General features: G+C 44.9%; 13 protein-coding genes and 1 non-coding gene across 29 annotated transcripts; 8 read left to right on the top strand and 6 right to left on the bottom strand.

Annotated features, from left to right (window-relative positions):
• Positions 1-11,999: 11,999 nt before the first annotated feature.
• On the bottom strand, positions 12,000-33,573 carry tbcd (tubulin folding cofactor D). The gene is made up of 39 exons (XM_040190959.2): positions 33,021-33,573; positions 32,867-32,917; positions 32,672-32,769; positions 32,429-32,530; positions 32,159-32,305; positions 31,798-31,853; positions 30,880-31,012; positions 30,108-30,153; positions 29,455-29,587; positions 29,165-29,301; positions 29,020-29,080; positions 28,852-28,926; positions 28,672-28,766; positions 23,964-24,120; positions 21,908-21,965; positions 21,795-21,824; positions 21,523-21,608; positions 20,729-20,809; positions 20,460-20,533; positions 20,231-20,348; positions 20,008-20,068; positions 19,894-19,916; positions 19,783-19,814; positions 19,583-19,645; positions 19,444-19,502; positions 19,152-19,233; positions 18,922-19,040; positions 18,735-18,826; positions 18,284-18,424; positions 17,672-17,755; positions 16,371-16,529; positions 16,073-16,211; positions 14,470-14,591; positions 14,104-14,181; positions 13,922-14,008; positions 13,742-13,829; positions 12,616-12,725; positions 12,425-12,509; positions 12,000-12,340 (listed from the first exon to the last, which is right to left on the bottom strand). The coding sequence occupies exons 1-39, from the start codon at positions 33,196-33,198 to the stop codon at positions 12,320-12,322; spliced, it is 3,561 nt and encodes a 1,186-aa protein (XP_040046893.2). The 5' UTR covers positions 33,199-33,573; the 3' UTR covers positions 12,000-12,319.
• znf750 (zinc finger protein 750) lies at positions 24,859-28,592 on the top strand. Its single transcript, XM_040190960.2, has 3 exons — positions 24,859-24,991; positions 26,362-27,584; positions 27,697-28,592. Exons 2-3 carry the CDS (start codon positions 26,383-26,385, stop codon positions 28,274-28,276), a joined length of 1,782 nt encoding a protein of 593 aa, XP_040046894.2. The 5' UTR covers positions 24,859-24,991; positions 26,362-26,382; the 3' UTR covers positions 28,277-28,592.
• Positions 33,574-34,334: 761 nt separating the features above from the next.
• On the bottom strand, positions 34,335-36,447 carry fn3krp (fructosamine 3 kinase related protein). Its single transcript, XM_040191268.2, has 6 exons — positions 36,000-36,447; positions 35,586-35,737; positions 35,369-35,460; positions 35,191-35,273; positions 34,971-35,093; positions 34,335-34,880 (listed from the first exon to the last, which is right to left on the bottom strand). Exons 1-6 carry the CDS (start codon positions 36,138-36,140, stop codon positions 34,542-34,544), a joined length of 930 nt encoding a protein of 309 aa, XP_040047202.1. The 5' UTR covers positions 36,141-36,447; the 3' UTR covers positions 34,335-34,541.
• arl16 (ADP-ribosylation factor-like 16) lies at positions 36,310-38,152 on the top strand. The gene is made up of 5 exons (XM_078083685.1): positions 36,310-36,447; positions 36,739-36,793; positions 36,884-37,000; positions 37,092-37,207; positions 37,354-38,152. The coding sequence occupies exons 1-5, from the start codon at positions 36,371-36,373 to the stop codon at positions 37,517-37,519; spliced, it is 531 nt and encodes a 176-aa protein (XP_077939811.1). The 5' UTR covers positions 36,310-36,370; the 3' UTR covers positions 37,520-38,152.
• epn3a (epsin 3a) lies at positions 38,081-46,835 on the bottom strand. 4 transcript variants are annotated; one of them, XM_040191257.2, is made up of 11 exons: positions 46,431-46,835; positions 43,942-44,683; positions 42,106-42,224; positions 41,443-41,520; positions 40,942-41,055; positions 40,564-40,647; positions 40,066-40,198; positions 39,685-39,843; positions 39,491-39,568; positions 39,170-39,406; positions 38,081-39,052 (listed from the first exon to the last, which is right to left on the bottom strand). In XM_040191257.2, exons 2-11 carry the CDS (start codon positions 44,537-44,539, stop codon positions 38,766-38,768), a joined length of 1,887 nt encoding a protein of 628 aa, XP_040047191.2. In that variant the 5' UTR covers positions 44,540-44,683; positions 46,431-46,835; the 3' UTR covers positions 38,081-38,765. The 4 variants fall into 4 exon arrangements, with proteins under 4 accessions (XP_040047191.2, XP_040047193.2, XP_040047194.2 ...); XM_040191259.2 differs by having other exon boundaries at positions 39,685-39,840; XM_040191260.2 differs by lacking the exon at positions 41,443-41,520 and having other exon boundaries at positions 46,431-46,830.
• Positions 46,836-49,572: 2,737 nt separating this feature from the next.
• Positions 49,573-51,956, top strand: rasd2a (RASD family member 2a). The gene is made up of 3 exons (XM_078083682.1): positions 49,573-49,673; positions 50,405-51,128; positions 51,282-51,956. The coding sequence occupies exons 2-3, from the start codon at positions 50,579-50,581 to the stop codon at positions 51,794-51,796; spliced, it is 1,065 nt and encodes a 354-aa protein (XP_077939808.1). The 5' UTR covers positions 49,573-49,673; positions 50,405-50,578; the 3' UTR covers positions 51,797-51,956.
• Positions 49,712-56,415, bottom strand: rsad1 (radical S-adenosyl methionine domain containing 1). 3 transcript variants are annotated; one of them, XM_040191264.2, is made up of 10 exons: positions 56,097-56,400; positions 55,811-55,944; positions 55,515-55,719; positions 55,059-55,424; positions 54,679-54,742; positions 54,439-54,586; positions 54,097-54,151; positions 53,920-54,023; positions 53,750-53,832; positions 49,712-51,745 (listed from the first exon to the last, which is right to left on the bottom strand). In XM_040191264.2, the coding sequence occupies exons 1-10, from the start codon at positions 56,235-56,237 to the stop codon at positions 51,723-51,725; spliced, it is 1,323 nt and encodes a 440-aa protein (XP_040047198.2). In that variant the 5' UTR covers positions 56,238-56,400; the 3' UTR covers positions 49,712-51,722. The 3 variants fall into 3 exon arrangements, 2 of the variants coding, with proteins under 2 accessions (XP_040047198.2, XP_040047197.2); XR_013451308.1 differs by lacking the exon at positions 49,712-51,745 and having other exon boundaries at positions 53,404-53,832; positions 54,399-54,586; positions 56,097-56,394; XM_040191263.2 differs by lacking the exon at positions 49,712-51,745 and having other exon boundaries at positions 53,404-53,832; positions 56,097-56,415.
• Positions 56,416-57,234: 819 nt separating this feature from the next.
• Positions 57,235-59,303, top strand: LOC120827771 (GTPase IMAP family member 9). The gene is made up of 2 exons (XM_078083683.1): positions 57,235-57,359; positions 57,954-59,303. The coding sequence occupies exons 1-2, from the start codon at positions 57,341-57,343 to the stop codon at positions 58,976-58,978; spliced, it is 1,044 nt and encodes a 347-aa protein (XP_077939809.1). The 5' UTR covers positions 57,235-57,340; the 3' UTR covers positions 58,979-59,303.
• On the top strand, positions 59,288-65,104 carry btr02 (bloodthirsty-related gene family, member 2). Of its 2 annotated transcripts, XM_040191266.2 has the most exons (9): positions 59,367-59,505; positions 59,694-59,769; positions 60,688-60,958; positions 61,045-61,122; positions 61,200-61,448; positions 61,533-61,680; positions 61,759-61,785; positions 61,874-63,134; positions 64,044-65,104. In XM_040191266.2, the coding sequence occupies exons 3-8, from the start codon at positions 60,689-60,691 to the stop codon at positions 62,416-62,418; spliced, it is 1,317 nt and encodes a 438-aa protein (XP_040047200.2). In that variant the 5' UTR covers positions 59,367-59,505; positions 59,694-59,769; position 60,688; the 3' UTR covers positions 62,419-63,134; positions 64,044-65,104. The 2 variants fall into 2 exon arrangements, with proteins under 2 accessions (XP_040047199.2, XP_040047200.2); XM_040191265.2 differs by lacking the exon at positions 59,694-59,769 and having other exon boundaries at positions 59,288-59,505.
• Positions 64,191-65,104, top strand: cldnk (claudin k). Its single transcript, XM_078083684.1, has one exon. The coding sequence runs from the start codon at positions 64,191-64,193 to the stop codon at positions 64,836-64,838; it is 648 nt and encodes a 215-aa protein (XP_077939810.1). The 3' UTR covers positions 64,839-65,104.
• A 1,536-nt stretch (positions 65,105-66,640) lies between these two features.
• On the top strand, positions 66,641-75,077 carry hgs (hepatocyte growth factor-regulated tyrosine kinase substrate). 10 transcript variants are annotated; one of them, XM_040191255.2, is made up of 20 exons: positions 66,641-66,857; positions 68,120-68,204; positions 68,323-68,398; positions 68,543-68,635; positions 69,168-69,285; positions 69,783-69,835; positions 69,989-70,057; positions 70,185-70,309; positions 70,774-70,858; positions 71,082-71,180; positions 71,254-71,349; positions 71,509-71,547; positions 71,650-71,814; positions 71,929-72,139; positions 72,231-72,403; positions 72,485-72,625; positions 72,827-73,010; positions 73,139-73,275; positions 73,376-73,558; positions 73,671-75,077. In XM_040191255.2, exons 1-20 carry the CDS (start codon positions 66,821-66,823, stop codon positions 73,806-73,808), a joined length of 2,307 nt encoding a protein of 768 aa, XP_040047189.2. In that variant the 5' UTR covers positions 66,641-66,820; the 3' UTR covers positions 73,809-75,077. The 10 variants fall into 10 exon arrangements, with proteins under 10 accessions (XP_040047189.2, XP_040047187.2, XP_077939805.1 ...); XM_040191253.2 differs by having other exon boundaries at positions 71,926-72,139; XM_078083679.1 differs by having other exon boundaries at positions 70,774-70,864; positions 71,926-72,139.
• Positions 75,078-75,136: 59 nt separating this feature from the next.
• Positions 75,137-76,717, bottom strand: LOC120828002 (methyltransferase-like 26 B). Its single transcript, XM_040191272.2, has 7 exons — positions 76,451-76,717; positions 76,172-76,374; positions 75,873-76,035; positions 75,709-75,768; positions 75,541-75,608; positions 75,389-75,467; positions 75,137-75,313 (listed from the first exon to the last, which is right to left on the bottom strand). Exons 2-7 carry the CDS (start codon positions 76,369-76,371, stop codon positions 75,266-75,268), a joined length of 618 nt encoding a protein of 205 aa, XP_040047206.2. The 5' UTR covers positions 76,372-76,374; positions 76,451-76,717; the 3' UTR covers positions 75,137-75,265.
• Positions 76,718-76,812: 95 nt separating this feature from the next.
• mrpl12 (mitochondrial ribosomal protein L12) lies at positions 76,813-79,960 on the top strand. The gene is made up of 5 exons (XM_040191269.2): positions 76,813-77,238; positions 78,256-78,454; positions 78,538-78,600; positions 78,777-78,914; positions 79,383-79,960. Exons 1-5 carry the CDS (start codon positions 76,874-76,876, stop codon positions 79,497-79,499), a joined length of 882 nt encoding a protein of 293 aa, XP_040047203.2. The 5' UTR covers positions 76,813-76,873; the 3' UTR covers positions 79,500-79,960.
• Positions 79,961-80,478: 518 nt separating this feature from the next.
• On the bottom strand, positions 80,479-80,550 carry trnae-cuc (transfer RNA glutamic acid (anticodon CUC)). The gene has a single exon. It is a non-coding gene; the product is annotated as a tRNA-Glu (tRNA).
• Positions 80,551-103,045: the final 22,495 nt, after the last annotated feature.

The following is a 103,045-nucleotide window of genomic DNA, read 5'->3' as shown; positions in this document are numbered from 1 at the left end:
GAGGAGTGGAAAATGAAGGAGACCACAGTCCTCCGCTGTAAATCATTTCAAACAGACGGGTTCACGGGTTTCGGTTGTGGTACATAACAGCCAGGCTCGCTGAGTATCAGTCCCATGAGCCGACTGCAGGTAGCTCCGCAGACGGCCGGCGATCGCTCCTGTGGTATTTATTTGAACGCGTGAAATAGTTCTCCGCGGAGGATTCAGAGCTGCCAGACATCTCCAGGTGCATTCCAGTGGATGGATGGTTTATGACGAATAGTGCCTGTGGCAGGTTTTAGTGGGGGTGGGGGAGTTTCTGTCTTTAAATAAAACAATATTTCCTTCCTGGGTTCGTTCGAATACGAACTGTATTTAAATGACTTAAAAACAGGATGTTGAAAGCATTTAAGTTAATTTACAGGCAATCGTTTCATTTAAGGGACGGTTAAGTAATCAAAAACAGAATGATCAGAATATTCATGGATCAAAGTATTATTATCTAAAAAGTTCACTAAATTTAATGAGAAAACCCAGAGAGGACTGGCTTCACACGGTTTTTCTTGCTATGGCCTCTAACTTTGCTTTGTCTCATCGCTGTCATAGCGTTGTTTTTAATCACAGCAGGCAGCTCAGAAAAAAACAATTTGCGATACCTGCTGAGCTCCACATGGCAAACAGAGGAAGGTCGGAACCGGCTGCAGGAAACTAGAGCTGAAGAAGACTGAATGTTGGACTTCTATTCACCAGGGGAACAGAAACAGGACCCAAAATAAACGCTTATGCTGGATGACGTAGCTTTGTTTCAGCAGCTTGTTTTCGCTGCCCCAGTCATAAGAAAGTATTACCGTTGTATTGGGTTTTGACAGTTGAGATGAGAAAATGAGCGCCGTGCAAAGGCGACCAGGGGGCATTATCCTTTATATTAGGGATTTTATGGTCCTTTAAATGGAAAAAAACCCTGTAAGAACATGCTCATGAAAATATGTGCACATAAACCGTCTCTATGTACCCAAGCTTTTATATGGCCTTTATTCAATTTACTTCCAAAGAAGATATTTTCCAAATTGGGCAGGGCAAATGTATACGCATGGCACATTTCAACAACAACACAACTCAGTGTGCCTCACACAAAACCATTAAAACAATCAAAAGTTGCAGTGCAGTTTATGGAATAAACAGTAAAAATCATCCACTTTATCCTTTAATCGTCTTGAATGGGGTTAAATTGAAAGCAGCAGCAAACAGAGTCTTCTTTCTTAATTTGAAGCCGCTGAGGGGCTTTCTGTTTGCTCCTGCTTCTCCATGTTGGGTTCACCTGCGGGGTCGGGATGGTTCCTCCGGTAGCAGCAGGTCAGACACGTATTTCTGAAAACATCCAGTGCTTCATAAACCATCAGCAGGAAGTGAATTCTTTGTTTGACAGGAAGTCAGAGTAAAGACATCAGAACTGTGATCCACTCTCTTGGTACAGTGAGGCAAGTTTTTCCATAAGTCCTCGAATCCTCGACATATTCCTCAGGTTACAACAGGCGGCTGTTTCTATGGCCTTTATATGGCTGCTCAGATTGAGGTCCAAACCCACAATAACACCTTGATCGCTAGTTTGTGGTGTTTAACATCAGCGATTTAAGCTGAGCGCTGACTTTCTTTGGCCCCAAAAAACAATTACTTCTGTTGTTTTTTTACGGCTGTTTCCTGTATTACTCCTAAGAAATAAATTACTTCTTTGTTCCCTTCAAATACAAATATTTGAGTGTCCCTCGTGATTTTTTTTTTGGAAACAATACTTCATCCCTATAACTCATGTGACCCATTGATCATTTTTAATAGGCATCACATCACAAAGGTCAGCATGAACTGGCAGCAGAGCGGAGAGGAAACAGGCAACATTAAGAAAAGCAGGAGGACCAGGGGCGCACCAGGAGCGAAATAATAAAAAGAGGAGCCAAGACGACCAAGTGAGCAAAGCCAATTTAGCCGTACGTGATCCTATCGCCACAGCAACTCTTTGTCTTCGGATCGGCTTGTGAGCTTTGGCACCGATCGACCCTTCTCCGCGCTTCAGCCCCGTCCCAACTGCCATCCCTGAAAAGACGAGCAGGCAGACGGAAAAAAAAGGAGACTGAAGGTGATGTGGGGCGACGTGTAGAGAGAAAGAGAGAGAGAGAGAGGAGGAAAAACGAAGAGCGAGCGGGGCATAGGGATGTGATGAAGTGAGTGGAGACTCGAGAGGGGAGTCAAAGGACATTCCTGAGCCAGCTGTGGGTTGGAGGGGGAATTCTCACCGAATGCCTGACAAATAAAACAAGACACGGGCTATTTCAGTATTCAAGGGAGGAAAAAAAAGCAGCGGAACGAGAGGGGGGGGGGACTTTGGGAGGAGAAAGAGGCGGCTAATGAGAGAAGCAGCAGGCCGCGTGGTCCTGTGCCTGCAGCCGCAGCAGTCCAGCGGTCGACCTCTCGCTGCCTCTCCCTCGCTCGTCTCCCTTTTCAAAATGGAGGCCGGAAGAGGCCGCAGCAGCAGCAGCAGCCTGACGGCGCACACACATTCCTCCTGCACACACAGGTGGTGGAGCCGTTTAATAAATACTGGATCCGACGGAGGGGAGTCAGCCAAGGACGGTGGTGTGAGGGGAAGGGGCGGGGGCGGGGCGGGGCGGGTGTCAAAGGTCATCACAGACTGTAAACAGCGGCGGAGTTGAGCAGCCATAATATGGCTACCGCTGTACAGGGGGAGCGGAGGCCCGGACTGTACCGATAACTACTTGTTAATGACTCACCCATTCAGAATCACAGATGGTTCCCCGATGGTTCAAAGGGGAAGAGGTTCAACAGTGAAGTTTGATCCTTCGTGTGGAGGAAGATTTATTTCCTCTGAACCACTGACCACACAACACAAGACCTGATTTCCCAACTGTTTATGTCAGTGTTTCAATCCATGATGTTCGAGTTTCAATCGGTTTAAAGTGGATTTTATTGAACACTACTACTGGAACCTGGATATAGTTACAAAACATTTGTTACAATTTGTTATGGCAGTTTAGGATATTTTAACCATGTATGTTACTTTTATAGAACTACTTGATCTGTTCAGTACTTTTATCAAACTGTTTCAACCATCTGTCCCTAACTTTTAGGCCACTTGTTATTACTTTTAGCTAATTATTTCAACTGCTTATAGTGACCACACAGAACCCAGAATAACTAGTCACTTCCAGTCACTTCAGGAATCAGTTGGCGTTCATCATCACACACTTGTGATCTAAACGGCGTTTGGTGCACCCACATCGACAGGTGAACTCACAGTGAACTCAAACTGCTGTCAGGACGTCAGTTGGCTCACCTGGATGTAAACGTCTCTTGACGATAACGCAAAGAGGTGAATATTTTGAAAAAGAAGAGGAGAAAGCATCCGAAGGGGCCACGCGGTACAGAAAACAGGACCTTGTATCACGGCCTTACGGTTTTACGGCGTTGCTTTATGTTTATCTTCACGGATCTCTTGCCATCGTGACAGACACTTGCAGTTGCCATCTTCGTGCAGAAACTTGTCTTCTCCCCAACACCAGCCTGGAGGGCCGGCGTGCGCGTCGGCAGGCGGGCCAGAGCCGACAACTGGCGCTCATACGTGACGGACTGATTCACTCCTGATGAACGCCACGACCGCACGTGATGGGCCAACTGCGACTCCTGCATGACAGCAACGGCTAATCTGTAGGATTTGCTTCCATGAGCGAGAACCTGGGATATGAGCGAGGTGCGTCAGGCGTAAAGTGGGCCAGTGGTCTCGTACCAAACGCCCAGGACCTGCGGGGCAGCGGCAGCTCCGGGGGTGGAGAGGGAAACAAGTCCACCGCTGTTCCTGACGGTGCTTTTTTGTATCATGCAGCAGCAGGCCGGGGATTTCCGATGAGCAGCTCCCTCCACTGTGGCCCCCGCAGGGAAAGAATCGCCGGCCATGCGTGTCGGCGGGCTGCCGCATCGCCAGCCGCCCCTCCCGCAAGAAACACTTTGTGATCCTCCCAAAGGCGGGCGAGCTGCCCTCTGTACCCCTGCAGACGCTCTTTCCTTCCCTCGGCCTCCCCTTCACCACACGGATGAGGGGCGGAGGGGGGGGGGGCATTCAATTTGCAGGAGGAACCCCACATCCTGCAATTTCAGCCTGTCGACTTTGCCTGAGGAATGTCAGATGATAAGGGTGCTTGTGACAAAAAAGACACGGCGTGAAGCAGACACCGGCGACAACACCGCCGCTACTTGTGGAGAGTAAAAGTTACAGATGAAGAGTTCAGCTAAGAGCAACGTGCACACTTCCTTTACTCTACTCTGTGTCAAAAGCCACTTCCCAGAGTGAAGTTACTCATCTGGGATGACAGCTGCCGGTCGACCGCTGCGGCGGCATCCGATGTCCTTTCTTCCTCCCGCACCTCATCCCAAATCTCTCTCTCTCTCTCTCTCTAGAATAAGTGTGCACACGCTTCACCCCCTCCTGCTGGGGTCAAAGCACCAGTGACGCAAATCCCGGATACTTCCAGAGGCTCCTCTGCAAGCGGCAGTTGTGCGGTGATCGTCTGTAAACCGTTTGAAGGTTTATGGTTGATGTGGACGGGGGAACGTGCCTCGTGGAAACAAGCCCTCGTAGCGGCAGAGGAGTTCCTGAGTCTTATCCCACATCACTGATGGAAATGATTTAGTATATTGGAGTGTAATTCCACCCCTCGGTCTGGCTCCTAAAATAGCGAAATAGAGAGAGAGTGGTGGGGGGGTCTGGCTGGCCCGGGCGGATGTCTGAATTCCTCTGATTGGAGCAGAGGCAGCAACTTGTTATTAGTCTGATGTCGACCCATGACCGCGCCAGCAGGCCGGCCATGTGGGGGAGAGGGGGCATGGCATCACTCACTCAGAACTCCCCCCCGCCCCCCTCACCCACCCCTGCCTCTCGCATTGCCAGCGTGTGGGTCTTGTGTGCATTATTTATTTTCAAAGACATTCCTTACATTTGACTGGAAACACAAACATGTGCTTGCAGTGTCCCCAGATCACGAGCGGATTCCAACGAAGGGAAACATCTCATTTCATATGAAAATGTATTTGAGTGCTTTACCAGAAGTGTGAGCGAATGGCGGCTCCATCGCCAGGCGTGATATTTATCATGTTAACAAACCCACGCGCGCGTCTGGCACAGGCGGCTCTGGTCTCTGTGTTCACTCGAGGCCGGTGGGAAATGAGGCATGAACAGCTGAAAGATTTCAAAGGAAGTGGAGGTTATGCAGAGTATGTATACAACCACCTGAAAGTCACAGCTTCCAGTCCTGTAATTTGGACCGCTGCTCAGACGAGGCGACGCGATAACGGCAGAAAGAGGACAAACAAGAGAGGGGGAAAAAACCCCGTAAAGAACTCGTTGTGCTCACACATGGATTCGTCCTGCTGAGGTCAACCAGACTAAACAAAGGCCTGAACCGCATTTCAGATGGTAAAACTCTTGATATACCGGCAAATAAATAGGATTATTTAACCCAGAGTATGTTTTGTAGACCTAATCTAATCTGTCCAACAGATGTGCAGTTTACGAAAGTCAACAGTCAAAATGGAGTTGCCTCTACTTCAAATAGGATTCTGCAGCTGACGCACCGAACCACAGGAGAGACCTTTTTAGATCCGTTCGTGAGGTCCATGAAGAAAAGAGGGATTTAAATCCTCGCCAATTATAGTTCACAACACCGAATACCCAATGACTCGTTGACTAGAACTCCTCTAAACAACCCTAAAGCCCCCAAAACAAATATAAACTGTAAATCACGCTACACTCAGCCTCTTGCATCACATGACACGAGAACATAACTCTGTGAGAGATGCTGTCAACACAACAAGACCTTCTCAGTCCACCATATCATCTGATTTAGGAGTCCTGTGATGCTCTTCGGGCCCTGCAGTTGTGAAGTGTCCGCCTGTTTGCGCGTCACAAGTTCAAGACCAGCCGCGGTTAACACACACCAGCCACGGTTACCACACCGCCGTGGAGAGATTAGCTCGGTGCTGCAGCCTTATCACATGCTCCAACCACAAACGAGTGAACGGCTGTGACCCACTTCACGCTGCTAATCGGCAGCCTATAGATTTGCAAGGAAGAATTTGCGCAAACTCTGTGATTCTCCACACACTGAAAATATTCATCCAAGACCTCAGGCTGCAGCTGTGCACGCAGATATGGAGGATGTGTGAGGGGAGAATGAATCGTATGTCTGGAACTGGTGCTTTCTGATTTGACTCATCTGTTTTTCTAACTAATGGAAAGTCACCATACTTTAGTTTTTCTTAATACACACGTGATTTGTTTTGTCTGCACCACGTTTCCACTTCATTTATTTATGAATTCATTCTACTGTATTTGTACATGTACGTTGTTGCTTGACTTCTGGCTCCCATCAGAGCTGTTGATTCTTGGAAAAGTTAGAAAAGTGAGTTAAAAATGGTTTATCCAAATTTAAGAGAAGACCTAATAATAAAAAAAACCAAACTCTGTCAAACGCAATTTCAGAGCCGTGGGATGAACTCAAACTCAACCAAGTGCGCTTCTGCTGGGATGGTTTTATGAAATCATAGCTGCAATCCGGTGTGTGTTTCTGACCAAAGAATGCAAGCAGATCCAACTGGGTCCATAGTTGACCCACGGGTAGAACCGCCAAGAACAGGACCTACGCTATATGACAGATGTTTTAGATAGATTTTTTGTTTTTTTTAGCAAACCACAGCTCTTGCCTCCTCCAAGTTGTACCCCAAAGAAGGTCTCTCCTCCCCGCCTCCTAAGGACCCTCTCTGAATCCCAAATCCCAGGAATTTAAAGACAACATGTCCAATTCATGGACTTGGCTCAACACCATACGCCTCCCCCGCCCCCAAGGCCCCTTTTTCTTCCAGCACTGGTCTCGGGAGCCCCCACCTCCCTGATCCCAGGGAATAGCCCTTAATCTGAGGTAGAACGTTGGAGAACGTCTCCTTTTAATCGTCAGAAAACTCAGAGCCGGTCTGATAATGGTTTCCAAATGGCGAGGAAGGGCAGGACCGGTTGGAAGGGTCGGAGGAGGTGGCCACGGAAGGAGCCGGCGATCAGGAGGAGGAGCAAAGAGATATGACTCCATCTCGGGTCCTGACCTTTGGCTGCCCCCACGGTTATGTGCTTTGCCACAGATTGAGACCAGATTGACTGTGTAAACCCAGGAGATGACTGAGTGACGGGATAATCTCACCACCGGAATCGCACGCAGCTCAGTGAGGCTTTCCTCCCCACAGGGGGGGCTGTCTTTGAGCGCCGTGCATACCTGGTACACCCCAGAGATCTTTAGCTCAGGCTGCTGATATCGATAGAGCGGATGTTAACGTCGCGCTTTTGCTGGAGCTAGCGACTTCTGCTCAGCACCAGAAGCCCGTCGGCATTTATCTTCACAGAAAGGTTGAATGACTTAGAAGCATAATCTTTTATACGCAGTCCTCCTCTATATTCCCAGGACACACACAAACACACACGCAGGGGGCTCGACAAAGACGGAGGGATCTTACAAGCCCGGAGGCTTCGCACTGAAGCAAAAATAATAGAATCACACGAAAACAAAACACTAGCTAATCATTATGGCTCCAAACACATCAACACACCCACGTACGTTCACACACGCGGACCACGAGACCACCCCTGAGAGCTGACCTGGCCATGCCCCCTGCCGCTCCATCGCTGGCGCGTGTCCAGAACAAACTGGGCCTCTCCGTGGGGAACATCGGAGGCCTGAGGCCGCGCTGCTTAGCAGGCGCCGAGGGGGCGGCGGGGGGGGGGGGCCGCCAGTGGTCAGTCGCCTGCCGGGGCCTTCTGGGAAGGCGCTTCGCACTCACGCTAAACCTCGCACTCACACCGGGCCAGCTCCCGGGGGGGGTCAGAGGTCGAGAGAGAGCGGCACTCCTACGACCGAGCCGTCACGGATGAGCTCATTTTGGCCGACGTCCAGAAAGGGAAGAGGCAATCCAGGCCCCCCCCCCACCCCACCCCGAACGTCTGAAGTCACTCCCCGAGCATAGATCAAGACTGAGCGGCGGCGCTTTCTCTGCAGACAGGACCACAAAACAAAGTCTTGAGTCTCAGTTCAACAGAGGCCGGAGCGATGACAGGAGGAGGAGGTTTTGGCAGCAGAAAAAAAACATGGCTAAATTTAGTCTCATCTTACCCCATAACCAGAGTAAAGTGAAGAAATTACAACATATCTTATCTGCAACAGACTGTGACGACTCCAAGGGATGCCAAGTAAGCAGCCCCCTGGCGTCTTTCATCAAACAGACGCAGCGCAAAGGCAAGACAATTGCCAGAAGCCTGTGAGAAACTCAGCAGGCCTCTTGATATCGCTTAACCCCAGCAGACCGGCCGGCGGACGGACAGCCTCCTCTCCTGCTCTCTTACGCAACGATTTACGCAACAGCATCTGTCCCTCGCTGTCCACTGCTCAGACAAACATAAAAACAAATGGAATCTGGTATATTCTGTGAGGTGCTGGAGCTGATAATGGCTGTCAAGACTCCTCAAGGAGCGCAGCGATGAGGGAGGAAGGCTCATTGGGAGCAACCTGCTCTCCCAAGAACGCTGTCCGGTCCTCCAAAAACATTGTTTATCGGGTTTGAACCACACTAGCTTCGCATGGACCGCACTACTGCTGCAATCAGGTGGTCAGAGATCCGATTGTTGAAAAATAAAATGAATAAATACTATGGAATGGAAGAAAATGCAAAGGCTGTGATGTCCCCAGTCCATTGTTTGGTAAAATCCTAACAGGCAGGTTTCTGTCCCACAGGGAATCGGGAGCAATAGCAAAAAACCAGAGGTGAAAACGTCATTGCTATTCAATTGGCCAAATTATTTTTTTTTAAAGAATTTGTGTGCAGTCGACATAAAAACACACTGGTCATTAACTTGAGGTCTATAAAAGGGACAGATTCTTAGCAATTAGGCCCCAAACTTGTCCAGCTGCCTCCATTTCCAAACGACTATAATTCTAAACAACGTGGTAATTTACAAGGCACAGAGCGTATGTCTGGTGAGGGCTGATTATGGCTTTTTGGAAACGTATAAAGACCGTGGTTTCCTGCAGGCACACCGCATCAGCTGTCTTATTCTTAATTATAGCAATTCTGCTATTTCTAACAATCATGTAATTTTTCTATTTTCTGCTATCAGTCATGTAATTATCATATTCTTTGCTTTGTTTTTTTTACAATTTCCTGGAAGTTTTCTTTACTGATCAAGATGACAGTCATTACATTCCTAACAGTGTCTTAACGGTTTTATTTTCCACCTCATTTTCAGCTCAAGCTTTGTTTTGGGGGCTTGGCTTGATATTTGTACGGCTCAGCCGGTACAGACTATGATTATGTGGACAGAGACACGCTGTGTGTGCCGCTGTCTTTACCTACTGGTGTGACGCAGCCCTCACTGAACATGGAGCATCTTTTTTTTGTCCTTCTTTTCAAATAGGATACGAATAAACAAAAACTACTATCTCTCAAAACATTTTGACTTTAAAAACAACTTATTATACAATGTCGAAGCTTTATTTAGAGGTCTGTAAAGAGTCCTGAACTCCAGTTGTAACAGCTGCTCTCCAGCATACTCCCTCAGCAAATTTAGGGCAATTAAGTCCCGAGTTCCACTAATGAACTTGACTAACAGGCCGGAGGAGGGTCGTTGATCCGGCACCAGGTGTTGAGGCCGTACACAGGAAGTCTCAGCGGGGAGAACACCTGGGAGTGATAAACTGCCTCAGCAGACAACAGCGCTGTCGCAGCGGAAACACCGTAAGAGTCTGTGTGTGCATAGAACACACAGTGGAGCTAAACGTAATTACCTTGCTTTTAAATAAGTGCTCTTAAGTTGTGTTAACTGTATAATTTCCAAATGTTTGACAGTGACTCCCATATCAATTAGTTACTGATTATATATATATATATATATTCTATATATATATATAAATTTATTTATTTATTATGAAAGCGAGAGTTGAGTCATTGATGTTAAAAGAGGTAATTGCTAATTATATATGCTCCTCCTGTGATGTTGATAACAATCAGTGGATCCTCAAGGAAATTAGAAACACACCGTTTCTTCTTAACACCAACACGTCTTTCAATGACGATGTAATTGCACAAGTACTCGCATTGTGCACAGGTGCACAAAACAACGTTGAACTAAAACAAAAAACATTAGTGAAACATTATCTGTTTGCAATCAGTATTACACAAAGTGACCGTGTTCTGTGTGTACAGAGCAACATGAGTATCTTTAACTTGTTACTAGCTGCTTGCACAGAATCTCATGATAACCACAACAGTGGAAAGTGCAAAGAGGTCTTTCCCAATATCACACCAAAGTGAGTCAATGAGGGAGAGCAGTTCCCTCCCCTCCCTGCTCTTCTAAAAGGCCACCATTGTATGGGAAGAATTGCCATGGCTACTGCCTACGAACTGTAAGCCTTTTAGAATTATTAGCATTCCTCTCTACCCGGAGCAATGTAGCAAAACTGCTCGCTTCACCGTCGATCCGGCTTGAGAAAAACACACCGTTTCCTTTTATTAGAAACTACAGGAATTTCCATCTGGCCCGGGAATTAATTAAAGTCGAATTATGGGCTGCAGCAATATTGGACTAGGCAGACAAATTCACCCGTGGAGGGTAAGAATGAATGTTGCCTTGTTAATGAGCACAGTGAGAGGCGAGCAAAGCCACTCGTCAGAAGCACCAACTCAGCAGTTATAGGGCAAGATGGGACAAATAACAATGTGACCATACGTTCATCTGATCCTTGAAATGTTTTTTGAACATCTTTAGACTAAATCTACATTTTTGCAGAATTATTTACACACACACACACACACACACACACACACACACACACACACACACACACACACATATGTGTACAAATATACACATATATGTATGCGTATAAACAGTTTGGGTAACGGCTCGAATTTAAATGACCTTAAAGTTAGTGACATTTCTAGATTCCATTAACTACAATTACAACTTCACGATCAGACATAATTGTATTTAATCACAACTGAAGTAACTGGTTAGTTTTATTATGGTGCAGACACACAAATCCAGTTAAGTTAACAGTTGATTGTAAATAAGTAAATCCCCAAGTTGGTTAAGACACATTTTAACAGCATTTAACTACACAGGGAAAGTATGCACAGAATGGGTGACTATGTTAACAAAGCACCATTAAACCTTTCTCTGCTGTGTCTTTACGATGCCAATAGTTGTTTGCTGCTAGTTTCGTGTTCTGAATGCCTTCTAGAGAAGCTTTAAATAACCAGGGGATACTTGCCAGATGTTAGAAATTATTTAGCAGCACATGCACAAATACGCAAACTGCTGCAATACAGAAAGTCCATCACAAGGGTAAAAAAAACAACAACCCATTTGTCTCCCCATTCTTTTAGTCAGTTTCCATGGGAATGGACTAATCAGGTTAAATTAATCATATTACAGAAAAATGTAATGCAATATAGTGATTACTCACCTGGGGGGGTTTCTGCAATGAAGGAGAACAACCGGAAATCGGCTAATTCTAATATAATGTAACATTTGTATCACTGTCAGTAGGACGAGGAAGCTGCCTGAGACAATGTGGCCACTATTTGACTGTAATGAGAAAGCCTTGACCAATGGTGACATAACAGGCTCTGTTCAACAGGCAACTAGAGAGGCTCCACTGTCGGGCCCAGGGCTCCTCCGGTCCCTGGCACCTCCACCGATGCAGAAAAAGTAGGTCTGCAAATGGCAAATTCCCCTCGAGCAAACTACAGTTTCGGTTTCAGTTATCCGTGTCTACAAGTGAACAGCTCGACCGAAAAACCTTCTCCAAAGTCTCACTGGGAGGAAAGTGACGACGAAGGTGCTTCACAGATGCGCTTTGGGTTTGGAATTTGTAGAAACAAAACAGCAGAAAATAGAATTAAAACAATAACACTGTTGATTATTGTCACTCAGTTTAATTTGAATGCTTAGACCCAAAGGAACGATAGTGGTCTGCATTTTATTAGTTGACCGCAGTCAACACAAGTTTCAGATCTGTCGAAATATTCGGACGGGCACATGCAAGAACTTTGAGTAACAATAGCCGAGGTTTTCATCACATGTTATGTAAACGGTCTTTGTGATTAATTCAATGTGTTGTTGTTTTTTGGCTGATGTGCAAACCAAAATGACAGCAATCAGCTTGAGACGAGCACATCATCCCTAATTCTCACAGCATTTGGTCCAAATACGCGACTTGCTGCTGCTGCCGGAGGATGATCAGGAAACCTGGTGAGGGCTCTGCAGACGACAGGCAGTCAGGCGTTAACTCGGTCCAACAAATATTAGCTGTCTGCATCATCTGCCCACAGAGATCCTGGTTACCTTGGTAACTGCCTGCGGCCTGGGGACTCCCAACCAGTCACAAAGCTGATTCCTCTGGGACCTCACTGTGGCAAGGTCACTCTCCCTGCAGCAGACACCCAGCACGACAACGTGTCACACACACGACCAAAACCAAAAATCCTTTAACACTGAAACAGTATTTAGCAACAGCATCCAATGGGACCACCAACCAATTAGTATCGCTCAGCAGCGTCATGACGTCATCCAACACTTCCGGATCGATGACATCGTCGTAGGTCAGGAGCATCTCGTACATCTGGCCGGCCGTGGTCTTCCGGATCTACAGTAGTTAAAGAGGAACGGTTTGTTGCATTTATGTTTTAGCTGTTGCACGAAGCGACGACTACGAATCCGCGGCCATGCGGGAGCTATTTGTGAGGCCGTACTGACCCGCCGCTGACTTCAGTATGCCAACACGTTCACAGTGATAACGCCAACGTGCTGATGTTAAGCAGCTATGTTGTCGACCATGTTAGTTAAAGTGGCAGTAGATTGAAAATGTTCCCTTAACTTATCACTCTGAAGTCAACTGCATAATGTATTGGCTTTGGAATAACGAGGCCATTTGTATTCAGATTGGTTCCCTGTATGAAATACTCTCCTGTGCTATTCTGTCCGCCACTGGGTTCAATCTCACAGGCGCTACGGAAAGTGCTGTGATTACGTGTGTGACCAAAAGAGGAAGAAAATACCATCTTTTATTTGTTATTTTTCTGTGTTGTTGGAAGTTGCTCTTAAGAAAAGAAGGCAGCCATCCAGGTGTATTTCTAGACAGCCGGGCCAACAACAATGCCCTTTGGAAACACTTAAAAAGTGTTAGCATGCTAACATTTGCTATTTAGCATTCAACTCCGAGCACAGTGGAGACCAATTGTCATGTTATTAGTCTTGTAATTATTTAATCATGAACCAAAATATATCATAATTTAAAACTTAACTAAAAGGGATAACTAAATCAATCATCCACCAGTTGTCGACTCATTTGATTAAAAAAAACACAAATTTCTACTTCCTGGTGAGGTTAGATTAAAAAGTCAAGGCAACACCGGAGTCATGAGGGATTAAGTCAGTCTGGAACAAAGAGGTGGGCCAACCGGCCAACCGGCCAACTGGCATTGCCACACCTCCAGCTAACAACAAGTCAACACAATAAAATCAGTGACAATTTGAGCAGGAACTGAAATTGGAAGAGTGCAAATGTTACATTGCTACATTTTCTAACAGTGAAACAGCAGCTTGTCGAGGGCTTTGTAAATCTGGTTAGGGAGGCTGAGTGTTCCTGTCTCGTGAACTTACCACAGGGAAGGAATGGCACAGTAGCATCAGCAGCTGGGACAAAACTTTCTTTCTCACATCCCCCTGGAACTGGATCAGCCCACAAAAGCTGGGAAGCACCAAACAGCAGAGTCATCATGGACGGCGTTTAGTGCCTCAGTGCAGCGTTTGACCGAATGAGTCAATAAAATGGAGACTTACACAGATATACAGGAGCGCAGCTTGGAAATATCTTTGGTCTTCCTGAACTCTTTGCAAAGAGCCAAAAGGTCCAAACAGAACGGATGACTTAAAAACAAAAAGGACATAAAAGGTTCTCACAAATGTAATTCAGATTTCTTTCCTGTTGTTGTTTTTTTAAATACTAACGTTGCAACACTCACTTCTCTTCGGTGGTGAAGATTTCAAAGCAGCTGTTGGCAAGCATCTGATTTAGCATCTTAAGAAAAGCAATAGACACCCTATAAAAAGAACACAGCGTCAATGAAGTCCCGAGGAGAGTACTGCGGATTATTTTATGGGAATTTTAATCCCCCTTTCCTGGTTGCCTGTATGTGCATAACAACAATAAACATGACAGAATAGATTGGAAGAACATTCTGCATATGTGTACAACTGAAGAATAATGTTCAAATCAAAAGTAAGAATTGACATAATAACACCAGCAAAGCACAAAATGAAAGCAGAATGAAACATTACAATTCATTCCAGTTGAAAAGGCCGACACATCTCATCTTTGTCAAGAGTACCTGTCATTGCGCAGATTGTCCCTGAAGACTCTCAGCAGCGTGTCTCCAAACTGCGTCAAAGTAGCACGCTTGTCCTGAATCCCTCTCAGGTGGTCGAACAACGACAGCGAAGAAAAATGCACCTGAGAGGAAGCAGCGGAGACCGACAGTTAATGGTGATTACAGCAGAGGAATAAAACGCCCGGCTCATCGTGGGGAGGTTCTACATCACAATTGTCATTTTGATTGATTAAAAACATATTTTGAGGAAGTTGAGAAAGAGTTGGGCGGAACAGTGTATTATTTAAAATGCAACTCAAGGACTAAGGTTTCTGTGTCTTGGGACACTTTTCCCGCGTTTGGCTTTAGCAGGGCCCTCTGATCCCTGTGCACTGAGGCAGGCCTTCCAGACAGTTCTTGGAAAGTCCGTGGATGCTCCGTCTCTCGCTCTCTGGCCTGTGTGAATATGTGCCTGCGGCGTGAGAATGGTAATCTTGGCTCATATGCTGCTGTAGCATTGGCTGGACTTCCTGCACGCAATCCAGAACAAACATTGCTCCGTCGCGTCCTTGAGAATGCGTCCGTGGCAAACATATAGGAGGTCAAATGAAGACGAGAGCCAGATCGTCTCCAAGAGAAAACCTTCACAGCGCTCACTGGTTGAGGGGTTTCACTTCACAGCCGCTACTACAGGCTTTAAACGGTTTCTATCTTTAAAACCACTAACAGTAAAAGTTAAAGATAACCCAACGGTCACACATCTTTGTGAGCGGGACCTCTTTTGAATGATTGGTTAGGTCAAACTGTCTCCGGAGGGAGACCCTGGTCGGCCCCCTGCTGGGGGTCTCCGCCGAGCCTCCTGAGGGATTCAGTGTGAGGGGTCAGGAGTTGAAAGTGCTCAACGGGCTTTTAAGCTGTTACGTAGCAGTGGATAGCAGAGATTGAAATGATGGGGAATTCTCGCAGGGCAGCACCACGAGGGACCAGTCAGATCAATCTGTTCCGCTTCAATGCTTCGAGCTTAGGAGGTTGCTGCAACTTCGCAGAAGGGACATGGTGGAGATGAGTCAAAGTAAATATCAAAGGAAAATCTTTCATCAAATTAATTGAAGGTCAGGCTTTCAAGAGTTTGGGATTACAGTGCAGAAGACTGAGTGGACTTCATAGGTGACATAGCTCCCCCTGCTGGTCTACATGTCTTGGCAACAGTAGACGTCAGGAGAAAGCCCAAACAGTAAACTTCTAGATTTTGGCTTTAATATGCAACTTGAATTATAGACACTTCTACTAAACACACTGAAAGTTAAAGTTTTATAGAAAATAGAAAATGTAACTTAATGAGACTATTAGGTGTCTAAATTAGGAGAGAGAAACCATGAGATTGAGTAATGTGGTGCTTCTTATCATAGAAGTTCAGATCTGCTGCAGGGATGGAAAACCACTCTTTGCGAAAATGTCGCCTCGTTTTGCGTTTTTTAAATCTTGCGACTCCAAAAGCCGTAACTCATGACAGCATTCAGTGACCATCTCGTCTGCATTCGCCCCCTTCATCTTTCAAAACTATCACCCGCCCAAAACGCTCCGGTTCGACCGCGCCATACTCCTCTCATCGCAGTCGACCTACTGTGGACTCAGTGATCCCTCCCACGGACACGGTGAGGCCCAGCAGGGTGTGGTACTGATACTGGGGCAGTGCGAGCAGCTGGGCGATGTACTTGAAAGCTTGGGATGGAGCATTCCAGTTCAGACTGGTGGTGGTTTCACTGAAAGACATAGCAAAAAGGAAGGGGGGAGGGAATCGGTTTCCACGACCTTGTAAGTACACTGGATCCACATCACGCGCCCATATTTTACACATATTTGGCAAAACTCGTTTCTGCTGATCGATGAAGCTGCAAGTTGGGAGCAGGGGGCTGACTCACGCGGGGAAAATGCTCAGCAGCTCCTCCTGCTGGGGGATGTGAGGTACTGCCGGCTCGGTACTGTGGAGGAGGCGCAGGAAGACGTTGCCAGCGTGGGCTCTGTAGCGGTCGATCTTCTCTGCTGCCTGCTGGGCAAGGCAGCACATCATACACTTCACCCTGCATACAAAAAAGTGGGGTAAGGGAAAATAAGTGCAATCAGTTATTTTATTATTTTTTTTACTCAGATTTGACTCCTATAAAACATCACTACAGCATCAACAAATCGGCTGTTGTGTTCAGACTTTTTAGCGACGGAATTAAAATGAATTATCAAAGAATAATGTATGAATTGAACCATAATTAGAGTAAAAGGAAATGTTGCGTAATCTCCTTGTAATCGCGTTGCATAATCCAAGTTGTGTCGGCCAAGGCCGAGGTATCGTGGCCACCAGGCACGTGCACAGACATTTTGGGGGGAAAGTGCTCAAACCAAAACAAAAGAGCATCTAACGCCAACATTTTTCAGGAAATTAAAAATATGAATAATAAAATAAATAAATAAATAAAACACAGGAGGATATATTCCTGGTCCTTCTGCTTTTGGAGTCTCTCTTTTCTTGGCATTATGCTGCAAATGTTGTGCATAATCAAAAGCTGACAATACACACACATTGTTTGTACTGTTTTCTGAAAGCGTTGAAGCATAAGCAGCATTACACTAATAATATAGCACACTATACCTCAGCAGACTGTCATGTAGCTCAACTTAAGACCTACCTATCATTTCAATATTTGATTCAATTAAACTAGTGAACTGCCTTTAAATTCACTGTCTGTATCTCTCTCCCTCTCTCTCTTCATTAAACCTGACAAACGCCAGTAAACATCTGGACAAGGCTTTGAAATCCTGAATTTTGTGAGATTATTATTTCATTTAATTAGTTTAGTTTAATTTTTTAGGCAACGTCGGACCAGTCGCGACGTAATGTTTTCAGCGGCGCTAATGACGTGGTTATTTATCACTAAACAACGCCGGGTGATTCCACGAACTCCGTCATCACCTGTTGATCTGATTTATTCTAAAATATTGATGAATGAAGAAAAAGTTGGGCTCCAGCAGAAGCACTTATCTCATTCAGGACAAAAGGGCAGGTGCTTGAGCACCACTAGGGGTCTGTGTGTGCACGTGGCCGGTGGCCACACCTCGAGACATTAAAATGATAATGAAAACTACAGTCATAAACTGACTGACATTAACACTTTTATGCCCCCGGCCGGTGACATTTGACACGTTGTGGATTTCTCTGTCTGATACTCACAGATCTGGCGGAAGGATCTCTGGAGCAGTGCCGGCCACCAGCAGCGTCACCTGCATCAGACTCGTCATGGCGGCCTCTCGCACCCTGGGAGTGAGCGAAAGGGTGAGCACTCCGTCAAAGATGGCGAATAATACGGTCAAGTGTATTAAAAACATGCCACGGGGATGCAGGGATTGCCATGTTTAGCTGCAAGGGCCTCAAGGGCACATTTAGCTCTTTGCCGAACGAAAATCAAGACGCTGGTTCAAATGCAACCGGAAACAGGTGGACAGGAATCTCGGCCCGCGTGGGCAGGGAGAAGAAAAGAAGAAAAGGGTTCCACAGCAGGAGAGATAAGGGCGTAAACGAGGTCAATTTGCGAGGAAGCATGAAGGAAAGAGAACGATAGACATGCCAGTGCGACAGAAGCAGCCTATCCTGTGCAGTCAAGGACAAGTGACGAGCCCGGTGACATTCCAGGGAGGAGGCAAGCGTGGCCCGGGGCTACATGTGTGCCATGTCTCTTAGGTGGAGGGCAATTAAACCACCACAGCATTGTGTTCCTCATCCCTCGGGCGTGAGCGAAGCATGTGCGTTCTTTACGGGTGTGCGGTGAGGAGGGCCTTCACTTACCAAGCGCCTACGTCCCCTCTGCTGTCTGTCGTGTAGTCGTTCATGCGATTGAGAAGAGAGCCGTATAAATCTGCGATGTTCTCCGAGCACAGAGCAGACTCCGGGGAGCCGTGGGCACAAACGGGCACCTTCACGCTCACTCTGGGGGAGGATTCAAAAGAAGAAGTTTTTAAATGACTCAACAGTTCACACCACGGGCAAGATACAGGTGCTGATAACCTGGTAGAGAAATGAAAATACATTTTGAGGAATAATGCGAGACAAATTATAGAGAAAAATGGACGGACACGTCAGTCAGGTCGGGCAGGTAGTCGGCAAGGTGTTTACTTAAGGATTACTGCCTACGGAACAAGGCATGACAAAGAACAGAGGAGGAACTGAGGGTCTTTCACAAAGTAAGCCTCAAGTATAACAACTGAACTAGAAGAAAAAACAACAGGTGGAAACTCACTGAGCAATTGCTCTGACTGCATCTCTCCTCGATTCTGTGAAAGTTCCCTCCTTCTGGCTGGCAGTGCACATCTGCGTGAGTCCTTCAAGGATCTAACACACACACACACACACACATATATATACACAATGTCTAACTACATTGAGGTGTAAAATGGCTAGAAAGTGTAAACATCCTCCAAACATACCTGCTTCAGCTTACTATTGATCATAAATCCTGGCAGACAGCCGAGGGCAAGTGCAGATCCACACCGGGTGAACATCTGGTGACTATTCAGCCCTTCAATGTACTGAGACACCAGGACATCTACAAACACACACACACACACACACACACACACACACGCCATGCACAGATTACTTTCAAATTCCGAGCCGCAGCACAGCTTGAGGAGCAAGGACGTAATGTTCGACTCACCCTGCATGTGTGCGTCCGCCCTGCCGGGCTCGGCCTGGTAGAACTCCTCACACAGAGCCGACAGCGCTGACACCACGGCATCCTGCGGACGAAGAAGGATGGAGCGAATGATTAGTAAAGCCCGTATATTCTTACTTCACGTTATTAAAAAAATTGTTGCAGTGTAATCTGCAACAGTTTTAAGGAGTTTCAAAATAAAACCAAATTTTAGCTGTTGCCAAAGAGCTGCATTTCTTTGTGATTGTGTAACAGTTCGCTTGTATTTAATTGCCATTTATAAACAAAGGCTCACCATATTGCCATCCTTCATACCACTCTTTATGGTGTCGTCAATAAGCCATTGCCAGCCAGCTGAAACAAAGTGTCGCAATATTACAGACATTGAATGAAGTGCAAATAATTAACAGAAATAAAAGCAAGCGTTAACTTACAGATCACAGGGTCGTTCTTAAAGGGCAATTTGGACAGCGACAGCTTTTCGATGAGACAGCACACTGTCAAAAAAATGAAACTGATAAAATCTACTGAGAACTAAGCTGCTTCCCGTCATTTATAACATTCTTGCAACAACTCATTAAAACCAATCAACTGCTTTGCAGAAGTCATTTTGCTAAACGCCGTTAAGACTTACTTGCTGGCCTCATTAACTCTCCACCGTAACCCCTACAGACAAAAGTACAGTTGTTATTTAAAGAAAGGCATTTTTTTGCTGGTGATAAATGTATAAAACCTGTCCACCTACCTGTACTGTTTTTTGTCATTAAGCTGAAAGTAAGCCAACAAATGAACATCAGCAACAAATCAGTTTATTCAACTTGAAACGACAGCTTTTGTTCGCTTGTTTCGATAAACTTACCGTCTGATGAATGTTCTTCAATGCGTCCACACATTCTGAAGAAATGATGTCCACCACAGTCCTGTATAACAAACATAGGGAGACAACAACTGCGACTCAAAGCAACAATTCATAGAAAGACAAGGCAACAATACTTTTTTTTTTTTTTAAATGTAAGTTAAACATTTTAACAACGTGTACGGACTAGAACAACGTATTCCCTCGACTGGCTAACAAAGTCTACCTGTTGGTCTGAAGGCCCAGTTTGTACAGAGCGTGTGTGATCTCTGCACACGCTAGGATGGCTCCATGGCGACCATGCAGGTCAAAACCCACTGCTGGGGGCAACAGCTGGGGCAAAACTGACACAAAACAAGTCACCAAGTATTATATATGTCAGACAAATCTCCAAAAGACATTTCACATTAGCAATTGTCTTTAGCCCGTGGAACAGGTGAGGTGACATTGTTTACCTGTTGTTGCCATGTAATCGGGTGCTTGAGGCGTCAGGTTGTGGAGCGCTTTAGTGGAGAGCTCTCGGATGACTCTGGAAAGCACATATGAGGAATGCAGCAATGAGGTCAGACCAACTTGGTGATATTTATGAAGCCAGGCAAATACTTCTACCACTTTAAGTTAAAGTGCACATCACCCATGGAGCCTCTGCATCCTCTGCCGCTCATTAAGGAGAAGAAAATCCCAAATAAAACAAAATCCATTAGAAATAGATACAAGTACATACCCATCCCAGTGGTTGATCTTCTTTTCTATTAAATGATCTATCATGGCCTTGGTGTACTCCGGGAAACTTGCTATGTAGACACTTTGAAAACAAAGAAAGACAGCTGTGAATGCGCATCTGCAAGCGTCTCAAAAAAAAAATACCAGCTTCAGACATAGTAAACCTTTAAAATCCACCTCTCGTCATTTTTTCTTTGTTCTCTTCAGTTCTATTGTCGGTAATTGGCTAAATGTTAATGCTACTGCTGGCGACGCACTTCTAATGAAATTCCTGAAAAGGGATTTGGCGCTCCTCTACGTAGATTTTGTTGCGAGAATTTCATATCTTAAATAAATGCCAGATTTAGAGTGAAAAAATGATGGTTAACCGTTTGAATAGAAACAACATATTCTCCAGAAACGTATATGCAGAGAAGTATTTGCAACGTCTTTGATTTGGGAAGCTGCACATGTTGGTAAATCTGCTTTTGAGCCACATTGACTTGGTTGAACTAAATGGTGCAGTTGGGTCATTTACAAACCAACAAGTTGTGCAATGTCGCCACACATTTTCCTCTTTGACCAACGGGACAGGAAAAAAGCGAAAAAACATTTTTGTCGACAGATTTCAGCCATGAAGTCGGCCAGGTTTCTATTCGTCACCTGCTTCGCCAACGAGGAAGGACGGGACCTGACCTGTTGCCACACACTTCATTGCTTTGCCTCTTGCATCATTTGCCCGAGTAGCCATGTTCTCTTAGTCACACGCTAGTCGAGTCAAGCTCGGGCCGAAGTGCAGAACACGCGGCTCCTCACCTGGTGCTCAGATAGCAGTGGTTGAGATTCCCTACAGCGTAGTAGTCCGCCGCTGTCAAGATGTCGATACCGTGAGGGAACGTCCCCTGTTGACAAACACAGGAAAGACGGACAGCAGCAGACGGCTGAGTAACCGGGGACGGGACATGATGGATTTGGTCCAACTCAGTAGACTGTTGCAAAATCGAATGTCGCTTAACGAGGCAAGTTTGAGCAGGACCTGAGTGATATCCAGCAAAGAAACATCAGATCTGACTAATTCAGTCACGAACCTGTCTGCCGACATTCTCCTGGAAGGCAGCCTGAAACAAAGCGAGACATAAAGATCAACGTCTGTCGATGTAACTGAAAGCCTTTGATTAAGGACGTCGGCCGGGGAGCTTACGGAGGCCGCTCTGCGGCAGTTGACGTTTCGGTCGAACACGGCTGTGATCACCAGAGAACTGCAGGAGAAGAACAAAGTGGGACACGGCCCGAGTGTGAATGATCCGAGTAACGAAGTGTACATAGGAATTGGCCCGCTGAATGCTACAAAGTAGTTATGGAGTGTTCCCAGTAACATAATGGTTAAATAATTCAACTTTAAAGGGTAGGCAACAGAAAAGGCTTTTATGGGCATTGTTTTTTTTCAACCATTTTAATATATTTGTTCTCGTTATTCTGGAACTCATACAACTTTCTTGTGTCGGTTAGGTACCCTCGCCTCAGGTTAAAAAAAATTGGAGATACTTTATACAGATATATATTTAACGGAGGTACTAACTAACTAATGGGCATGAGTTGCCAGCAATGTGTTTCTGACTATGTCTCTAATCCCGATATCGCTCCTCTCTACTCCGGGTGGGCGTGTGACCGGCAGTTATTGCGGACTGGGCCTTGTTTCCTCCCCCGTCTCCTAACGGCAAGACTCAGGCCCGGAGCTCCACTAACTGCCCCCCGGCCCCAAGGGCTTGAAAACAAAAACAGCCCTGATTGCACTCTGGATAATACCCTGCGCAACATTTTGAATTATGTCTTGTGGCTGCAACAGTGGATAAGTGGACAGCGCTATACCTCTGTGTATGCTTGTGTCTCTAAGACACTTAGTCACACAAAGTCACACATTTTGTAAGTACGTTTTCTGTGTGTCATTTAGTTGTGATGAATAGAGCAGGAACCAGCTTGTCTGAGCCCTGCTGCCAAACGGCGACCGAAACCTACAGCAACAGGCGAAACCTGGCAGTCCTGTAGGCTCAGGGAAGAGAGGGTGTTGTCGCGACTGCCGGTGGTAATGGAAGTCGCAGGGGTTCCAACCCGACACTGCAGAGCTGGTCTGCACAGTCAGGAGGACGCAGGTTCATACATGCACGGCGAGAGAGAGAGAGAGGGACGAGACTGGGGAGGAGGCAGACCGTTACCGTTGACAAAGACGTCAGCGGAGGATAAAGCACCTCCTTTCGCTTCACGCTGCTTCTCGGATAGATGCACGTTTTACCCAAAAAACGCCCCCTTTTGGGGTCCCTAAAGCTGGTCACGCAGCAGACAAAACTCTTTATTGGGAAACATTATTAGTTACACTCTGGAAGTAGATCATACATTACGATAATGTCATGGTTATTTAAAAAAAAAAAAAATGGTCCCATGTTTGAATAAGCAACCTGGTCACTTGTCTTAGCGATGATCTAGTTACGTACATGAATAACCAGCTAATGGTTTTACATTTTAGCATGTGAGCAAACAGGAATACAACAAGCCCCAACTGCCGCTTAATGCTTCAGCGCTGTGACTGAAGCAGAGAGACGATTTGAACCCTCGTACATAATGCACATAAGTTACCGGCCTTCCCTACCAAATACGATGAGCTCCAGGCAAGCAGGTCTTTGCCTTTTCAACCGGAGGTTTTTGTGAAAATGGATTTAAAAGTAAACGATGTCTTAAACAAATACAGAAAGCCTGCAATGTTACTTATTGTATGTATTTTTAAATACTAAAAATATTGTGTTTAAGGCCTACTGCAGTGTGCTTCATTACAAAAAGGCCCAAAATAAGACCACGCATTAGTTGGTTATGTGGGAACATGCAAGACTGATTTGAGGCAGTGGATGAGTAATAAACCTCGATTATCAAAACAGTTCATCCTGCTTTCAACCTTTGACTGCAGCTGCTACTCTTCTTCTTTCAGCAGAGCAACATATTTAGAGTATGTATATACTGGTGGTGGGGAGATATTATTGGCTGATTTAGGGCTTATTATGAATATATTAATGTTTTCTTTTTTGTCAGGAACAATAAAGGATTACCTTGTTGAGCGTAAATTCTGAGGGAGAGGATTTTGAGTTGTATGTATTATCAACAAATAGCAGCGATAAATAAATGAAAACAGAAGCATATCGGAAAGCGTCTTTTTGGGAGAGGACCGTGGCTTTCAAATCCTTGAAGTATCACAAGCCCATTAAGGTTACCTGGCAATCTGAGTGACAAAAGGCTCGAGCTCTTGGGGTTCGTAGGCCCTGGCAAAAGACCAGCACACGTAGCAGGCGGCGTCGCGCACGTTGGATCCGACGCTGCACGCTCCCCTCTTCTCGTCGTAGCTCAGCGACTTGACGATCAGCGGCACAACTGCAGGTCGAGAAATGGAAGTGGATGACTGTTTTTATCTCGAGAACCAGAAAGAAAAAACACGGACAAGTCAATAAAGCATCTCTACAATCTCTGTGCTGAGCGCAGTGTGGTGAGCATCAGACCCGGTGGAAATCTAAGTCCTTGGACTACAACCAGCCGCCACTGGCTGATTTAAGGCTGAGTGTGTGCGCGTACTATTTATTTTGTAGTAGTGACGCCTTCTGCATCTGCTTCTACGTTCCCTCTCTTTTTTGAGTGGTTGCTGCTCGAGTCAACGTAGTCAAATCGTGTCCCGTTTCAGGAAAAGAAACGCCGATATGATTTGGGGGTCAAGCAGTTAGTAATAAAGTTAGCACATTAAGTGAAAGTTTGAGTTGGGTTGTATAGATAACTACATTAGTTATCTCTAAAACAATAAACAACATTAGCACCGATTTGACCTGCGTGTGTGTGTTTGTGTGTGTGTGTATGTGTGATCTCATGTCCATCTGGCCGGCCTGCCACAGGACTTCACTGTGGTGCAACAGTGGCGCGTTGAGTGAAGTCAACAAGTGGTTTGTAGTGAATGCGAGACGGAGCAGGGAAGTGAAAGCAGGAACAAGAGCCCCCACACAACAACCCCGTCATGTAAATCGTTGCTTGAGGCTCGACTAATATCAGGTGCATCAGCGTTGCCTGAGGGCCCTGCAGTTTGGGCTGAAGCCCCGCCCACCAGTTAGACGACATCTCAACAGAGAGCAACTCACCACACCATCCCACACGCATTCACAAACACACTGTGAACCCAGTTGGAGCGAAGGTCCCGACGAGTGCTGGCTGAGGGCGGCGGAGCGGCTCTCTACAGGCCAAGGACACGGTTGCGAAGCAGGTAATTTCCTTATTTTTACCATTAAGGTACAGTTACTCACTTACAGCGCTGCGTCGAAGCCGCTCGGTGAGACTGAAGAAGACGTCTTTATTAAAAAGGCACCTTTAACCCGTTTGTTGAGTTGGTATAAGCTGCGTATCCACTTGTTGTCTGTGGATCTGAATTTATGCTTGAAGTAGTCAATATACACAGATACTTGTCATCTATCATATCTCATCAAAACATTTAAAACATAGAAACAAGACTGATCTGACGATTGAACAAACAATTAAGTTAAAAAATATATATAGATTATAGTTAAGTTGACAAAATGAAAAACTGAATGCTGTGACTGTATTGTGTTAAGTGAGAAGGAAACATTATTAAAAAAAAAATTTCAAATTAATTTCAGTTCTGAAGAAAGGAGTGGCCTTGCATGCTACAACTGGGCAGAAACTTGAGTGACAACTTCTTGCGACAGCACACGGACAAGCAGGTTCCTCCATGCGGCACTCAGCCACACTTAACTCACAGCTTAAGGTGATGTTTCATTTCAAATAGGGTGAAACTGAGGCGTTCTAGATGCCTCCTGATTCACAGTTCACTATGAAAGTGGCACTCAAGATTGCAAGATTGCCACTCTTGCTAACCGGTACAACTGGTACGAACTGCAATTATCAGGAAGAATCATTTCTTATCATTTTGCTGGTGAGCTCATCGCATGGGAGCATTGGGAGCTGAATGCATCCCGCAGGTGTAGTCATGGGAAGCAGGTGGCTCCTGGTTCCCACGCCGACAGCACAGAGTTTAGTAAGGTTGATAGAGAGAGCATGTCTCTGCACGCCCTCCGGGTCTGCAGAGAGTGCGTTAGCAAGTGTGCAGCGCGGCCAACACCTGTCTACTGAGCGCTCTCACTTCGTAGGACAAATGAGTCGAGCGATATCAGAGCGGATAGAGGCGTTAGTAGCCTGCTGCCAATCACCCGTAACGAGACGGGCAGGACTGCACCAATGCAAACATGAGGGAGGGCGGGGGAAAGTACACTTTTTGCATATGTCGTTTTTCCCTATTTAACAGTTGCTGTGTTCAGTCCAGTGTGCAGTAACAGAAATACATTAGCCTGAGGGTGCAGTGTTTTGTGCACAGAGAGATTTTTCTGCGCGAGCCGCTTTAGGAAGAGAGAGAAAACGCGTCGCCGACGAGAGCCGCTCTCCTCCTGAACCAGTCGGACAACTCTGCAAGCCTCCTCGGCTCAGTGAAAACCTGGTTACTTTTCTGTTTAGGCTGAACGTGTTACATTCCCCGCTAACTTCCGGGGAAAGAAGGAGCGTGAAAAAAACAAAAAACAAATGAGATTTGTTCAACTGCAATGTGATTCCTTTCTATTTCAGAAAACATCCTTTGGAATCGAGATGGAAACCGCTCAGGAACGCAAGCCAAAAAGGCCCCACTACATCCCTCGACCGCCCGGCAAGCCGTACAAGTACCAATGTTTCCAGTGTCCCTTCACCTGCAACGAAAAGTCCCATCTCTTCAACCACATGAAATACAACCTGTGTAAGAACTCCATCTCCCTGATGTCACAGAAAAATGCCCGACAGGTCAAGCCTGCGGCGCAGGAAGTCCCTGACAAACACGGGGACTTTCCGAGCCCCCCGGCTGAGAAACAAGGGGGCCCGGAGAGCGACGCGGCCGAGCGCAGGGAGGACCCCGAAGAGGCCGACGTCGGGTGCGACAGTCCGCTCGATGAGGACAGCCGCAGCGAGACAAACTCAAACACGGCAACAGAGGGGGAGAACGCCGACGAGGCAAAGGCCGCGCTGCGCCTGTCCGCCTTTTCCCCCGTCACGCCCAAAGGTGACGGGGCGGAAGCCTTCAAGTCACCTGCGCAGCAGCCGGGGGATGCGCGGCCTCCGGTTCCCGCTTTCAACCACCACGGCTTCCCGTGGGTTTCCTTAAAACCATTCCCCGCTCCCATGGTTCCGGAGTACACTCCGTACCTCCTGCCCGACGGGCCCCTGTATCCGCCGTACTACCTACCAACGGTCCACCGCGCCAACGAGACAAACTCGCCTCCCTTCCGGCCGGAGTTCATGCATCCCCAGAGGCCCGTGGTGCCGCAGCCCATAGCCCCCCCCCACACTTCCCTCTTTCCTCCGTACCCGTACAGATACTGCCACCCTCTTCACTCTGGCCCCCCTCTGCATTTCACCCTGTACAGACCCCACGAGCTCTCCATGCCAGTCACAGGACCCAGGTACCTCCCTTTGGATCTGTACGGACCGGCCCTGGTGCCAGAGGATTACAGCTTGTACCTGCACTCCCGGTCTAGCCTGGACGGCCTCGTGGAGTCGACTCGAGAGGAGAGCAACAGCGGGCAGAGCGGGGACAAGGAGGCCCGGCCCAGGGACGGTCCCAAGGAGGGCTGTTCAGCGTTGGGGTCCCCTGACAGACCCGGTCACACACACATCATCCAGAGAGACGCAGAGGCCCCACACTACACCAGGCCGAGTGACCCACAGGCAAACAGCCAGCCGGGACACGCAGCTGCACCCGCTCAACCCATCACAACCGACGTGAGGCTGGAGGAGTTACGGACTGATGGAGACGGAGGGTTAGTAAAAATTCCCTGAATCTTTTTTGTTCGCCCGAGTTGAGCGGTTTTGCAGTTACTGATAATTGATGTTGGCCGGTCTTTAAAATTGTTTTTTTTTTTCACTTCTCAGATTTTCCGGGAGCCACAGATATTCCTCCTTGATGGCTTCTGAGCCTCGACCTCAAACGTCACCAGACCTGGGCGTGGAGGACGGCGGAGAAGATTTGACCCCCCTAAACCTCTCAACAAGGACAGAGGGCACAGAGAGAAGTCACAGACCGAGGAGCTCAAGCCCACAGGACTTGGAGGGAAAAGAGTTGCCTCTGAACCTCAGCCTGCGAGCTCCTGACAGAAGCCCCGCTCACACCGGCGCCCCGAGCGCTTCAGAAGACCTCCGGCTGAGGTCCGACGCCGAGCTGGAGGAGGAGCCGTGTGACCAGAGGCAGACTGCAGCGCTGGCACTCTGTCAGCTGGCCACTGCAAGCTCCGCTCCCTCTTTGCGGGACTTTAGCGCCGCTCATAGGTCCTCTGTGGATTCCGCGGACACTTTGAGTCTGCGCTCTCCAGAGAAGACCAAACACACAAGTATTGCTAAGAAGGCCGGTGTGAAAAGAGCAGGCAGTGATCAGGCTGATACCAAGTGCCACGAAGCAAACAAGAGAGCGAAAGCACCAGGACGGCCTCTGAGGAGGAGGCCTCGTCGCTGCTAAACTGTTTTTATTACTTGGTATGAAGGACAGAGCATCTCCAACCGTCAACACTGAAAGCCTGAAATCCAGATGATTTCAATTTATTGAACATAATTAATAATGGAAATGTCCGTGGCACTGCCGCTGTGTTAAATGTAAAAAAGAATTGTTAAACGAAAAGACTTGACGCGCATGTGTTGTTCTTCTTGATTGTAAAAAAAAAAAAAAACGCTTTTTATATGGGATGTTAATATTTAAATCGTACATTTTTTGGAAGATGTGGTAATGTATTGTACATGTAAATATATTTTTTAAATAAATAAATGGTCAACCAGAACCAACTTGTTTACACTAGCGCACACACACACACACACACCTTACAATAACCATCTGAAAGGGAATTTGTGGTCACATACCATCCGTCAACCTGGACGGCAGCAGCAGGCCTCTCCTCCCAAGCTCTGCCAGAGCCAGGCAGCCTCCGTGCCAGGCGTTGTCCGTTTCCTGGAAGCTTGAAGAAGAAAACACACAGACATAAAACACCTCAGAGGAATAGTGGGCATAACGCAGCTAACCTGCCCAAACGATCAACCTACCTGAAGCAGTCCAGCACTGATGCAACCACCTCATCTGCCAGCTCCTTGGGAAGCCTCCCAGTCACCCTTCCAATGCTGAGGGGTTTAATAAAAACCACAGAAACTCTTTGACATAAAGAAACAAAAAAAGACAAGCAGCAGCAAGGAGACACGTGAGCACGGTGTTACCCCTTTGCCGCAGACCAGCGCACGATCGTTTCCTTATCCTTCAGTCCCAACAGCAGATGCTCTGGGAAATAAAAATGCACGTTTGATTCTCTGAGCGAAGGTGATTCAACGTCAAGCAGGAGTAAAAACAGAGTCCATCACTGACCGATGACGGTCTCCACCTCTTCGGGAATGTCGTAGTCCTCCTCCATAACCTCCGCGTCGGGAGTCGCGGCGGTGGCGACTGAATTCGACTGGGACATGGAAAGGTTTGCTGCGAGTGAGCGGCTGCCTCTCTGGTACCTTAAAATCCCAAATATAAAACCACGCATTTAAACGTCTACCGGCCTAATTTAGCCGCAGCTCATTGAGGGTGAAAAGTGGCAAACACAGGCTGGGTTTGTTTATCACTGTGTAGATACCGATTGAATAAAACAAGTTGGCGTTTAGTCTGACCTCCAAACGGCCAAACGGGGCTTCAGGAAGGTGAGGCCAAGTCTCTGGATTAGTTTGACACCCAGCTTCCTCAGCATAGCCTGGCTGCTCTCGGAAAGCTGTTTCTGCTCCAGACACTGCATAATTGCAGGAGCTGTGCACAAAAGAAAAAAAGACGACCTCAATGTTATTTGTCTAAATAATGTGGCAACGTATGAATTGATAAATGTAGACAGGAATACAGATGTATTGTAGGTATTTGCCTTGAGGCTTCATGGAATACAAAGGAATTCTGGTTGGGAAATTCTCACTGTGTTGACAATTTTTATATTTGCATATTATTACAGGTGAACAAATAAGGAAGAAAACTGCCATTGACAACATCTGCAGATCCTACAGAAAATGTCATATCTAGTTAGAAATGTGCCGTGCGTAGCATGTCAAAGAAAAGCTTGGATCATAGAAAGTATAGAAAGGCCTTATTTGTATAGGAAACAATCTCCTGATGTCTGCATTCAATTATCTCCCCTCCGGCATAAGACATTTTACATAATTTGTGGAGAAAAATAATTATACAGTACAAAATCAACTGAACAAAGACTGCAATGTCACAATCACATGATTCAAAAACGGGTCTTAGAGGAAATAAATATAACAGGGGAAATGGAACGAACCATATTCTAGCAGGTCATCTCTTTTTCCATGCTTGAAGAGCGTTGCCTAGGAGACATAAACAAAATGACCATCAGTTTCCGATACATGACAGAATCAACATTTTTATTGCATTAACAAACCTCAGACTTAAAAACTAATTCCCTATTAACTAATTTGTCGACAATTGTTTTTGACCTCACATATTGAATATTTGTGGCAATATAAAAATAATTGACACACTAAAACAAGCAGCTATCGGTCCTGTAGGTACGTTGACTTAACAGACAGTTTTGAACGCCCTGAGCACCACTGGAAACAGGTTACATTAAGGACAAAGAAAAGCTTTATAAACACGAAATTCAAGTCCATGTGTCAGTGGTAAAAGTTGAATGGACTTGCTTGAGGCCTGTGTTAAGTTAAATGAAATCTTGATAAAGATTTGCAGCGAGAATAAGTGTATTATCAAGAGGCGTCAGGGTGAATAAAGAAAGTAACTTTTTGGGGGATTAAATACTCTATCCGTCACTCATTTCATGAAGAACCGTTTATCTTAAAGCAGCGGATACACGCAGCCCACACACGCAGCCCACACACGCAGCAGGTGGATTACACACCTGCCAAAACCACATTAGGTATTGTGTGAGCCGTGCCGGTCGTGTCGGCTCTTGTAAGCCACCCTCCGCCAGTTTCGATAACGCCGCGCACGCTGATTACACTGGCATCAAACATTTGCACACAGGTGTGTGTGCAACGCCACAGGTTTAAGGGCGATCAGTGAGGATGCAGGTTTACCAGAGACTGCAGGGCCCCATCCAGCACCATAATGTCTTTCATCGACTGATCGTCCGTCTGGGAAATAGTTGTCAGGCTCCAGTCCAAAAAGCCTCCGAGGCTCTTCTGTTTCACATCAGGGCGCGTCATGAACCTGTACAGTCATGTACAATAAAAGACACAAAAAACAGTCAGGAGGTTTCATGTGGATAAATAAATCCAGACGGCACTGAAGAGAGTCAAAGAGCAACGTCGCCCTCTAGTGGGTGAGAACTGCAATGCAGGTACAATAACATATCTATTGCCACTTGCCATGTTTTAACAATACCTTTGGGAAATCATGACTGACACGTGCTGCATAGACACCTGTGCTTGACATATGCAACAAGCCATTGTTTATATCCAAAATACACTGAGAATAATAATAAAACTAGTCTGGTTATCTTTTAGATAAGATAAGCTTTCAGTTTACGTAGACTTTGTACCACAACACATGAATGCACAACAGAATTCTGTACACTTTGTAAGACCTGTAAAATGCACAAAAGGGCTTGATAATATATTTTAAATCAATAGCGAAAGGAATCTCTTTCACTATTTACACTATTGAAATGATATCTTCAGGGAAACTAAACAAACAAAACCAAGTATAACATTTACAGATGTTTAATATAATGAATTGGTTTTCATTGCTATAGTATTCATACGTTCACACTAGACTATCGACATCAAGAATGCCACTGCTCAGTTTCACCCCAGATATTCCATGGCTGCAAAATTGTATTCTCGTCTTATTAGGAATGGTGTGCAAATCAAATTTGCGAGTCCAATTATGAGTATTGAAAAACTAAAACTCAATTATAGTTCCAATGGTTCAAACTGTGATGTTTTGGGATACACCCAAGATCAAAAGACTTTGTGTTGTGATCATGTACTTACTTTGATACCAGTACAGATGCAGCGTCCCGAGGAGTGTCACTGACGAGAAGATACGACTACAAAAAGAAATAAATGTTACATGTGTTACTTGCGGTGTATGGTAAAAGCGCTTTGGACTGACTACAAACAAACCCTCAAATACTAAAATATTCCATTCAGGTAACAAGCTTCTTGATTCTCACTGGGATATGTTACTATAAAGGAGCAGAGGGTAATTTGTTATCATTTACGCAGATTAACAAGGCATGATACAAAGCTAAGCCGCCATAGGAAGTGAAACCTAGACATGTAGTATCTCTCTTCTCAATCTCTCTTTTAAAAAACAGAGTGGAATCAAAACTGTAGCATATATTTAACTTGCCTTTGCGATAGCGAGAATGCGGTCCATGGTAGGCTCTCTGACCTTGCCACCCTCGGATTCCAGATCACCATCCAGACGATAAAGGTCAAAGGGTATAAGGCAGGTCATGGACAGCCACAACAACAACATGTAGCGGGTTTCCCAAGTCTGAAATGAGTAGACATTAAAATGCATCATCGTCCAAAGCAAAAATGTTTGAGGCAGAGTCATAGAGGTGTAATTGTGAAGGCCTAAATGATCATTGCCTTTGAATAGTAAGGCCAGTCTCACCTCAGAGTCTTTGGGATCCTGCTTGGACAACAGGTCCAGAACTGGCTGGACATCTGCCACCTCATGGGGGAGAAGCTGCATAAAGATTTTGTAGCCTCGCACCTGCGCAATAAAAAAAAAAGAAAATACAAACTGCTTTACAAATCAGGATTACGGGATAAGCTGCATAACTTCACTGTGTCATAAAATCTCCAGGTGTTACTCTGTCTATGCAGTGTGGCGATGCAGATGTTTGTGACTGACCTTACAGATGATGTAGAGAAACTTGAAGGACAAATGAACCAATGACGAGGCAGAGTGTTCACACCTCACTATCTCCAGTATCATGTTCAGCATCCATTCTATCATAAAAATAAGCAGTGAAATGTACACACGTTCTTTAAGTGGATCTACCGTACTAAAAAAAAAAAAGATTGAACTAATTAAGAGATATTTTACCTAAGTGGGGGTCCAGCAGATGGGGCTGCTCTTGATACCTGTTCATGATCACTATGGGAGAAAACGGGCAGCGGAATGAATTGCGAGACTAATAATGATCAAATCCATATCTCTGATTCTTTTTTTGCGGGGGTTTGAGGCTTGATCATCTCACCTAAGAACCGCTGAGTAGCGAACTCGACTGCCACGATGTCACCGTGGATCTCCAGCAGGCTGGAAAGGAGGTCTCTGGTCTCACTGCTCTCACTGAAGCCCCCCAACACACACGCATTAACGATGGATTCTCCCCCTTCGCCGGTGGAACATCCACCTTCTGCCTCCGATAAAACCATCGTGACGGGCTTCTACCTACAAATAGTATCTTTGTCGCAAAGGCTTCCGTTGGCGTTTGTTGTTGTTATAAGTTGTGAACAAGTTGACGTTAGCCGGCTAGTATTAGCATTGCCTAGCAACAGGGACGGATAGGAATGAAATAGTTGACTTTAGCTTACGGAAAAAAATGAATGTGTTAAATAAACAGCGACAACACGGAGTTGTTCAAGAGGGTATTCGCATGGAAAAAAATGTCCGCAAACTGAAATTAATTTCACTAAACAATACCGAAGCAGGAGTCTGAGGTCTTTGTATGTGCGCAGCAGATGCAGTCAGGTCCTTCCCGACTACGGAGAGCGAGAAGGCTCAGACGGTGATGCTACTTTCTATCGACTGTCTTTATAGAGGATAATATTGTTAATTTATGACAGCTTCCTATAACTGGCCCTACAAGTTAGTTTTCAGAAGCTTTTACAAACTAAATATAAAATATGATACTGAGTCACAGATTTAACAATAGCAGATTACAGACTTATGATACATTTAAATCATAATGCTTCAATAATAATGGGGCAGTGATGTAGTAATAAAATGTACCTCTCAGAAAAGACAAATATTTACTTTTATTCAAGTTAGTTACATTAGAAATGCATAATTATTTCTTTGTATTTAACTACTTTTATATAAAACCCTAAATAGTTTTTATGTTCAAAGTAAGATTTTTGATTTCATAGCTGAGAAAACATTAAAGCATACTGAACAAAATCTCATACCAGATAGACAACAAATACAGAAGGCCGGAATACTTTGGTTCCCCCCAGGATGTATTAAGAAAAGGTTAAGGATCAAGAAAAGGTTTTCCAGCATACCAAATCATACCCCTCTGTCTTTTTGTTAACTTACAGACGAGCAAACGTGCTTTTCAATAAAAACGAAGAGCTTTTACGTTGGTGCATTGTTGAGGTCTTGGTATTTGATGAGCCCTTTCTTTTTAAAACGTTTCAAATATTAAGGTTTATTTTTGGTTGTCAGCAACCTACACACAAGTAGGTATAACAAATACACAACTTTAAAAAAACTGTTTAAAAAAACAAAAAAAATCTATAGAATATATGTTGTTGTTCAAACATACTTTAAAGAATCCACATGAAGCATGTTGGTATAGATGTGGCAGACATCATCAAAACATTTTGATATGTTTATTCTGTATTTTCTACACAATGTGACAGACATAAACATTTTACAATGTTATGTACTAGTCTCGATAGCAATTAGGGACACTGCTTTTTTGTAAAAGCATCATCTGGCAAAACAAACTTAAAACTTGTATGAGTTAAGCCTATGAAGCTTTGTACAAGTGTGATTATTTCAGTAGCTTCTTCATAATGCTTATCGATGAGCCCCTGTAGCCCCCACCAAAGTGGTTCCAGTGATTCAGATAGTGGAAGAGTTGGTAAAGTTGGTTTCTATTTTCAAAGCCTGGCGCTTGAGGAATCTTTTCGTGGTAAGCAGAGTAGAAAGAACTGTTGAATCCACCAAACATCCCTGCAATACCCAGCTCATACTCGGAATGGCCATAGAAGGAGGCTGGGTCATAGATGACAGGGCCCACTGCACACTGGGCCACATTGCCCCCCCATAAGTCTCCATGGAGAAGAGCAGGGAAAATCACCATATCTGTGAAAAACTGAGGGATCTTTAGCTGTAAATAAAGGACACAATACAAAAGTCGCTCTGTCAACGCATTCATACAAACATAGAGGAATGTGTAAAGTATGTTTTCTTTCTGCACCTGTAGCTTGGCCCATAGCTCTCGGGCCTCCCTGTCTCCATAGGATTTCTCAACCATGTTAAGTTGGTGCTGCAGTCTCTGCTGGGAGTAAAACATCACCCAGTCATCCTGCCACTCATTTTCCTGGTGAGGAAAGAGAAGAAATACAGTCAGGACTACAGTCACAGCTTAAAGACACTGAGACCACATTCTTGTATACAAACGCAATACTTCTTTTTACCTGAGATAGATATCCACAGCATGTAGGTACACTAAATCCAAATTTCTCAACAACCACCACCTCTGATTGTCCTGCTCCTTTTCCTGCGTACAGTCAAATAAGTGATATTTGTCAGAGGAGGAAAGATGTTTTGGTGCATTTTATCTACTCGTGCAAAAGTTAACTTAAAGGTTATTACCCACAGTCTGCTGCTCGTTGCGTATTCTTTCCAATTGTCTCTTGTTGTGAACATGTAGATCTGCCAGCTGTTCGCCTAGGTGTTTTGAGTACCTATATTGGATTTGAAAAAATAGTATTTTGTTAAGAAAAGAAAAGAAAAAACACAAACTATCTGCATTTTCACGTTGCCCTCTATTCTAGTCAGAGCTGAACACATTTTATGAGCGATATCTTACTTGGTAAGACCTCTCATGTCCAGATGCTCCATCACAAATACACATCCTCCTGTGTCAAGTTCCACCACCTTCACAGGCTTGGGGACTTTAACAGTTTCTGTCTTTAAAATGGCTTCCAAACTGGCCATCTCCCCATCAAACATCAATTTGGCCTGGATATAAAAAAAAACACGGATTTGGGTTGGTGAGGAGTTCAGCATTACTCATCTTCACTGCTTTGCATGTGCAGAAATAGTGAAATTTGTCTCCATATTAACGTGTGTGGACAATCAATCAATAAGTACAGTAGGCCTACACTACTTGAGTGCCTGTCAAATACTCAAAGAGGATTTAACTGGCGGGTACATATGAAACGCCAGACACAAGCTAAAACCACTTCACTGTAATAATCTAAAACAATAATGGAAACAATACCTCGCTCTTGTGATTTATCTTCACAAAAACTCTCCCAGTGTCAGTATCATAACTCTGGCCCTCGCTGATACATCCTCCTCCGGAGTGACCTGTTGCCTTAAGCATGGCGGAGCCCAATTCTTCCTTTAACTTAGCTTCCATTATTATTCCCCACAATAAATTGTAGTGAATTTATCACTAATACGCCAACGAAAACCGTCTGGAGCACGGTGGACTTGTTATTTTCCGGTATATTTACATGTGACTTCTACTTCGTCCTATCACAGTGACGCGTCGCGTGTCACGTGATCGTCTCCATGGTGCCAAATGAATTTAACGCCAGTTAACGTTACATGCTAAATGTGGCTACAGCGTCATTCTGCTAAAAAGAAATGAGCAGCCGTGACATTTGTCTGCTGCTTGGAGCGACTGGCGTCGGAAAAACTTTGTTGTTGAAACGTTTACAAAATATCCTTTAAGCGAGCCGAATTTTAGAACTGGAACTCGGAAAAAAGACTGGCTTCCCTTGTGTTAGTTAACGTTAATTAGCTAACGTTAGCTAGCGTAGCCTTATAAACTGCTTCAGTATCAAACGCAATAAGTGACGTCAGTTGACCGTTAACTAACTAACGTTACATATAAACCCTTTTTTTAACCGACCAAAACATACATCATCGAAACTGTTTAAATGGCCATTTTTCTAATCTGAAGCCAGTGCACTGGCTCTTGTGGGTATTTTTCCTAACATTGTTTGTTTACAGCTCTGTTTGCATGGATCATCTGAGCTCGGGGAACCTCCCTCTACTTTGCCCACAGTAAGTATTATCGGGAGGTACTTTTAATCCTCGTTTAATGTGTGCAGCCTCCATTTTTATTAACGTCTGTAATCCCTTAAAACACCACAGGTAGGAACCAACCTCTCAGACCTTATACTGAAGAAGAAAAAGGTGACACTCAGAGAGCTGGGAGGCTGCATGGGCCCCATATGGCCCAGTTACTTCAAGGATTGCTACTCAGTTGTTGTATGTTTTTTTTGTAAACAAGCTGCATCTATTTGCGACTTTGGTAACTGTTGGAATCCTTTCACTGAATAACTTTTTTTGGGTTTTATAGTTTATTGTCGACTCAGCCAACACTGCTCAGATATCTTCATCTTGCATCCAGCTGCTGTCGGTGCTCTCTGCTGAACCTCTGCACGGTGTTTCTGTGCTGATTCTGTTCAACAAGAGGTAACTCCTACACACGTACACAACAACCCCCACTTTTCACTTTTGCACCCCTAAAGATTGCACTGCCTGCTGGTGGAGCACAACATGTGTCCATCATCAAAACAGTCTCTAGCTGGAAGCTGCCATTGTGTATTTTTTATTTCCAGGGACATGCCGTGCATTATGAGTCTCGTGGAGATAAAATCACTTTTCAGAATGGACGACATCATTGCAGCCGCTACTCAGCCAATCACAATACTGGAAGTCAGTGCCCGCACTGGACAGGGACTGCAGGAGGTGCTGAGCTGGCTGGAGTCCATCATAGTCAAGTGAACGATCACAGGCTTATAATTCTACTCACAAATTACTTTGGATGATCACTCCAAGCCGTTTGGTAAGATGTCAGTATCCTCAATGTGAAAAGACTTTGGTATTATTATTAAATTATGTTTTTGGTGTTTGATCCAAACAGTTTGAAAATCTGTTGCCATAACTTTGGGACCATATACATTTGGTCAGTGGAATGGGTAAATGGTGAAAGAGATGCATTGGTTATACAATGGCAGGTGTAGTGATTGTATGGTTACAATATGTTCGGTCCGACTTCACGTAAAGTACTAACCTTATTCATGTTGGTCACGTTTACCAATTCAATTCTGCACCAACAAATAGAAAACTGCTTGACTGACTACACAGGGAGCCTCATGCTGATTAGTGATTACTGTGTGTTGGTAAGTGTTGCAGCATACAGGTAATGTGTCACTACCAGCAGAGGGCATACAGTGCACAACAGATATTGCAAATGTTACTGACTGGCTTGTGAATGAAATGTGTTGATGCCACAGGAATTGATGAAGTACAAAGCAATAAAACAAACAGAAAAATTAGGCAGTGTTCCAATTTTACCCTTATATTTGATGAATCCGTTCACAAGCAATCAATAAAATGCATTCATTTTCAAATGGTGACGTGCTCATGGTGAATTATTTAGCACTTCCAGTCCTCCCAAACTCAGAAAAATCAAGTCAAATGCACACGACTGTTTCTAATCAGTTCTCATTCCATCAGACACTCAACAAATTTAACCGTATTGAGGCAGCAGCATTTAAAGCACGGGACAGGTCTCTGGTCTCTTATGGGAAATCCATTTTTTTCTACATTTGTATGTGAAAAGCAGCAGCAGCCAGAAAAGCCAATCACACAGACAGGAGTTAGCAAGAGACTTGTTGAAAAGCCGTAATACAATTGCCTGGTAATTGTGGCTAAGTGAAGCAACATCAAAATATTATCAAACTGTGCTTTTGTGTAGGTGTTTTTTTCTGAATTCAGGTTGCAATAGATAAGATAAAGAATGCCATTTTTGATACAAATGTTACTTTTTTGTATACTCTTGTCACTGCATCATTGACAAGTGGAGCAGGACAGATTATTGCACTGAGGAGCAGAACCAGCTTGCATTAATCTAGTGGTTACCGGATTATAGTACAATATGAAAACTTAACATTCAAGTCCTGGGTGCGGAAGTTCAATCCGCAGTTACCCTTTTTTTAATAGATATTTTCTCCAGTTTAGTTGATCCTCATAAGAAAGGGTTCTGTGCAGCCTGTGATCCGTCGATGCTGCCTGAAGAGAAGGGCAACAGCGGCTCGGGGAGGGTCGGTGGCAGGCCGAGGCCGGGCTGGGTGGGGTGAGTAAGAGACACGGGGAGGCTGGCAGGCTGGTGGCTCATGGCTAAGGGCAAGGAGGCACTGTAGGGAAGGGAAGTGCCCTGGGGAACTTGAGAGGGGGGGGCATAGCCCATTTGATTCAGAGTTAGTTTGGGCGGCTCCGCTTGGAATGGATTGTTGGCTGATGGAGCAGGGAGGCCTTAACAGAAAGACAAAAACCAAAAAACATTTTGGTTAATGAACTTAATCAACACAGTATTTAATTCTAAACTTCTTCCCCCTGTATCCCAAAATGAGTCAATAATGCACCAAATACCTGATAGGAAGGGGTTCAAGGTCTTGGCTGGAGGATTTACTGGGATCAATCTATCCAGGTCAACCAACGATGCCGCTGTGGGGCCCAGGAAGGATTCAGGTGTTCGGCACGTACGAGGGCCGGGGGCTGCCAGGCTTTCTCCAAGACGGGACAGGTCAAATGTCTCAGGACTGCTTTCCCCTCGCCCATTTACATCCACCGGGCCTCCATCCATGGCTTCATCAAAAAAATCCCCATCTGACGGCAGAAAAGGAGCAAATTGTGACGACGCACATTTGGGCGGAATCCCAATGAGAGCAGTAAAAGGAACGTATTGTTTACCCGAGGGGCTTCCGGGTTGGAGATAGGGTTCCCTGACAGGCCCTTTGAGGGCTGAGAATGGATCCAGTCCTGAGGCAGCTGCACACCAAAATAAAATGTGATTTTAATAGTCTATGTAGACTATACCCTTAAATTAAATGTGGCCTCTCCTGTTTATTTTGACATGGTTGAAGCTGAATGAGCGTGTGCATCACCTGTGTTCACAGGGAAGGCCCATTCTCGGCCTGCGGCGTCCAGGTTGCTGTGCGGGTCGTCCCAGGGATTGACTGGGGGCTCCCATGGAGGAGGGGGGCTGTTTGATGTTGGGGGGGCCATCCAGGGGGGATCTACTCCCGGGACATTGTTGCTGCCTACTTAAATAACAGAGAGGTTAATGAGGAGAGAGAGGCTCCTGTCCTGGCATGTGGGCAGAACAAATGAAACCAAAACGCATTAAGAATGAGTTTTAATGCAAACACTACGATTTCTGGAAACACCTGAAATTAATCAGGCTGCAAATATTTCAGTCTTCAAGGACTACACATTTTATGACTAATTTAAGCGCTTTGGTGATGGTCAGCTAATTCAAGGCTCACCCAGGGAGTCCCAGCGGTCTGTGCTCCCCGGAGCAGCAGCAGCCGCCTGCTGTGGGGCACCGAGCCATCGGTGGTTACTAGGAGGCTGATCTGAGGGCAGCGCAAACACGTCTACCAGGTCCATGAAAGCGGTCTGCCATCAACAAAAAGAAGGGAAAAAAAAGAAGATATAGTCAGTAGGGTATAAGGCTTTAAGACTCTGTGATGGTTCTCTCATCGGTAAATAAAAAAGTGAAAGTTGAGTTTAATTATTGATGAATCCTAATCTTATAAAACGAAAGAAAAAACAGTTTGAGATTGTCACTGTTGTATTTAATGGTTGTAAAACCTGATTAGACCTTGTAATCCTGCCCATCATTTTCGTTATGGGTAACAATAGATAGACATATATTGGGCCTTTTTCTATGGATACGTTGTTTTAAAAACCAAAGTATACTACAGTGTATGCTTATGCTTCATCACCCCCATTGAGATATTCCATACCCCAATAAATCATACCCCGCCTTTAGACTCCATCTCACGTTTGCTGTCCTCCAGAGCTTTCTTGAGCATTGACTCGTCCCCTTGGCGACTGAGTTGCTCCTGTGAACAGATCCAGACACAGACGCCATGGGGCAAATTCAAATATTGTTACATCATACTATATTTATGACCAGGCCCGTTTTCCTAGGCGGCGTACGACCCAGATATAGCTGAGTGCAATGCGCACAAACCAGAAAGTTGAGCGGTCAGACAGGAGAGAGCAGAGAATCACTGGATGCACCCAAAAAAATAAAATTAAAAAAAAAGGTACAAAACATTTGTTTTTTTTCTTCTTCTCTGCAAAACAAGGAAGCAGAGGGAATGGAAATATATTTAAACCCCAAGTAAATCTACCTGCTGGTGCTCCTCCTTGCTCAGATTCAGGGCCAACTGGAGCTGCGTGTCCTCATCCATATCCAGTGCAACAGGGGCGGGGGCAGGTTTGACTGGCTTGGAATGGGTGGTTGACTAGGAAGGGAATCGCAATCAGTATTTGATCAACAACATGTAAACAAAGCTTGGTCAAACAGTACAGTACGCTGCATGCAACTTTAGCGTAAAACGAGTCAAACCCGTCGCCCCTACGGAACTACGGAGAGATTTAACGGTTAGTGGAGAAGAAGAATGCAGCCTTGTTCCATTAGTCGCTGGAGAAAATGACTTTTCCTTTTTCGGGGGGTGGAGGGGGGGTTAAGGGAGGCCATGGAGATGGTGAAGTACATGCAGCAGGTTCTGAGGGGGCCCAGACAGGCCGGTGAGGTTGGTTTCAGTGTTCAGAGCCACAGCAGATGCGGCACGGGGCATACGATGCAAAAGGGAACAGCCACCCCCCCCCTGATGGCAGCCTACTTGTACCTTCTGGGGCTGCTCCTGGCTGAGCGTCATAGCGATCTGCAGCTGGGTCTGTTCATCAATATCCAGTGTAGGGGGTGGCTACGGTCCAGCAGGTAGGATAAGGAGAACGGGAGAGGTAAACGCTGTTTGTTGTTTTTGCTTGATTGGGTCAAGCTTCCAGACATCCAATGAATTAAAGTAATAAATGTATGAATAAAATGTATGCTCCTATTATATATGTATATTCCTACAATAGCAGAAGAGGAGTCACAGAGGGCAGCGGCTGCCATGTCTTGCTTGAGAGTGGATCAATGCACACATCCTGTCTGGCTCTCTCTCGCTTTCTCTTCCAGCTCCCTCACTCTTCAGCATGGCTGACGCCATTATTGACCACATCGGAGTTGATGAGATCATTTTGGTTAAGGCTTTCGGGAAATGGTGGCCTTCGGTGAGACAGGCAGTAAGAGCGCCTCACCCACCATTACAGGCAGTGTCCAACCCTGTGTGTGTGTGTGTGTGTGGGGGGGGGGGGGGCGTTTAATGTTTTTAAGTCTCTTTCTCCTCAGGCGCTCGTGCTGTAGAGATGAGAGGTTTGTTTGTGTCTCTGTGTGTGTGTGTGTGTGTGTGTGTGTGTGTGTGTGTGTGTGTGTGTGTGTGTGTGTGTGTTATCCTAGTTAGAGGTACCTTTTCACTCTCTTCTCGGCTCATAGCCAGGGCCAGCTGCAGCTGCAGCTCTTCTTCTCCACTGGTCGCGGGCCGAGCTTGCTCCATTTCTGGATCGAGTTGAGGGGAGGAAGAGGAGGCTACAGAGGAACAGCGGAGGGGATAGGGTGTTAAACACAAAAAAGACTGATTTTGAGAGTGATTTAAAAAAAAAAAAAGGTATGAAAAAGGAGCCGGCGCTGTTTTTGCTTTTTATTGTTTTCCAAACTGCCCGTTGGTGAGGGCCTTTGCTGGCATTGCTCGCCACTGCGCCTGCCTCCCTGCTCAGAGAACAATGGTGCTTCTGTGTGGAGATTCGGGGAGGTGCAGGGCCAGAGGAATGGACGGTTTGGAGTGGAGCCCACCTTATTACCCTAAATACTCTGGGCTGGGGTCCTAGTTTGGAGGAAGGGAAGGGTGGATGCCTGGTGTGGGGTCTTTTTTGTTGTGTTGTTGCTGCTGGCAGCGTACCAGTCTGGGTGTCAGGCTGTCAGTCACAAGGTTAAAAGAGGGCCGCAGGTCACACGGTGGCAAAGTTAGGCCTCAGGAGCCGATCATTTCCACTGTGCTGCCCTTCAATATCCAGCGTTTGAGCTGGAACGCTTGCTGGCAATTAGCTGCCGCTGACCTCTTAACCCCCACCCACGCCATCTATCAGCATTCCGTCCAACACTCCAAATATCTCCGTGCGCCAGAATCCAAGAGGTGTTCCCAAGAGCGAAGCAAATGCAAATTGACATTTTTTTAAAAAACGAATAACTGCATTGGCAAAGCCCAGCGTGCCAGTAGTTGTAGCGCTGTTATGTTACCCGGCATGAAAGAGGCTCTTTGCATTTCGTTATCACATGTAGAATATGTTTTTCCTGGGTATCGCAAAACCCTGCTCCTATTGGACGCGCTGACTGCTCATGCCAGATGTGACCACAGGCACATGTTGTGGCCTAAAAAGTATGCAAAGAATGTGTATCAATCGCGTAAAAATGTATCCAGACTTTTTCGATAGATTATTGGAAATAAAACAGATACCAAAAGTGGACGTATCTCTGTTCAAACCACATGACAGGCCTCAAAGTAACTGATGCAATCATGAAGCCGCAGCTCTGCTGCTGACGGAACCTTTTGATAAACACCATTAACCACAAAAGGTATACGGTACGCAGGCACACACACAAGCTGCTTGATGCTTTCTTCTGCAATGTATTTTTAGATTTTTGAGCTTTTCGCTGTAGTTGATAGTCAATGACATCAGGTGTCTAAACCCCTACACGCCCTCAGACGGCTCACCTGGGTCTTAGATATTATCTTGCCACCTAGCCAACATCTCCACTGCAGCGTAACAGATCACACGTGTAAAAGTAAACACGGTATCCAGCCGTGGTTTCCCATTAGGTTGAGACAACCACACACACACAGGGCCTCCTCTCTTTTGTGATCGCAGATACAGCTGACGTGACCGTAAACAAGAGAATGAAAGGAATGCAGATGTCAAACTCTCGGTAGGGAGCAGAGCCGGAGAGCAAACAAAGAAGAAGCAATTCAATCACAACTCATCGAGGCCTCAATGCTGGAACGTGCTGCTCGTATCACAACAGCAGGTGCCTCAGCGAGAAGCACCAGGGGTCTGAGTCATTTCTCAACGACACAGCAGAGACGGGAGATGTACGACCGACGGTGTCTCCGGGATTACAGATAGAAGATACGCAAAGATCACGTGGGAGTTTTTATGATGGAAATTGAAAACGAAAGGAAGTACTCCGGCGCGCGTCTCAGGTGGGTAGACGCTCAATTCCCCCCCCCACCCCAATCCCTTCTACTCACAGCGAAAGGAGGACGGCGAGCTCCTGCACCTGCCGGGCTCGTCCCCGCCGACCCCCGCGGCTCCGAGCTGGCCCGCGGACCGCCCCGGGTACGGAGGAGGCAGCGAGCCGGAGCCCAGGCCACTGGCGGAGCCCGCCATGCGCGTCTTGGTCTTCAACGCCTGGCTTCTCTCCTTCTTCAGCTTCTCCTCGTCCTTCAGCAGGGCCACCAGCTGCTTGGCCTTCTCCCGGACGTTGACGCCTTGGTCGTGTCCGTCCCGGTCGACGTACTGGAAGTCTCTCAGCGTCTGGATGGTGTAAATGTTCTTCCGGCACTCCTGGGCCACGCGCTCGGAGCCCGTTTTGATCAGGTAGTCCAGCAGGGTCAGCGCCTTGTAAACGTGGCGCCAGTTCTTACCGTGGTCGTTGAGGCGCTTCCAGATCATACCCATGACCTCGGTGAAAGCCACCACGTTGAAAGTCAGGTCCGCGACTTCCGCCATGAGCGTGCTGGAGGGACCCCAGGAATCGTTGGAGGTGGCCTCGCGGACCTTGACCTCGGCCTCCGTGAAGTTGTTGACCATGTTTTTCATCTGGCGGCGGAGCGATGAGGTCTGCATGGCGGCGGTAGTGTTTCCCGGGAGGCGGAGAGATGGAGTTACGGCGGCCGAGCCCCACTGCGTCGCCTCAGACGAGGTGGATCGCTTGCAACAAAGCTTTTGGCCTTCTATTGGGAAACGTCAGTGATGTCCGTGGGTGCGTTTCTGCCGGAAAGGAAATATTTTTAATCCTTGGGTCAAATATTTACAGCGATAACTGAAAATTGTGAGTGGAAGGAGAGCGAAACAACTCCCCCCCCCAGCGATGTGAAACACGACCCCTGGGATCAGTTTTCCGTCAAACAACTTGAGTAGAGACGCGCGTGTGTGTGTGTGTGTGTGTGTGTGTGTGTGTGTGTGTGTGTGTGTGTGTGTGTGTGTGTGTGTGTGTGTGTGTGTGTGTGTGTGTGTGTGTGTGTGTGTGTGTGTGTGTGTGTGTGTGTGTGTGTGTGTGTGTGTGTGTGTGTGTGTGTGTGTGTGTGTGTGTGTGTGTGCGCGAGGCCATAGAGCACGTTGTTGTAAGCAATGATCAGCTCGGCAGCCATATCCTCAGTCCAAGACACAGAAATACACTTTCCTTCCCGTAAAAGGGACTTAAACTAAACCCTCATCTCTCTCTGTGTAATATATATATATATATTATATATATATATATATATATATATATGTAATATTAAATATTAGTATAGTGTGTACACTTTGCCCTGGACATTGGACTGCTTTTGTAGGCAGTGAGTCAGTTGAGCTGGTAAAAATCCCCCCTTCCATATCTGTCTCGTCAACTAAGAACTGAAACGCAAACAAGAGCTGAGTGATGTGAAAGCTTTTCCAAATTAGAAGATTTATATTAGAAAAAGAGGCCACGAGATGAGCGATGGCCTGCTAAATATTTGAACAAGATAGATGTGGCAAGTTGATGCAAACACCTCAGCAGAAACCGTGGTACTGTGAGTGAAAAGGGACTAAATTGGCCCGTGACATCGGTCACACTACGAGAGAGCGCTCTGTGCTGTAAATACATGAAGTGTTAGTAAGAGGCTAAATGTTTGTGATGACTGGGTCCCATTATCTCCTGAGCCCCAGGGTCAACTGAGAAACACCTAGATAGTCCGCTTCTGTAACTTCCTGTAACTGAAAGTGTGGGGGGGGGGGGGGGGGGGGAGAGACTAAAGCAGATAATGACGAATGAGAGAAAAGTGCTGTGGCAGGAGATCAATTACACAGCCGCTTTTGCTCAGATTTCTAATCCGCGATGCCTCCATTGGCTATTGCACTCGCACCAATAACAAGGATACATTCATGCTGTGACTTTATATGAAATGACCATCACATAAAGTCAAACTGATAGTAGCCAGAGGAGGGAGGCGACGAGCCCTGTGCACACACATGCATATTTATTCTGCTCACGACACACATTCCAGAGTACAGTTTGAGGACTGTGACATGTGACCTTGACGTGGGGACATACTGGACTCTCAAAAGTATTCACTTAGTCTGCTTTCCATTCTAGGCTGCTTGAATGATTCCTTACAAGCACGTGAGCTTGTGTCTTAGAATCCAGCAGAGTGAAACATTCTATTCGCATCGACCACCTATGGGACGCAAACTGTTCCCGGAAAAGGCCTCCATTGCGCGCGTGGAACAAACACACCGAAACTGCTCGGATGAAAAAAAACACACACACAGTTTGCGCTTTAACTTGCGTCCCTTTTTGTCCCAAACCAGGACGAGCCGGAGCCATTTGTCGTGCACGCTTTGCGTCAACTGGGCAGAGCTCGCGTGGACTGTGAAGTATGCGATCGTGACTCAGCAGTGATTCCGAGTTTTAAAGTTTAAACCACGGCGGAACAATAATAATAATATTTTAAAAAAAGAGAAATCGCGACGGACCGCGATCCACTTTCACGCTTACCTTCATGTCACAGCGCGTCAGTGTGGTCTCAAGTTGGGGAGGCTTTGGGTGGAGGAAGAAACGCCTCCGCCTCTCGGCATATCCCGCACGAGAAGGAACGGGAGTTTAAAAGAAAAATAAAAAAAAAATGTGTTTAATAAAGGGCAAAATCCGTGTGAACGTATCCACCTCAAAGGCGAGGTTTTATTATGAAACTAAGTTGCGTGCGCGCATATCCCAATCCTGGCTTGCGGATGACACAGCCGACACCCCCCTTAAAAACACACACACACACACACACACTGCAAATGGATGGAGTGGGAGGGAGGGAGGCCCGCTCGCTCGGTGCATGCAGAGTCAGATTTAACACTTTCACTGCCTGGCGCAACACAACCTGAGCTCATCGGAGCAGGTGATCTGAGAACCCGGAAGAGACGCACGACCGGAACGTGACCGCTGCTAGGACACATCTGCTCACACCCTGTATCCTTAAGCTTCACTTAACAACATCAAGCCGATTTAATATTGAAATGTTACAGAAACCACAGAGACTAAACATATTGGAATTTTAGGGGTATCGCGTTGAAATGTGATACAGCGGGTCTAAGCCTGTAATTGTACACCAGACCCTTTATTTCCCACAGTTCAATGCAGCTCACCCTTGCAGAGTGAGTGAACGTACCCAGAGGGGTCCCACCATGGACTGTGTTTCCCTCCCGGCAGCTCGTTGGGTCTTTGCTCTTTATTTATTCATCACAGCTAATGGGATGCCGTCTGAAGGGACGTGCTTATGCAGTACACAGGGACTGAATCTCCTTCCGTCTTTACGGCGTCTTGGATTCTTTCAAAGCGCAAAAAGCAATCTCTGCCTTCTAGCAGCTTGACTTCCGTGGAAAAGTACAGAGGAGACGGTGTCGTGACTCTGGAGTGCGTAACGACTACCTGAGGCCGGGGGAGAAGCAGTGGGGGGGTACAGAGCACTGGGCCTTGTGACTGGGTGACTGAGTAGGATATACAGGAAATACCAGCTCCACCTTAAAACCACAAAGGCATGACTTTTCGGAGACGCCACTCAGACCAAATCTACAAAAAAAATCGAGGTTTATCAAGCAGTTAAGCTGCCAGAGCAGGTATTTCTAGTTCTCTGTGCGGGAGGCCACATTGGCTTGTTGCTGCTCCGGTTTTAGCCTTCACGTGACTCTCTGTGTTCGAGCTGGTGGAGCCAAACTTCACATACCACCTCCAGCCCTGCTCCTCCTCCCTGTCTTTGCACCCCTAAGTCTTTATTTCTCCTGAAAACAGATGCCTGAACACTCCTTTGTTTTGCAACAAAGGGCTGATGAGGTCAGTGCAGAGAAGGGGAGGCATGCAGGCGAGTACTGGGAGACCAGAGGGGGAGGAGAGAGGACCTGCCACTGCACTGAGGTGACGTCATGTTGCAAAGGAAGTCTGACGGTTCTTGTGTTTGTGCCAAAATAAACAACATGAAGTGTATGCGATCTCTGATCTGTCCACTAGAGGATCCTGTTGCTTAAGCGTTGAATGGAGCTGTCGCCATCCGCTGCCCCCTTGTGGTTATCTTTGTTTTCTGGTGAGTAGTGTTGGGGTTTTCTTGTCTGCTGTTTTCTGTGATTGGACCACAAATGTTGTGGATCCACCGGATGTACACTCACCGACCACTTTATTAGGAACAGCTGTTCAATCGCTTGCTAACACAAATTGCGAATCAGCCAATCACATGGCCGCAGCTCAATGCATTTAGGCATGTAGACGTGGTCAAGACAACTTTCTTAAGTTCACAAACATTCTCGGGTTTACAGAGAATGGACAGTTTTCCCAAAACTGGACAATAGAAGGTTGGAAAAATATTGCCTGGTCTGATGAGTCTCAATTTCAGCTGCAACATTCAGATAGTCCAGATATGGTCAGAATGTGTGTATATAACATGACAGCACGGATCCATCCTGCCTTGTGTCAACGGTTCATGCTGCTGTTGTAATGGTGTGGGGGATTTTTTCTTGGAACACTTTCGGCCCCTTTGTACCAATTGAGCATTGTTTAAATTTATTTGATTTTTTTTAAATTTATTTAATTTTTTGTTTATTGAACATGAAAATGAGTTCACTGTACTCCAATGGCCTCCACAGTCGCCAGATCTCAATAGAGCAGTTCTAAAGGCAGAAGTGGTCCAACCTTTTACACCTTGTAAAGTGGCCGGTGAGTGTATATTGACGGTGTCTTATGTGTGTCTTGTTTATTATTTACTTGTATTTTCTATTGTGTTTTACATGCTTATGTATATAATTGATATTCAACATGTTCCTTTGTTGACATTGCTTATGTGTAAGAGCAACTGCACAACATACCAATTACCCGGAGGATCAATAACATCGCTCTGATTGGAATTCAATAGGGTCATTTTCAGTCAATTGTTGTTAAATCGAGTTTTAACAATGTAGTAGTTTTTTTAGCTACGTATTACATAAACTAGCAGATATTCACATTTGATACATCAGGGAATTCTGTGAATTTATGACGCAGAACTGTCCACTATTGAACCTTGCCCGTATCGGTTGGTTTCTGGGGAAATGATGAGAAAAGAAATATGTGTCTTTGAGAAATAGAAATAAGAAAAATAAATAAATGTCGTGTCACAGTAAAGCAAAGTGAAATGACTGTCACGATATGTGGCTTTTTGATGGGCTGATGATGGTTCAATCATTTCTATAAATACAAACCACAGTGATTGTTGCGTAAAAGGGGTTTCTATATTTACTCGTGTAATCAGTGTGTGTCGATGCAGTCACAAATAACGGTCATTAGCCTAATGTACTGTGACGAGGGAGGTTTGCTAATAATATCAATCCATGACAGGAGGAAATTGGAGCGGTAGCATTAACTGTTTTTTCTGACGGAAAGGCTTTTTAATGTTTCTTATCTTCTGACCTTATTATTAAACTAAACTAATCTAGCCATAAATGTAATTTAGATTTTATAATACATCTGGCAAAATGCTGTTGTTTTTCCTATTAACAAATGGTCTTCAGTGTTCTCTGAACGGCACTTGATGAAATGAGATTGTATTGGCAATCAGCCTTTCGTATGGCTGCAGATGGAACACACTCTTCAGATTCGATGAAAGAGTTATGGGCTGTTCTTTCAGAGTGCCCAAGGTTTGTGCAGGAATTGATGGACAAAGACTGCAGTTATTCAAGATGTTCTGGCTTCTGAAAACAAAGTACGGACCAAAATGTACTTTCAAAGGTAAGCGTCCTTCAACTTCCACATGCTAGCTGCAAATCTTCTTTGTCGAACAGAGCTTTATTCGTTGATGCAAATGAATGCGTTCATGTAATTCTCCATTAAGCCAAGTGCTATGTTTTATGTCTTTATACAAAGGAAAATAAAAGCAAATTGCATCACAGGGCCTCATACGGCAGAGAGCAGTTTTGACACCTAGAATGTGTTGTGACCGTTGCAGAAAACCATAAGGTTCGAAAGCACTACTCATAGCAGCCTTATGAATGACTTATATGATGCACAGTTATATCCGGCGTTAAGTTGATGTGGCGTCGGTTGGGAAAAGCTGATGTGTTATAACATGAAAATAGACTGAGGTGGAAATATTAACTGAAAATGAACCAATGATTATTGTTACCATGACAGCTGCATAATAAACAGTTCTCACACTGTGCCCATGGCAACAGGGATGTGCAACTGATATCTGGACACATTAGTTATCAATCAATCCATAACGTAAGGTGCTTAAATGATATAAGAATAAGGTCGGCACAGGTGACAATGTTATATTTGTTATGTTATGTTTTTTGTCTCGGGACAAACCGTTCTAAATAATAACGTAAATCTAATTTGGATCATTTCTAACAAATTGGGGGAAAACAAATCCTTCTATATGTGTCCAAACTATATGGAAAATAGTGTGAGGTGCAGGTCTTGAGAGCTGGGGTTTTTTTTTTGCTTCTGTTTGCTTCCAGAACAGGAGCGTGGTCTCTGGATGAGGCGGTGACGCATGCACTGCGCTACTCCTGCTGCTCTATAAAGAGGGGCCACTCGGCTGCGTTTCGGTGCACGCACATGGAGAAGCAACTGGGTTGGTGAGATTCTTTTTGAAAGCCTCGTCTCGGTGCCTGGAGACGCTCGAAGGGAACATGGAGGTGAACGCGACTGAGAAGATTTACCTTCCCGTTGACGGCATCCTCGAAATGTTCCACTCGCTCACCGGGCGTCACGACTCGGACATCACGCACTCACTTCTTCAGGGCGCTGCCCTCGCGCCGGGACCGCAGCATCTCAAAGTCTCAAACATATCGAAGACGAGCATGGGCATCATCAAAACGGTTAAAGGGCGCTTGAAACAGCAAGAGAAAGGATCGGTTTCCCCGAGCATATCTTCTTGCTCCGGAAATCGGCAGGTCTCCACCGATCGACCCCCGAAGAGGTCCGTGGATCTGCTGGAGCTGGGTCTGACCAAGCGCAGGAACTGTCACAGAATAGTTGTGCTCGGCGCGCCCAAAGTGGGTAAAACCAACATCCTGCTGCGGTTCTTGGGTAAAGACTTCGAAGAGCAGTACGAGCCCACGACCGAGGACTTCCACAGAAAGCTGTTCCACGTAGGAGGGGAGGCATATCAGATGGATCTCCTGGACGCCGCTGGTGAGAGGGACTTCCCCGCGAAACGGAGGCTCTCCATACTGACAGGTGAGCCTTTGAGATTAGATTTTGATTTGTTCTCATCATCAATGAAATGCTACCAAATACTTTTTTTTTTTTTTTACAAGTGAGCACCTGTGCATGTGGGGTGTTTTAGTAATACGATGTAACTAAAGCCATGCTCTCCCTCTCTCTCTCCAGGCGACACCTTCCTGCTGGTGTTCAGTTTGGACGACCGAGAGTCCTTCGACGAAGTCTGCGTGCGGCTCAACGAGATCAAGGACGCCAAGGCCAAGTTGCTGAACTCAAAGCATCCCGCGAGACCGCGAGTCGTGGTCTGCGGAAACAAGGCGGACATCGCCGCACCGAGGGCCGTCCGGCGGTCCGAGGTGACGGAGGCGCTCGGCGAGGACGTCGCGTTCTTCGAGACCTCCGCCAAGGACGGCGCCGGCACGGAGGCGGCGTTCCGGGCCCTCGCCGCCCTCAGCGGGCTGCCGGACGAGACGAGTCCGTCGCGCCACCAGCTCGTCTCCATCCTCAGCTACCAGGCGATGCGCGTCGGCCCGCGGGGCTGGAGGGGAGGAAGCCGGGGCTTCGGCGCGCCCTGCGCCGCCGTGGACCCGCTGGCGCGCCGCCCGAGCTTCACCAGCGACCTGCGGCTGGTGCTGAAGTCAAGCACCAAGCACAACAAACACGAGAGGTGTCAGATTCAATGAATCGTGCACTTTCTCGATAAACCAATTGTAGTAGTATGCTGCAATGTTATATTATGTAAGGAGTTATACTCTGTAGCACCTGGCTGGACCAGTGCTTTCATCTTTTGTGCTTTTGTAAATGTATTTACATATTCCTATAATAAAACATTTCTAATTGTCACAAGTGCCTCATGAGCCATCATTCGGGTGATTTCAGTTTTGCATTCACTTACGTAACCGATCATTTTTTTCAAGTGATGATGCGAAAGATGACCATAAGTGTGTGGGAGGGAGCTCCTCAGTGTGAGGAGATGACTGAGCAGCCTTAAACCGCTACAGAAGAGATCGGTCCCATTTTGAAACCCTCCCACGGCACTGTGGATGGCTTCAGGGGCTGAGGTGATACAATGCCTGAATAATCAGCACCAGTAGCCTACTCACGGGTGAGCATGTTTCGGGAGGGGAAGGGATCGCATGTGAAGGAGGGGGGGTGGGGGGACGTATTGGACTCGAAATCAGCACCATGGAGAGAGCCCACATCAAACTCTTGCCTCTGTCTTACATATCCAACCCACTCTTCTGGCTTCAAAGACGAATCGGATGCGTGGGCTCTCTTTGGTGAGCCCTCAGCTTGTGAAAAGAATTGAAATAAGACAAAACCTCAGTTACGGAGTGATGGACTGACTTGGAGCGATTATGTTCAGCACTTTAAAGCGACACGTCGGCCACTGCTTCTTTTGTAAACCATCTCTCTGATGCACACAAACGCTGTTGTGCTCCTCAAGCAAAGGCGATGATTCACAACCTGATAGTTCAGTTTCCATCCGTTTTTTAAATGTATTTATATGGTGTGAAATAGAAGCAGATTGCAGTCACTGGAGCCGACAGATTATAACAAGGTTGGATGAATCACTGAGCAGAGCTGTGCCCCCGGTTCCCCCCCGACAGCGTCGTGATCACTGCAGAAATCGAGTACCGCTCACAGCAACGTCACGAATGACAACCTAACGAATGCATCGGTGCGTCAGGCTTCTGTTAGAATGAAAAACGGTGTGACGGTTACATGAACGTATAAAAATGCGTCAACCACACAGTTAAGTCAAATGTGAACCGACTAGATCAGTATCTGTTCAGGAATCTGCCCGGCTGTAAGACCACCAGCTCTGAGTTAGAGTGTGAGAGGACAGACGCCATCAATGTTCATCACTTACTTGCTAAAATAAATCAACTTCAAATGTTCCTTTAGGAACACTTGGTAACTCCAGTGATACTTCTGACAGTGCTACGTGGTTTAGTTTGTGTAGTTTATAAGCAGTGAGATTGCCGGAGGAATTTTCTTAAAAGATGAGCAGAACATCGTCTCCATTTCCTCTGTAGTTAGTGACGCATGGGTACACGTAAATTCTCCGAGAACATTTGAACTGAATCATTCTTAAAGTGTTTCAACAATTACTATTAATGTACCGATTATTTTCTCTATTAATCAAATGAAACGTTTCTTCTATAGAAGAAAAGCCCAAGATGAAGTCCTCGAATATTGTTTGTCCTCAACTTACTTTCATAAAGAAAGGAGGAAACGAAAAATAATATTTAAGCAGTTGCCGATTAATTTCACAGTAGGTCACTAATTGATAAATTATTGCAGCTTTTATTGCAATTGCATAAAAGCACCTGGAGACTGAAAAAGAATATATCAACATCTAATGTCCTGAGTCCATACCAAAGAGGCAGATTCAAATACAAAAGCCTGTGGCGCCCGTTGCATTGCTCCATTAACCGGGTCAAATATTCCAATGTCTAGTCCCACTGAAGAGGAAACACCTAATTTCTCAATATGAAACAGATATTATGAAATGTAAACGTATATTATGGAAATATTTGTCTTTTTAACCCGTCTTCTCTGAAGTTATCTGCTGTATTAACACTACTGTCATTCTGTTTGTCCAGCATGCGGATCCCTTGGTAGCCTCTGACCGATTTGTCTTTCCAGTTCCACCAGTAGAGCTGGCAGCATGCTGTCCAGTACAACCAGTCCATCCCAGGAGCAGCGCAGACCTCTGATAATAAGTAAAGGAGAAAAAAAAGATCAGAGATTCAGACACAAGTGCAGAGCTGAAACTATTAGTCGATTAATCATACGTCACCTGTCATCAAGAATGAGCCGTCCATCCTGGAGCAACTCTTGGACTTCGCTGGATGATCCGAAGGCCTCGAGGAGACCCAGTCGGGGGCTGAACATCGCCCAGTGCTATGAAACATCAGAGGGATCAACACAACGGAGCGCTTCCAGTCAGCGCGCGTCACGCAGGTACGAGCCTCACCTTGTGATTGATGCCGCCTGTCATTCTCATTCCCATCACCAACACCTCCTCCAGCCTGCAAGAGAAACACCTTTCATGGTGGATCGTCTCGGGGACAAGACAAGACAACAACAAGGACAGCGCGGCGTGAGTCAGTACGTGCGATGAAAGCGTTTCACAGGGACAGAGTGTCTGGAAGAACGAGCACCAGCGCGGGGACCTCCGACATCGTGATTCTCACACTGTGGACGCGCGATTTGTTATATTTCACACGGAACTGGCAGCTGCCCCTTGGTGGTAAAAAATAAAAAAATAAAAAATACACTCAGCACAAGACACCACGCGTTGGCCTGAACAGCTCACAGTTCACGGCGGCCGAGTTGAATCCGCCTACGCGTCCCATGTCCCCTCTGCTGGACCTCGCGCATCCAGACGTCGGGCTCCAGGGTTTGGGTCCGCGCCTCCCGAACGACCCCTCCCTCCCCCAGAGGGGCGAACCTGCCGTGTGCACCTGCCACGGAGAAAAGGGTTCAGAAACAGCTTTCGGCAGGACGTCCACTCATCGTGGGGCCGGGGCCTTCAACCCGAGACAATGTAGCGCACCTGGGCCGACGCCGATGTACTGTCTTCCCTTCCAGTAGCTCGTGTTGTGATGACTCACCGCCTTCTGCGTGACACAAAGCGATGCGTCATCACGCTGTCGGGATTGTCGACCTCAAGATGTGTTCATGTGACATCTGCCCTGTTGATGGCGACGTCTCGCCAAAAACTGACTAACATTCCCCATTCTTCTATCTAGATTTTATTTTGTTTTAAATGTCTCTAACAGGTTTCGTTGTGCTGCCTGTTTACTCCTCATATTGTAAGCTTTATATGTCTACTCCCTATATATGAAGCACTGCTTTACAGTGTACCGTCCTGTAAGCTTTACTGAAGAACGAATGCCTGCTGGGAAGGTGGGGAACAGAGCGCCGAGGACTCACGTTCCTCGCAAAGTTGGAGACCTCGTACTGCAGAAAGCCGTGCTGCCGGAGAGTCCTCCTCGCACAGCGGTACATCTCTGCGGTCGCGTCTTCAGCGGGCACGGCCACCTCGCCTCTCTGCACCTGTTTGAACAGCTGGGTGCCTCGCTCCACGGTCAGCTGGTACAGAGACACGTGGTCGTCGCACACCCTCAACAGCTCGCGCAACTCGCGCTCCCACGAGGCGACGCTCTGCCCGGGCCGACCGAACATCACATCCAGGGACACCCTGCCGGGGCACAGCCTCCTGGCCTCTTCGACGGTTTGCAAGGCCTGACGGGAGCTGTGGTCTCTGCCCAGAGTTTTCAAATCCTCATCCTGCAAAGACTGAAGGAATTGAAAAGTGTGACGCGTGCAACTACGCAGCTCATAATCCGATCACGTGACATCAGTTCTCTGTATGTATTACAGATTCACCTGAACCCCGATGGAGAAGCGGTTCACCCCTGCGCGGCGGTAATCCGCTAACCTTGACTTTCCCGCAGGAGTGGGGTTGACCTCGAGCGTGACCTCCGCCTCGCCCGAGAGATGCGCCCGGCTCGAAACGGTTTGGAGGACCGCGGCAACGGTCGAGGCGGGAGCCAGGCTCGGAGTCCCACCGCCAAAGAAAACCGAGGTGATGCTGTAGGGAGAGAAATCAAGACCGATGGTTGGACGACGGCACTCTGTGACAGCCGATTCCTCATGTGTGGAGAGAGACACTGTTACCGTACCAGGAGACCTGACTGAGCTGCAACAACGTGTCGGTCTCCCGCTGAAGGCACTCGGTCATCGTGAGGTCATTGTTCTCTCCGGGTATGTACTTGTTAAAGTTGCAGTAGGTGCACCTTCTGAGGCAGTAAGGCCACTGCAGAGGAAGAGAGGAGGGAGGTGACTTTCTTTTATAGGATTTGCAATTGAAGTAACTGTACTGATACATTGGATTTGATTCAGTGCACGCGGCGGGGCTTTGCACATTTCTCTGCATGAGATCAGTTTAATCGACCAATGGTGGCTCACGTGCACGTAGAGAGACGCCTGATTTGGAGAGTCTGTCCGTTCAAACGCGTCCTCAACGTGTCCTCCGCCGCCGGCCCCAGAGAAGCCGCGCAGCCCGGGAGAGACGACACGTCGCCCCGCGCGCAGCGTGCGCGTGAACATTTTGTCCTTTAAATGGACTTTAAATGGCCGACGGTGGTCCTTCACTGGGACACACGGTCCCGCAGAGCCGCCGCCATAAACGTTGCATCAATGTCGCGTAAACTCAAATGTGCTTGGATGTTTTCTTCCTGGTGTCTGTGACGTCACTCCAAACCGGAAACACATGTTTTGCTCTGCGTGTGCTGCGTACTTTGACCACACGGAGGTGCTGTTGAGTCAGGCCTATCGTCTGTATTCAGACTGCAGAGTGGAATCATTCAGAGCACACCCATTTCTGATAAACATACATTACACTGATTATTATGTATGGAATTAAAGGACAGTGAATATACAAAAGAATGGACCTGTTTGTTTTCCATTACTGACCGTGTTGAAATATGAATAATACAGCATTTTGTGATTTTTGTGAACAGAGTGTTCATGCATATCTGAACATGGCATCGCTTTATTGCATGATGCATAAAAACACTGTTATTTATGGTTGCAAAGACTAACAACAAAAACCTAGTCTATATTTAGAATATACATTTATCCTCTCCTCACACAGGATCAAACTAATTTAATGAGCTATTGATTTTCCTGACCCCGGGAAAAAACATGCCTTGTGGTGGACTGAGATGACTGCGTAGGGTCACATTTTAAATTATAATTTTAAGGGAATAACAAAAAATAATGTTATCTCTTAGCTCAACTCTAGAGTCTGTTATTGTCATCTTCATGTACTTACAGTCCGATCAGCACCTTTGGATGAAAATGATGGTTAATCCCTTATATAACTAGCTATATGTAATGCAGAAATCCCATCCTCCAAATTCAGGTTTACCAAATAAGTAACTGCAACATTATTACAGTAAACACTGTAGTTTATCAAGTACCTAATCCAAAAAGTTGATTAATTAAAAAATTGTCAATAATTGTGAATGCCCTCGCTGCCAGTATCCAACCCTGAGGTAATTTTCCACTTAACAGTAAATCTGTTACCAATGACCTAATCAACAGACAGAGATAGAGAGAGAGGGATTGATGTGTTGTGCAACCCTTAGCTCAGTCCAGAGAGCTGCAATAATCCAAATCAGAGTGAATCTGTGCTGTATATCTGCCTAATGGATAAGAGGAAGAAAGGTAAGAACCCTGATTTAACACATCCAGAAGGTGGGGTCATTCCAATTTGCATGCCATTCATCAGCTGTCATCAACTGAGAGGCCAAGCGTTTTTAGCTCTATCGCTTTGTTGGTCCACAAACCCTTCGGTCCAGACTGAAACATCGCAAAAAAATAAATAAATAAAAAGATTCCTATGAAATTTGTGTAACTCAGACCATGACTACTGATGACTTTGATGATCCTATATCTTTTGTTCTAGCTTCTGTGTAAAGTTGATATTTGTGTTTTTGAGGGAAATGTTTGCCAGGCAATTTTGTTGAGCATTCATGGCCCCCTCACGATGAACTTTAATTACTCAATCCTTACTTCATTAGGCAAAAATGATCGTTTTCCTGTCTGTCGTGCCGACATGTCGACTGGGCGAGGTTATCATGCTAAACTCACATTGACATTGTGAGCATATTGCCATGCCAACAGTAAGGATTTAGCTCATAGCACAGCCCCAAGATACAATGGCAAGAGAATGAAACACAAAAATGATGAGCAAATGCATAACATTTCTTACATGTATCTGGTGTTGTTGTTCTCAAATTGAACTTCACTTTCTCACAGGTTCTCCTACAGAATTAAGGCTTCTGGTGGTCGGCAGCACTGGTGCTTCTCAGTTCCTACTAACAAATTACATACTTGGGAGGAAAGAGTTTGCTAAGAATGTCACCAGCATTTCTGGCAGCAGGAAGAATACCGGAGAGCTCGCCGGAAGACGGGTGGCTGTGGTCAATGGACCAAACATCTACGAAAAGGATATATCTCAAGTCAAGAGGAAAATGGAGTTGAGGAGGTCAAAGTGCTTGTGTATACCTGGTCCGCACGCCTTTCTTGTCACCTTTGATATGGAGAAAATCTCCCTGAATGAAATGAGAACCACCAAACTAATGAAGAAACGCTTTGGAAGACACTGCCTGAGGTACTGCATGGTGCTCCTGGCCTACGAGGGAAACCTTGAGGGGGCCGCCCTGGAAGAACGGGTGCAGAAGTCTGACTGGCCCCTGAGAGAACTGATTGAGCAGTACGGCGGACGCTTCCATGTTTTCAGCAAGAACTGGAGAGATCAAAGCCGGAACAGAGAGCTGCTGCAGAAGATAGAGAGGATGGTGGCCTCCTTAGGAGGGGTCTGCTTCTCCAGCAGAACCTTCCAGAAGGCAGAGGTCAGTGTGAAAAAGGAGGTGAAGAGGCTCCAGAAGCAAAGGACGGGCGAGATAGAGAAGGTGTGGACCGAGATGGAGAAAAAATACATAGCGGAGGATTTGTATCAACAGAAGGACGCGTACACCGCCAACGTCGGCACCGAGATCCGAGCCAAGGCAGAGATGGACAACGGGTGGCTCAGGACCTCCCTGGCAAGAGGGGTGGGCACGGGCTTTGTTGTGGGCGCTGTCATGGGGGCACTGTTCGGCTCCATTGAGGGGCCGGGGGGGATGGTTCTTTACGGGATCATAGGCGGGGCAGTAGGTGGATCAGCAGGAGGAACAGCCCAGGTGGCCATAGAGCATATGGAGGACCGAGTGGCCCCTCCTGCCAGACTCAACTTTAACTCAATCTTCATCAATCGCTTCTTTGCCGCTCCTCGTCCATGACAGTGTGGTACCGACTATGTTTTTTTCCCCGTAATAAACGGAAAAGAAAAAAGTAATATCAAGGGTTGTTTGTAATCTAACTGTAATTTAAAAAGCTTTCACGCTGATTTAATCCCAGACTATGTGGAAATTGATGCCTCCCTTTAGGTCGAGAGTGAAACTTGACCATCAATTTGCCACTAAGGTCGCCACTAAATCTCATCACCATTTGGATGCATACATGTGTAAGTTGAATAAATGAAGTTGTGGTTTGCGACACGTCATGTGAGAGTTTGTTCTTTGTCAACCGCACTTCCTGGTGTCTCGCTGTGAGTTATTTGACGAGTAGCTCAGATAACATTAAGGGTGGAGTCTGAGAGTCGGGTTGTCTAAAGCACTGCCCACGATACACAAACGCACACACACACACACACACACCTTAGCGCACCTGTTCAGTGTAAATCATTCACAGCGTCTACGTACTTGAAACTGTGAGTAGAAAGCATAGAATGACCGCGGAGTTATTTGGACGAGACTAACCTGGAGAGGTAAGACCACGCTTTGCTCATTAATATTTTGAGCTTAGTTTTACTTTTGTAAAACTAATTCTTCTGTCAATCAATTCAGACCTTGAATCGTTTATGAACTGCTCATTCCAAGGTTTTTTTTTTAAATTAAAGACCGGACAAAAAGAAACGTTTCAATAGTTCTTGCTTTGTCTTGATTTGTGGTGTAGCTCCCTGGTGAAATCCCTCGTGCATCCGGTTCTTCCACATACCTTACATCAAATATTTTAACTGCGCCCGTTCTCTGTGAGTATGTCACCTCGATCACAAGGAAATACCTTTGAACTGAAACGTCTGAGACGACGACGATAAGAATAGAAAAGAATCAGACCGCCAGGGGCTTTTAGCACTGGAACGTATGTTACTTCAGTAGATTTTTAGGCCCGAACTCTGTGCTTCACTTACCATTACGTAAGATGAGAGGAGTGCCATTCCACTCACGACCATGACCTGCCTTTGTATCTGTGAAACGGAAGATTTACAGTGTGAAGCTTTGCGATAGCTTTGGGACAATATGTTCTCAAATCCTGTGGCAGAAAGTACATTACTATACTTAACAGAAATGAATGGGAATTGTTCTAAAAAAAAAAAACATTCCAAAGTGAAGGATTAGTCAGAGGTTTCCAAGGTTTTGGGGCTTTTAACCTAAAAACTATGCAGACATCTTCTGTATAGAAGTACTTTAAAATAGCTCAATTTCCAAAAGAAAATGCTACTTATACACTGATGTATTATCAATTATTATATAATGAGGACTATTTGGTGTCGTAGTAATCCAAACAAGATTTAGGTAACGGTCAAATGTATACATATAACTACTACACAAAGTACTGCTGACAGTGCTTTGTAATTTTACTTTATATAACATACGTACAAACATACGGTAGTCATTTTATGTGCTGTTCCTTACATGAAATGATCTCATTCCATTCCATATAATAAATGTGTACAAATAATCAATTTCCATTAAGAACCTGTAATATTCATGCTCTTTTTTTACAACACTATAACATTTCTTAGGAAATGTGAATCCACTTTAGTTGTTTAAGTGACTCCCATTATTTACACAACATTCACTCAAGTGCAAACTCATTCATCAAATGGAAAAAGTCAAAAAGTTTAAAAAGCTCCCTTGTACTGTGCTGAAAATTGTCACTTTCACAGTATGGCCTCCACGATTAGCCTCCTCCCCGAGAAGCACTTCCTGTGCTCCCTTTGTCGAGGCATCTTTACCAGCCCGGTGACCATACCATGTGGACACAGCTTCTGCTTGTCCTGTCTCAGTCTCCACTGGTCACGACACCAGTCCAAATACTGCCCCCGCTGCCGGAGACTGTTCAGCGAGAGGCCCGACCTCAGTGTCAACCGCGTTCTGGCCGAAGTCTCAGATAACTACAGGAAAACTCGACCCCAGAATCCACCCGAGGAGGAACTGGTACTTCACTTGCGTTTGTCAATGAATCAATCGTAATGCTGCGGTAATGAACGCATCTAGTTTATATGTTTATTTCGCTGTTACAGGTTATAGATGTTGAGCAAATGATTCAGGAGAGGCAGCAGAAGGTAGTGCGGATAAAATCTGCTCTGGAGCTACAACAGGTGCGTTGCGTCATTACATTTTCTGTTTAACAATAATATGCTTGGTTGAATGTTGATGCATGATGACGTTCCATCAGAACTCCTACCTCAGAGAGGTCCGAGAGAGCCAGAAAGTCTTCTCTACCCTGGTGCAAGCTATGGAGAAGAATCACAAAGCTGTGGTTGACGCAATTGAGGAGAGAAAGCGAGAGGAGGAGAAGAGAGTGGAAAGGTTGGTGAAGGAGATCGAAAAGGAGATCCAGGAACTGAGGAAGGAGAGCACCGAACCCGACCCCCATATTCCTGTAAAAAGTGATCCAGATGATGAGACAAACCAAGTTCCCGTGGTAATAACCCTCACCTCTTTTAGATGATGCAATGGTATTGGAGGGTGATTTCAATCTGTGAAGAACTTTGTTCATGTCACGCAGAACATTGTTCCCACCACATGCCCCTCTGACATGAAGGATTGGTCCAAGGTTGCCATAGAAACTGACCCTTGTATTGGGGTCACCAGACGAGCACTAGAGGACATAATGGAGAAGATAAAGGTAGAAGTCAACAGACTCTCCAAATCTGGTGCGTAATCCAGCGTTCATCTTGTGTATTGAATCATTGAGTGAGCATTCTTCAATAAATCTGTTTATTCTTTGACAGAACTCAAGAGAATAGAGAAATTCGCCGGTAAGTCTTAAAAACAAGGGACTGTGCACACATTAAAAAAAAGGATGATTTCACCCATTCTTGTCGTTTTCTCCTCCCTCTTTCTTAGTTGATGTCAATCTGAGCGCCAAGACAGCCCATCCCTTCCTCTCCGTCTCAGAGGACAAAAAACAGGTGAGACATACGGACAAGCTCCACGAGGTGCCAGATCACCCCAAGCGGTTCAACCGCGTCGCAAACGTGCTGGCCAAGGAGAGCTTCGACGGCGGCAGGTGCTACTGGGAGGTGGAGGTCGGGGAGAAGATCGAGTGGAATCTGGGTGTTGCCAGACAGTCCATAAACCGAAAGGGGAAGTTCTCTGTCTGCCCTGCAAACGGTTTCTGGACTTTAAGCCTGAAGGCTGGAGGCCAGTTCGTTGCCAACACCTCCCCTGTCACGCCGCTGGCTGTGGAGCAGAGGCCCAGGAAGGTGGGCGTGTTTCTGGACTACGTCGAGGGCCGCGTGTCCTTCTACTGCGCGGAATCTGGAGTACACATTCACACCTTCGCAGATACCTTCACTGACCGGCTTCATCCATTTTTCAGTCCAGGTCGCCTACATGGCGGCAAAAACTATGTTCCCCTAATCATCTCTTCTACTTTCTGCAGCATCTAAGCATTCATGTTGTTATTTTGATATTTATAAGCATCAGGTATGAATAAAGTTGTTGTCGATATCTTTTCAGTATCACTAATGTGTGTCAGATGTATCTATTTAATTGCAAATCCGTGTGAAAAGCTGCCAGAACAGCAAACAAGAGGTCGGATGAGGACTGACTCCCCTACACTTGAAGAACTTCGATGAAAGGCATAAACAGATTGAAAGGGAAGACCCTCATAAACGAACGAGTGAGTCAAAAAGAAGAGAACATGGGTCTCAGGGTTGGATGGACGTGAGGGGCTGCGGGGTTTAGGACAGAGGCCGACGAGGAGCAGGGAAGGAGGGCAAAGCGAAAACAGCGAGGCATTGTGCTCGTACGCCAGGCACTGGGAGACACACTCAAACACATTCACTCATTCACACACTGACACGGTCGTCCACACAAGCGCTTGCTTCTGCCCACCGCCACACAGACTCGCGCTGGCATCTCGGAAGGGCAGCCCCGTCTCCAGTCCAGTGTGCTGGGTGTCGCATGCCGATCGACCCGACTCTTCTTCAGTTCACCTGACCTCTGACACGCAGCCTCAGCTTTTCTCCAGCCCTGCCGGCGCACTGAAGTGGATCCTCGGGGCCGTCGGTCGTCCAGTCGCAACTGATCCAACGCCAGCAAAGGAGCAGCAACGCTGGACCGCGGAGCCAAGAGCAGCAGAGTCCAGTAAACCGCCTTTCAGGTAACTGTCTGAAAGTTTCAACCAAGTGTCAAAATGAAATGTGAGGAGTTTGATGAAATATAAAGACTGCTTGTAGCTGTTGTATTATGTGTTCAGCTGTGTCACAGTTTGATACAGTAACACGTACTTTAGATGCAGGTGGGATCAGTCGTGCTTCGTATGCAAGAAATCCCTGAAAAGTATTCTAATCAAAGATTGTATCAAAGGTAAAACACAGGTTATTAAAATGGGGTTGTTGTGGACCTTTGAGGGAATTCCTACATTTGTGCAAAATAGGTATGGTTTCAAGGATCAATTTGAACCATCGTTATCTGACCACTTACAGAACAGATGGTTGCATTTTATTCATATCAAATGGTTTTAAAAAAACATCCCTATTGGGATCTTTTGGATACATCTTTATCTATGAAGGAGCCAAAGGGACGGCTTATCTTTTGGACGCTTTCCTATCCACCCGTGTCCTGAAGCCAGTGTGATGCGCAGGGAAGGGTTTGATTCACAGAATTGGTGAAATGTGCCGACTGAAGTCGAGATAAACAGATGACATAGGTCCCCCTTGGCCCACTCTACAAGCCTTCATGAAAGATGCTTGTGTTCTGTCTCCTCATGTTTTTCTGAGATTATCCACTCACCACGCAAGGCGTAGCTCGACACCCACAGCTGTGTCAAAGACGACTATTCTCTGTGCTTCTCACTGGAATCCACTAAACATGGGGCTCCCAGCCTGTTTCCAAATATTCATGATAAATAATAATATTTGATGCTAGTCTTTTCGTATTGTACTAATGTACTGCTCGCGGTTTAAGTGAAAAGACGTTAGAAGCATTTTTCTGTGAGTTTGGTCGCACTACTCGTCTCATGGATTAGCAAAACTGATTCCAATTATTTTTGTTATTTACTGAATTTCAGGATACCTTTCCTCGTCTGACCCAAGCTGAAAGTAAACACCATCATCACCTGAGGACTGAGGAACCTGCAGTACTCTAGACTTTCACATCTCTTTGCGGGACACTAAGAAAGACAAATCCATCTGATTGAAACAACTCAACTTTCGTCATGGCGACCACGGGCATGCAGCTGCTGGGCCTAATCATGTCCCTTGTGGGGTGGGTGGGCGGAGCGGTAGTCTGTGCCATGCCCCTGTGGCGGGTCACTGCCTTCATCGGTAACAACATAGTGACGGCTCAGATCATTTGGGAAGGCCTTTGGATGAATTGCATTGTGCAGAGCACGGGTCAAATCCAGTGTAAGGTGTACGACAGCTTGCTGGCTCTGCCCAGTGACATGCAGGCGGCCCGAGGCCTCACCGTGTTCTCCATCCTGATGTGTGGCCTGGCCCTAGCTCTGGGGGTCCTGGGAGTCAAGTGCACTAAGTGCATCGGTGTAAACAGCGTCAAGGCCCGCGTTGCTCGCATTTCCGGCGGCCTTTTTGCCATCGCGGGCTTCCTGTACCTCGTACCCGTCTGCTGGACTGCCCACTCCATCATCAGGGATTTCTACGATCCACATGTGGCGGCTCCACACAAGCGCGAGCTCGGCCCTGCCCTTTACATTGGCTGGGGTGCATCCGCCTTGCTCCTCATTGGTGGATCTCTGCTCTATGCGGGGTCAAGTCCCCCGGGCATGCCGGGCTCTCCCACCTTCAGCAGTGGAGAAAGTAGTCCTCGCAGGGCACCCGCCTCACAAGTCAAAGGTTATGTTTAAGTTTCCAAAATGTCCAAATGCCTTCCAGTCCCACAAACGTATCCCAGATGAAGACAGACCCGATTCCTCTCCTCTCCATCTTGCTCCCTGTAATTATTTTATATTTAATGTTATTCCAGTTCATTTTTTTCTCTGAGAGGCTGTTTAGCAAAAAATGAACTTATTTTATTATTTCATACCTGATATTCTTCAATAACCTTGTTATCCGTCTGTCGGTGTTAAACACAATAAAGGTTTTGGTTCTCAAAATTCTCTACTGAGGAAAATGGTGTGTGTTCACATTTTTTAAACTTCACAACTATGTGTGATTAAAAGAAGTATTGTAGTAGTTTTAATAAAAAAAGATATCTTTGTTTTGCTCCTTTATGGAAAACGCTACTATGTGGTTACGGAGTGGGGTAGAACAATAGAACAATGGGTCTGTGTGTACAGATGCTAGTGGTGCCATATTGTTGAGAAGTGTGTGTGTCGGTGTGCGTGTGTGCGTGGTCCTCCATTTTCTATCTTCCCTCTCCTGTTCCTTGTACCAGGGACAAAAAAACAAAACCCTCTTCTCCCTTTCATGACATCAAAATCCTGGGATTCCATCAGTTATTGACAAGTACAGCAAACCAGAGCACCTTAACATAAAGTATCTTAAAGTACCTCCTTGTGAAATCACAATGGAAGCCGCCCCATCAACATTCTTGGATTTACAAATGTATACAATTTTGACAAACAAACAGATCAATACAGGATGTGCTGGTATGTAACTTGTGTGTGTCTATTGAAGTACATGATCATCTTCAGCGAGTTTCAAAACCAATTGAAGTGATTTAAAACTATTACAGACCATTGCACTTTGGCTAATGTACCTGCTGACTCTATGCATGCAGATTCTAAATGTCCTTTTCTCGGCTACATGCTTTTAAACTAGATTAACGCCATAGAAGGTTCACCCTGGTGTTGGCTTTATTTTTGCTGTAAACCGTCCTTATCAGAAGAGGAGAGAGCAACACAATGCCACTTTATAGAGCATTACAGCACCACATAAACAATGGGCACCAGTGTTCCAAGTGCCAGGTAGTGACTCATACATGACCTAAGAAGGCCTAAACCAATGCTGGGAGAATAATGCTGTGAATACAGTACGGCCGACTGTGCTATTTAACACTACGACATGGAAAACGTAGCGTAAGACAAGGGCACTATGTTTGTAAAACACAGCGTATTAAGGAGAATCTTAAACATCTGGCAAGAAAGCAGTGCCTGGCTGGCCTCTATTGTTGAAAGTTGAAGTATGTTTCACCCCGAGGAACACTGATGAGGTAAGGACAGCGATGAGTGCGCTTTATGCACCTGTAATCATTCCCATCGGTGACGGGGCAGGGGGCTGGTGTAAACCCATGCATCACTGCATCCCCGGAGGTCAAGAAAAACAAGATTTTCAGAGGTTACTGTCAATTTTCAAAGTCTACTTAATATAATGTTGGATAGATTCATTTTCTCTTCAACCATTCATCATATTAAATGTGAGCACAGATTTAAAATCTGTTTTTTTATATGTAATTGCTATATTTACTAACTTACTACTAAAATAAAGTAATAATACCCTTCTTAACAACTGTATTCTTCTACTGCAAAGTAGAACGTATTATAACGTTATTATTATAACGATAACAGTCATGTTCAATCTTTACCTTTATCTATCCTGCTTCGGTGTCCTTGGCCCTGCCTATTATTTTTATAGCTGTGTAATTACATAACAAAAACACTTAACTCGTGGTTAACCGCCTGGCGGCTTTGCAGCTGGCCGTCGCTAGAGGGGGAAAAAGCTCCACGTTGTGGTCTCTGGGGCGGAAGTGGAGAGCCGGAAGCGCCGTACAGCTGTGCTACGTGGCTAACGGAGGAGCTAACAGGCTAGCCTCAGCGGCGACCGTATCCGGGACCCCGTTGACTAAAACAAGACGCCTCGACAGCCGCTCTGACACTTTTAATCTAAGATGGGGAAAGGTGGAGGTACATTTGAGCGGCTCCTGGGTAAGTTGCGAGCGCCTTCGTCAAGTCTGTAGTTTATCAGCCGGCCGATACTCAAAGTGCGGTGTTTTCCGGCGTGTTGTTTTGACAGACACTGGGGCTGTGGCTCCCGGGCCAGCTAGTTTTAGCCTGCTAACATTCTGGCTGCTATTGTTTGGAGGCCCAGATAGGCTCACTTACATTCAGCTGCCCGATTAAAAAAGCATTACACTCGTATTTTTTTTTTCATTGTCCGTCCTCACGGTCTTATCTAAGCCACGTTACCTCGCCGGTGTGGTGTCCCGTGCTATTGGCCCAAGCCAAAGCAGGCTGATTGTTTCCTTTTATGTCCATTCGCACACGTACGATACTGTGTTGACGTCAGCTGGTGATTTAGTAATAACGATTTTTTTACTCGACTGTTTGAGAAAACGACGTGTGAGACAACCTAACGATGACTTAATAAAGGTGTCATAGGTAACGCAAGCGGGCTAATTAGCTTAGCATTCGCTAACCTCAGCCGGGAAAAATAACGTTTGTCATGCATGCGGGAAATTGACAGTCACAACTTTGATGTTACAGTATGAACTAGCAGACACAATTCAACACACCTTCCTTTTTGGTTTCCCTTGTTATCGATGAGTGGCTCGGCCACCGTAAAAATGATTAGTGTTCATTTGAAACACAGGTATTTATAAAGATCCACCATGTAAGAACTCGATCGACTTTTTCTCCCCCCAATATCTAATTGGTAGAACTAATACCAAAAAACAAATGTCAAAAAATCTCAGGCCCCTGCCATTCTTTGTGAAAATCAAATATCCCAACATGTAGCGTGTTAATTGTAAGGTATATGTAAACAAAGACAACATTTATAGAAAATTACAATTAAGAAAAACGGACAATATCTTTTCTCATATAATTTTCTCTCGTATAAAGACATTAGATGGAGTTAATTTGTCGTTAGAAAACATTACTGTACCATAGCGTTAAAGTAAAAGAAGCCTGAAAAACCTTTCAGTACATTTATGTTTATATGATCACCTCTTTACAAACATGGATATTATACCTTATTTAGTCCAGCTCTGTTGTATATGGACTCGTGACTCACATTGTGTACCTAAGCGTGTAGATATGGACGTTAATAATAAATAGACAGAGATTTCAACAAACACATTTTCCGTGAAACAACCTTATAATACAATATCACAATGATGACAATATTTATAATAAGACTAATGATAATACATGTGTTATAAAGACTTAACCATCTCTGCTAATTGCAGACAAAGCCACCAGTCAGCTGCTGCTGGAGACCGATTGGGAATCCATCTTGCAGATCTGTGATCTCATTCGACAAGGAGACGCACAGTGAGTGATTCCGCCCGTTTCCCCTCCTCACGCTCATCACAACATCAGCAGTGAACTGGGGGGGGGGGGTTTATTGTCTTGAGTTGCTACTGAGCATTACTTGTGTTTGTCATTGCAGAGCTAAGTATGCTATCGGGGCCATTAAGAAGAAGCTGAATGACAAAAATCCCCACGTGGCCCTCTATGCTCTTGAGGTGAGGAGTGTGCAGTGGAAATTGTTGAGAGTTGCTGTGCTCTTTTGTCGGATGTGATTCGCTGCATTTCGAAGAAAGCTGCCGTGCTGAAATGTGTGTGTGTGTAGTTTGTGTACTGAGTGGTTATGACACCTTGTCCTTCAGGTCCTGGAGTCGGTGGTGAAGAACTGTGGCCAGACTGTCCACGATGAGGTGGCGAGTAAGCAAACCATGGAGGAACTGAAGGATTTACTCAAGGTCACCCTTACTGTGTTTATTTCTTTATTATATTGCATATGTGTAATTAGTTTTAAATATACTTTTAACTTCTATTTCCTTTCCCCTGATGTAATATCTGTGCAGTGATATATTATGTAAACAAGCAGTGGGAGGTTTGGCTACTGGGTTTTGTTGCACGGACGGGGTGTTTTGTCCAAATATATTTTGGCTGGAAGCCTTTCCACACGCCAGGCAACTGGCTGCGTAATTGTGTGAGCAAGCAATAGTTAATTAGATCTTTGCTGCGTCATGTGACGTGAGCTCCTGCAGCCCATAGTGGTTTCCACTTCCTGATGATGTCACTGCCTTGTGACAAGAGGTTCTGTTCAGACAAGAACAAGGGACTTCCCACCTCTGCTTTTGTAACGAATCACAATGTTGTTTGATTCAGTGTGTGCTGGAGAAGCTCACTTTTACCAAATGTTATTTTATAAAACTATATATAACTCTTTACAAACACAAGAGGGACCGTCAAGTCTTTGTGCTTCACTGTGTGGTTCTTTTGCAACAGACGGAACCAAATGTCCGAAACAAAATCCTGTACCTGATCCAGGCCTGGGCTCACGCCTTCCGCAACGAACCCAAATACAAGGTGGTCCAAGACACGTATCAGATCATGAAAGTGGAAGGTGGGTGGACACGCGCTGCATTTTAAATTTGGCTTTGTATCTGCTTACAATTCCAGCAATGCAAATCCATGAGGCTCATCCCTGCACAACAAGAGGTCTTTGTGTGAGCTATATAAACAACAATTGGAATAATATTTAAACATTTCTATATAAATATCATAAAGACTACATGTTTTCGATATCAGAAAATGTTATGCGTAGGTTTGATATAACGCTGTGGAGTTAATGTCAGTGAATTACTAAATGTCATTACGTCCTCGGGTGACATTCGTCATGTACAAACATGGCTTAATACAGAACTAAAAACTCAAGCAATATTCCACAATGTGATACATTGCATTACACAACAATTATTGTCAGAAACTGTATATTGTTACTTATGTTGCACGTGTAATAAATGAGGCTTGGCCATTACATTTTTCCTTCATTAAGTCCTTGTAACGTGCCCATAGTATCATCCTTTTATGTTAAACGGTTCTCATTCTCTTTGCTCGCAGGTCATGAGTTCCCCGAGTTCAAGGAGAGCGATGCCATGTTTGCAGCCGAGAGAGTGAGACATTTTGATTTTCCTCTTTCGCTGACGTAGCATCAGCAATATCTGTCAGTGGAATTGGTGCTGGTCATTGGCACCGGGGCTATTTAGAGAAAAGGGTGATTTTACACACCTGCATTGATACGTAACATCCGTCTGCTTCGGTTGCAGGCCCCTGATTGGGTCGATGCTGAGGAGTGCCACCGGTGCAGAGTCCAGTTTGGAGTCATGACAAGAAAGGTAGGCGGGGCTTTCCTGGAACTGGGACGCCGGCAGATTTTATGTTTTTTTTTCTCCTCCAAAGCAGCACAATGTCTGAGGCTCACGTAAGGAAGCCGACCTCGATTTGTGTTCTCTGCTCCTCCAGCACCATTGTCGAGCCTGCGGACAGATCTTCTGTGGCAAGTGTTCGTCGAAGTACTCCACCATTCCGAAGTTTGGCATTGAGAAGGAAGTGCGCGTATGCGAGCCCTGCTTTGAGCTGCTTAACAAGTGAGTGGCCGGATGTCTGAAGAGTCTGAAGTACGGGTGGTAGTGCCGAGCAGTAAGACTCTGGCACTGTTTATTGTGTACACATAGTATGCGTTGTATTTGGATTATAATTTGCTCCTGATCACCGTTTGCCTTGATAGCGTCTTAGTTTAGGGAAGAATATTTTAAAAGAGTAAATCCTACGTGGGCACCCAGGTCTATGTGTTGAGTTTAATTTGGAAATTCTACTCTATTACAGTTTAATTTAAGATCCCTATATAACAGTCTCAATGGTGCATGTTTATACCCTCTTTCAGAAGTTCTGCAAAATATGACCATTGGAATATAAATGGCTCTATATCAACACAAACGCTGAGCTGCTGATCATTTTGTGTTGATGGGATTGATGCTCTCCTCTAATACACTTTATTTTTTTTGTGATCTCTTTTCTTTACCAGCCACCCCTCCCTCTCTCCCCCCCTTAGGAAAGCCGAGGGGAAAGCCCCCACCCCGGGCCCCGCCGAGCTGCCTCCCGAGTACCTGACCAGCCCGCTTTCACAACAGTCCCAGGTAGAAGTAAAAAATGAGATGCCTCAGGGGATTGTTTAACTGGTGATAGTTGAAGGTGCATTTTGTTGAGGAAGGAAGTCCATGTTAAAGGACTCACCCCCCGCATAGGACAACAGATCTCCCTGGCATCACGTAATCTGTATGGGAATATTTATTTAATTCTTGCACTATTGTGGTTTGTTGGCTGTTTCTGGGTCCTACCATTGCTCTGCTCTCTCACTAGATGCCTCCCAAGAGAGATGAGGCAGCCCTGCAGGAGGAAGAGGAGCTGCAGCTGGCCATTGCCCTTTCCCAAAGCGAGGCCGAGGAGAAGGAGCGCATGGTGGGTTGCACAGCTGAATCTCTTGTATTTTTAGTCTAAAGAAGCAGTGATGCATGCATGTGTATTCCTACAGCGGCATAAGAACTCCTACTCAATGTATCCCAAGGCTGATCCCACTCCAGTGACCTCCTCGGCTCCACCAGTCAGCACGCTTTACACCCCTCCTGTGGTGAGTCCTCTTCCCAAACTGCCTTTCTCTCTGGCCTAACAAATGATTTACTCTACAAAACATTTTTTTTGTGTTATTTACAACAATCCATCTCCTGGTTGATGAAATTACGAAAATGTGTTTTGTCACTGACCAGTGTGAACTATTTCCTCTCTTCAGAACTCCTCTGCTCCGTCAGCTGAAGATGTCGACCCTGAGGTACATGTCGTTTCCTCTTCCTCCTCTTCAATACCTGCATTATAACAGACCAGTGGGAGTTTACGCATAGCCCAAGTACTGATGGTAATTCTATTGTTCTAGCTGGCACGCTACCTGAATAGAACCTACTGGGAGAAGAAGCAGGAAGAGGCTCGCAAGAGTCCCACCCCCTCAGCGCCGGCCCCTGTGCCATTGGCTGAGCCGCCTCCACCGATCAGTCTGCCCGTAGAAAGTCATGTACCCGTCCAGCCGGTCAGCATAGTGGAGGTATGTTGATAGTCCATGACGAGAAGATGTATTTTGTGTCCTGCCGAATGCCCAAACCACAAATGACCTCCCGCGCTTCGTTTCCCTGCTCGTCTCGCTGCTGACCTTCAGCAGCCGTACCAGAACGGCGAGTCGGAGGAGAACCACGAGCAATTCCTGAAGGCGCTGCAGAACTCTGTCACTACCTTCCTCAACCGCATGAAGAGCAACCACATGCGCGGCCGCAGCATCACCAACGACAGCGCCGTGCTATCGCTCTTCCAGTCCATCAACAACATGCACCCGCAGCTGTTGGACATCCTCAACCAGCTGGACGAGAAGCGACGTGAGTGTTAGCCGTGTTTGTGTCTGCGTGTGCACGCGTATCCGACTGTCCGGTCCCTGAACTACTGCGTCCATGCGAATGCCGTCCGCAGTGTACTATGAGGGGCTGCAGGACAAGCTGGCTCAGGTGCGCGACGCTCGGGCGGCCCTCAACGCACTTCGGGACGAACACAGGGAAAAGCTGCGTCGCGCCACGGAGGAAGCTGAGCGACAGAGGCACATCCAGCTGGCGCAGAAACTGGAGATCATGCGGCAGAAGAAACAGGTAACTAGATGAGGCTCTCCCCCGGGGAAGGGGTAAATGCATCTCTCGACACACTATTCATTGTTTGTCTTTGGGCTGAAGGAGTACCTGGAGATGCAGAGGCAGTTGGCCATCCAGCGTCTCCAGGAGCAGGAGAAGGAGAGGCAGATGCGTCTGGAGCAGCAGAAGCACACGATCCAGATGAGAGCCCAGATGCCTGCGTTCTCTCTGCCCTACGCTCAGGTACATGCATGTGTATGAGCAGGTTGATTCATGTTGCATGATAGACAATCCCTGCACTCTACCATCAGCTGGGCTTTTTGCAATTCCAATCCAATGATTTAATCGGCTTGGACATTTAGATAAAATATAAATACACAATATTTACCTCTCCATAACGCTTTGGGATAAAAGGTCTGATTTGATGTATGTGCTGTTACGCAGATGCAGTCTTTGCCCCCCAATGTGGCTGGGGGGGTGGTGTACCAGCCTGGTGCTCCACCCAGCTACCCGGGTACCTTCAGCCCGGCTGGTTCTGTGGAGGGTTCGCCTATGCACAACATGTATATGAACCAGCCTGGGCAGACTGCGCCACCCCAGTACCAGGCCATGCCCGCTGCTGCTCCAGGTGAAAAGACTTTTCATGGCTTCACAACTATGATGATCTACCATGTTGAATCACATTTAGTCAGGAAACAATCTCTCAGTGGGTTCGGTGTGCTGCTGTGTGTAACTGAGGGTCCTCCCTTCCTCCAGATCCCAACATGGTAAACGCATACATGTACCAGGCTGCAGGCACTAACGGGCAGCCCGCTCCTCCTCCTGGTCAGACTCCGCCCACAACTAGTCCACCCTACTCCAACTATCAGCCCACACCCACACAGGGCTACCAGGTATGATTGACTCATTTTCGTTTTATGATTAAAAACTCGTCAAATTCGTCGGGCATAATTAGCCCGCCAATGTTCTTGTTCTTTTCCTTGATCTGCGCAGAATGTGGCCTCTCAGGCCCAGAGTATGCCCCCGATGCCCCAGCCTGCCCCCACCAACGGTATGGCTTACATGGGCTACCAGCCGTACAGCATGCAGAACATGATTTCAGCATTGCCGGGACAGGACCCCAATATACCCCCACAGCAGCAGTACATACCAGGCCAGCCGCCCATGTACCAGCAGGTCAGCTGCTTTGTACTTTCGCTCCTATGTTAATTCTCGATTTCCACTCTTCAGGTTATTTCAATCCTCGCTAATGTGCTTTATGTGTACTTTTACCTTTTCTCTTTGCTAGGTGGCTCCCTCTGGTGGCCCGCAACAGCAGCAGCAACAACAACAACAACAGCAGCAGCAACATCATCATCATCAGCAGCAGCAAGTCCCTCAGGCTGTTCCCGGCAGCGTGGAGGCACAGCTCATCTCCTTCGATTGAAAGCCTACAAGCTGCAGAGTCTGACACACTACACCCTCGCTCCTCTTTTGGTCTTTCCCCTCACTTTCCGCCCTCTGGAATCAAACAAACACACACACACATGCTTCCCTCCTTCCATCTTGCTGTGATGTTGTGGCAATGTAGAATATTGTGATGATGTTGCGGAACAGTCGCTCTCTTTGCCTCACTCCCACTGAAGTACGGGAACGAAGGGTGAAGCTGCAAGAGAGGTCCCCATAACCCTTTCATCCTCTTCCTCCTTCTTTCCAGCTGATATGTATGTAGTACTTCTTGACTAAAAGAGTAATTAAGGTCAGAAATAGTCGGTTATAGAAAAAAATGGATAAGAAATATGCTAGTTGAGGACAAAAAAAAGACAAAACATAACCATCCTTTGTCTCATATTTTTCTAAAGCGAAATCTGCATGTTTAAAGTTTCATTTTCTTTCCGCGATGGAAGCTAATTGTTGCAACATATCCTACCTGTGATCGAGAGACATCTTCACAAGCTGTCTGACAGATTGTGGATGTGAGGATGAAAAGTGACGTCTAGGGAGAGTAAGAACAAGACAATGGAACTAACTCCATTCTCCATGTGTTCCGCTTGCCATCGCGGCTGTAGACTCCCTTCCTCCTCATGCGCAGACAAACTGGGGTTGTCTTGGTTTGGCAGTCATTCGTTGTGCACCGCTTGGATTAACAAGTATCTATATGTAGTTTCTGGAATCACAAAAGCCTTTTTTCAGGGTTGGAACATTGTGCGAGGGGTGTTATCAAATTAGCCGGGTGGTTGTTTAATCCTTAATAAAAAATATTTCTTATGTTTAATAATTGAAATGACACAGCTAGTGGCCATTAAACAGCCGTTAGCAGCCCTGCCAGCTAGCAGCCCTGCGTCGCTTTATAAAAATTGATTTGTGTTGCTGATAATAGTACTACCACAAGAAGAAGCCTGTACTTTGACCTAATAATTAACCGCGAATGACCTCCGGGCACCTCGTCCTGTCTGCACCGGGTTGAGATTGTGAGGACGGCTACGTAGGGAATGAAGGTGGGGGCTCTTTTCTAAATGTACATGATTCTCCAGAAATGTGGAAATGCTTGCAGAGCGAACATTATGTGCCGCATGTTTGTATGACGCACCCAATCGGTGATTTCTGTAACGCTTCAGTTGTCATCTGTGAACTTCTTTATTCCATCATACTGACCTGTCTAACTTTAAAAGTAATTTTAAAATTATATTTAAATAAATATCTGGTTCTTATTGTCCACCTGCTTTGACTTATTTTTAAGGATTGGAAAAGAAAGACTCGTGTGGTGTAACAACATTCATTCATTCATTTATGTTTTAATAAGAGGGACAAAGGGCATAACATGACATTGAGTGATTTGAACAAGTGTACTGACTTCTACATTTGACTTACTGCACATAGGTGACCTCTACAAAAACGATTTGTTCAAAGTTTTCTGAAGATGAGGCATTTGTAGTATTCTTCCATCTCGATCTGTAAATGAAAACGACGCAGTCGTGAAAGCCATCACAAAGTCGTCTGCAGGGAGGCTCGAGGCGCGTGACTCACCATCCTTTCCATGCGCAGGCCGTTCCCATAGGCCAGCTGCCTCAGCACGTCCACGTCCGGGAGACCCCACTCCGGATTCCTGAGTGGAAGCACTAAACCTGTCAAATGTCTGCCACGTATTGTTGCATTCGAGGAAACAAACGGCCACTCACATCTGCCGAAGCTCCGCGTCCAGATGTTCATTACAACTGGGTGTGATGGTGCCATTGATGGCATACACCTGCAACGTTTTTGTAAAAATGTGGAAAGATGTCAGCTTTCTGCACTTCACTCTCACATGATGACATCATTTTATTTTGGGGGAAACTGCTGGTACCAACCGCGTATGTTATTAGAAGGCCGTTTTGTCTGAGGAGCTGACCGGCTCCAGTGAAAACACCCTATGAGGAAATAACTTTTAAAGGAAATGTTTGTGAAAGGCACATATGTGGTCTGTGTTAATTTCTTCATGGGTGATGTGATTTGCACAGATGAGCAGGCCTACCTGTGCTGTTTTAAATGAGTTGTATTGCAGTAAATTGATGGCAATAATAACGTCACAGGAGTTGCGGGAAAGGGCGGCCCACTGCTCCCACGCTGCGCTGGCATCCAGGTGCACAGGCTGCAGCACATTCTTTACGTGGGTCGCCGCAATGTACTCCATAATACTGTAAGTGAGTACGCACACTTATTCATCCGTGTTTAAACCAATACGAATATATAGGAATATATAAATTACGTCTGTTTTACGTCTACATATCGCCGACGTGACTATTGAGAGCCTCGTTTCTGTGAGACACAAACCTCTTCAAAGACTCTTCTTTGATGTCTGACGGCTGCCAGGTAACAAACGGCATCTTCTGTGCAAAGCGGATTACATGCTGCCCAGTTCCAGAGCCCAGCTCCAAGGCAAACAGCTGCCTGGGGGACTGGTCCTCCAGCACCTCCTCAAGCACTAAACACAGATCCTCCCAGTTCCTCTCGGCCCGTGGAGACAGCAGCATGGTCTGAAGGAGAGAAGCACCCTCTCATCTTCTATGCCAGCCTATGCATTCATGTTCTATATCTGAGGATCCCTCTTACCTTAACTTGTACTGGTTGGCGGAAGCTAGTTGGTAAATGACATATTGGTGGAGGCTGGAGGTGGTGGATGACTAACAGCAGGTGGGTGCAGAGATTACCTGCTTAAGAGGATTCCCTCTGTGCTCCTCCCCAGTGTTCAGCACTGGCGTGCGCAGCCCACGTATGACTAACAAACGCACATATAGGGCCGAGATCAATAACTCTCTCTGGATGTTAAAGCCAGTCAACACGATAAACGTCGTCATATTGTGTGGGATCACATTGCATGGTGGTGTATCACATCGTGGCCGAGTATGTTTAGAATCGTGGGTGTTTGCTGCCATCTGGTGGTTGCAGCGAAGATGAGTGTTACATCGCATACTGTTGTAATTCATTATACTGTATCAATGCAGGTGCTGTTGCCATTAGTTAGTAGTATTGTCTATGGACTCACGTATTGATACGTTAAACTATTTTAAAAGTCATACAATCTGCGTAAATATCAATGATACTCATAGTTGTATTACTTTCGCCTATGCTTTTCCCACGTTCCCTGTGGGTTGCCGTAGATTTTACACCAGTTCGGGCAATGCATTGTGGGTAGGTCAGCTTCAGAGAGGACTGAGCGGACGCCATGTGCTTGTGAGGCGGAGGGAGTTAAACGGCACCCGGCTGAGACACACTCGGCTCGTTTTTAAATTTACAAAGAGACACCGGCGGGGGGGGAGGACGGCTCCACCTGACGTTAGCATGTTCTGCACCGGACGCTGCCTGAGGACCGCGCTGCGGCTCGCGGCCACTTCTCACCGGTACGTGCGGTCCGCCGCGGTCGGTCACGTAACGTTAATGTTAATGGAGGCAACGGTGCTGAGGTGCGTTGCGATCCGACGGCTTGGGTCTCCAAGGGCGGGCAGCCGACGACTGCTGTCGTATACATTTGCGATGTGAAACCGCAGCCTGTTGCCGATACCGGGCTGGTTTTTTGGCCCGCAGTCGTGTAACGTTAACGTGGTGTGAAGTAACGTTAGCTAACGTTAGCATTAGCCTCCGAGAACATTAGCCGAACCCGTGCAGTCTAATTGCGGCACAGTGACATAATATTCTGCGTTCAGTCGCTTGAAAACACCACGTCCTCTCCAGCAGTTTAGTGGCAACACGATTTAAACGTGCTTCTTTTTGAGATGGTCCACCGAGGGTCAGTGAACACCACCAAGGTCACACTGGTGGAACTGGGAACTCTGAGTTTTAACTGTGGAACTAAACTGCAAAGATGCATCTCGGAGTACCAGCCATCTACAGAGACTAACTATCTGTTAAGAATCCAACCGACTTCCACTGTAGATCCTCTGACAGGAGCTCCTGATGTCAGGCCAGCACAGCTTTGATTCTCATCCTGGTGTGACCCCCGACCCGCCCAATAAAGAGTTACGGGATTTATCCATGCTTAGTGTACTGCTGGTTGAGTAATTACCTATTTGACCCCCGTAAATATTTTAATTCATCTATGAAGTGTCTTTTTGAACTGGTCTCGGATAAGTGCACTCATGTGAAACCCAAGTTTGCTACGAGGGGTCTCCGGTATTCGTAATGTGCACCCGTCACACAATGTGTCAGCATCACACGTAGACAAATGTGGCTGCATTCTGATCCAGTAGTCTGAGCTTCACTGGGAACAACTGGTCAGTGTTAATTTGGGCATGCGTCCTTTGAGTAGATCTTGGAATGCACGTCCTGGGTTGGAAGTCGGCACTATATGCACATCTTCTGATGACAGATGCACTTCTTGACCTCCTGAGCATCTGTTAATCAATCTTCTCGGTTTCCAGGCAACAGCTTCAGCATCAAACGCCGGCCTTGTGTGCCCTGCGGCTTTTGGGGACCAGCCCGACCGTTCACTCGGATGCCTTCGCCACCCCTGCTCTCGACGGAGCACCCAAACAGTACTCCGCCAAAATTCAACAGCTCGTCGGTGACATCGCCAACCTCACGCTATTGGAGGTGTCGGACCTGAACGAGCTCCTCAAGGTTTGTGGAAAAGTTACTAGATCTAAACCCCCGTCAGACCGCTGCGGCTCATTTTGACAGGCGACCTTTTTTTTCTGCAACAGAAAACTCTGAACATTCAGGATGTTGGAATGATGCCGATGGCTGCGTCGGCTCCACCCGCGGCCGTAAGTACAGAAAGTATACGATGTAACTGGAACACTGCTACAGCACCACGCACAACCAATATTCTAAGTAACACAAACGTCTTTCTGACATTGAATATTCATGTTTTATTACTGCATGTTTTAGGAATCTTTTCTCTCAATTTCGATTTAATGTCCATTTTATTTTTGTGAACTAGGCCGTTGAAGAGGAGGCGGAGCCGGTCAAGAAGCAGCAAACTCACTTCACAGTAAAATTGACAGAATTGAAAGCAGCTGAAAAAGTCAAACTTATAAAGGAAGTGAAGAACTGCATCCAAGGCCTCAATCTGGTGCAGGTACGTCTCATCATCACCACCTGGGCCGGATATTAATCATCTAAAGCAGTTACACCTGAGCTTTTCTGCCTAAAGGACCGGTTTCATGTTAGACAATATTTCGCGGACCGGTCTGCAAGGTGTGGCGGATAAACACAACAAAATAAAAAAAGATACGATCGGCACAATTTTTTTTACACAATAAACCTGTATTCGAAGTACCCCATGTAGCTAAGAAATACTGTCGGCTGATTGGCAGCAGATGGCGCTAACGTGCCAATAAACATGAATGGGAACATCACTGAATACTCACAAGAGATAAATCCACAAATACATTTAACACGTGTTTGACATCAAGGTTACACAAAAAAAGTACACAATTTGGTTTCGTGCAACATGCTGCACGCTCGTTTAGGAGACCGTGTTGCTATTCTCACCGATTTGGGCAACCGAACACTCAATCTTCTTTTGATCCCTTTCCTGAACCAGGCTAAGAAACTAGTGGAGGCACTTCCACAGGAAATCCGAGCCAACGTACCCAAAGAAGACGCAGAGAAACTGAAAGCAGCCCTGGAGGCAGCAGGCGGCACCGTCGTGTTGGAATAGATGCTCGGCCCGCCTGTTCTCCACCGGTTCGCTGCTCATCTCATGCACTTCATCCGTCATTCTACTATTGCTTTCTTTTTCTTTCCTTTTTTTTTTACATGACAAAGAGGAACATCCTGGGAAATAAAGAAATGCCTTCTGACATTAATAATGTCTCTTAACAGCGTCAGATGAGGCAGTACATCTCAGACTGAACTTTGCCGCACTGCTGTTTGCCTTTCGATCTGTCTGCTCAAGTGTCGTCGTGATACTTGGGAAGCAAACAAGCGACAGAAGTACTGGCGAGTAACGAGTAACTTTGTTGGTCAATTTGTGTGTGTATGTTTAACTTTTCACAGAAAGGTTTACGCTGTAGGGAAATGGTTCCCTATGTTGAGGAACACACTATCTAGTTCAGGATGGCTGGGCTAAGTCCTTATTACTTTTGTTAATAATGTGATTAAAGTTGAAATATCCATAAATATTTACACCGTACATGTTCTTGTGTGATTTTATGGTAGACATTGTGTAAAAGAGCTAATTATTAGTTAAGATGAATGAAACTAACATTAATGTATGTTCTGTTGCCTTGAACATATGGAATACAAACAAGTTAATTGTGACTAGGTTAAAATTGAATAATTTACTACACCATTGCATTCTGACATTTTTTGTTTGTTTTTTACCTCTAGAGGTCATACGATCTCCTTTTAATATCTCTGACCGTTTAAACCAGAGATTCAATATACGGTTTAGTTAAAGAAAAAAAAAAAGATGTACATTAATACAAATCTGTTGCTACCTGTAAGGAGGAGAAAACAGGTTTTAGTAGTTACTTTACACAGGTTTAAGATAGTATTAATTAAAACGTAGTTTTGAGTGATTTAGTTCAAATGTGTTGACTGATGAAAATCATCTTCGTATCGACTCTTAAGAACTTTTTTCGAACTCCTGCTACACAAATATTTTGTACTCGAACTTTCAAGGTTACAAAACAACGTTCCCTGACCGGGAATCGAACCCGGGCCGCGGCGGTGAGAGCGCCGAATCCTAACCACTAGACCACCAGGGACAGTTGAGAAAATTCTGTTCTAACACAAGACAAGTTTGTTACTGCCAGACATTGGAAAAGTTATTACATGAATTTGCATGAATTTTTCTCTAAATGTTTTTTCACATGATAATGTTGAATGTAGCAAAACAGCAGGATTTTTAGAACGTGCGACATTTTACAAACTGCGCCCCATAGTTAATAGAAATAAAACACTTCTACAATATAGATTTGTTTCGTTGCAAAACCTCTGTCGGTCTGAGCACTGTTACGCTGGACATGCTTAGCTGCCCCTCTCATAAATACTTACCTAAATTGTCTGGTTCAGTATGTACAATACTTTAGCACAATAAAACTTTTCTTTTGTGTGGACAATCAGCAGCATTTTGTGAAACGATGTTCACGTGGATACACAGATTTTTGAGTCTTACATTCTAAGAAAAAAGTAGTGAGCCTTGCAGTGTGTGGGCTGAAGGCTTCTTTTATATTGTGCAAGGTCTTATTTCCAGAGAATGTCCCCGCACACTCCATCAATTTCACCTCTGAGAGACACGTGATATTCTCCCCGGTTTACTCTGTCTACACCGATGCGATGTGTTGGAGGAAAGGTTGTGACAGCTTTACTCTTCTTCCGTTGAGCAGTAAAATTAAGAATCGTTTTGTAAGAATCGATTCAAATCAGATCCTATTTATCTAATTATCTATTAGCTATTAACTATTACCATAGTATTTAGTATTTACTGCAGAGTATTCGTCCTTCCTTTTTCGTCCTCTTTGTAGCGAATTCGCATGCAGACGTAGGCTCATTTTGGTAGTTTCCACTTTATCAGGCACTCTATCGCTCATGTATTACACAGAGACCACTATCCCTCCTCCCACACACACACACACACAAGCATAGATACCGGGCTCATGTTGTAAACTGTAATATTTAAGTGTCTCCAAGGAGGACACACAACTACATAGATATGTTAGAGTAGTTAGTGGTATGTAGGGAAGGAGAGGCAAAAGTTAATAATCATTTTGTTGTTCTTTTTGATTAAACGATTAATCGTAATAAGCATTATATAACTGCATAACTGTTTGCATATAAAATGACTCGAGAGATTTAGTTTAGTCTACATTTTGTATTTCTCTTCAGGATGCACAACCTGATGCAGTCAGTCAAAGCCTCTTCTGTATGCACCCCCCACTTGTGTTACGGCCCCTTTTGTAGATTCCAGGACAGTAAAACAACAATCAAAGACAGGCGACAGAGTCAGGGTAAAAGGTGTCTTTCTAGTTTTTATTCTTACACAAAAAGATGGCTCCCAACAGGAGGGAGGGAGATGGTGGAAGATGGGACCTACAGGTTGTGCCAAACAAATGAAATGAATATAACAAAACGAGGCCTAGCTCACCACTGGCTCTTCATCCAAAACAAGTCAAACAAAATACCTTACCTGCTTCTCTAAAAAAGGACTGAAGGAAAACGTTACACAGGAGGCAACAACCACTACACCTGGTGTGTCTATACAAAGGTATACCTACGTGCAAAAATGTACAGGTTTTTTTTTTTGTTTTTTTTTCTGAGCTTATATGGGTGGGGGTGTTACATGCCAGACGGGGACTGTCTGCATGCGTTCTTGTCATTCTCCCTCCTGCTCATTTGTTTCTCTCCCCCAGTGATTACACTGATTGGCCAACTCCAAACACAGGTGGAAAGCGATCAGCAGTCCCGGTGGCAGTCCATAAAGGAAGACTCCTGAGAAGTGAAAGGGGGGGGTGTTCTGCGGGTGGTGGCCAGTCTTCCTGTACATGAGCTTTAGCTGGCTGCTAGCAAAACTGGAGTTTGGTAAGGTGGAGGTTGAGGACCTTAGTAAGTTGGGGTACCCTGTACATTCTTGCACGTAGGTATACCTTTGTATAGACACACCAGGTGTAGTGGTTGTTGCCTCCTGTGTAACGTTTTCCTTCAGTCCTTTTTTAGAGAAGCAGGTAAGGTATTTTGTTTGACTTGTTTTGGATGAAGAGCCAGCGGTGAGCTAGGCCTCGTTTTGTTATATTCATTTAATTTGTTTGGCACAACCTGTAGGTCCCATCTTCCACCATCTCCCTCCCTCCTGTTGGGAGCCATCTTTTTGTGTAAGAATAAAAACTAGAAAGACACCTTTTACCCTGACTCTGTCGCCTGTCTTTGATTGTTGTTTTACTGTCCTGGAATCTACAAAAGGGCCGTAACATGTTGGAATGCATTAAGCATTCCATGTATTGTTCTTCTGTTCTTTATTCAACTTCTTTTATTTCTTCGGTGCAACCTTTCAACTCCTTCCCACTTTCAGCTATTCAAACCGTTCAAATATTATTTGAACGGTTGAGTTGTTCAGCTCATTCAGGAGAGGGGGGGCTATGACTTTTCAACTTTCTACCTCTTATGCTTGAATTTATATAAATCAATAATCATTAATATTTTAACATGGTTTTCAAATGGAGTTTGATTTCAAATCCTCTTAAACTTCTTCAAATTTCAGATTTTTCAGCTTCGCCAATCCTTCAGCTACATACACCATTTAAACTTTCAAATGTTGACACAAGTCTCAACTATTTTATAAAAAAAACTGCTTGTTGATATCTATTCTACTTTTTTCATAATCACTGAGTATGTTTCACTAGTTCTTCGTTCCGTTTCTGAGTTTTACATGAGTGTGTACTGCATTTGTTAGAGTGACAACTGGAGAACTAGAGTGTAGATCTGCGTCAGAATCTGGTTAAAAAAATACGGAACTTCGATCCTGCCAGCCAAAGTATACACTTTTGAGACTTCATTTTAGGTGAAAGTGATGGTTGTGCTGATTGGATTAATGTGGCTATGGAATCCCAGAGTTCTTTAGTTTTGGCTTCAGGAGTGTTGGAGAATGACACAACCTCTGCCGAAAGCCCCATAGGCTCCAATACAAATCTGCCGACATATTTCTCAAAAAATCCAGCAGGTACACGTTTTGTAAACTGCCACAGGCAGTACATAAAAACACCTCCCTGCGTTCAGTAGAGTAGTGGGTCTCTCACAAACTTCTTATTTTTTAGATAGATGTTATAATTTTGTGCTAGAGGACACTTGTTTGAGGTGTGGTTTCTTGGTAAAATCCGTTTACTCTGCGCGGTCTGTGATCAGCCCGCGAAAACAGCAGCTGCGCCGTCTCCATGACGACTACACAGCCTCGTTGCCAGCACTCACTCTCCCCCCCTACGTAGTCTGACAGACACAGGCCTGGGAACAACGTGGCGATAGCTAGCATAGCGCTAACATGGCGCTAGCTAGCAATGCACAAGCAATAACAGTACCAAAAACAGTGCTAAAACAGCCAGTGAAAATCTCTCATGTCTTTTGATAGCTATCTAGGCTGTCTTTGATTGTCTTTGTGGCACTGACTCATGCAGACCTAATACTACTGGTATTTCAACTGCTACTAATACTTCAACAACTACTATTTTTACAACTACAACTAGTACTACTACAAATTATACTATTACTATCACTACTACTAGTATTTATATTGCTATTAAAATTACACCTAGTAGTAGTACTAAAATACTACTTCTAGTAGTGACTCTGCAACTGACACGACTAGGGAAAAGTACTACTCGTATTGTAGTAGTGTATACTACAATTACTACTAATGTTACTACAAATACTATGACTAATATTTGTATTCCAGCTGTTTCTACTGCTATTGATACTTAACCTACTATTACTACTTCTACTGCTAGTACTACTAATACCACAATTACAACTATAACTAAAACTACTACTAATATTACAACAGACAATTTAAAATTTCTCCCATTTCTGTATTTTCAGCAGTTCTTTCAAATAATTTCAGCTTTTATTATGCCTGTATTACCAACAATGTTTTAATATTGATTTCTGTATTTTTAGCAATTTCAAATTAATTTCAGCTTTTCTAATATCTGTAATTTCAGCAAATGTATTGAAATTCCCTTCAACTTTCTGTATTTTCAGCTATTTTTTAAAATAAAAAAAATCATTTCATTTTGCATTTCAACGCATTTTCAGCAGAAAATGCATTTTCTAGTTTTAAACTCTTTTTTTTAACATCTCTTATTACTTGTTTCTGGAAAAACAAGGGGACAAAAGACTAACTGACTGAGTTTGGCATTTCCGACTGTAATGAATGTTATTCCAGATGTTGTGGGTAAATAAAAACGCAAGCAAACTTGATTTATTAACCAGATAAGATGTATGTGTTGTTTTCCTTCCTTTTAGCTCCTTGAAAATCCCCTGAAAACATTTAGCCGCAAATACTAAAGACTAAACACAGTGCACACAACAAATAGAAATTGAAAAATTACCGGTGTTCAATGCCATGGTGTTGCATCTGGAGCATTAACAAAGTTTCTGTTCCACTGATACAACGATAAACACTGAGACACTTAATCCCTCTTAAAGGAAAGTCAACACCAACACGTGTTATGTGTCTTGCAGGATTACAAGAGAAAAACCTTTGTTAATTAAATCAGTATATTGGTTATTTACTTTCAATATACATGTGGCAAATCCCGATATTATGTGATTGGAACAATAACAAAAATGTCAACCTCAACATTTATTTTGCATTTAAAAGTCCATGTTTAGTTGAAAGATTTAGAGGTCAGCAGAAATGTTTTTAAAGGAGAACATGCTAAATGAATGTCTTGCAAACAGTATTTTGCACCCCTGTTTAAACCTCTGCGGGTCATATATCATGTTAAAAAATGAATGAGCATGTAAAAGCAGCGTTAGTTCCCCCCTCAGCTTTGAATGCAATAAACTGAATTGAATGCAATAAAGACGAATCTCATTGCAGTTCATTTTCACATGTGTCTGTGAGTGGGACAACAATCATCCCGCTGATTTTCATGTTGCCTTAATTGAAGTTGCTCAAGTGTGAACTGCATATTTGGTGCAGTCGTGTGGCGAGGTAATGGAAACTTTGACGGACATAGCAACAGTAACCGTCACTGGAGAACAGGACTGGACCAGTTTCTCCACCTCGCCTCCCCAATGTCTTAGTTTTCCTTTTGAATGTCCATGTCTGCAGTCTCTCTATTTGTGCAGGACCTATTCATGGCACCACCTGTACTTGTGTGTAATTATAGAGAAAATAACCAGATCTTAACTTGACAACAGTGATATTAGTCTTTCCGAGGTATTTTCTTGCCCGTTTCTTACTGGGAGGTAGGAGTGTTGATCTCCCTGGTTTGGAACAATAACAGAGTTGAGAGTGATGGTTTCCCATTATAGAAAAGTTTGTGGGATGGAGAGTGAGAGCCAAGCTTTTCTCTTGGGATCCAACGGTTGGTCTGAGTCTACGTGCCTCCCTTCTCTCCAGCCTTTAGCCATTTGCAGCGAGGCAGAGCCGTGATCCTCACACGATATAAAGCCAAATGGGAATGAGCATCCGCATGACTTCACCATTTGGTGGAAAATATAAAAGATTAAAAAAAAAAATCCTTAAATACTGTTTTCTCTGTCCGACACATCAGTGTCAAACAAATCCGAGCACAGTGTAAAGAAGATGGTCTTTAAACCTGGAATCAGTCCAAACCACAAACAAAATGTGCTCAATTGTGTTAATTCTAATCGTGAGGCTAATGAGCTCTTTCAGCCTGACAACAAAATTACAGGCAAAGACCAAAACAAGAGGCTGCTGCTGCGACTGTTAATGGTAATGAGACTTTTTCAAAGCCAGCAGGTCGTGATCTCTGTGGAAACTGAAATGATCATAGAAGAGAAGGATATTCATTTAGCACAGCAGATATCGGAGACACGTTGTGTTACACATCTAAATATCCATGGTCCATTTTCCCTGACAGTGCAATTTAGCGTTTGCTTCACTTCCAGCCTATTTCTTTACCAATCTAATCGGATGACTGAATTGAAGAGTTTGCTTTTTATCACAAGGTTTTATAACATTAGTGGAGGTACATAAGCTATTAGCGGAACAAGGTAATCCTATTGCCTTTCATCCCGATATAGACAGCCAGTCCTTGACACTGAACCCCGTTACCTTTGGCTGTAATGTAATAAAGGCAAGGCCACATCAACCGAGAGGGAAAAGGGGAAATAAAAAAAGGAAACTAACCTTAATTGTAATGATGTAATCCATTCTTTTTGTTTGAAAGACCCTTTTATCGACATGAACGTTTGTGATAACCAGCAATGTTCACTCATGCACATCTGCAGTGGAGGTTTCTCCTCAGGCTGTTGTTGTGAGTGTTGTTGGAAATTAAGATTTGCAACATCACATAAAACAGCCCTTTACCAGCTGCAAAGAGTGACGCTTACACATTATTCCATCAATAATTGTAGTCCAATAACACACAATATATGATACGACTAATCAGCACTTTTACTTTTAGTTATGGGTTATTTGTCTTCGGTTAGTATCCATTTTTTAAATCTTATACGTACTTGTTAAGTGTTTCCTGTTTAATTTCAATGGCTCTCTACCTCTTTTTTGGCAGTAAACCTCACTTCCTTCCTTTGCTTTCCCGGCTGTGGGATCGCCTGCTGGTCGCTGGTGCAATCGTCCCCCGTCGTCCCCCGTCGTCCCCCTCCTTCCAGTGGGACCTGTGTGTCTGTGCTCCCGTCTCCTGGTGGCTGTTCGTCATTCTTATTGGCTCTCAGTGTGCTGCGTTTTGAGCCTTCATTTCCAGTTTTTCCTCTTAATGTGATTACTGTCAGTTTGAGTGTGTCAGTGATGAAAGGACAGACCTCCGGATTAACCGCCGCTTCACTAATTAGAGCCAATTTACTACAAACGGCAACATCTTCAAAGTACTAGCGTTTTTTTTAATGTGTGTTTGCTCCCCACCACGCAGCAGTTATCTCTACTGCCAGTGCAGCATATTTTTGTTTTGTCAAGTTTTAATTTGAAAAGCTTAATTCATTTAAAGTTTCAATGAGAAGCACTTGCATCTTTGAGAACGTCAAACTGAAATGCAAAAGGCTCCGCAGTTTCATTATTCTCCTAATCTTCATTTGCTTAACGCGTGTGTTATGACTTTTGTTTTATCGGCTGCACGGTTCACGGATATAATATAATATAAGGAAATCCCGATTTTTGCTTCTTTAACAAATAAGAATGGACCACGGAGTTCATCAATCAGGGCCTTGAACATCATTCATGCAGCGTGTTACAGTGATACTGACAAATAGATAACCACCGTAGAGCAGTGCGCTGCTTTATAACATCTCATACAGTTTGAAGACAGTGGGCTCTAACAAACAGGACATGTTCATTTGAAAGCTCGAGTGAGTTCATCTCCCACGAGGCTGAGCACTGCAGAATTTGACCGTAACATGTGATGTTTGCAGGGCTCCAAACACATATTCAATATAAGATGAGAACAAAAAACATTCAGTCCAAATAATATTCTTTATTATGTCTCAAACCGTACAAACAAACAAAGATGCTAAATGTATTTTGCAATCACAAACTACGGTTTATATAAATAATTGAAAAAGGTTATGTGTAGGGTGAATTAATGACTTTCCTTTGCTACATTCAAGTCATTAATCACATTTCTTTGGAACACATTTGTTGTTAATGCATTTTGGTATATTCGATGAGCCTCATTCATAACCTTTGTATGTTTTTTACTCAAAACATACTTGCCATTTTAAGTAATCTTATGAATGAGAAAGGTTCTCTGTTTTTCTCTTGTATTCAATTTTCAGCAACATCATGTCAGTTTTATTGGAGCATAAAAACCAGAAGAAGATTTCTGTAAGATTTCAGACAAAGGCAATAAAAAATAACTTCTATCTGAATGGCTTTTATTTTTATGCTAAAATGTCTTTGGCTCTCCGAAGTGGCTGCAAGTGAAATGAAAACAAATGCACCAATGTTCTCTAAAGCTGTTTGGATGTACTGGTCTGGCATTTAGTCCAAATAGATCTCTAAAACAGGTCCTTTTCAAGCCTCCCACTGCTTACAACTCACTTTTATGTTTTGCATGAATGTGCCTCTGAGTACGTCTTTTGCCATTAACACATGTGAAAAAGTAACATATAGTTTTGTGGCCACATAAAAAAAATAATGCATTTCATTTCCTGTCCTCGTACGTTTTGTCCTGTGGCCAATTTGAAAAACTTGATTTAAAATAAACGGCAGATTCACCTATTAACGTATATTTCAGGGGATGGAAATTACCCCTCCCATTATAGCTGAAATGTACTTTTGGATGTCGCTGGTTGGTGATGTCTTTAACCTTGTCATTACAAACCTAATATGCCTCCTCTATTAAACAGCGGAAGAACAGAGTTAGTGGGATATTGTTCTGCTCGCACCTCGCCCCTCGGATACAGAAGCCACCCCGAGTGAGGCGGATGTTGGTCATTTGCAGAGCCGTGTGTCGTCTACATGCGGCAGGTCAATATGTTTTGTGACAATGTATTCAGAGTGACACGCTGATGTGCCACGGGACAGAGACGAGACCTCGTTTCAGTGGGCCGTTGTTCTGCATCCATTACTGACTTTAACCTGTTTTCATGCAGCGGAGAATTCTGAGATACTTGTACTTTACTCAATGGTGTTGTTAAATAATATATGTAAAGTATATTATTCATACTGTTAGCTCTACTACTTATATCAAACAACTATACTTGGAAGTCACTTCTCAGGATAAACTATATGGCAGAAAAACAATCCATAATTTTGTTAATTACAAATCATAGCATCAAACCTGTTTTTTGAGATCTGACAAAACAAAGCAATGTCTAGACGGGGCTATTCGGTGTAACCAGTTCAACCTCTTACCATCTCAAACGGGGTCATGTAAATACCTGTTGGAGGCCCTAAAAGGTGAGATTAAAATTTCACAATCAACATTAGGTAAGTAACTAAATAAATTGAATATTGATTTGTGGAACAGAAGAGTGTTAATCATCTCATCTCCCTTGTGAGCCTTTGGAGCGGCCCGACCCCCAACAAGGGAGCCAGACCAGCTCCAGGTCAGTCAATTGCTACACTGATTATCGACGATGTAATAAGTAATATATGATAATATGTCAGAAGGAGGGAAACATTTCTGCCTTTATTTTTCATTGTAATGATGTGGCCTATTTTTACATTTTGTAATTGGTTTAGGTAATTAGATTTTTTCGTATTTATCCATTGACTGCACTTCAAATGTCCAGCACAAAATTCCACAGCAAATATAATCTACAATTTGATTTGATTTTGTTCATATTGAAAAGGACCAGGGGAAGGTACAAATATGACATATTTGCCTCGTCTACCATACAATAATAAACATCGGAATATTATTGATATTAATCAAATATTCAACCATTTACGGCCTCATACGGTCTATGATCAACACATACATACATATACGTAACCTACAAACGTACATACGCAACCCAGTACAGAAAATAAATTAGTTTTGTCCTCATTTTTTATAATTATTTCAGACTAATATAATCTACCACGGCTTGAGAGTACATCTCCAAACATAAACAATGATGTTCCATGCATGTTGTAAAGGGGCTGATCTACTGCCATGTTTCATTTTCATGGCCTAATGAGGTCCACTTTGCTTTGCCTTTCACACAAATGGGTCCCAAAAAGGTAAAAAAAACCAAAAAGGTGTGCACACGTCTCCACCAAGGGGGCTCTTGACAACAGTCATTCCGTTGCAGCAGCGCCGGCTGGTGTGGAGAGGATGATTGCCTCTGCAGCTGAACATCAGCCTCATCGCTGGGGTGGTCCGTGATTTATGTCCTGTGCTTCCTCTGTGGAAGATGTCTCTCGGGGGGGGGGGAGAATGGGAGAGGTAAATGATCCGGGGGAAATGAAGACAGCGTCTGAACGGGAACACTGATGTGACGCTTATCAGGCGCAGCCAGTGGAACGTGATTATAAGCGACTCGCAGACCAACAAGGTGGAGGTTGAAAACGGCCCGGTTGTGTCTGCGTGCAGCGTCCAACAAAGCGCCAGGGCCCCACGGTACAAACTGTGTCATCGCACAATGTCCCATTAAACCCACTCAACAGAGGACAACAAGCCTCTTAAATCGCTGTTTGATTAATTATCCCCGCTGAGGTTCACTCTTGCAGAAGAGATTTCAAAAAGAGATAAGTGAATACGTCAGAAACGTAAACAAGAGAGTTGGAGTGTGTCTGTAAGTGCGTGTGAGGGGCTTTTTGTCCCTCAGTCGACTCCTCGATATTCTGTCCTTGAAAACAGTAACTCTCAACTCTTGGCAGTCTCTGTTGAGCTTCCAGTGCTGGATAATGATTCACAGCAGGCCACATCTGGTAACGTGGACATCGATCAACATAATACCAACACACCATAAACTGCGCCGCTGTTCATTCCGAGTGACATTTTTCCCGCTCAACATCCTATTTCTGTGGAATGTGAACATTTTTCACTCAGTGTGACATACTGTATTATCCGCTTTTATGGTCCCAACAGGAAGAATCCTTCTGGATGATAATGTAATTCTGTAATAAATGAGCTAATTCCTTAATTTTCAATCCAACACCACAATCTTTCATATACTGTATCATGCTTCGTCCAGCTCTTCACCCATTCTGAAATCACCCACTGCCCTCAGATTCTCTCGCCAGTCCAAGTCACCTGACAGTTATCAACGTTTTTTCCATCACGCGCTCCTGAAGCCAGTAAAGTGTGCACTTCCACATGACAACGATCATGCAAATTATAAATTCATTAAACACTTTCAATCATTTCAATCCCCCCGCTTTCATTTGGAGGGATTAAAAAAAACAAACCTCTGAACTCTCTACAAATCACTTTGCTGCCGTGCTGCTGTTTTCATCGGTCTTCCAACGTGCCAGTGTTTTTAACAGATGCCGGGCAGAGCGCCGTCCACCACGACTGGCTGAAATGATTAATCGCTTTTAGAAGCATTCATTCCTTGCTGCATGTTCCCCCAGAACCAGTTGGCACGAAGGGCTGCTGAATGAAAACAAAGTGGATGTGTGCACTATCTAACAGAGCCTTAAGCCGACAGGGCAATCATCTCATTAGGGAGGATGCCGGTGCCATGGCACGATCGGCAGTGTTAGCGCTGGAGCTCCGAAGGGAAAGCGGCCCAAAGACAATCATCCTTTTTGAGGGTTTTAAATGGTGGAAGTATACGGATGGCAGAAATTTGACCTTTTACATAATTGAATTCAGATGAGGAGCTATTCTTTGGATACTCATGGGGGGGAAAAAACCCCAAAAGGTCACTTGCTGTTCTGAAGCAAGAAATCTATTGAAAGTGGATACTTCCAATGCAGCGTGATTACTGTGTTAATGGTCTGGAGGCTAATTGTCGACGTGTGTGACGAGGGAAGATCACAGGTGTGTTCTGACAAACTCTTCTTTGAGTCTGATGGACCTTTTGGTCGCACTCTGTATCCTTAGAAGAGATTCCAATTTCAAGCTCTCAAACGACGCATTGCAGGGTTCTCGCCAATAAGCTCATTAAGTTCCTTAAGGAACTTTATTTGATATGTTAAGTCAGGTCAGTTTGCACTTGAAGTCAAAATAGATGAACGCCTGACCAACTCACTTTCAGAAACTCAGAAACTGAATCAGACAAATGTATTATGTTATATGACAATATTCTCCTGATATTATTTTATTCCAGAAACCCCAGGAACAATTTATTTTTTTTGTAATGTTTTTCGGGTTTTGTGGTGTTTTCTTCCGGCTCATTAGTGACAGCTTACTGTCTCTCTTTGAGGAGGGGCTGCCCTGTGACCCCTGTGACCCCGGGCGTCTCCTTGCCCACTGGTTATGTAACAACAACAGCTCTGATTTAAAGGGACTGTGGGATCACACCTTAAGGTTAACACGATAGACTTGAATATGGGAGACATCCGCTCTGTGGATCGTCCTGCGTGGTGCTGCATGCCAGCCGTGTGTTTACAGGCTCCTTACCGACGTCTGTACAGGTTTGGCTCCACATATCAAGCACGTTGTTGCTGGAAATAAAAATAAAAATGTTTTTTGTTTTTCCATGCTACTGCTGTGTTGCAGCTTACAGTGTTTAGAGGACAAACATGATCCGTGAGTGTCACACAGAATATGCTCACTGCCTTGATATGGTTCTGAGCAATCACATGGAGCCAAATTAATTGTGTATCATTAATGAGAAAGACAAGGAGTCAAGTCAAGTCAAGTCATTTTATTTTGTATAGCCCAGAATCGCAAATTACAAATTTGCCTCAGAGGGCTTTACAGTCTGTACACATACAACATCCTCTGCCCCGAAACCCACCATCGGCACAGGAAAAATTCCCCAAAAAATGAAAAAACCCTTACAAGAGGGAAAAAAGGGAAGAAACCTTAGGGAGAACGTTAGAGGAGGGATCCCACTCCCGGGATGGACAGACTACAATGGATGCCGTGTGTACAGAATGAACAATGTATAATACATGCAATTCCTATGACAGAAATGATTCAAGTAATTGTGAGTAGTAAGCCAGGCGCACAGCAGGACCACTGCAGGGGCAACCACCATCAGATAGAACCACCATCCACAGAATCCTGTGGGGAGGGAGAGCACAGAGATTTTAGGAGAGGGTAATGTCGGTTTATGAGTAAAGTAATATGATTAATATCTAAAATAATGATGATGATGGCAGCAGCAGGCGTCAGCATGGCCACGGTAGGTGTCAGGACCAGGGTCCCGAAGGAACCACAATCTACGGAGACCTGATAGGGGCGAAAGCACAAAAAAACTCCCGGAAAGAAGCTCAATTAGTCATGTGCATTAATAAAACTTGAATTATGGTAGAACGAGAGCGTGAGAGAGGAGCTTGGTGTGTCCTAAGAATTCCCCCGGCATTCTAAGCCTATAGCAGCTTAACTAAGGGCTGGTCCGGACTAACCTGAGCCAGCCCTAACTATAGGCAGAATCAAAGAGGAACGTTTTAAGTTTTACTTTAAAAGAGCTGACCGAATCTGCCCCCCGGACTGAAAGTGGAACCTGGTTCCACAAAAGAGGAGCTTGATAACTGAAGGCTCTGGCCCCCAGCCTACTTTTTAAAACCCTAGGAACAACAAGTAACCCAGCATCTATGGAGCGCAGTTGCCTTGTAGGGCAATACGGTGTTACAAGCTCTTGAAGATACAACGGTGCCTCACCAGCAAGTGCCTTGTAGGTGAGGAGAAGTACCTTAAAATCTATTCTTGATTTAACAGGGAGCCAGTGCAGAGAAGTTAATACAGGAGTGATATGATCCCTTTTCTTAGTTCTTGTTAATACACGTGCTGCAGCATTCTGAATCAACTGGAGAGGCTTAAGAGATTTATAAGAGCAGCCTGATAACAAAGAATTACAGTAGTCCAGTCTGGAAGTGACAAACGCATGAACTAATTTTTCTGCATCACTTTGAGACAGGAAGTTCCTGATTTTTCATATGTTACGTAGATGAAAATAGGCAGTCCTTGAAGTCTTCTTTATATGCGAGTTGAAGGTCATATCCTCGTCGAAGAGAACTCCCAGATTCCTGACGGTGCTGCTGGGTACCAGAGCAATTCCATCCATAAAAACTGTATCACGCGACAGCTGGCTTCGAAGGCGCTCTGGGCCTATCAGGATAACTTCCGTTTTTTCTGAGTTTAGCATCAGGAAGTTGCCGGTCATCCAAGTTTTGATGTCTCCAAGACATTCTTGGAGTCTAACTAACTGGTCTGTCTCTTCTGGCTTGATCGACAGATACAGTTGGGTATCGTCTGCATAACAATGGAAGTTTATGCGGTGTTTCCTGATAAGATCGCCCAAAGGAAGCATATAGAGGGTAAATAAAATCGGTCCAAGTACAGAACCTTGTGGGACTCCGTGACCAACATTGGTGGTCTTTGAGGATTCACCGTTTACAAGCACAAACTGGGATCGGTCCGATAGGTAGGATTTAAACCAACGAAGGAGAGATCTATACTGCTAGCCAGAGAGATGGATGTCCGTGAAGCCACTCAGATGAGTCAGGAATCAAACAGAGCCTGGTTTTAATCTGGGACCATCGTCACAGATGGCCAGCGGATGACAGATGTTGAAGCGGTGGATTAGCTGTCAGACCCAACCATGAGAGCCACTGTTTCTACTCTTCTGACTGGACATATTTGATCAGATGCTCTATTGTCCTGGTCTCCCTTTCCACTCCCCACCTCCCTGTCTTGCCACCTAATTCCACTCAGCCTGCAGTGAGGTGTGAGCCACACAGTTTCCTATGATAGCAGTGATTTATTGCAGCCGGCCTTCCAAAGATAACTCCTTTCTGCCTTCTTCCTGCAATCCATTCCCCATCACCACAATCCCTCCGCGTGCCTCGCAACCCCCAAGCTGGCGGGTCAAACTACCACGGCTACGGGCTATTTCAACAGCAGTTTCATGTTCAGCCTACTGAGAAAAAATGAAACCACGGAGTCCGAGAAAATGCCTGTTTTTGTCGGACTACGGATTGCTGGCAACCGACCGCTGAAGAGCAGATGAAGAAGACGCAGAGACCCGGACAGAGAAAATGGATTTGCATGTCATAAATAAAGCCACAAAAGGGATATTCTTTCGATACATGAATCATTTCTTTGATTTGATACACACATGGCCCTTGTTCATATCCCATAACTCACCATATGATAAATCACTTATATTACATATGTCTTAACATTTGATTTGAAACGACGTACTTCAAACGCTCTTCTTGAAATCTTGTTTCAAGTTTACTACATAAACAAACTAGTGTTGATGTAATTCTTGCCTTCATTGGAATCCACCCAATGAATCAATAAAGTCTCATCTACAAGATCGGGCCAAAAACTGATACTATACACACAAGAGGCACTGACGGAGCGCCTGTGTTTCATGAATTGGGAATGGGAGGATAATTCATACTCGTACTCTGGTAACAGATCCCGTTTCTGATACCTGACATCTCTGCGACGGTTACTTGGATGAGGACACAAATTTGGGGCTTCCGAAAATAAAATAAATGGCACAAACATCGTAGCAGAATGAAAAATAAATTCCCAGGGAAGAACACAGGGGGGGCTGATGTTGCAAAGCTGATAATTCAATCTCTTTAAATAAAAAAAAAACAACTGCGGGGGAGTAAAGCACAGTTTGAGTAATATTACGAATCTGTGCAGAATATGTAAATCTCCTCCCACAGCACGGGGTTATGTTCTAACGAGCAGTGGAAATAACCATTTTATTGTAGAAAGAACACTTAACCACATGCTTGCTGTGCTTAATGGATGCTTTGACATTTTTAATTGCCCAATAAGAACAAAAATCTGACCTCGAGCAAGTCGGAAACGGTTGGAGAAAGACGTTTTCAGACATGCACTATGAACCACTGTTCTTTCTTTTGTAATGTGCAATACCATGCAAGATGGTTTCATCCTTGATGGGAAAATCAAGATGACAACTAATAATGAGACTCTGACAGATGCAAGATTATTCTTTTTTATAGCTTTTTTAGCTTTTTTCATATTAAGACTTTTTTTGTGTTTGTTCAGAACTCAACTTCACCCACGGACATGCACATGCATCCGCCCCATTATTGTTTATACACACTCACTAGTTGGTAGTTTAATGAATTCCCCGTATTCTAATCCAGTCTCTTCCCGGTATTTTAAAAGAAAACAATGCTTTTTTAAGCTCTGATGATCAACCCACAGAACTCTAATTAGGCTCCCGTCAATTAGCACATTTGGAAATCATTGAGCACATCCAACAGCTGAAGCCATCTCAAGAGTAATTGGTATCACACTGTAAAACTTTAATACAGATGAACTCTATGATATGGATACACTGCATTTACTCTTCTTAAATGTTTCTCATCTGTTATGCGATCCCCCATTTACTCTTGCTGTGCCCATTGAGCATTTTTTTAAATAGCAGATTTACCACTTGAAATTCTTAGTAATTGTTTAAAACAACAAGTACTTACTTTTAGACGGGTTTGAAAACAACACGAGGCTTCTCATTGCTAGCTGGCCATCATATATTATCTCAGTTGTTTCTTAAGCTCGCCGAAGAGAATTAGAAGAAAATCTGTCTACAAAGCCTACTTTTCTCATCTCTCATCTCTTCTTACATTTCATATTACAAGTTACAGGGCATCTGGAATGTGAAGCTCCTTTGGTTTCAATAAAATCAGCTTTCATCCTCTTGAGTTTGTGAGGCTCCCGGGATGCTTCATCACCTCTAAACAGTCTCGATCGGAAACACTTAACCTCGGGGCAGAACATTATTACCATACAGGGATAGAGGTACGCAAAGATAACCAAGTGGGGGAGAAGGCATAAGCGGTCGCCTAATTCGGACTGCTCAAGTGGTCGTAATGTATCTGAGCGTTTCCATTACAGGGACCTGGTGCTGCTTGCAGATGAAAGCCTCGTCCACAGCACAAACTCCAGTTAGTGACGTTTGAAGTGATACAGTGAGCGTTTATTTCTAGATAACGTGTAATGTGATTTGCACATTATTTGCCCGGAATGTCAGCCAGGCAACAGCTTCAAGTAACTGAAACTGAAACGGTTCCATGAATTATGAAGAGAGTACTTTTCTTTTCGTCGGGCCATGACTGTTCTATTTTTGGTCCCTTACAACCGGATATGCAGATAAATGCGACTATAAATGAATCAAAAGTAGCTATGCATGTTCAGGCCGGTTGTCTGGGAATGTGGGAGGACACGGTGTGTGTTTGTGTGTGTGTAAGTGTGTGTTTATGTAGTCTTTGACTGGTGGGCCGACCAGTCTGAATGGAAGTACATGCCCTCAAATGGCCAAAAAGTAATTTAATAGAGGTTTGGGTCAGTGGGCGCACCAAAAGAGTCAGATTGACATTGTGTAACAAAGTGAGAGTTCTCAGCTACAGCAAATAAATAAATGTGGATGACGTAATCAACAAGGAGACTAGATGTCCCGTTCAGGCAAAAAACACTCGATCCCTTTCAAGGATCAGGACCAGTTCGACACACTCGCTTTCTGCCACTTCTGGTTGCAAACCCTTTACGGCGGCTTTCCTCCGGGATCCAGCTTATGTTGGATGCGAGGTACTTAACAAGAGCTGTGGTGCTGTGGGTGGGCAGTAAGAGACGTGTTGCTGGAGGTTCACAGCTGCTTGCTCTTTGCTCACTTCATGCTAACTTTGTCAGTGCTCTTGGCATTAAAAGCTGCACAGGTAATACAGGGAATCTTTTGGCTGTCTCTAAGTACTCTGGAAATAATATATTCTTAATATGCAAAATGGGTTTAATAAACCAAGTGGGATAATGGATCCCATGCATCATAATTTTAGCTTTGGCGGGTTTCGTTTTATGGATGGCAACGTCCGTGGATTGGTCCACCACATTGATGAACCTGATCCTCATCTGGTCGATATTTAAGTTTGTCCAATACTATTCATTATGACCCATTACATGATTTAGTTAGGACTTGCAAAAAGAAGAAGAAGAAGAAGAAGATGGAGAACTTACCTGCTAAACATCCGCATGTAGGCATTGCCGTTCTGTATTGTGTGTGTTGGCGTGCAGATGTCGGCATTTAGCTCAACACGCTGCTGTGCACAGCTTCAAGCATAGCTACACACGTTTTTTGTATTGTAACAAGCGAAATGCTTGCAGAAAATAAACATTGATCACACGACATGTAAAAAACAAAGAAACATAAACAATATAACCAGCACCATCCATCTAGACTTGTTCACCTCATTTTTTTTTTTTAAATGGACCGAACCGTAGACATGCTATTACCACAGTAATGACACACATCACAGTGCAGGAGCAGCCCTTAGCGTTCGCGTGTCCATTCTGTGTGACGAGAGGCTGAGCAGGTAGGGTGGATTGTGGAGGCCTGATGTATTCAGATGAAGCTGCATGTGGGATTCCTCGAATAAGCCTACAAATTGTTCTCATTCCTCCGGTTGTAGAGGCGTGTAGACGGACTGCAAATGGCACAGTGTGGTGGGAGAGACGTCTGTGGTCAGTTTACGGGGCTTAGTAGGTAATGGCTTGTTTTGTTGGAAGGGCTCTTAAGCTAAATGGAGTACAAAGCATTCCAAACATCAATTTCTGACAAAATTGCAAAGTGAATTGTGGATGCTGAAAACCTGCAGGAGAAGGTACTGGTGTAGTTGGAAAACATCAATATTTGATCTCATTGAGAAGTTGAATAATACCAATTGTGAACAAAAAATGTATTTATTAGATTTATTTATTTGAATTTTTTTTAAATGGCTAAAAAGGATTCGCTTATTTTATTTTTCAAAGATTGCTCTAAAAGTGAAATATTTCCATCAGTTATGAAAGATAATACATGTTTCATAAATGTATGGCCATGAAAATAGAGACCTATAGGAAAGGCTCTTTGTCTTTAATGCACGTGTCAAACTACCTTTAATTGGCTCATCTCAATCAGTCTGCCAGGCAGCTCTCAGATGTTGCCGTGGCGATGTTAAATGCAAAGGGACTCCTTTTGTCAGACAGGTGATTGCAAAGAGAGTTTAAACGGAGGCACTCTTCTGCTGACCCTGACAAAAAAAGTGAATGCTATTCCTTTTCCAAAGTGACATTGCAAGAATGAGCACACATCTTTCTAATTGTTACCTGAAATTGCGTACAAAGAGGGAAAATTGTGGGCTCGGGAGCAGGTTCAAAATTGTAAAGCGGCTCTCCACTCCAGCTCTGAACTCGTCCATACAAACTAATGTCAAATGTGAGACGGTCATTTACAGCATTCTACTTGTGCTCTCACCTTTTTGAAGCTGTGAGTGGAGTGGAGTGTTTTTTTCAGATTTCATAGAATTTGATTTTAATTATAAGATACTTGTTAATGAACAATGTGTTCATATCACAAATAATGAAGAAATACAGCTAGTAGAGACAAACCATGAGATGGCAACGATGTTCAAATTAACCTCACTGTGAGATGTAGTATTCACTTAGTGATTGTAAAAGACTGTGCATCCAGCATGTCAAAGAACATTTAAAAAAGGTTTCGTGCTCAAAAACAAACATTTGAAAGAAATAAAAAAATAATTTGCAAAAAAGTCATGAAATTCTTACTACAGTCATATGAGGGGGATACAGTGGTGAGAAAACGTACATTTGAAAATAAATCTGAATATTTTCTAAAATGGAGGGTGTTTGAGGGGGAACAGTGGTGTCGCCTCCCAGACCCACGGTTTGGGTTTGACTGCACCCAATGACCCCTCTGACACTGAGTTAGTGTTCTTGTGGTACATGTAGCAAATATTAATGTGCAGACACGCATTCAAAATGTATTTTTGTTGTTGTTTGCCTTAGTTTTTTTGCAGAAATCGACCTGCTTTGTATGAGCAGACAGTTGAACTCCATCAGGTATCATTAACTGTTGTTTTTTTGTGTTAACATCTCCTACCAGGGGGGCTGTAGTGCTGCATTAGTATGCACCCTGGGCCAATGAAGATGCAGAGAGCCAGAGAGACGTCCTTATTCTCCCCGCAGCTTCAGCTTGCTGGACTTGTAGCGTGATGCCAACGGTGCATCTCGCTCGACAGTCTCGATGAGTACTTTAAGGCCAGGTGGAAATGACGCGTTCCTGTTAACTCTTCACTGAGACCATCAAGGAGGTTAGATGGGGTCCTCCAGGCGAGGGCGCATCCACAGATGTGACACTGTAATAGGAAGTAGTCCCATTAAGAAGGTCAGACAGATGTCAAGCGGTCCGCCCTTTGGTCACAAGGCTTATCGATTTCAGAAGGCAGGAAAATCCATTTGAGCCAAGGTGTTGTTGCTCAATTTTGGGGGTTTATCCGACAATGATGTGTGCTTCGCATCTAATTCTGAGCTTCTAATGATGTGATCTTTCATTCTGATGAGTTATAATACAGTTAAATGCAATACACTCTAATTACGATGCCGTCACTTGATTACGGTGGAGTGTATGAGGCTTACTGTAGGAGCAGGAGTATCTGTGCACAGTATTTACATGTAGCACTTGGGCGCAACAACCTCAATTTTTACCTGGAAATTGTCAAAACTGTGTTGTTAGTTGTACAAAATAATGTGTACAATGTTTTATTTTTAAGAGTAGGAAACAAATACTGGCACGCCATTTAATAATAGTAGATCATATTAGCACACATCCATGCTACTTCATTTGGTTTGTAATTAAATAAAAGATAGACAACTTGATGGATATTTAAATACTAGTTTTTGAATGTGGTGATTTCTAAACCCTATTAATGGTTCTTCCTCTGATTTCAATTACATCCTCAACCCTTTCTGCATTAAAATGACATGTTTGACAAGCTTTTACGCTCATATTTAAATAAGACTCTCATTAAAAAGATTTGAGTTTCTTTAGAAAAACAGCTTAATAGTCCCTACTTTAACAGAATAATTTATTTTAGAAGGAACTCAAAGCTTTTAATGACGCTTTTGTGTTTGAAAAGTTCATCACTGAGCTGAAGCACAATGAAAGTTAAATTCTACAAACATTTTGAATGTTGTGTCTGCATTTCTAGACTAATTTAGCAGATTATGCAGGAATAACAACCTGCATTCTAGTGATATGGATCACTGTACACACTCATTTGGCTTCATCACCATCGTGGGAAATAAATCCTCCGTAGAAGATGCAGGCAGCCGGTTGTCGCTGCTGCAGGCAGCAGGTCGGGACGGATGAAGTAAACTGCACGAGTCCTTTAGATGCTGTTTAGTTTCCACTAAGTGTCTCTTAAAAAACTCCAGGCGGTTACGTTTTTTTTTCCAGAGAAATCGTGGAAAACAGTTACATGATTTGGGCTTTAGAATTCTGTGGGTTGTGTTTTGCTCAAAGAACCCTCACACACGTTGTTTACTGAGAAAGAAACAAGGATGAAATTAAATGAAGCTTAGGCGAAAATTCAGTCAGGAAGACTGGACAGGCTGTGCCGTTCCCTGGGGGCCTCCTCTCTCCCTGGGGGGGCACGGCCAGCTGATTAGGGGCGGGGTCGGGAAGTATCAGACGGGTGTCGTTACTGTAAACCAATCGCATTGGTGCAGGCAAACGTTAAAAACTGTTCTCCTCTCTTTTGCTGTCAGTTGTCATTTCAGCACGCACCAAAGGTGAGCCAGGCAACCTGACCTTCAGAGCATGTCTTTGGACTGTGGGAGGAGAGAACTCACGCAGACACGGGAGGAACGTACAGACTCCGCATAGGACGGCCACCGTGCCGCCTCACTTCATGGTACACAAATTCAACATCGGTATAACTGTATAAAGCAGCAGGACAATATCCTGAGATCAATGTCACACTTAATACTCAGCATCAATATTAGTAGCATCAGTCAACACATCGGTCAAATTATGCATGGATAATTATTATATAACACACTACATACACTACATTAATGTCTTGTTGTAACGGCAGCATTAAAGCAATTAAAGCAATTGATTGCATGTGTAAAATTGCAATTGCAAAGAAAAATTGGCAATTCTAATGATGTAACAGCTTAAATTATTGGCTACCTCAAGTGCTCCTTGAATTGCTTTTCACCATTATGTTTTTTGACAATATTACCAAGCAGTTATAAGCTGTTTCAGAAACTGTGAAACAAGGCAATGAAAAACAATTATGAACACCCACATTCACTGTATCCGGTGTGACTGAGCAGGATGTGACCCCCTGTGAAGTGGTGATTGGCCTTTTTTACACCTTTATGTTCGGTGCCTGTTGGACAGAGCCCGGCCAGGTGCGTCCCCCTGTCTCTGAAGAGGGGAAACAGCTGAAACATACTAACTTAACCAATGGTGTTGATCTGTTCATTTAAATCCCCCCAGTGAGCACATTTCCTCACATTTCATACTATTCCTCTAAAGGAAGATTTGATTCGCCATTTCTACCGTGGGGCATTAGCAACTGCTTTTTATCTCCTTGAAGATTTGGGGCACTGAAAGCTGTTCTTTTCGTCTTCTGAGGGAAGCATTTAGCTCGGCCAGTGAATTTAGCCTGTCACCGCCCCTCAGTGCCTCTGCTCCAAACACCACGCTGTCTGAGATGTTGAATTAATTCAACCTATTCTGTGTTTGATGGCAATAATGTGTTTGCACATTAAGTTGATTTCATTTGGCATGCTGGAGAACAGGACATGCAGGAGTGTTGACAGATGAACACGGCGTGGTATGTGCATGTGTGTGTGTGTGTGTGTGTGTGTGCATGCGTAAGCTGAGAGAGTCTTCTTCATGTTACACGCGGATGTAAGAGCTGCGGTAGATTAGGTTGCTTCGACCGAGAGTGTGTGCACCCAGGGGACTGTGGTCTGCTCGAGGTGCCGGATAACAGGACCCCTCACACACAGCTAACGAGCTCCGACCACCAGACCGATGAGGATCGGCCATTAACCAAATCGATGAACGCGGCCACTCGTCTCCCTTCTGCGTTCGTACGTCATGCTAATTTTAGAAAGATCACCACAACTGGGAGCTCAGAAGATTGGGGCTTCTGTCCCCAGCTCCTCCCGTCCACGTTGAGGTGTCATT

This window comes from Gasterosteus aculeatus, chromosome 11, assembly GCF_964276395.1.
Source record: "Gasterosteus aculeatus chromosome 11, fGasAcu3.hap1.1, whole genome shotgun sequence".
In the NCBI taxonomy this organism is placed as follows: Eukaryota; Metazoa; Chordata; class Actinopteri; order Perciformes; family Gasterosteidae; genus Gasterosteus; species Gasterosteus aculeatus.
The sequence above is the reverse complement of the archived record's forward strand: the minus strand, read 5'-3'. Positions and strand labels throughout refer to the sequence as shown.

What these genes read in the sequence shown, in the direction of transcription:
- epn3a (XM_040191257.2), bottom strand. Translation starts at nt 44,539, where the DNA reads ATGCAGACCTCATCGCTCCGCCGCCAGATGAAAAACATGGTCAACAAC. An exon ending in CTCGCCGTCCTCCTTTCGCT is followed by an intron (nt 42,225 to 43,941) that starts GTGAGTAGAAGG and finishes GTTCCTCTGTAG; the next exon opens with CCTCCTCTTCCTCCCCTCAA. An exon ending in GCCGAGAAGAGAGTGAAAAG is followed by an intron (nt 41,521 to 42,105) that starts GTACCTCTAACT and finishes GCTGGACCGTAG; the next exon opens with CCACCCCCTACACTGGATAT.
- arl16 (XM_078083685.1), top strand. Translation starts at nt 36,371, where the DNA reads ATGAGCAGCCGTGACATTTGTCTGCTGCTTGGAGCGACTGGCGTCGGA. An exon ending in AGGATTGCTACTCAGTTGTT is followed by an intron (nt 37,001 to 37,091) that starts GTATGTTTTTTT and finishes TGGGTTTTATAG; the next exon opens with TTTATTGTCGACTCAGCCAA. An exon ending in CTGATTCTGTTCAACAAGAG is followed by an intron (nt 37,208 to 37,353) that starts GTAACTCCTACA and finishes TTTTATTTCCAG; the next exon opens with GGACATGCCGTGCATTATGA.
- rasd2a (XM_078083682.1), top strand. Translation starts at nt 50,579, where the DNA reads ATGGAGGTGAACGCGACTGAGAAGATTTACCTTCCCGTTGACGGCATC. An exon ending in GAGGCTCTCCATACTGACAG is followed by an intron (nt 51,129 to 51,281) that starts GTGAGCCTTTGA and finishes CTCTCTCTCCAG; the next exon opens with GCGACACCTTCCTGCTGGTG.
- tbcd (XM_040190959.2), bottom strand. Translation starts at nt 33,198, where the DNA reads ATGGTTTTATCGGAGGCAGAAGGTGGATGTTCCACCGGCGAAGGGGGA. An exon ending in CGCTACTCAGCGGTTCTTAG is followed by an intron (nt 32,918 to 33,020) that starts GTGAGATGATCA and finishes TTTCTCCCATAG; the next exon opens with TGATCATGAACAGGTATCAA. An exon ending in ACTGCCGCAGAGCGGCCTCC is followed by an intron (nt 21,825 to 21,907) that starts GTAAGCTCCCCG and finishes GCTTTGTTTCAG; the next exon opens with GCTGCCTTCCAGGAGAATGT.
- znf750 (XM_040190960.2), top strand. Translation starts at nt 26,383, where the DNA reads ATGGAAACCGCTCAGGAACGCAAGCCAAAAAGGCCCCACTACATCCCT. An exon ending in CGGACTGATGGAGACGGAGG is followed by an intron (nt 27,585 to 27,696) that starts GTTAGTAAAAAT and finishes TTCACTTCTCAG; the next exon opens with ATTTTCCGGGAGCCACAGAT.
- btr02 (XM_040191265.2), top strand. Translation starts at nt 60,689, where the DNA reads ATGGCCTCCACGATTAGCCTCCTCCCCGAGAAGCACTTCCTGTGCTCC. An exon ending in CTGCTCTGGAGCTACAACAG is followed by an intron (nt 61,123 to 61,199) that starts GTGCGTTGCGTC and finishes ACGTTCCATCAG; the next exon opens with AACTCCTACCTCAGAGAGGT. An exon ending in GAGAATAGAGAAATTCGCCG is followed by an intron (nt 61,786 to 61,873) that starts GTAAGTCTTAAA and finishes CCTCTTTCTTAG; the next exon opens with TTGATGTCAATCTGAGCGCC.
- fn3krp (XM_040191268.2), bottom strand. Translation starts at nt 36,140, where the DNA reads ATGGAAGCTAAGTTAAAGGAAGAATTGGGCTCCGCCATGCTTAAGGCA. An exon ending in AGATAAATCACAAGAGCGAG is followed by an intron (nt 35,738 to 35,999) that starts GTATTGTTTCCA and finishes TTTTATATCCAG; the next exon opens with GCCAAATTGATGTTTGATGG. An exon ending in GCTGTGGATATCTATCTCAG is followed by an intron (nt 35,094 to 35,190) that starts GTAAAAAGAAGT and finishes TTTCCTCACCAG; the next exon opens with GAAAATGAGTGGCAGGATGA.
- cldnk (XM_078083684.1), top strand. Translation starts at nt 64,191, where the DNA reads ATGGCGACCACGGGCATGCAGCTGCTGGGCCTAATCATGTCCCTTGTG.
- rsad1 (XM_040191263.2), bottom strand. Translation starts at nt 56,237, where the DNA reads ATGTTCACGCGCACGCTGCGCGCGGGGCGACGTGTCGTCTCTCCCGGG. An exon ending in GCTTCTCCATCGGGGTTCAG is followed by an intron (nt 55,425 to 55,514) that starts GTGAATCTGTAA and finishes CAATTCCTTCAG; the next exon opens with TCTTTGCAGGATGAGGATTT. An exon ending in CAGGCGGCATCAATCACAAG is followed by an intron (nt 54,024 to 54,096) that starts GTGAGGCTCGTA and finishes GATGTTTCATAG; the next exon opens with CACTGGGCGATGTTCAGCCC.
- mrpl12 (XM_040191269.2), top strand. Translation starts at nt 76,874, where the DNA reads ATGGACTCACGTATTGATACGTTAAACTATTTTAAAAGTCATACAATC. An exon ending in ACCTGAACGAGCTCCTCAAG is followed by an intron (nt 78,455 to 78,537) that starts GTTTGTGGAAAA and finishes TTTCTGCAACAG; the next exon opens with AAAACTCTGAACATTCAGGA. An exon ending in CGTCGGCTCCACCCGCGGCC is followed by an intron (nt 78,601 to 78,776) that starts GTAAGTACAGAA and finishes TTTGTGAACTAG; the next exon opens with GCCGTTGAAGAGGAGGCGGA.
- LOC120828002 (XM_040191272.2), bottom strand. Translation starts at nt 76,371, where the DNA reads ATGCTGCTGTCTCCACGGGCCGAGAGGAACTGGGAGGATCTGTGTTTA. An exon ending in AAAGAAGAGTCTTTGAAGAG is followed by an intron (nt 76,036 to 76,171) that starts GTTTGTGTCTCA and finishes ACTCACTTACAG; the next exon opens with TATTATGGAGTACATTGCGG. An exon ending in ACTCATTTAAAACAGCACAG is followed by an intron (nt 75,769 to 75,872) that starts GTAGGCCTGCTC and finishes ATTTCCTCATAG; the next exon opens with GGTGTTTTCACTGGAGCCGG.
- hgs (XM_040191248.2), top strand. Translation starts at nt 66,821, where the DNA reads ATGGGGAAAGGTGGAGGTACATTTGAGCGGCTCCTGG. An exon ending in CACCCACACAGGGCTACCAG is followed by an intron (nt 73,276 to 73,375) that starts GTATGATTGACT and finishes TGATCTGCGCAG; the next exon opens with AATGTGGCCTCTCAGGCCCA. An exon ending in AGCCGCCCATGTACCAGCAG is followed by an intron (nt 73,559 to 73,670) that starts GTCAGCTGCTTT and finishes TCTCTTTGCTAG; the next exon opens with GTGGCTCCCTCTGGTGGCCC.